The sequence below is a fragment of the Emydura macquarii genome, unplaced genomic scaffold (assembly GCF_026122565.2).
Source record: "Emydura macquarii macquarii isolate MOO-44397 ecotype Brisbane River unplaced genomic scaffold, CSIRO-AGI_Emac_v2 contig_2948, whole genome shotgun sequence".
Taxonomy (NCBI): Eukaryota; Metazoa; Chordata; order Testudines; family Chelidae; genus Emydura; species Emydura macquarii.
The window spans coordinates 4,820,577-4,964,755 of NW_027133085.1; the positions used below are offsets into that span (position 1 = coordinate 4,820,577).

Sequence of the window (144,179 nt, forward strand, 5' to 3'; positions counted from 1 at the left end):
AGCAAGGAGTAGAAAATTTTCCCCATAGGTCTTAAGAAACTATCAATTTCTGCAAAACTTAAGCTTTCATTGTTATATGTTTTAAAAAATTAATACTTGAGCTCTTCTGGCTGTAAAACTAAATCTTCCAAAAGTGATCCAGTGCTGTGCTGTCTTCCTGAGTCTGCCACGACAACTCTAGTACCTCTCCTGCCGCTCCTAGCTTTGTCAAGGTGACGGTCTTCTGGGCAGCAGGGAAGCTGAAAAGAATCACGTCACTTTTAGTGTTACCAACTTCCACAATTTTATCATGTCTTGTGATATTTGGTATTTTACTTAAAGCCCCAGCACCTAGAGTCATGTGAATTTGTGAGAATCTTGGCTTTCTTTTTCTTTTTAAGGTAAGTTTCTAGCCCTCATGGCTGCAAACAAAAAGTAGAAAATATTACTCCTAAGTGGTCAAAAATAATCACCCCAAATATATCATTTTAAAAATCTTGTGATTTTATGGGTCTATCTTATGATTTCTGAATTCCTGGGGTTGGCAATACTGCATTTTCACTCTGCTGGTTTTTGGGAAAACTTCTGTAGCAGCAGAGGCAGGTACTGAAGCTTTTCATAGGGGAGGAAAGGTCTCAGCATTGAAAAACCTCCCCTGTTGCAACAATCAGGAAGCTGGAGGAAGGGTTCAATAGTAGAAACATCTCTCCATCCCCCTCATGGCCACCAGGAGGATGGCAAGTTGGTAGAGTAGCAGAGACATCCTCTTACATCCCAGCAATCTCTAGGGCACTGGTTAGAGAAAGCAATGGTGATGCCTTTGTCCCAACAGCCTGAAGACTCTGGAGTTGGGAAGTGGGGGAAGAGAAAGAGCTCTTCCCTGTAAGTACTCATAGCAAGGGGCTTCAGATTTATCAGATACCTACAAACCAGGGGTTAATATGAAAAATAAATTCCCTAAGCAGAATGTCCAGAACTATGGTGACTCTGAATATTAGGTTAGAAGGAAAGAGTTTGCCATTACTTTATTTTGGCTGCCATTTTTATCCTTCTGGCTTATCTTATGCTTGCTCCTAATGGCAAAGTTATCTGCATGTCTGTGTGTGGCCTATTGCTTACCATTGCTGCCCTTTTTCTATACCCAAGAGATTTACCTTCTCCTGGAACTATTATCAGTTCTAAAATGTAATTAGGCTGCAAGATATGATGTAACAATAAACTAGGAGCTTACACTAGTGGGAAGAGGCATAATATTGATATCACCTTATCTTAAGACACGCTATTTAAATTGTGTTATGTTTATGTTATACAAACCTTTTATAGCCTTGTCTAATTGCACAGAACTCAATGGTGGAGAAGTCAGTGCAGAATTTGATCCCATTGTTTTAAACATGTAACAAAATGCCATAATCCAAGATAAAGATTTCTACCTCAGACATTTTGTTTTCTCTTTTCCTTACAGGCGAAGTACACTGGTCTTATTTTCTACCACGAAGGCTGGCCACTGAGCATCCATGAAAAAGTGGTGGTGCAATTAGCATCTCTTCACAAAGTCCGTCTGAAACCAGGAGATTTCTACTTACAAATTCTTCCAGCAGGGAAACAGTCAGCAAAACTAGTTTTAAAATGCCTCTCCAGACATGGACAAGGAATGGAAGAAGTTATTGTACCTGAAACCATGTATGGATGTGTTTTTACAGCAGAATTTTTGGAAAATGCAAATTGTGAAAGGGAGGGTGTTCCCTTGCAAAGTTGCTTACTTACCACTGGCCAAGCTGTATACAGAACGCCTTGGAAGAATATAGTGAATCCTATCTTTGTCCCCACAGCTGAAACGATCCTGCATAATTATTCCAGTAGCCCTCTCCTGGATCGGTTAATCAGCAATAAAACTGATGTTAAAACAATGACACAGACCATGGAGAGCAATAGTTCACATGACAGTTCCACTTCCAATGATACTGGCTCTACAGTCATAGAAGCAACACTTACAGATAATCATGGAAACCAAGGGAGTGATATGTGTAGTCCAGGTCAGACTGTAGAAAGTAGTGCGGAATTAGAATTCCCTGGAACCCCAGCTGAAGAGAGCAAGGGAGAGTACATAAATCTCAGTGTGTTCACTGAAGATGGCCTCAGCATGATGGAGAGGGTTTTACCACAGGCCACTGAGCCTGAATTGACACCTGAAATTTTAAAAGGTGAAACATTATCTCCCATAATGGAAAAAAAGAATAGCACCAAAAGCATAACTTTCAGCACAGATTTGAGCAGCCCTTGTCCAAGAAGACGACAGCTCAGGGATTCTTCATATTTTGAAACAAGACGTTTGTTTAGAAAGTCATACATAGAAGCTTTGCAAAACCCAATGAACCTTGGTTCCAGCTCAGAGGAGTCAATAGCAGAAGAGGAGACTTCAGACCAGACAGTGGACTCATGCGAAGTGAATGATGATTTGAGAATTTCTGAGAGTAAATCTTGTGAGAAACAGATTGAGAAGGAAGGTTCTCTTTCTGATAGACTTGCACCTAAGGAGGAAAGAAGAGAGGTCATAAGGCCTGAAGATTGTTCCCATGTCTCAGAAAAACTGCTTGTACCTCACAAAACTTTCTCAGTAGCAGATTGCAGGGCTGGACCAAGAAGGTCTCGGTCTTTAGATAGGTCACATAAGAGTTTGCATGGTAAAGATCATAGTCCAAGGTTGTTCTCAGATAATTTAGCAAGTGCAAATCCTAAAAAGCTCTTAAATGGACATGCCTTAAGACTGGGGAAGTTGGACTCCAATGATCATTTAGCCATTACTGTGAAAAGCAACAAATGCAACAAAGAGGATGAAGGTAAAAAACAAAATACAACATGGATCTTATTTTTTATAAAATCTTTAGCTTGCCTGCTTCAACATATATAAACTTTTTGTACATAAAATTACTTTTATCCCTGATTTCTGAGCTAAGCTTTAAAGCACAAATAGTATTGACATCATCAGTGTTTTATTATTTCACATCTATTTTACTACTGTTTAAGTAAATTTATTTTCCGTCTATTGCTTTAAAATATATAAATGTTTTTCAGAATGCTTAGTATATTCTGCTTCTAAAAAAATTGATCAGAGATCAACTGAAAAACCTTCATGAAACATGTATGAAATTCTGCTGTCAGTTAATGCCATGTAATGCCTTTGGAGTCAACTGGAGTGTTACAGATGTTGCCAAGAGCATAGATGATGGGCATGTAATGAAGGTGTGGAATGTATCCTCTATGCTTTGTATTTATAGCATTGAAAACAACTTAAGTTACTTTGCACGTGGTTTGGATCAGTAGGGAAAAAAAACTACTCTTTAAATGATCTTTAAATTTAAATGCAAATTGTCAATGGAGAAGTAAGTGTTAAATAGCCATGAAATGCAGTCCTGAGAACACCATGAATACCACCTTCCTAATGAAACAGTCATTGTCCCAAAGTAACCTTTGCCCCCCTTCCAAACTAAGTTATCTGAGCCTGTTTTTCAAAAACAGGAAAGCATGTGGTTAGTTATAACAAACGTGGTATTGAATTACAAATAATATGCAACATATTTTTAATGGTTGTTGATAGACTTTTACAAGATTGCTTCTAAGCAATTTAATTGGCATTTAAACAACAGGGAAACTTCATACATGTGGTCTTTTCTCATCTCCAGCATTTCCTTGTTCTTATATTTCAAGTAATGTACTTATCACCGTATCAACTGTACCTTCAAACATGAACCAAGCCATAATAAAAATATAACAATGTCAGTCAGTAGGCCAGAACATGCCATAAGCTTTTAAGTAAACTTTCCTATTGATTTCAGCGTGGAGTTCTGCTTAAAAAATTGTCATGTTATGATCCACTGATTTTAAGATTGACAGCAGAGGTGACTGGGGTCACAGATTTAGCTTCTGGGAGTTAGTTTTCTTTTTTCCTCATTTAGAGTTCAGAGGTTATGCTTGCAGGACTAAGGGAATGCAGAAGTTGTCTTTCTCTCCTCCCCCCCCTTCCCCGTCCCAGAAACAGATGAGTCACTTCTAAGACAAGAATCCTCTATTAAATAATTTTTTCTTGCTCAGTATCATAGCAAGACAATGGGATTTTGTAACATAATTTTTATTAAGATATTGAGCTAAACAGTTGGTGTGGGTTGTTTTTTTGTTTTTGTTTTTTGGAAAGGCGTTTCTGGACAGAGATTCCCTCCCATCTTTCCTTTTCCAATTTGTGTGGTGACCAATCTCAGGTAATTTCCCAGCTTCCCAGCAAGGCAGTTGCCACTGGTGGTGACTGCCAGGTTCTCTTAGTCTACCAATGTTGTTTTATTCTGTAATTCCATGGGATAGTACCTAAGATAATGATGGACAATGTAGTGAAAATTTGGATCCTGAATACAGAAACTGGGAACACTGTGCTATAACAATTTTATATTCTTTAAGCTGTTGGATTTTACCAATCTTTCTTTCAGTGAACAATCTGATGTAATTAACATCCAGGGGTGAACTGATGAAATCTGTATTCATGGTGATATATATATCAATGGTATCATGGTTCTGATTAATGGTTTACACTGGGATATAGTCATGATTTGTAAAAACTGACAACGATACTTAAAAAGCCAAATCCTGACCTAACTTTACATTGCTGTAAGCATTGTATAAGCCTCTGATGACCTCATAAACTGGCTGTGCATCATGTCGCTTTATCCTCTGAGTGCTGGTATAGATGGGAAATCAGAGAGCTGCCTAACAGGGAGGGATGGGGCATTCATGCTGCAGGGCTGCAGCAAAACTTGTGTAGTACCAGCGGTGTAGAGAGAGGGTAAAGGATAAGGTCTCTTCCATCTCACTTTCCACTTAGTTTGGGAAGTTCTCTGAGAGATTTTCTGCTACTCTGTACCTCAGTTGCCAGTGAGGCAGGAGAGAGTATCTTTCATTTGGTGAACAGAGCTGTCCTCATGAAGAGAGTTCATCCATTCCCTCTGTCTGTCAGTCAGCTGGAGAAGTCTCTGCTCTGCTGGGATAACAGGGCAGGACTGCCTCCCTTTGCATCTTTCCCTACCCTACTGTTCCAATTGCTATACATGGCAGCTGGTGCAGTGGAGTCACGCTTTCTGCCCTCCCCAGGACAGACTCTTAAGTCTGGTTCAGAGCGTATTCTCCCTCAGGATTTGCATTTGTCCCCATGGCTGCAGAACCCAGGTGGGCAGCAGACATCCTGAAAACTTCTTAGCACAGATGCAGAGAAAGTGAGAGAGAGAGTTAAAACATTCTCATCAAAGTGATTTTAATATGTCTTATGGGAAGAGAAGATTTTGACCTTCTCTCTATCAGTTGGAAGAAGGCATAGACCAGCAAGAGCAGATAAAGTACTTTCAACCAGTTACACCCCTGAAAGCACTGAAATGATGCCATTTACAAACTATTCTAAAACACAGACCTACATTTCATGCCTTGCTTTCAGACAAGCGGCTACTTTGAAAATGCAGGGCCTGATCCTGCCAGGTGCTGCCCATCCTCAGCTGATGTTGCACCTAGTGAGTGTTTAGGGGGCTCAAGCACCTTACAGCATCAGCTCCTTATTCACTTGCATAGTCAGTTTCTCAGCTAAGACACATCCTTGGCATTAATATCCCTGCCAAGTCCTGCAGAGATAATACAGCCATCTGCCAATCCCAATATCTCCGAACATGTCATAAATTTCTTCAGCTGTTGTAAATCAGTGTGGCTGCACTGATGTTAAAAGGGCTATGATAATTTATACCAGCTGAACAACTGGCCCATTTATATAGCTGTGTTGATTGGCTAAACCATCTTCTAATTTTTTTTTTTAGTAACAATACAAATTATTTATTATAGCAATAATTTTCCAGGCCATGGGAAGTACGTTGGCAAAGTCAAGGGACAAAACCCAAGTCTCCAACTTCCCAGTCTCATGCCCTACTTATCACACAGCCCTTCCTCCTCTTTGTAGTTCTTAGGTACCTTGCCACAGCTTCCGTTTAATTGAATCAACTACACTGCCATTTAGCAACAGCAGCATAAAACTGTAAACCTCTGAAAATCTCAGTTCCCACATGCGCAGTGCCAATTTATTAGAGACTAGCAGCATTATTCTTTGATAATTCAATCCTCACTGAGCATGCTCAATCCCCATACATCTCCTATTCAATATGAGTGCTCATGCATCATCCCTGCAGAGCCTGTATGCTCCAGCTAAGGGACTTTCACATGGTTGTCAGGGGCCACTGGGCACAAGAGCTGAGAGCAGGGAGACTGCCCCCTGCTGGCTCCTAGGCAGAGAGAAGGAGGAACAGCCTGACTTGAATGCAAGGGAGGGAAGAGTAGAGTAAGAGGACAGGGGCAGGAGCTGTGGTGGGTGTGGGGGACAGGAACAGGGACTGCAGGTGGAGGGTGGGAGGTAATAAAAGCAGAAGGGGAACAGACATAGGAGCCAGGAGTAGGATAGGGACAGGTTGGGGAAGGGGCAAAAGGATTCTTGTGCACTGAGAGAAGCAGGGGTCCTGTGGAAAAAATACTATGTGATCGTGTAATTAGACTGTATCATGCACAGGCAACCTTCATTCTGGAATTTCCTAACTTCTGAGTGCTTGACTTTACAACTGTAATGTTCTTTTAATGTATTTTAATGTAATGTTTATATAGTTTATCTTCTATTTTTGTAGCTGAGCCTGTTCTAATTTTATATTTTTTTTGCTAATGTTTATATATTGATAGAAGAAGTTATCTAAAGAGCAATTTTCAAATACACAGAAAAGCAAAAATTTTAACCAGTTCTCTTTCATTTGGACAGATTTTCCTCAGCACTCAACAGTAACAGACTCAAGAAAAAGTTCCCAGGGTGATGAGTGTAACACAGTTACAAATGCGTCTCCTGGGCTATTCCATTGTGAGAGTGAGCTGCTGTCTACAAATGCTGGAAACCTTTGCCACAGATTACCAAACCAATTACTTGAAATCAACCAGGAATTACTGCAGTCCGGAGTCATTTCTCTATGTGGTATGTAATTACAGATAACAATGTGCTTGATGATAAATGAAACATAAATACACACATGCAGAGTATATATACACAGATCAATTAAAGATACCCAGATAAATTGATTGCCATAGCAAAAGTTATTTTAAGAAGATATTCGGGTCAGCTGATGTAAATCGACAGCTCCATTCATTGGAAGCCAAGCCATTTTACACCAGCTAATGCCCATCAAAATCACCAGTAGGAACTTAAATACAAAGGAATGATTTTCACACTGATGGTTAAGAAATTTTGTGATCACAATCAATATAATAAGGTAAATGCAGGAGATGGAAAGTCTCTGTGATTCTAATTTTTAAGAGTTTCTGCTTTGTCGTTTTTCAGACACACACTTCTAAATCACACATTCTTAGTCATGCTTTCTCAAAGGCTTTTCTTTGTGTGTTTTATTTGGTTAGGAAGCCGAGACCGGGGAGGCAGAGCAGTGGTGCAAGTCTGCACAAGAAATGCCATCTGGTCAAGTGAACATTCCACAAGTACAGAGCTTGCTCGCCTTCTGATGTATTTCTATAGCATTCCCAGGTATGAAGTGAGCTGGGCTGATCATTTTTCAGGTGACACAGATGTTACAATCACAGAAGGCTTATTATGGAGCAGTAACAGCCCTAGTTACTTAAGGCCCCAGTACTGCAATTTACAATGCACTGGTGGACTGCTGTACTTGCACAGACCCCCCATTGAAGTCATGTGGGTCTCTGCAAGCACCACAGGCTGTGCATTGTAAATTGCAGGGTCAGGGCTTAAGTTTGCAACCAGGTTCCATTATAAACTGTCATTTTTACGTACATGAAGATTTTGGCTAGGAAAGTCGTTTTGCATGAAAATTGCCAGCTTTACTTGGCCATGCTGTTGTTGTTTTATGCCATTAAATAACTGTCATTATTTGACATACGGTTTGTCAAACATACCATTGTGTCCTTCTGGCTCAAAAATGGCTTCTTGCTATCCTGTCAAATATCTGCATAGTCCTTAAGAATCCCTGCAGAAAGCTGTACAGTAGAACCTCAGAGTTGCGAACACCTCGGGAATGGAGGACAAGACGTTATGGTTGTTCTTTCAAAAATTTACAACTGACCATTGACTTAATACAGCTTTGAAACTTTACTATACAAAAGAAAAATGCTGCTTTTAACCTCTTAAGTTAAATGAAACAAGCGCAGAAGCAGTTTCCTTACTTTGTAAAATCTTTTTTGAAACTTTACCTTTGGTTTTTTTAGTAGCTTACATTTAACACGGCACTGTACTGCATTTGATTGGGGTTTTTTTGTCTCTGCTGCCGCCTGGTTGCATACTTCTGGCTCCAAATGAGGTGTGTGGTTGACCGGTCGGTTCGTAACTCTGGTGTTCATAACTCTGAGGTGCTACTGTATTTGAAGAAAGTAGGTTGTAATTACACAAACCTATTAACTCCTGGGGTATCTAATTGTGATGGTTATTGTGTTTCATCAGTTTGCCCTCTGGTAGCGGGTTGCAAATTAGCCACATCAGACTGGTTCTTTCATAGTGCACTGTGATACTTGAGCTGAAAGAAAATCAGTGTCACCCTATTTGTTTTCTTTCTGCTCCAGTGCTAGAGGCCTGTGTATTTGGACCTAAAGGATTAGGGATCTAGTCCAGGCTTGTGTGGTTAATCTAGTGATGATGTTTCTCTTTTCAGCAATGGTTTTGTTGCTCCAAGTGCAAAACTGTTTTATTCATGGAAGTACAACAATGATGATGTTTTTGAGTTGAGGGTCCTTAAAAATTACCCTAAATATGGACCTACTTCGTAGCCATTCTCTACTTAAGGCTGTAGTAAGGCTTCCGTTAAAGTCCCTTGTACTATTTCTAACCCAGGAAGTGGGTGGGCGTGAACTCGCCCGCTTCTAAAGGCCCCTCCCCCTTAAGGGGAGGAGTCACTGATCCAGGACACAACTAAGTGTGTGGGACAACTAATGAAAAAAAGAGCGGGCGTGGGGGGTCACAGGCTTAAACGAAGGGAACCACAATGGGACACCCAGCAGAAAACCTCGGTCAGCGCCCACAGCTCCCGGAAGATGTTAAGGGAGCCAGTGGACAACGCCCAGAGAAACTCTGCCTGGATGCATGAACGGATGGAGGGACGGAAGTAGGCCCCACAGTTGCAGAGCGCCCCCCTAGCCAACCTCCTCTCCCTGGTCTTGTAGATGGCCATTTTGGCCAGGGCTAGGAGGAGGTTGACGAGGAGGTCTCGCGACTTTGTGGGGCCATGGATACGGTGTGCATAGATGAACAGATGCGTCGAGAAGTGCAGCCAGAACCTCAGCAGGAGGTTCTGGGGGAGTTAAAGTCCCTTGTAGGAAGGTGCTGTGGCCTTCCTCGGAGTCTAGGTCCGACGAAGGGTCGCGAGGCCCCTGCTGGGCAGAACAGGGCCCTACAGGCCAAACTCCCCGGAAACAGAGGGGCGGAGCCAAGGCAGGGAAGGGAGCTATAAAAGGCTGGCCTAGCAGCTCAGTAGGGAGGAAGCTGCCGCCGAAGGCAGACATGTCTACCTGGAGGCTGTGGCCTAGGCCTGACCCAGACCCAGTGGCTGTTTGGAGCAACTGCCCCACCAAGCGGAGCATCCAAAAACCTGCCCATATTGCCTGGCCCGAGTGACTGGAGAGGACCGCCGGGCCCGAGTGACTGGGACGAGCCACCCGAGACACCTGGATGGGAAATACCTCCTGAGGCCAGCCCTCACCTGGAGGAGCTGCCTGATGCTGGGGACCCCCTGGAGTTGACTGAACTTTGTGGACCGGAGGAACCCCTGGGACCCTGCGACCTAGAGGAGCTGCCCACCACTGACGATGCAGAGGAATTTCCGGACCTGTCAACGGTGAGGGACTTGTGGGTCTGCCGCTCGCCATATACCCCAGTGACCTGTAGGGAGATGACTGCCTGCAGATACCCGGGGACAGGGTGGGAGAAAGTGGCCCAAGGACAGCCGACTAGCAAGTGGCTGAGGCAGGGGCTAAACCCCATCAGTGTGTTACGGTTGGATCCCCGCTGACTCAGTTGCAAAGCTTTGCCACTGATAGGGTCCTGGGCTGGGACGCAGTGGAGTCGGGTGGGCCTGTGTCCCTCTCCCCCCTTCCCTAATCACCCCGGGAGTGCTTGCCACCCTCTGAGCTTGGAGGCAGAGGCTATCGAGCTCTACTGGCCCCGCCTTCCTGTGACAGGGCGTTTACAATGCTGAAAAACACACTCTGCCATGAGCTGGTTCTGTACAGCCCCGATTTTAACTGCCCCTTGGTGTCGCAGTCCGATGCCTCAGTCATCGGACTGGGGGTTGTACTCACTCAGAACTTTGATTGGGAGGAACACCCCATCATATATATTAGTCGCAAGCTGTTTCCCCAAGAAGAACAGTATGCGACCATTGAGAAAGAGGTGTTGGCAGTGAAGTGGGCTCTCGACGCCCTAAGGTATTACCTCCTTGGCAGCCCCTTCACAGTGATTACTGACAACGCACCCTCTGTTGGCTCTACCAAATGAAAGACACCAACGCCCGGGGATGCGTTGGTACCTCGTCCTGCAACCCTTCCACCGTCGGATGCGTTGGTATCTCGCCTTTACCATCCACCACCGAGTAGGTAGAGACTATGCCAACGCTGCTGCCTTATCCCGTATTGGAGAAGGGGAGCAGGCCAGCCCCGGAGACTGGGAGCTGGAGTTGAGGCGGGGGTGTGTGTAGGAAGGCGCTGTGGCCTTCCTCGGAGCTTGGGCCTGAGAAAGAGTCGCTGTTTAGAGCAACCGCCCTGCCGAGCTGAACATCCAAAACCTGCCCAGATTGCTGGCCCTAGTGCATGGAGAAGGCTGCCGTGCCCTAGTAGCTGGGACAAGCCACCTGAGACTTCTGGGTGGGAAATACCACCTGAGGCCAGCCCTCACCCGGAGGAGCTGCCTGACGCTGGGGACCCCCTGGAGTTGACTGAACCATGTGGACCGGAGGAATCACTGGGACCCTGCGACCTAGAGGAGCTGCCCTCCGCTGACAACGCAGAGAAATTTCCGGACCTGTCGACGGTGAGGGACTTGTGGGTCTGCTGCTCGCCGTATACCCCAGCGACCCAGAGGGAGACGACTATCTGCAGGTACCCGGGGACAGGGTGGAAGGAAGTGGCCCAGGGACAGCCGACTAGCAAGTGGCTGAGGCAGGGGCTAAACCCCATCAGTGTGTTACGGTTGGATCCCCGCTGACTCAGTGGCAAATGGGAGTGCTTGCTACCCTCTGAGCTTGGAGGCAGAGGCTATCGAGCTCTACTGGCCCCGTTTGCCTGCAAGGCCGGGGGCTCCAGACTATTTTGCTAGCCTTGCCTATGGGAAGGCCGGGGGCTATTGACGGCCGCATCAACCCTGCCCGGTTTGCGGGCCAGGTACTGTAAACTGCTTTGCCTGCCCTGCCCGCCTGAGGGCCGGGGGCTATAGACTGCTGGTAGCCCCGCCCTTGGGAAGGCTGGGGCTATAGACTGCTTGTCTGCCCCGCCGTACCTGAGATCCGGAGTCAATAGACTGCTGCTAGCCCTGCCTGTGGGAAGGCCGGGGGTTATAGACTGCGTGACCGCCCCACCTGTTGGAAGACCGGGACTACAGATCCTGTATTAGCCCCGCCCTATGGGAGGGCTGGGGGGCTACAGAGTGGGAAGGAAGCCCGCCCCGCTGGGTGCTGGGGCTAAAGACTTGTAACCAGCACCATTTAATCTTCTAGAGGAAGGCATGTGGCCTTCCTCGGAGCACGGGCCCGAGGAAGGGTCGCAACGCTCCAGCCGGACTGTGCCACCAGCTTACATCCCTATATTCATTCACTCCCTTTATAACTTTTCACCCAAGAAGTGGTTTTATGATTTAATTTCAGGATACGTAGGAATTTTTTAAGTTTGAAGGGAATTTTTCAAGCGATTAGTAGATTATGGATGCTTAAAAGTGCACTTTTAAAATTTTTGCACAAAATACCTACTTTTTGAAGTCCCACTAAACAGCTTGACTATAAAACTTCAGACTTTACATATAATAAAATTCCACTAAAATCTAGGACTTATACTATTTAAAATAATTTTTTCAAAGACTTGTTTACAAAAATTGGTCTTGTTTCTCATCGTGATGCACATGTCATAAAGTCCATGCGGACTATGGGGCATTGCATAAAAGAAAGGGACACCTGTGTATCACCCCGCCACTTCACAGGACTAGAGATCTGAGGAACTGATGGTATTTCAAAGCTTCCCATGAATAAGAAATATCCCATGAATTGTGCAGGGCAGTATGAGGGCAGAAGGGAGCTAGCGATCCTGATCCTGAGATCTCCTAAGCCCCTAGCTAGAAGGAGAGGAGCAGGAGCCAGGAACAGTGTAGAACTTTTCAATCTTGAAGGTTAGAGAGAGGCAGCTGGGGTAGTGAGGACCACCAGAAACCTGAAGGGCTCTGAGATCCGTGGCCTATATGTGTTGAATGATTTAAAGGAAGATGGACATGTGGTCTGTATCTGGAAAGTATCTGTATTTGACTCATAACAAGAGAGGGAATAGGGAAGAGTTAGAGATTTTTCATTCTGTAAAGAAAGGGTGGGTGGGGTAAATTGGTCTTTTGTGCCATTGGAAAGGGGGTTATTTCAGGACTGTATATGAAGATTTATATGTGATAGGTTGTCATCCCTTGATTATTGTGGGTTGGTTGGATGGGGAAGAATCAAGTATCTGCTCTGTGTAGCAAGGGTAAAAGGCAAAATATTGGGGTCTGTAGGTAATACATAATGGGCAGCTAAACTGGATATGATGTGTGATTGGTTCTGTTGTCTGTGTGTGTGTGGGGGGAAGTTAGTATTTTGTGAGATTTCACAGTTCATATGTGAAATGCATACAGTGTAAGGGGATATCCGTTTAGAAAGGTTTCTGGTGAATAGGTTGATGCTGTAGCAGAGTTAAAGTTGTTTGTCTAGTATGCAGTGTGATATTTTATGTTTACACTTATTTTTAAGAGATTTTATGGACTGTGAATACATTTGAATATCTGTTACTTCTTTTCATCATTTCCTTAAGTTAAAGTTAACAAAGATTTTTTTCTGCTAATGCTTGTTAGCTTTGGACGTTTTGAAAAGTTTGAAGTATAACAAAACTCGTCAGTGAAACAAATACATTTTGTTAGAATAAACTGGAAATCATGTTGGTTGTTGAAATTAGTTGATTTGTTCTGTGTCATAAATTTAACAATGCAATTCTTACTGTTGGTAATGGGAGAGCCTCAAAATGTTTGGAGAGTGGGCTCGGTTTGGATAGACATTCAAAAGGATGATGCTAACCAATTTTTTGCTTTTATTAATGAAAAGCACCTTTTATGCAATTAGGCCCTGATTCAATAAAGCACATAAGTGAATGCATAACTTTAAGCATGTTGTTAAGTTTCATTGACTTCAAGTTACAAATGTGCTTAAGTGCTGTCCTGAATAGGGATGCTTTCCTGAATCTGGGCCTTAGAAATTTTATCTGTATGTATTAGAATGTATAGCTCATGGCGGTGAAAAAATGTATTAGAATTGGAATTTATAGGTTGGTTCTCTGCCTGGAGTAAATTTATAGGATCATATCCCCATCCCTGGAAGTGGGGAGTTAACATTTGGGAATACTATTGGACGTTTTCTTTGCATTTATCTATGTTCATTACTCATTCAATTTCTTTTTGGTCTTCCCTATTTTCTATATTTCTGTCCTCAATTTTGTGTGCACAAATCATGTAGATAAAGAGTAATTTGATTTGTGTGCATAAAACTGTGCATACAAATTACAGAGATCAGGGAGAGGCTGCTTTGCAAATTTGACCCTTCGTGTATAACCCTGTTTACATTTATTTTCCTAAAAGAATGCAGGATACCAAGAAAAATTTCAATGACTTCTGCAGCTATTTGGGAATCGTGTTCCCTGCCGCTGCTTTCAGCGTTTCTGTAATTTGACTCCTTTAATCTTTGATATCACAGAACTACAGTTTGACCTATGGACATTTTCATTGATTTTAATAACAGTTATAGAGGGATTTTTTTCTGGTTTTCTTTCTTTTTGTTTGCTATCTGTGGGATTTGTGGTCTACTCAATGTACTGTATGTGCACTGAGTATAAAATGTATACTTTAGTGTGGATAATAGCCACTCAGGCTACTCCTGCAACTCAGACTACATATTTCTCCCTTTTTAATTTCTTGCTCTCCTCCGCTAGTGGGAACCATGTAGGTCTCCTGTGAGGCTAGTGTCAATCCCACTCCAATAGTCAGGTAACAGGGATGTTCAGTGATGCAACAGATAGACTCCTTTTTGAAGACTGTGTTACCTAGATCAGTGGTCTAAATTTCCACACTGTAAAATATTGGAAATTGCCAAAAAGTCCCAAAGAAAGGATGTGCATGGATTGTAGCAGTGTTCTAAAGCAGAAGGGGAAAATGAGGTACTTGGCACTCTTCATTATATTACCTACTTTCATCATACATTTGAGAATTAAGATCTTTGCACGGTGCCCTCCGACTGTATACACTGTAAAATATGAATGTTGTTCCTAGTGCGGTGCAGCCAGAGTTTTGATGTCAATTCAGTCATCTTTATATCTTTGAATATAAATGAGTTCACGAATTATGGGGAAACGTGGATATCAAAACATGAGGAAAACTGGACAGACTTCATTATCCTAAGGAAAAAATAGAAGACAGTGAGGGTCATTAGGGTATGTCTACATGCATCTGGGACCGAGCCTCCCAGCCTGGGTCCACAGGCTTGTGGTGGGTGGGGCTTGTGCTAGCATGCTAAAAATAATTTTGACATTGCAACTGGGGCTGGAGCTTGGGTTGTCAAGCCTGGGGGGAAAACGGGGTGCCTTGAGAGACCAAGCTCCAGCATGAGCCCCAACATCAAAGCACCATGTACACAGCTATTTTTAGAGTACTAGCGTGAGCCCCCACAATCATGAGTCTGTTATTCAGGCTCAGCTCGGTCCCAGATGCAGTGTAGACATATCCTAGAGGGCTCACATTTAATTGAAAGGAATGCGAACCAATTCCTGTACAGATACAGACAGTGAGATTTGTATATGAAAATCTCAGAATGTAGTTTTTTTTCTTATTTCATTTTAATCAAAAAGCGTATTTTAGACCGTAGCAACTGTAGAGTCCAAGTAAAAATCCCCAAGAGAATAAAGGTTTAAATTGGGTAGGAAATATGGTGCTGTTAGGTACAGATTTACGAGGTCATGACATATGGGGATTTTACAAAAAGAGCTTAAATAAATAAGGCTCCTGCTTTCCAGAATGGCACAGCCTCTGGACATGACAAGCAGAACTTACTGAATTATTTCTTTCACTTTCCGCTGTGCAGAACTGCAAAACATATGATATATTTTCACTACATTTAAAGCAGTGCAGCGCATGAGAAATAAGTTTGCAGTATTTCTTTGCATTTGTATTGTTAAAGAAATCATATTGGCTCAGATCATTTGCTCCCATGGAAAAAACCATAGAAAGGGGGACTACTGGGAGGGGGTTTATCCCCCAAGTGTGGCAGATCCCAGGAGATCCCAGCTGAACTCACTAACACCACAAGTGGGACAACGCAAATATGTGAAATTACTCATGTGTAAGTGTTCATAGGATTGGAGCCTTAGTTCATATCATAGCCAGTGTAACTGGCTTTTAAAAAATCACCAAAAAATTCAGCATTTCTAACAGCATTTTTACAGGTTTCAAATGGATCCATTTTTCATTGTTTTTTCAATTTGTTTTCTAAAATTTTTAAATTAAATTTTCACTGAAAGTGTAATCAAAATTTTTGTGTGTCACAGACTTGGTGTTCGGTGAATGAAAAATGGGATTTTTTTTTATTTAAAAAAATTGACCAAAAAGTAATGAAAAAATTTGAGAAAAATGAAAATTGCTAAGAAATCAAGTTTTTCATTAAATCTTTTATATTTGAAAAAAGACAATTTTTCAGTGGAAAAAAATTATTAAAATAATTTCAGCCAGCTCTAACAGCCACCTTTTGTGACACAATTTTTTAAGATGGTGATGTATGAAATTATATATAAGATTCAATTTCTAAGTAATGGACCAAATTTTAAGTCAGCTTCCTCTGCACCTGCACAGATGTGTAGGGTAGGAGGTGCAAATGCAAAATGAGTATTGTAGCTGATGCAGAATTTTGTATAGTTTTATTTGCACAACAAAAACATGATGATGATTGAAAATTGGCCCGATAGGAAAGTTGGCAACATTTTACATATCTTGTAGGTCAGTTCTGTGCCTTCATACATACTAATTAAACATAGTAAAAGTGTTTTTAAAAGCACTATGTAAATAGTGAGAATTTTGAAAAGTTTCCGAAAGTTAATATAAAATAAAAAAAAATCTGTTTGTGGCTTGAATTAAACATGAAAGAATTCCAAATATTAAATATAATCCTTTGATATAACTGTCATTCTGCCCAGTGTTGGACAAACAGTTATGCCCAAAATACTCTTCACTTAAAAGAATTCCCCATGATCTGGTGGATACATTAGCATCATAGCTCAGGTATTAAGGATGTCACTGACTTTTTTTGCACAGTTTAAAAAATACCAATGGTCTTTACACAACTTCCACCAATGTATCAAGAGCCCTGTCCTACCCTCATTCAAAGCAGTGGCGTATTCTGTAAATGCAGCGGGCCAGATTGCCCTTCACAATAGAACCATATATTGCTGTGCCAGGAGGCTGGGTAACTGACAGTCATGTCCAGCTGCAGAGTCTCCTGGTTTAAAGGAGTCCTCGGTTGGTTAAGAAGTCCATTGCGGCCCTCACCAGCAGGCCTAGTTTTGAGAAGCCCTGGGGGAACCAGGCCAGAATAAGTCCGAGGATCGGGGATCCAGAAGGATTTTCTTTATTGTCCTTCCTTCCTCCACAGCTGCACCTAGTACATATTGGGGGCAGATGAACATACCTAACTAGATTCTCATCTCCCCCTCCAGAGAAATGTCCCTCCACTTCAAGAAAGCCTATTTTGGCACGTAACTCTAGAGAAACTAATTTTTCTGTGCAACAAACCCTTTTGTTTCAAATTCACAAATTTTGTATAAAAATCTACAGACTCAAAAACCAAAGAAATGTACAGTTCGGGCCAAATTGTTCCTGGCCTGTGTGGGAAGGGGGCAAAGAGGAGGGCTAGTCAGTTACAGTTCCAGTGCTCATGGAGGCAAAAACCTGCTGCCTCTTTTTGTTCCCAGGACCATACATCACCCCAGTGGACCATGACTCTGCTCATCCTTGAGTATACCTGCATTATGGTACATTCCCCTGTATGCCAAGGAGCTTAGGGAGGGATTGTACCTCTCTTTGAACCTGAGCCAAAAGCCCAGTGAAGTCATTGGAAGTCTTTACGTTGATTTCAGTGGACTTTGGATCAGGCCTTGAGGCATGGTCCCTTCCCCACCACCTCTTCCAGCAGTGTGGCTCTGCACCAGCCTCTACTTGGGTGGTGCCTAAATGAACAATCTAGCTCTTAACTCTTACAGAAAAGTTGCATAGAATTTCATGGGGACAAAGCCAATAAGGCTCTACAGAACTAATTGTAAAACCTATAGAATTTAATAGTGAATGGTGTCTTTTCTATCAGGATGGTGGGGGGATGGGAACTGCAGAAAGGATATGATTTTCTGTTCAAATCTATAAAACATTTTTGCATGGCAAGGAAAAGGGATCCTACTAAAGTGAATGGGAAGTTTACAGTTGGCTTAAATGGAAGCTAGATTGTGCTCAAAATCTGAACTTCCCCACAACAGTACATAAAAATGTAACATTTGATGGTTGTACCCACTTACATTGCAGTAAAGGTGCCTTAATGTTTAATAATGTAATTCCGTCTTTTTATGAGCTTGCTTCACAACCTTGACATTATCTGAATGTAATGTTTGCCTTTGAATGGCCCTGGCAGTTGTTCATTGTGTATATATGTCATTAATGCCTTTAAAGATAATTGTTGTTTATACTTTAGTGTAAATATATGTAACCCTATCATTTAGATTATCTAATTACAGCATGGAAAGATGAGTATGGAGGATGATAAAGCAGCTTGTAAACAAAATTTGAAACAACATATTTCACATGTGCAACAGCTGAGAGGTCAAATCCTGTGCAGCTTATTCATGCAGTTTCCTCACACACAGCATGTGGGACCAGTCACCTAGTGTGAGATTCACCCTTCTGCATTAGCTTATGCCAACCCTTAGCAGAGGGGTGAATTTCACCTTGAAAGCGAATGCAGTTAGGCCTTAGAATAGCCTTGCTGTCCCCAATTACTGTAATTTCCCCTTGAAATAATAGTGTTATCGGCTAGCATATGGGCTGGGATTTTCAAAGTAGCATAAGCGACTCAGGCACCCAAATCCTGTTGAAAGCATGTTTTTAAATCCCAGTCATAGTCTATAATCGTGACTATAACTGCGTGAAAAGTCGGTTTATAAGAGCACAAATGTATTGGGAAATGTAACTCCTTTTTGCCTTCTCCTCTAATGATCAAACCTTTTACGGATATAATAGTTTCTCCCAAAGCCAAGCAACTCCTACGAAGTTTAATTCAGAATAAGTGTTTACATCCAGATGATAAAACCCTGAAATTAGGGAAAGCATTTCAGTTACACCAGTGTATCTGAAAAATATGGATGTTACCATTTGACATATCAGCACAAGGCTTCAGTCTGCCATGCAATTAGTTCTTCATGAGCAGGAACTCATTCCATTTTAGTATTACAGCTCCAGATTGTTGCCCTCACTCTCAGACCTTATGCAGAGAGAACTGTCCACACACACATCTACACCTTTTCATGAGAAAAGGGACCTCAACTACTTGTCTGACACAACCAGCCCTATCTGCTGACTCTCAGAGAGCCTTCTCCAGGGATAGAGATCTGGACATGGATGGGGGACCTTTGTCTAGGTCATAGTTTCTCAACCTGTGGTAGGTGTACCCCTAGGGGTACACGAGACACAGGCAGGGGGTATGCGGTGAAAAACCCAGTGAAGGGAAGTGGGCAGCAGCCACTGACTTCTGGGGAAGCCCGGCAGCAGCCTCCTGCACCCTGCGAGCTGGGCTCGCAGCTGGGTGGCTGCCACCTGCCCCCCAGCTCTGAACCGAGACAGCCTCCTGCGCCCTGGCTTGAAGACTGGCAGCAGCTACCTGCTGCCTGCCCACATCCCTGAGTCCCAGCCTGCATGGAAGCCTCCTCCGCCCCAGCTCAGAGCAGGTAGCAGTCACCCACTTCCTGGGCTGGCAGCCAGGTGGCAGCCATCTGCAACTTGCCCAGGTGGCAGCTCCCCTCCCCGGCTCAAAGCCTGGTGCCCAGAAAGCCAGCGGAGAGCCCAGCGGCTTGCCCTGTCCTGGAGCTGGCTCTACCTGCAGGCTTACTTGTCAATTTAACTGCTCTAGCTGAGCAGTGAAATTGACAACTATGACAACTCCAGATTTTACCAGTATGAAAATGTTAAGAGGGGCCTACACAGTGTGATTTGCCCCAGGCCCACACCCCCCTAGGGGTGGTCATGGGGAGCGCTGCTATCCACTCTGGTGGGCCACTACTGCCTGCTCATACCTAACAAGTTCCTGCCTGTGTGAGGAAAACACCATGTGACCCTGCCATCAGGCTGTAGTGATTGGCTGGTGTTGAGCTTTATTCCTATATGGAGGTAGGAGGGGGGAAACAGCAGGGGGTTTTGTGATCTGCCACAGCCACAGAGCATTGCAGAACTCAGAACTCTCCTGCTTTACGAGAAATACAGTCGTCCAGTGGTAAAGGGGAAAAAGATTGTATTTCTCAGAGTGGAAGATTGAGTGTTAGGGTACTTATTAAAATTTTCAGAAGTTAGGTGGTACTTGATACTTAAAAGGTTGAGAGACACTGGTCTAGGTGAATTGTTACTCCCCGCACAATTTCAGAGGATATCCACTGTGGCTGTATTATCTTAATCACGCAGCTACTCCACACAGTGGAAATTCCCCTTTTAAGGCATGTGGGAGCAGATTTTGACCAACAGTGGACAACTGGGAGGGAGCTCTGGTGGCAGGAGAATGGGGAGGACCACAAGAAATCCAGAGACAGCACAACACCAAACTCCTGGCAAACTGTTCACCTCTAACAGTATTATCTGGAAAAAAATTCTGAGGGATAATCACACAGTTTTCCCACCCCTGATCTCCTACAACAGGTTTTTGAATAGGAGGGGCTGACCTGTCCATAGTCATTTTCTGCATAATAAAGTGTCCATTGCTTTACTTCTGACTGGAAATTAAAATATATTTTAAGGTTTTTCTGGGTGGCCCTATCATCAACCTATCTGTTTAGATACAATTTTGTAAACATTTAGCAAATCATTTTATCAAGAGGAAAATGCAGCTTAAGAAATATCTGCCTTTCTGTTTCTAGGAAGGAAGTACGTGATCTGGGACTTGTTATTTTATTGGATGCTCGTAAGTGCCAGCCTATTCCTGGTCTCTTCAAAGCTTTCACAGTATTACAGGTAAGTGCTAGTTGTTATGGTTCATGTTTAAGAGCACAAAATAAAATACTAGTATTTTTAGAAATTATTATTACTGATGTTATTTGTATCGCAGAGACCCTAATCAGGTACTGGGGCATTGGGGTTTTTGGGTGCTGTACACACTTGCAATCAAAAGATGGCTCCTGTCCCAAAATTAAAAGCATGGTGCGTTCTTAAGAGGAGCTTAGTGTTAGTTCTACAAAAATAAGCACTGTCTGTTGACATTAAGTCCAGTTTTCTCAAACAGTAGGAATAGAGCATCTTACTGGAAAGTTGTTATGGAGATTCACTTGCATTTGATATTATCCAACAATCTTTTTGTTACCCTGTAGTTTTTGTGCATTGAGGTGAAACAAATATCAAAGTAAAAGTTACATAGTATGTCTTGACAACTGAGGGCAACTTTTCTTCTGCCTTTAATGGAGTGAATGTTTTTTGTTTGCACAGCAAAATTAAAGATCTGTTAGTGTTGGTTCACTGAACAGTTCAGAAAGGAAAAGACACTAGCATAAAGGTCTCAGTATCTTTTAGTCTGATTTTTTTGTTACAAGGTATTTTGACGTGACAGTGACTCAATACATCATCATTACAATTGCATTTGTGCTTGGCTTCCATCAGTACTCCTATGAGAAAGGTGAAGTGTTGTTTTCAGATCAGAATTAATAACAGTCAAAAATTGGACATTCTTCCAAAGTTTGTATATCCCAGCCTTGTTTTTGAATCATGACAATAGCAAAATGAAAACTGAAAATTCACAAAGAAAGAAGTGAAATTTTCACATGCAGAGTATGCTTTGAGCCATAGTTGATACAGTGTAGGATGTAGATACAGTAATCATGTTGTTCAAGGAGAAAAATAACAAAACAAGAACTAGATGTTGTAGATGATAACTTTATGATTCACACCCCTCCCCTTCACTCTTTCCCATCTACCCTCAGAAACCTTATATTGTAACTGCACTCAGATTAAAAGGACACCACTCTGTCCATCTGAAATCTGATCAATTTAGAAAATAAAAGTTAAAAGTAGCTTTAGGTATTAAACCTTCTTTTCCTGACCATCTTTCTTGATTTTCACAAATGTTTCCCCCATTAATTTACTGTGTGAAGATTCATACAAACATGAGATGAAACTGATTGATTGACTGAGGCTGCAATCCTCTAATCAGCTCCACATGGTACCTGTGTGAGGCCCCATTGCTGGACCTAGGCCTAACTGACTAAAAAAAGGGAAACAAAGAAACTAACTGTACTCCAAGTGCTATCAGGTGCCCAAAGTAAACAAGTAGAAGACCAGAGCAAAATGATTTTTGATCTTTAAGTTTTATGGTTCTAGTCAGAATTTGAGTGTAATAATAGTAGGTAAAACATTTTCAGACAGAAATACGATTTGTGCTTTTCAAGGGGGATGAGCACACTTCAAAAATACTCTTAACACTGCTGGTCCAGGAAGAAAGGGCTTACATCTAAATCTGCTCCTTCCCCCCCGGGTATTTAGTATATTGCATTAGATGAGGATGGCCCTGGCCTTCTGAAGATCCCTCGGGAGTTTGGTGGCTAGACATGCAGCCTATTTCCTGATGATCCTTAGTGGAACAGCTTGGGAAGAAGTTTCATGAAGGGGAAACTTTCAGATGATCAGACCTGTAGTTCTTAAAGGCTTCAAGTTATTCTTCTCCATTACCCTAGAACTGGATCTTGCATTTCTTACTCAAACCAAACTCCCAACATTTCTAGTAGGTGTTTTGCTTGAGCAAACACTACAGGATCAGACCCCATGTTCCTTGTGTATATATACAGCCTGTTTAGGGAAAAAATATTATTGCACATAGTGAGCAGGTACTACCAGAGTAATTCAATATTGCATTATCATTTCAACAGTGTTTTCTCCTGGAGGTGCAAGTACCTCCAGCTACTGAATTTTCTTAACATCACCCTGTGAGTTCTACACAACCGTTTTCCCACAGCTGCAGACACTAATCATATGTTGCACTTAGATCTAGATAGTTGCCCTTCCTACACACAGCTGGTGCACTGAAACAAACGGTTTAGAGAAAAAAAAATGCATTGGGAAAATTTCCACCAAATACTCAAGTTTTCATTGTAACTGAATCTTCTAAGTGCTTTGCATCCAAATTGATAAAAGGAAATCTACTGAATTCACATTGATGTAATTATTTTATTAAGCCGGTTTTAGTGTTTTCTTAAGTATTTTACACATTTGGGATGTGGCAGGTATGCCCTGAGGAAAAACATGTCATCACAAGATGATGAATTGAATTCTGAAAAAAAAATTGAGTTTGTTTTGGCGCAGTGTTTAACAAGGTATTTGTCTCAAATGAAAGCAATGGAAATGAGGAATTATTATAATGGAATTAAATGTTACAGTTTAAAAATGGATCTGATAAAGGAAAAATTGTCAGAGTTTAGATATTTTTAAGATTTAGACTAGCTATTTTAATTAAGAATGGGCTGAAACTTGGTTTGTGTGTTTGAGTGGAGAAGGGGTTGCCTTTAACAAAAACAAATTTTTTCAATTAGTTTGGCTTTTTCTATTTTGAAGTGTACATATAGGAGATGTAACTAAAATGTAGGGCTTCCAGACACACTCTTCCCACAGCCCAAGAACAAACATCGTTGAACTTTTGAAAAATGACAAAGATGAAATACTAATTTTGCCAGTCCAGAAAGTCGACCGATGTGTTTCAGAAATAAATGTGGATACTTGAGCATGTGCCATAAACATACACTGGACTCTGCATTACAGCATGCTTTGCAACTATTGTAATTAAATACTTAATACAACATCAATAGAAAGTGCTCATAGGCAGGACTGTGGTTTTGTTGTCGTTCTGTTTACAACCTCAATTCCCTCTCTTGAACTTACAAAATCAAGGGCTATGCTGTTCTAGCCTTCAGCTCACTCTTATTTCCTCCTCAGCCCAGCACCAACTGTGACTCTGGTCATGTGAGAGAACAGGAACTACTTGCCTAGGACTCCTCACTATGAGCCTGGAGGGGGTGGGAAGTGGGGAGAAGCTGGGCACCATGCACACGGAGGTGTAAGTTGCTCCAGGAAAAGGAGACAAGTGATTTGCTTTTCTCCCAGAGCAAAGGGGAAATGGAGGAGGAATTATTCTCACTGTTTGTTCTCTGGTCTGCTCCTAGGGCAGAGCAGCTACATACTGCCTCTGACTCTGGGCAGACTTTAAAATTACAATCAAGCCCCAGGTGAAATCAGAGTTAACTCTGCCACTCGGTCTTCAGCATCCCAATGTTCAGTCTTTGCATTGGAGCACTTCCAGTGTGTGTGGTTAAGTAGTGTTTTCTGAAATATCCTTTAAACACAGAGATAAAAAACAAGAAGGAATATTAGATAAAGATAACAGACGATTAGAACACATAGAATACTAATAATGAAGAACACCCGTGACACTGTTAGGACGTTAAGTGTCATCATAGCAACAAAAACAATAAGTCTTTTTCACAAGGCTGTGGAGCCACAATGGCTATGATGAAGCAGAAGCATGCCAATCAAAATTTAAGGCCAAAATATGAAGAGGAGTTTTGTATCTCTGATGTGAAGCACCAAATGGCCTAAAATTCACTGGCAAGAATGATGGATAATAGGCAGCAAACTCATGTTAAACAATTTAAACTTCAGTTACTGTTTGAAATGTGTGCAGTATACAACCTGATGATGGAGTCTCATATTGATGTTGACCTCTGAGGATTTATCAAACACTACATGTGTGTATATATATATGTGAGGTCACACCAATACGAGAACCACAAACACTGTTACATGTGGGGTAGACAAGATTGTCCATAATCATTGAAGGTTATTGTGTCCTTGTTTTGTGCTGTTCACATTTTTCATATAACACTCATTAACACCTTATGGGGAAAACATAGTATAAAGCAAGCACACATACAGCATAGATTAGTCACTAAGAAAACATAATTGCATATGTAGAGTAATCCAAGTTAATGTTATGGCAAAATAAAACAATGTGCACCTGCAACGAGAACAGAATTTGACCCCATAACTACATTCGTTATAGGGAAAATACTTTATTTAAAAATAACCATTTAAAGATATTTCTTGTCCTACGATGATCGTGTTAAGCAACCAAACTGAATTTTGAAAAACAATAAAGAAGAAAGAGATTGGGAGGTTTATAGTAAAGCATTTTATTTAAATTCATTTTGCTTTCCAGAGTGCAATTCCTCACTCCATTCAGAGTGTCCTGATATTGACTGATAAGGAATCTGCGTTTAGACCTGACAAAGATACTGCAATTCAGGTAAAATTAAGAGATGATTCAGACTGATTAGAATGTGCATAATATTTTGTAAAATTAAAATTTGTTATGAAAAGTTACTTTGCTAAATATGACTTCAAGACATTTTATTTTGTTTAGAAGAAATTGATCTTTTTGTGATTATTTTTAAGGGCCCAATTCTGCTATTACTCACTGAATAATACCTTATATTGTGAGTAGCTCCAGTTCAGTAGAACCTTACGGTGTGTATAGCGCCACTGAAATCTATATCTATCTATATCTATATATTGGTGCTTCTCAATATAAATCTTATTTTAGGTACTTAAGTGGCTGCCATTACCATAAAATTACATCACAGTCTTTAATGTATTTATTCTCACAATAGTCCGGTGCTGTAGGGAATGTATGGGTGGCAGAATTGGCTTTTTTATGGCTATACTTCCTGCATAAATCAGTCTGCTGAATTGTATAAATGAGTGATCAGAAAAATGTTTGTGTGAATTGTGTTCTTTACAATAATATAATGACTTACTGCTATTATTTTTTAATTTACTAAGCAAGAATTATAAATAACGTATTTTTAAAAATACAAAATTGATGGATGTTTGAAATAAATAAAAAGGTAGCAGAAGTTAAAGAGCAGGAATGAATTTATTATTTAAACTAAACCAGTCAGAAGAGAAGTTTGTTCTCCAGAACTCTGAATGTAGAGTTAAAATATAATATTTTCTCCCAATAAAACTTGAACCCAAAGAATTTTTAACTTTGTGTAACATACTATTGGCATAGATTGTTGTTAGAGACAGAAGTCACTTGAGGTTTTGTTTTCCTCTTCAATCTTGTATATATTTTAACAAATATACAAATAGTAGCAGAATATGTTTTCTACAAATAGGACGTAGTATGCTGGGCCAGATCCTCAACTGGTGCAAATTTGCATAGCTCCATTGACTGCTATTCCAGAGGGCAGAGTATTACACATGAAGAAAATCAGTTCTTGACTTCACTAGATGTATACTGATTTACACCCTCTTGAGGATCTGATCCTCTGTCTCAAGAGATTTTGTAAAAGTTTTTGACAACTAGCACTATGTAAGTTTTTTTTTCTCAATGGTTTGATTTATGGCATTAATAAAGCTCCAATCACAATTTTTCTTTAACAGTATGAAGTTCTCACATCACTAAAGGCTCTGCAAAAGCTCATTGACTGTACCCAGCTGACAGCAGACTTTGATGGAACCTTTCTGTATAACCACCATGACTGGATACGTTTCCGACGGGTAGGGGATAGTGCTTGCAGCTCTCATTACTTGTTCTCCCCTAATTTGATTTTCCCTTTTAGAATCTTCTTGTTTGAATGTAATGTAGTAACTTCTATTTCTCACAAAAATGAGAAACGACTAATGTTAGCCAGCATCTGTTATGCTGCAGGTAGGTGGTGGTGAAACTTCCCCACATAGCTTTGCCCCTGTGCTCTATTAATCCCTGGTTATGTCACTCCTTGGCCTCTTCTGGACAGGCTAATAATTGTGTTCAACTGTGTTATGGTTTCAGGATTCAGACAGATTTCCACCCTGGATTATGTTAAAATTGCCTAACTCATTGTTGGTCTAACACCTCTCTGAACCACTAGGACCAGATCAATCAGCTTAGCTCTATTAAAGTCAAGAACTGGCCCTGAAGTTGTCTTCATGTATAGTACTCTGTCCTCTAGCACTGAAGTGAATGGTGCCAGTTTATGCCAGCTGAGGATCTGGCATCAATAAAGACTGTATTTAACCACACATTCCAAATACTGACTTGGAGAGCAATGGTCTTATTTTTAAGGCTATGCCTATTTTGATGTTTTTTAAAAAATCCACCTGTGTTTAAGGTCTAAACACAGTTTTTATACCCATTTAACTATTTCAATTAAGGGAGTGATTTTTTTAAATTGAAATAGATTTATACAACCCCTAGAGTGAATACAGCTATTCTGGTCTAAAGATGCCTTTTATCAGTTTATCTTATTCCACTTATTAGTTTGGCTTATTCTCTTTATTCCTCTTCCTGTACAGGAATTTTACTGGTATAACTGCATCCACACTAGGGGGATTGTACTGATTTCAAATTGATATAGTTAAGGTGGTACAAAAATGTGTGTAGACAAGCCCTTGTTGTGACTAACACATAAATAACTCTTTGTGACTATCTAGGGCACTTTAAGAAGTCAAAGCTATTTACTGAGACTGTCTTTTTTGAGTTTTTTACCTGTCATCGTGTTTTACAACTGCAGAAACTGGAACCCTTTATTACAAACTGCAAAGAGGCCATTGTCTTTCTACAGAACTCGGTCTGTTCGCTGAACTCCAACAGAATCCTAAGTACAGTTCAAGTACGTATTAGCTGATATCACAAGTGCTATGTCTTGAATATGAAAAATGGGAAACCTGAGGTAGGTTAGTAGCATATTACAGTGGTGGTTGTTGTTATAGAGAAACTGAGGAGCAGATATTTGTATCCCATCTGGATCAGGTTTAGACTACTATTCAATTGTGAGGCCAGAACAGGGTGTAAAGGTTTAGATCTGAAAGCATCAATATCCCATGAGTTGTTCTCACTAAATTTGAAATCAAATTGTAGACATCTCGCAAGATAAGCCCTTCTCATAAGATTTCTGCCATACCAGGAAAAAAAACCTAGAAAATAGACCCTTCTCTTTTTTTAGTGCAACACAAAACTATAGAGATGGGTTCAGATATAGTCATTCAGATTTGCATCCCTTTAGTTTTAAAGGGGTTTGGATTCAAGATTCCAGGTTTGGCTCATCTCTAATTATGGTTGTTTCAAGTAATTTTCTGTCAAAAGTGCCAGCTTTACTAGTCCTGGAAGCTGAATTCCTGTGTCTACAAAGATGCACAGTTTAGTCAGTGTAATACAGGCTTCCCCATAGTGCCTTGCCAGAGTGCCTGAATCCTAATCAACCAGAGGGACCAAGTCGAGAGAATGAGAGAGTAGTTCAGTCTCCATAATGTTTCTGCAAAAAATTATTGCTAACACTGGTTCAGCTCCACCAAGTTACACTGGGAAACTTAAGGCAAAAATTACAAGTGTGGACAAGGCATTAGCAGGGTTCTATTATTTCCCTGCTCAGTGTGGACATAGATTTGTTTTATAAAAACCCTGCTAGCCAGGCAGTGGTATCAATGCCCTATCTAGGTTTCTAGTAAAATGAGATTAATAGTGTTTCTTCTGTATAGGAAGTCAGTGACTTAATCGACAAACACAAGACAATGATGAAACTTGTTTTGGAAGATGCCTTGCTGGTAACATTAAGGCTAGAGGGTGGGACAATTCTTGCAAGACTCAGGAAAGAGGAATTCTGCAGTACAGAAGACTACCGGTAGGTGCTTGCTTTGCAATAAGTGCTGCATCACAGACTGTGTTAATAAGGGAAGGGAGAGAAAGTGCTTGTCTACGTGGTGCTGCAATCCAGTCTATGGGGGGTGGATTGTAAAGTGATCTAACATGTCGCACTCTAACTGCCGTGTGTGGACCCAGTAGGAGCACTGTAACAGGGTAGATGGCTCATTATGTGAATCTGGATTCAGGTCTCCTGTTCCAGTCCAAATGCTCTCTGTTAGACTGATTAAGTGGGAGGGCAGTGCCTGGGGTTATAAAAGGTCAGTCAGGAGCCAAAGCAGGCTGAGTCAGTCAGACAAGAGGGGCAGGAGAAGAGAGCTGCCAGAAACAGAAGATGGTTCTGGGTCAGGAGAGAGCTGAAGGCAGGAGAGCATCAAGAGAGGTTAGCTGGCTGGCATTCCCAAGCAGAGATCCAAGGCTAGAAAGGGCTGAAGGCAGAAGAAGGAGCAGCATGAGCAGAGGAAAACGCCTGCTGGCTCTAAACCGGAGATCCGGAGCCAAGAGCTGAAGGAAGGGGGAGCAGCAGAGGGGGGCTTATCCCTGACATCTTGCCAGAGAGCTGGTTCCCAGAAGAGCCACGAGGATACTCCTGGAAGATAGGGTGTGGGATTTCCTGCTGCAAAGAGCAGGGTTGTGCCTCCAGAAGGAAGGGCTGGGGTGGCTGTCCTGACAGAGGAGGACTGACTTAGGGTATGTCTACACAGCAACTAGACATCTGCAGCTGGCCATCTGCAGCTTGTGCTCACAGGACTCAGGCTGTGAGGCTATTAACCTGTGGAATAGACGTCTGGGCTCAGGCTGGAGCCAGGGCTCTGGGACCCTGCGATATGGGAGGATCCCAGAGCTCAGGCTCCAGTCTGACCCATGGAAATTTGCAGAGCAGTGAAACACTCCCACAGGCCGAGCCCTGCAAGCCTGAGATAGCTGGCATGGGCCAGCCATGGGTTTTTGTTTGCTGTGTGCACGTACCCAAAGATCAGGTGTGGTGGAAGACACTAGGATACTGAGAACCAAGCCGGGTTGTAAAGGCTACATGCCCTGGGAGATGTGGACTATGTTTTGGGACTATGCGTTGTGGACTTTTGCACTATGTTTTTGTTAATAAACTAAGATGGACTGGAGGATAAACTTGTATGGAGTTACTGGGGACTCAAGGGAAACTGAGGTGAAAAGGCACTTCCAGAGCCGCCCCAAGGCCCTGACGGGGCACCTGAGAGGAGGTCACTCATTTACGATTATGTTAACACAAACTAAGGTACCTTTTTGTTCATGCCAGCAGGGTCTACATAAGGCAGTGAGAGTGCAACCTGTTAGAGCGCTCTACAATTCACACCCCTGTAGACCAGAAAGGAAATGTAACTATGGCAAGAAGTGTGTAACACCTTTACAGATTTCATGTTCCCTCTTCGGGAGAATAGCAAATATGGATATTTTGAGCCAGATACTGCCCTCATTTATACACACACGGTTCCCAGTGGACAAAATGGGATTTACATATAAATAGCCTACTGTATGTAGCATTTGTCCTTATGAACTGACCTAAGGCAAAACAGAGTAACAAACATAAAATTTTCCAAAATTTTCAAAAAGAAGCAATTTTTAAATCTCTCCATTTGAAAAAGTGCTTGTCAATGTAATTGAAAATTTTTTTATCTTATTATGGGAGCTAACCTTCAGATTTTGAGGAAATGAAGATATCTGTTTTTGTGGGGATAGAGGTTGGCTGAAACTGTCTTGTAATGGAAGACTGGTTGGAGACTTAAGTTTGGAGGTTCTTGGGCTGTCCTTAATTCAACTACTTAATACCTCATGCTGGTGAGGTAGCAGGGCTCTAGTGGGCTGAAAAATAACTGGGGAGTCAGAAGTTAAGATAGGCAGGTATTATGCAAATCTAATTAGTTTAGCTAATCAGAGTTCAGGGAATTCTATAACTGTAATAAGGTCCTGATCCTGCAAAGTATTTAAGCAGTTGTCTAACTTTAAGCGCATGAGTAATCCTGTAGACTTCAAGCTTTGCTGAATCAAGGCTCTGTAGACAGCTACGGGTTAGTGCAGCTGCCCTGATTTCTGGCTGCCTGAAACAACTCCATCTATATACAACAGCCAAGATTTTAAAAAATGCCTACTGATTTTGGATGCCTTAGAGAGTCTGCTGAGCCACAGACCCGTCAGCACCCATTAGCTGAGAGATCTGAAATCACTCTTGGCTGCCATGTGTCTGTGGTTCTGAGTAGAATATGTTTTGCTTTGATAAGTTGAACAAGCAAACACACAGCTAATATGTTCTGTAGTTGTTGGCTTGTTGGCCCAAACCTCCTTTGCTTTGCTGTTTAACAGATTTGATGATTGCCATCTTCCGAAATATTGAGTTGACTCTTCTGGCATTGTGTTGCACTGGATATTTTGTGTTTTGGTTTTTTTTACCCATAGAGATGCCATGGAGGCTATAACAAGATTGTACAATCAAGTAGATGAGGAGGTCCATAGGCTGGTTCTCTTATCCAATAAGTGTCTCCAACAACTGGAGAATCTCCAGGAAACAAGAAAATTTGAAGAAGGTTGTGACCAGGTCAGTACTATTTTTGAGATTTAATTTATACCAACTGTAGGGCTATCCTTCCATTTCTCCATTCATGGAGTCAAATTCATCTGTGAATATAAGCTACATATTGGGCCAGCCATATGTGTGTGTGTGCAATGTAAATAATGTTGTCACAATTCAGGGCAGCTGCACCCGTATTCCTTCTCTATGGTCCAGCAAGGGCACCCACTCTAGGCTCCCAGCTCCTCAGCCATCATCTCTTCTGGGCAGAAACCTGTGTGTGTCTCTCTCCTGACCTGGGATTTTCAGGCTGCACAGTTTCCTATCTACACTGCGAGTTCTCTAGCAAGTCAGACAGTCTAAGTAGGCCTGCTTTGCTTTCTCCTCTGAGGTTATGAACAGTTGTAATTGCCCACAGTTGCAAGTTACCATACAGCCCTTTCTGAGCAAGCACATTCATACTTAAGGTGAAAGCATTAGAAAGAAAACATATTAAAAACAATAAAAGGATTTATACAGATGCTAATAAGCCATAGATTCCCTCCCACCCACTCCAACAAGGGCTCTGGTAGGATGCAGTCCTTCAAACCCCACCATGAGGTTTTTCTGTAGTTTATAGTTCATAACAGCTTTCACTCAGAACAAGAACCCATACACATAGGTTAGCCTTTCCTTTACACAGCTTGGGTCTGTGTTCTGCAGAGACCTTGAGTAAATAATCAGGTGGGCAGTGGTTCTCTGGTCAGGGCATAGCTTCAAAAGGTTGTGTCTGGAGGTGGGAATTTGAATTTCTCTCCTCCCAGGAATCTCCTGGGAAACCCACTTAACGTTGTTGGTCTTGAAAGTTCATTTTTGTCTCATACATTGTTTAGAATAATTCTTTGAAGCTCATAGCACTTCCCAGATTTTACATAATTTTAGTGGGGAGACATGGCCAGTTACATACAATCCCACAATAATACATAAAGTTTGCATTTATAATTCTATGAACTGTAAAGCTACTTAAACTTCATTAAATAAGATTTCCCAAAGAAATTGTCATATCTGTCACAAGGGTAACTTGCATTGATTTGGCATTCAGTAGGTGTGGAAAATGAGTGTAATTAAGTTTGGTATTCTGTGAAGATCAAATTCACCCATAAGAACGGCCATACTAGGCCAGACCAATGGTCCATCTAGCCCAGTATCTTGTCTTCCAACAGTGGCCAATGCAAAGTGCTTCAGAGGGAATGAACAGAACAGGTAATCATCAGGTGATCCATCCCCTATCACGCATTCCCAGCTTCTGGCAACAGAGTCTAGGGACACTTCAGAGCATGGTTTTGCATCCCTGCCCATCCTGGCTATTCTCCATGAACTTATCTCGTTCTTTTTTGAACCCGTTATAGTATTGGCCTTCACAATAGCCTCTGACAAGGAGTTCCACAGGTTGACCATGCGTTGTGAAGAAATACTTCCTTTTGTTTATTTTAAAGCTGCTGCTCATTAATTTCATTTGGATATCCCTAGTTCTTGTGTTATAAGAGGGAGTAAATAACATTTCCTTATTTACTTTCTCCACACCAGTCATGATTTTATAGACCTCTATCATATCCCCCCTTAGTCATCTCTTTTCCAAGCTGAAGTCCCACTCTTATTAATCTCTCCTCATATGGAAGCTGTTCCATACCCCTAATCATTTTTGTTGCCCTTTTCTGTACCTTTTACAATTCTGACATATCTTTTTTGAGATGGGGCGACCAGATTTGCATGCAGTATTCAAGATGTGGGCATACCATGGATTTATATAGAGGCAATACGATATTTTCTGTCTCGCTATCTATCCCTTTCCTAATGACTTCCAACATTGCTAGCTTTTTTTGACTGCTACTACACATTGAGTGCATGTTTTCAGCGAACTATCCACAATGACTCCAAGATCTTTTTCTTGAGTGCTAACAGCTAATTTAGACCCCATCATTTTATATGTATAGTTGGGATTATGTTTTCCATGGTGCATAAGCAGATGCAATTCCTATTGACTTGGCCCTGGTGGTTGAAGGAATTGTGGATGTAAGCTAATGTAGAGGTGGTGGAGTTGCCTTATTTTACACCCTGCATAGGTGCACTGCAATACATTTAGCAGGATTTCTTTGATACATCAGAGTATTTGTAGTAAACTTTCCAAGTCAGTGAAACATCTGTAATAAATCCTGAGTAAAGAAAATGTAAATATTTTAATAAATGTTTTTTTTTAAAAATTAGCAGAGACCTTTTGGCTCTGGCTATTCAGTGAGATGTTTTAACGATAATTTTATACATAATGATTAAATGATCTTGCTCTGCAGTCCCTACACAGGCAAAATTCTCACTGAGTTCAGTGGAAGTTTTGCCTGCGTAAGGAGTGCAGGGTGAGGCCTAACATACAGTGCAAACGTATATGTTTGTCTAAAGCATCTTTTTCTAAATGCAGTATTTAAAATAGCTTTCTAGATATGTTGTATATAAGGAGAGCTTTTTTCCTCACTCTGAAATAAAGAATTTAAACATTTTGGTATATTTCCATAAGAGTTTAATTTGTTTTGATAAAGTTGCCTAATTTCTGTGTTAGATACAGTTTACTTGTTAATTTAACAACAATAATCTTGTATCCTATATAGATAAAACTCTGGTTTGAAAATGAAAGAGAGAGATATCTTGGCCCTTTAGATCAAGAGCTGCTTTCACTGGAAAGAGTGAAGAAGAAGCAAGAAGAATTCAGAGTTTTCAGTGACAAAGTGATAGTAAGTATTGTGCTAAGGAACGCTTTGTTTTGCTTTCGTTATTTTAGTTGCATCTGCAGTAGCCTAGAAAATTAACTGGGGAAATGCAAACCAGAGCAATTATAGATTCAGAATATTAATTTAATTGATTGTTAGTAGTGTAGCAACACTAACTCTATGGCCCTGGAAAAGTTACTGCTTCTTTAACGGGAATCTTTTTCCTTTTTTTCTTTACACAACCAAGAAGAAAAAAGTTCTCCCTCTCTGTGTATTGCTTGTGTGTGCAGGCTGGACCAGGGATGTGCCCAGAAATTTAACTTTGATCCCTTTTGGAGAGGCACGTTCTGTGTCCCACCCCTACCACGGCCACGGGAGGAGCTCACTCCCCCTCAACCCCGTTCCTGAGAGGAGTTTGTCCTTCTCTCCCCTCCCCCTGCTCCTCCTGCTGCAGGGCTGGAGGAGTTCTGAGCCTCTGACAATTATTAGGGGGTGGGCTTTGCCAGTGCTTGCCCTCCCTTGTGCATGCCCCTAAGAGGGACTGCACAAATTCTCAGTTCTGCAAAGCAAAACTGAGGAATTTAGAAGAGAATTTGTAACTAATTTGTAGCCAAAAATAATAAAAGCCAAAGTCACACCAATAACTAAATTGCCCACATAGTCCTGGGAATGGAGTGCTGGAGTATGTGCACCAGAAATAATAGGGGCTGATCCAGTGCCATTGAAGAAAATGGAAAGACTCCTTTTGACTGCAGTGGCTTTGGGATCTGGCCCGTAGACACCCACTACTTGAGATAAAGAAGAAATTCTGCTTTCTGTGGTAGTATTTTTACTCTTAAACATTTTTGGAGACTAACCCCAGTGTCACGTGTGTAGATCTGCCATCACAGTACATTCATTAGAAGCAGTAGTACACAGGCGCACCCGCCAAATATGGTAAATGAAGCCAGAGTAAAAAGGGGAGCTTAGGTACACAGATGCCCTCTTGGAGCCTGTTAAATAGAAAAGTTGTTTGTAACTATTTCACATAAAGAAATTGCATCAAACGTACGAGAGAGCTGTTCCTTGAGAAATAAAAGTTCTCATGATGATATTGTTAAGTGTAACCTAACCATGACGTTCCTCTAAACATGTAGTAATAATTCTTTTCAAATGTTCGAGCTGAATTGACTGTAGTTTCTATTCCATTGTATCATTATATTCTTTCTTTTTGCTTCCCAAAATAAATCTTAGACTAAAAAGAGGCCAACAATAACTTTATATTAGCAGAACAGTATCAAATAGGGGAAGAGGGGGAGAACAAAAAAGATCAGCAAGGGTGATCACTCACTTTTGACTTTTAACTTATTTTACAATTGGCCTATAACAAGATTTGTTGACGTTGTATGGAGTAAATGATGATGTTGAACAAGAATTTGGACAGCAAAAGAAGCAATGTACTATGTCATATATTTCATTTTATACTTAACAGCGATATTATGAGAAAGGGCTGCAGCTGATGCAAAAGAACTTCTCATCAAACTTAGAAGAAAAAGTTCAGACTTTCAAGAGTTATCTGAGTAACATCAGCACTCAGACAGAGAAGAGGAAGAATGAGCTGGAGAAGCTGGTCAACCTGTATGAATTTTACGAGACGGTAAGAGAAACTTTTCTGGGTCAGTACAGATTTTACAGTAGTTTAAATATTTGTGCAACAATATTCCATAAAATATGTTTGTATTGATCCCTTTACCTCCATTCCAAGGTACTGGACGTGCTACTGAGTCTTCCAGGGTGCTGGAAAGGTACTGATGCACTTTCCCATGCACTGCACCTACTAGCAAGATTTCTTTGATACATCAGGGCTGACTTTTCTTCTTCTTCTTCTAGTGTTTTTTCTCTAGCTAAAGAACAGTTTGTCCATGAGGCTTCCAATGAGGTGTTTGAAATACCCTGGTGAGGTGTATCCCACATGATCAAATTTGAGGAATATCAGAATCTGGCAAACATCCTAACCTAAGGTCTTTGATGACCATTCAAAGTTCACTAGAGCAGTGATGAATTTCAAAAGTTTTCTGCAGTAGTTTGTAGTTTGGCAGCTTAAAATTACACTGCTCCGTTGCACCCACAATAACATCTTTAGGAGCAGGGATCCTCTCCTGTAGGCCTCCCAGAACAACAGTACCGAAAGCCAGCACAAATCAGTGACTTGCACACTTGGTACCCTGTCAACACATAAAATGGCCAGAGTTGTATTGGTCATTCAAGTGCCTGAGTGAGTGTATTGGCACTTGGTATGCCCAAGTGCCTCAGCTGTCCAAATAAACAACTGAGAATGGCAGTAAAGGGAATAAAATGAAAAAGTATAAACCCAAGATTTTTCATAGGCATGCTATGTATAAAACCACAGAGTAATCCATCCTCATTGCAGCAAAACTACATGTGAAAGCACACAGTATGTCACTATTTATTTATTTTAATATTTGTATAACTAGCAGCCAGACACACCAATCGGGATCAGTGCCTCATTGTTCTAGGCACTGTATTAATGCAACGTCTCTGCCCAATGGATCTTAGCATTCAAGAAGATTGTAGTCTCCACTGGAAAAATAATTATAGAAGCACCAAGTAAATCAGCTTCAAAATAATTAATCTGGTGGCGGGCAATCTCAAAAGGGTCATAATTCAGTCTGGACCACAATCCAAAAATATTGGCTGCTTCTATGAATTGTCCAAACTATGGAGGACCCTCACTTACTCCTGGTCTTATCTTCTCAAAGCAAGGACACTCACCTCTGCCATTCATCAAAAAAACCTGGTCAGTTCTTTCTCCCAGTTTCTTCAGAAGGGAGTGCCTCCCCAAATTCAGGATTGCCTTTGAGGATGTAATGGGGCCTAACTCCATACCTCAGAAGAGGGCAGTACAGAACCACACTCAAGTCTTTGCAAGTGGTGTTGGGAAGCCCCAAAAATCAGGCCCTAGAAAAATGACAGTCGCCCAGGTCCTGAGTTTGTTTACGTTGGTGCAGTTCTATTGACTTCACTGGAGGTGCTCTTGATTAATATTAGCCTACACAAATGGAGAATCAGGTCCTAAGGCTTTTGGTTTTTTTCCTCTCCCTGTGATTCTGAAAGTTCTCGTGAGTAGGTAGCACAGAATATCAGTGCAGGTTAAATTAAACAATGCTAGTTTCAGTTGGATTTCAAAGCTGGCATTGAAAACCTTTACAATCTAGCTTCTAAATCTTAGAAAAATTGCTTCATTGAGATTCAGTGTAAACACACCTTTATGTCACGAGAACTCTTTGGCTCCCAGGGACAACCTGAAAGATAATATTTTTGTCTTGTGAAATTTGCCTGGTTTAGAATTTTTAAAAATGAGTTGGCTAACAACTGCCAGTAATATAACCATACTTCTTAACTTGTGGGTCATTAATTTAATAATATAGGCCCTGCAATGCACTTATGCACGTACTTTAAACACATGGGTAGAGCCATTGACTTCAGTGAAACTACTCGTGCTGAAAGGTATTTGCACTTAAGTGCTTTGTTGGATCAGCACTTACGTTGTGTGTGCAGGAGACCACAGAGTCAAATCCTCTAGAGCCAAATTTCTTGAAAGAAAAGGTAGTTTTGAGGTCAGACACAAGATTGGAAGTCAGGCATTCTGGGTTTCATTCCCAGTTATGTCACAGACTTTCCTGTGTGATCCCAGGACAATTCACCAAACCTTCTCCTAGCTTTGAAATGGGAATAATATTTCCCTGTTTCATGGGGGTTGATGCTTAATTCATTAAATGTATGTCTATGCAGCAATGTAAGACTAGGGTTAGTGAGACTCGAGTCAGCTGGACCTGTGTCTGGGAACCCTGGACTTGGGCATCTATACTGCATTTTAACCCTAGATTTAAGGATTTTCTGACCTGCGCTTGAACGTAGGGCTCTGGTGTCCACACGGCAGTGTGGCTTTATACTGAACAACCATCTAATCTGAGAATTGGGCTGTCCCCCTCTAGGCTCAGTCACATGGGTAAGAAAATGGCCATGTGCCCCTGTTCTGTGCATAGTTTGGACATCAGTCTCCAGGGCAGTCAAACTGTTAAAATGAAACTTTGCAATTCTTCATTTTTAAAATGGGATGTTCCCTGAAGGTGTTTTTGTCTAGTTGGTTTTTTAGTTATTTTTGTTTGTTTTGAAGTTTGACATAAAACGAAGGTATCAGAGGAAAAACATGTGCATAACCCAGCCTGGCTGCTGCTGGCTGCAGAGTGGTGAAGTGCATTCCTGGGACTTGGGTGCAGTGTGCGCCACCTCCCTTATCTCTGCCCTCGCCACATCTCAGGAGTAAGGGATCCTCAGAAGGCTGTGGGGAAGTTCTGGGCCTGCCTCCCACTCACCACCCTCACAGTGCACACTGCCAAGGTGCCTCTATACGCACAGCCCCAGGGAGGGCAGGGGGGCCCCAGGAGCAAGGGACAAAGAGCAGAGTAGGGACCAAGCGGCTGCCCTGCAGGGAGGGGTTGGGGATCATCCTTTCCCTCGCCATGCTGAGCCAGGAACTCTGCTGCCCCCCCCACATTGCAGGGCAGTTGCTTACTCCCCACTGCACTCTCTGCCCCACCCTTCAACCTCCCTGGGGCTGCATGTGCAGGGGTACCCGGGCAGTGTGCACCAAAATCTGGCTGTTCTCTTGTGACTAGGAAGCAGTTTTCTTTGCAAAGAGCTTCTTCTGATCAGTGTCCATTGAAAACCCTGCAGGCTGTCTGGTGGTGGCAGACCAGTGTTCAGCAAACAGTGAGTTAATGCTGATCTGATCCCCTGCTGCTTGCAAAGGGAGGTGTGGCTTCCATTTGCAGTAGAGTGCAATAGACTGTAGTACAGATTGTCGACATAGAGAAGACTAAGGAAGTTGCCCCAAATAACTCTGGGATACAACTAGAGGACTTCCAGGTCCAGAATCAAGCCGGAGCTGCATGCACACAGGAAAGCAATAGGGCTCGGAGCCTAGGTCCCAGCTTAACACTGGCTCAGACCCTCCAGCCCTGCAGGATCCTGGTAGCCTAGGTTCAAGCCCTAGGTTGATGCAACTGGGGTGTGGACGCAAGGGGGGTTGGGCTCGAGCCTGGGCTCAAACCCAGGCTTACATTACTGTGTAGACATATCTTAAGAAGCAAAATTTACTCCTGTGTAAAGGGATAGCACAATATCTATTATATCATGTTAAGACCAATTATGAGCACTTAAATGGGGCTTAAATGTTGCACAGGCCTCTTGCTGTCCCTTTGACTTTCAACCTGATATTTGTAAATTGATGAGATCCTCAGACAGAAGACGTTATATAAGTATACAGTCCTATTATTTAACTGTACTTTTCACTTTTAATCCAGGCATATGAGTGGATGTTACACTGCAATGAGTATCTTGAACATCTTACTATGGAGAACAAATATTCTCGATCAGTGATTCAGAGTTTGCAAAGCTACCACCAAGAGGCTACAAAAGTTTCTGCACAAAATTTTCAAAAAGCGAATGGGATGGTAATGGATCTGGGTAGTGAAAAGGAACTAAAGCAATGGAATACGTTATGGCTGAAATGTCAACAGACAAGGCACCATTTAGAAGAGATCCTTTCTGAAGCTCTCAAAGGTTCCAACAATGAAACTTCTCGCAGAGTCCACAAGGAAGCAGATGCGAAAGTTAACTGTGAGTTTGATACTGAAGGTGCTAGACGACAAAGTCAGTCCCCTTCTGGACTCTCTTCTAGCACAGATGATAACATTTGGGATAATAATGTTAAGCCGTTGCATAAACCTCAGCATAGGAGCCTGCCATCAGCAGTACCACCTTTTTTAGACCATGAGAATGCCAATCAAAGCATGGATGTATTTGTGCAGTTTAATGCATCTCCACCACAGACACTTACTCCACTCTTGGGTGGTCTGCAAAGGACCAGCCCAATCTCAGAAGATATGGACAATGTTTCCACCTCAGGATCAGCCTCCTGCTATTCTGAGCCACCCCAGTCACCAACTACCCGCCACAGAAAACATCCACTAAAGAAGATCATGAAGAAAACTCAAAGTTTTGAGTTTACTCAGCTTGAGAGCAGCCATAGCGAGTTGCACCGCCATGGATACAGTGGAGTTTATATCAAGGGATTGGAGGTGGCCAGTAATGTTGCTGCTGAGAAAAAATACATGCAGCGCTTGAATGTTAAAAGCCCTTTGATTAGTAGAAACCGAAGTTTATCATCCCCATCAAGGATCCATCATACAGATGAAGAAGAAAAGAAGAGAGCAGGAAGGTGAGAAATGGCCACAACACAATCCATTTTTTTGAGTGAGGAACAAATAAAGTACTGTAATATTCTAAATGGTTTGTGAAAAACAGAGTTTAAAAGAGACATTACATTCAAAATGCAGAATACAAAATAAATTGCTCATTTGAAAGGGACACTGTCAAGTCTTTTAGGCCCAAAGCTTAGGTTTGGTGGGGGAGAAGAGAGGCTTTGACAGTTTATACAACATAATGGACAAAATCCTTAGTGACTTTTTACGTCAGGCCTATTTAAATCAAGTAAGAGTTTAGTGGGAACTGAGTAAAGACTTCAAGATTTAAGCTCCAATCCTGCAAAGACTTACACATGTTTAACATTAATGAATCTGTAATCTCAGAGGTCATACCCTATGACTGGAGAATTGCTAATATTTTTTAAGAAAGGGAAAAAAAGTGATCAGAGAAACTACAGGCCTGTTAGTTTGACCTCAATTGTATGCAAGGCCTTGAAACAAATTTTGAAAGAGAGTAGTTAAGGACATGGTGGTCAACGATAATTGGGATAAAATACAACGTGGTTTTACATAAGGTAGATCGTGCCAGACCAAACTGATCTTTCTTTGAGAAGATAACTGATTTTTGTAGACAAAGAAATGCAGCAGATTTAATCTACCTGGATTTCAATAAGGCATATGATACAGTTCCACATGAGAAATTATTAGTTAAATTAGAGAAGATGGGGATTTATATGAGAATTGAAAGGTGATAAGGAATGAGAGACTACAGTGGGTCATACTGAAAGGTGAACTGTCCGGCTGGAGGGATGTTATTAGTGGAGTTTCTCAGGGATCAGTTTTGGGTCCAATCTTATTTAACATTTTTATTAATGAACTTGGCACAAAAAGCAGGAGTGTGCTAATAAAATTTGCAGATGACACAAAGTTGTGAATTATTGCAAATATGGAAGAGGACCAGAATATCATACAAGAAGATATGGATGACCTTGAAAATCGGAGTAATAGAAATGGGATGAAATTTAATATTGCAAAATGCAAGGTCATGCATTTGGGGACTAACAACAAGAACTTTTCCTATAAACAGGGGATGTATCTGTTGAAAGCGACAGTGGAGGAGAAAGACCGGGGTGTATTGGTTGATCACAGGATGACTATGAACCACCAATATGATGTAGCCATGAAAAAGGCTAATGCAATCCTAGGATGCATCAGGCGAGGTATTTCCAGTAGAGATAGGGAGGTGTTATTACCATTATACAAGGCACTGATAAGACATCATCTGGAATACTGTGTGAAGTTCTGGGGTCTCATGTTTAAGAAAGATGAATTCTAACTGGGGCAGGTGCAGAGAAGGGCTACTAGGATGATCAGAGAAATAGAAAATCAACCTTATGAGAGGAGACTCAAAGAGCTTGGCTTGTTTATCCTAACCAAGCAAAGACTGAGTGGAGATATGTTTGCTCTCTATAAATACATCAGAGGAATAAGTACCAGGGAAGGAGATGAGTTATTTAAATTAAGCGGCAATGTGGACACAAGAACAAATGGATATAAACTGGCCATCAACAAGGTTAGGCTTGAAATTAGATGAAGGTTTCTAACCATCAGAGGAGTGAAGTTCTGGAATAGCATTCGAAAGGGAGCAGTGGGAGCAAAAACCTAGCTGACTTCAATACTGAGCTTGATACATTTATGGAGAGGATGGTCTGATGAAACTGCCTGCAATGGTACGTAGCCAATCTGCGACTGCTAGTAGTAAATATCCCCAACAGCTGAAGATTGGACACCAGATTGTGGGAGGGCTCTGAGCTACTACAGAGAATTCTTTCCTAGGTGTCTAGCTGGTGAGTCTTGCCAAAACACTCAGGGTACAAGTGACTGCTATATTTGGGGTCAGAAAGGAATTTTCCCTGGGTCAGATTGACAGAGACCCTGGGAATTTTTTGTCTTCCTCTGTAAGCATTGGGCATGGGTCACTCGCAGGTTTAAACTATAGTAAATGGTGGATTTGCTGTAATTTGAAGTGTTCAGATCATGATTTGAGGACTTCAGTAAAAGCCAGAGGTTATGGGTCTATTTACAGGAGTGGGTGGGTGAGGTTTTGTGGCCTGCGATGTGCAGGAGGTCAGACTAGATGATCATGATGGTCCCTTCTGGCCTTAAAGTCTTGTAAGTTTAACTTTACTCAGTGAGACTATTCAGAGGGCATAACGTTGAACATGTGTAAATCGGTTCAGGATTGAGGCCTTAGCCTAGTATGACTTGAAATGTTTCCATATTTTTTCAATATTGTGTTGGGTTTTTTGGATTTAAACATTTTCCACCAATTTTGGAAAACCAGCTCCATTGTGCTGGTACATAAGAGCCAGAAATTGAAACTAACCAAAAATTTCATTTTCTAAGCTGAATGAAGTGCATATAGTAAGCACACAGCACAGTCAAAAGTGAATTAGATTTTTTTTAAAAATTTCAATTTAAATAATCTGACTGAGAAACAATGGTAAACAACTGCTTTAAATATATTATTTTATCTTGACAGTGTTCCATAAGGAAATGATCATTAAAATAATTTATTGTTTTTCTTTAAGATAAAGTGTGTTTGTACTAGAGTTGCTGACAGAATATTAAGGAAATACAGATGAACATAATTTACAAATGCAGATGGAATTTAAACATTGTCTTCAGCTCCAATTTGAATATGAAGTTCTGCTTAAGTTTCATCATGTTTTTTTTTTCCCCCCTTTCCTATTAGACTTACTTTTGGTTTCTCTCTCTCTTGGTTAGTATCCTCCCTCCCTGGGATTTTGTATTTCAACAGCATAAAGTTATCCGACTATTACAGTGCCAAATAAAAGTTAATATTCATGACCAAGATTTGACTGCTCTAACGAAGGAAACTGAAATCAAAATCTATTATCAAATCTATCTATATTTTAATAATCTTGTACAGAAAAAGAAAATAACTTGTGTGCGCCTGACCAGAATTCAGGTTTATGTTTAAGTTTTTAATAAATCAAGCTGTTTATATTTTATATCAAGTAGTAACTGAGGGCCAGATTTTGATACCCTTACACACATTGAGTATCGCCATACTCTGCAAGCAATCCCATTGAAGACAGTGGGATTACTCATGGAGTAAGGTGATATTTCATTTGAGTAAGAGAATCAAAATGTGTCCCATAATGTTCATAAATAATCATACATTTTTGTTTATGGTATCTGTGTATTATAGCTTTCAAGGGCTCCAATTCAGCAAATCATCCTTAGTCTGCAAATAACTTAAACAGATGGTTAACTCCCACTGATTTAATGATATTGAAGTTAAGCACATGCACAATTGTGTTGCTGAATTGTAATGTCGTCATCATTTTGTGCAACAGAGAAAGAATGGACATCATGCATGATCTTTCTTGCATAGAAATTGGTGTTTTTTAAAAAGTCTGTTTGGTTTCAATTTTTTAAATCTGTAAATGCTGCTTTTAAATGGGCCAAAAGAAGATGTGCAAACTGAATTATGTACTTTCCTCTTTTAAAACATATGTATATTGACTTTTAGTAGTTACAAAAAAAAATCTGATACAATCAAAGTAGTTTGTGGTTTTATTTGGCTTAACTTCTTTTTTATGAAATGAGTAAACTTTGGAACAACTCCACTTTTCCATAATGCCTTCTTATAAAATTAGGGCTCTTTATTTTAGGTCTATGGAGGATATATACCTCAATGTGAATTTGTTCAGGTTAACAGTATCATTTTCCCCCTTTTAAACCCCAATCCTGCAAACACTTAAATCCAAGCAAATTTGGGTACTTATCTCAGACATGATTCCCTAATTTTATTATCTAATTATTCTGGACCAGGTCATGGGACCACTGACTTTTATAGTATTTCACCAGGCTCAGTGGTTTACTGAGGTTTTTACAAAAACTGCACCCAATCCTGCAAACATGTGAGAAAAGTTAGTCCAGCAGAGTCCACTGCAGTCAATGCCACTTATGAGATCAGTAACTTTTATTCACAGGGCTGAGTATTTGCAGGATTAGGTCTGCTAAAAATTTTTCATCCATTTGTATTGGATTATGTATTTATTAAATCATAAAAATATAAAGTTTTGCTTACAATTTTCAACTTTGGAATGCCATGAGTTACAATATTAGTCTTCATTTCCATACGGAAAAGTCCTTTAGAATTTAATAGGGACAAAAACAGTAAGATTCTACAAAACTATCTTAAAACCTACCAAAATTAATAAATATTGGCATACTTTAAAAACATTTTAATTGTCTTATAGAATTCTATTTGAAGTATAATTAAATTTTTCTATTAAATTATCTGGGACTTTTCCATGAGGGGTGAGGCATAATACAATGTAGTGATTTAAGAGTGAGGCTGAATATGGACTTGTGAGGCCTAACTTTCTTCTCATTTACATGAGTTTTATTTTTTAGAGTTACTCCTCAAGATTCTCATGTGTTCACCTGACTCCAGGTGCTGGAGCTTTAAGAAAAACACCAAATATGGAAGTCGAGATAAAATCTTGAGAGTTGATGATGCTGCTCCTTCAGAGGCCAGCCACAGCCTATCCCTTAAATGCTTTGTGACTTTGATTACTCATAGCTAGAGTTGTTTTGAACATTGCAAAATGTGAAAATTTCAACAGAATACTTTTAATGAAAATTTGAATTTTGTTGAAAAAAATGAGCTAAATTTTTTCACAAAAACTTTCATTAAAATATTGACCTGTTTTTCAGCCAGCTCTACTAAATGCTTCCTTCACAGAGTTGTTGTGCAGCTTGCTTAATTAATATTTGCAAATCACTTTTTGACCTCGCTCCCCGGTGAGTAATTATTTACAGAAATGGGAGAAAAGAGGTCACGGTGTAATGCTTTGACATCTCGGGATAAAAGGCACTATAAAAGTGCAAAATATTATTATTTTTATCATGTGATTAGAGATGGGTTTGGACTACTACATTTAGATTCAAATCCAGATTTTTAACCCACCTCATTTAAAGCTTGTGGTTGTGCAGATCGAGCATTTGCTTTGGTGTTTGATCCAGGTTATTGGCCACAGGATTGAGCCACGAATCTGGATTTGGATTCCACACCCCAAATTCAGGGATGTTCAGACAAGATTCAAGCTCCTCTCTAATCTTGACATTAAAGAGCTACTGGAAGATGCATTTCCCTTTTGGACAGGAAATCCTGACTGAAGTTATTCTAGTTGGCTTCTTTTATGGAGGTTTAAGAACTAGCCAATTTCATAAGGGAAAAAAATATAATATAAATAGTTCTCTCTCTCCAGCTGATGGAATTGTTAGTATGTAACATCACATGCCATTAGGACAATTTAATAAATCAAAAAGACCTTTGTATTGTCATCGGCGATGTCCAGCTCATCTAATGTGTTGTAAATCAAGTTTATTCAACAGCATTTCCCATCATGATATATCTACTATAGAGACTGTTTTTTGTTTGATTTGTTATGATAGAAGTAAAGATTAAAATCTGTTCCTGTCATTGTTAACAATCCAAAAGTGTTTCTACTATTTTTAAGTTGTTTGTTGAACTTATTGTAAGACTGTTAATATGAAGAAGAAAAAGCCTTAGAGATATTATGAAGTCAAACTTTCTCCATTTTGTGGTGTTAGAAATTCAGATATTTTATTTGCAAGGAATTGAAATTATCCTAGTTAATGAAATATCACTGAATACAACATTTTGCTATACTTTCATTTCTCAACCCCATGGTCCAGGAATGAGAATATACATTTTTTCCTTAAAAAAATTGTTTGCGTCTATATTGTCAAAAAAATTTTGTTGTTTATCAGAAATTATTTTTTCTTACAAATTGATGGCTTCCACAGTTTGCCTTGTTTTTCAGAATCTGGTTTTGCTCAGTGCAAATCTTCCTGTAATGCTAGAACTGGTCACATATTTTAACCTTTCAGAACTGAACATGCTTTCTCAATGGGAGCTCACAATGTGTCAGAGGATATATTGTGTCGGGAAACTCATGAGAATTCAGCTATATGTTAGTTTATCATCCCAGGAATGTTGCTCTCTTTCCAAACAGAATACAGGAATGGAAAAGGTCAAGACACTTCTGCAAATGCAACAGGAAATTCTTCAATACAATGAAAGTCTTTCCAGTGCTCAGAATTCTTTCTTTCTTTTCTGGCTGCTTAGCTGTTACACTACAGCTGCTGTAGACTGTTGTAGACCAAATTCTGCCCTCTGCTATGCCCATGTAACTCCACTAAAGTCAGTGAAATTCCACTGTTGAGGGCAAAATTTGCTCCTGCGGCAAGAGCAAAAAGCTTGTAAGGTCTGTTGCTATAATGATAAACAACTTAGCAGCCAGTGCTACAGCATGTTTCCTCAAAGGACAGGTAAAAATGAGCCAAAGAAAGCAAATAAGCAAAGAGAGTCACTCAATATTCAGTGATTACACATTGTCATAATTTCAATATTCAAAACAGCTGTTCTGTGTCTTCCAGCAGCAAAGTACAACATATAATGGATGAAATGATCACAACAGAAAGGGAATATGTTAGATCCTTAGGATATATCATCGACAACTATTTTCCAGAAATGGAAAGAATCCATTTACCTCAGGATTTGCGAGGAAAGCGGAATATTATCTTTGGGAACCTGGAAAAGCTCTATGATTTCCATTGCCAGTATTTTCTAAAAGAGCTGGAACACTGCAGAGACTTCCCACTGCGTGTCAGCCACTGTTTTCTCAGACATGTAAGTCCCATTTCCAAAGAAGGGTGCATTCTTAGAATCAGATCTATTGAGTTACCCACAAATCCTATTACAGAGTAAATCATGTCACTTTACCTTTTTTGTGTTTCTCATAGTGTGAATGATCAAGCTGTTCTGTGATACATTTTTACCGTTTTCTGTGTATGTGACCCGTTGTTTTCTCTCAGTGGGTTGTATATATACTCCTATGTCATCACACAGTTGCTCCTTTTGATATCTCAAAACATGCTGGCTGGACCCTTTCTAAATTTGCTAGAAGTAATAGTTGAGTTTGCCATGCAAGTGATATGGCCTCAAAGTTTTCAGTTTTCTATAATTATAGAAGTTTTCTATTAATTTTGTTTCCTATTATGAACCAATGAACAGGTGCTCTTATAGAATCATCTTCAATCACACTGGAAAAGTAATCTAATCTGAACACCCTAATGTCAATGAGTGAATTGGGGGGAGGGGGCCTGATTTTAGTTTCCTCTTTTGAAACAGTCTTAAATTCCACACATTCACTTTATTGATAGTAATTTGCTAACAATAGACAAAGCATCAAATTGCTGCTTATACATCTGCTCTGGACATATGTGAACTACACCCACTGACTATAGCAGACATTTAGCCAGAAAAAAGATGGTGGTATGTGCTCCACGTGTATAATGTGAATACAGAGGGATGTGTATTGGAAGATCGAAGGCTCGTCCGGCGTGTAGCAGGCTAGTCTGATGCCTTGCTTGTGGTTTTGGGTATCAGTCTTCAGCATTCCACTTTTAGTTTAATTGTGACGTGAACATTTTCGCTCAGCTAATCAGACATGTCTGGAAAGAAAAATGAATTGAAAATATTACATGTAAGAGCGTTAACGTTTTTCTGTTTGGAAATGCCTTGTAGTGCCTCTTTTACATTGCACCTCGTTCTGAACCTCTCCTACCAGGGGGTGAAGGGCACATCCATTCTTTCAACATATGGGGAGTCTGTGTCAGCATGACTGATCTGGAGGATGGTGCAGCCATTGTGGAAAGGGGCGTACAGTGACTGAAGTGCTGGTCTATTGTCAGGACATGAGGAACCACTGATGGGGGTGGGGCAGTCATGCAAGTGAGCATATCTTTACCTTCCCGATAGGACCTGTGTGGACCTTGCCCCTCTCAATCCCTTGCAGAAATCTCAGTATGGAGCTCTAACACAGGGCAGAGAAAGTGGGGAGGGCTTTAAGCAATGTGTATGGCAAGGATTTAATTTTCCTGAAGGGAAGGCCCATCTTTCAAAAGTTCGATTTAAGGTAGATTTTTGCTGTTGGGACAAGTAGAACGTGGCTATTGATCAGGATTTCCTTGTAAAATGTTTTCAGAGACTTGTCTTTGAATCTAGCGTTGTTTTAAAGTTGACTTAATTTGTAATTCCATCAAAAATAATGTTCCGTGAATGCTGTGGTGACAAGGCAAGCTCTTGAACATCAGGAAATGATAGTGGCGGTCAGAAATTCCTCAGCATGGCTGTTGCATTAGACACCACCAGAATGTCCTATTCCACACACCTTATAAGCTTTATCGGAGAAGGCGGCCCTACACATATTACAAGCTCGTCAGTTTTTGGTACAGATACATATGGGATGAGGCAAGGGCTGTGAAGTCCTTACCTCATTCACTGCGCATCTTACTGAACCATGCAAACCTGTGCAGTTCGACCTTCCTTAGCTGTGCATTTGAGTTTAGCAAGATAATCTGTGCAAAATGTATTGCACATCCAGATAAAGTGGTTTCAATGTGTCATGCCAAGGAAAAATGTATAGCAGTTTCCACCAGAACACACAAAGGTTCTTTTCAAACAACACTATTTCCATGCCAAATTTCAACTTTCTACCGCGGTCATTTTAGTGCTACAAGTGTTCAAAAATAAGTCATTTTTACACCAAGAAAAGCTTTTTTTATTTTCTTTCTACACACCCTGCAAAACACCGGATTTGTTTTTGCTCAGCCTTTCCAAATATGTTCACTTAGAAGCAGACATAATAGCTTAAAATACAAAAGTGACAACATAAGTGACTGGGAGCAGGAGGGGGAGAATGCAAATGCTTTTTGCAACTTTTAGCTATGGTGGTCGTGGTTACTTGAGCTATTTCTTCCTACCTCTTTAACCACTTGGCCTTCAACAGTCATGATTCTGTGGTCCCGAGTATTAATAGATAATGGTTAAGTAGAGAGTACTTTAATATAGAAGGCTGGATACTTTTAAGTAAATAATTGTTGCAGTGGCAGCTCTGGGTTCAAGGGGTTTAAAATCTTTCCCATTGCTGCTCCTGCATTTCCTTGTATTTTGGCTGTCCCCTTTTACCTTTTTGAAAAGCATATCTTAAATACTGTTTTATTGCTTGTGATTCAGTATTAATTGAATATTTTTCTTCAGTTTTTATTATATCTTACACAAACTCTTTTCCTGCTGTTATATTTCATAACAGCCATCTTTGTCTGAAACATGTTCTCCTCAGATGTCACTTTACAGCAGATATGTTTCTGTCTATCTGTTTCTGCTTTCTAAATCTGCTTCACTTTTATAAATTCCCATAGTGTTCATTGAAGCCATCTCTGGAATACCACCCGTGTATCAAAGTAACATTAAAAGAAAGTGTGAAATGAACAATAATTGTGTGAATTAATAAAAATACATTGTTTCACATGGTGTTTCCTAATGAATCTGTGTAACCAGTATTAACCACAAAAGAAAATCCCAACCTGGACAATAAATTATTGATTAAATAGCCTACTGGCTTTTAAATAAGTAGATGGTATGAAAAGGGAATCATTTTTGTTGTGAATGATTAATGTAAGCCTCTCACCTGGAGCTACAGCTGTGATTTTTCTATTAACTAGGATGGAAAAGCCAGGATTTTATTACTTTCTCACAATACAAGGCTGTTGTGGAGATTAATTTGTGTTTTGTAAAGTTGAGAAGCATTCTATGCTGTCTGTGCTATTACTGACAAAGGACAAGTTATTCTATCCCTATTCCCCTCTGCAATGTATACTACCTCTAGTTTCCTAGGATACAGAGAATGAGATCCTGACTTTGACATTTCCTTCAGGTCATCTAGGAAAATCACCATTGTGCCTCCAGTTGGGATGTCTATGTTAATCACTTAAAACAGGACAACACTATCCCTGTAAAGATTAAGGGTAAAACAGGACAACACTATCCCTGTAAAGATGTCATCTGCAGGCACATGGTGATTTCCCCACCTAATTTGTAGGAAAAACCAAGATCTCATTCTGTTTATGCTAGGATAGTAAAAGGAAACATAATTACAGAGGATAGGTGGGATGTAATAACCTGGCTATCAATCCAGTGTAGCACTTACAGTATTTAATGTTACTCATATCCAATGGGCTTTACAAACTCTGGAAGACTCATTCTTTGGGCCAAACTCTGACCAGCAGAAGTGACTTTGTCCTGGACCCTGTTGCATGTGCTCAGCTTGCAGTCGCTCCCCAACATGGATATGTCTGTCTTTGTTGTTTACTTTGTCCATGATGCCCTGTTAGTAAAGTGGTGGAGGATGCTGGTAGATAGGAAAGCAAGAAAGAAATTGCTGTGGTGATTTCTCTGCTCTAAAACAGTGTCCTGGACTCACGTTCTCTGACTGCGTTTTACACAAACTGCCATTTCCTGCTCAAGGTCTGGATAAAAGAGGAAGAGGTCGCTTTAGTGCTCCTTACAATACATCGTGAGTATGGAAGTAGCAGTTGTTTATTTCTCAAGCCCTGATATCTCAGACCCTTTAGAAAGCTCTGAGCCATAGCAGTGTAGCCAATTTGATTGAGTTCCTCAGGCTGAGGTCTAAATTTTCTTTCCCTTTGTAGAGGAAAGTAATAGCTTTGCTGATGCTGTGTGTGTTTAGGGTTGGATGGGTGTGACAGATTTATTACCAAATCAGACCTTTCTCAGTCTGGTGACACACAAGAAGTGTGTGTCCTTTTTTGTCTCTCCCGCTCCTCTCTTCATCCTTGAGCATATTCTGTACCATTCCCTTTGACCAAAATCCCTTGTTTGCCGGATATCTGGCCTCTACCTGACAAGCTTGTTTGTTTGCTCTCTTCGGTTCTACTTTGTCCGAAGGGAACAAATACCAGTGTGCCATTTGCAACATGGTTGGTTTGGGGAAGTTGAGTGGGGAAGTTGGGCAAGAGTGTTTCGTAGCACTGCCCTGCCAAATGACTCTCTCCGTGTGCTTGTTTTGTGAGTGCAGGCAAAAAGGAACTATGACATGTTCTTCTGCTTGTAGTTGTGTTACTCAGCAGCACCAGAATTTCACTGAGATGCCCTACAATTCAGCTTAGTGATTTTTGGGCTGTGTTCCGGTACTTGGATGAAAAGCAATACCTCTTCGCTCTTGCCAATAGCAGATCTCAGTCGTGTCCCACCACACAGCTAACTGGCAGTTTTCACTTGTACTCACTTAATCCACTTGTGAGCCATCCCTAAGCCCAGAGGAAGGGGACCTGCCTTTGCTCCCCATGTACTTGAGAGTAACACTTGAGGGAGTAATGTAGGGGAGCCTGGAGTGGGCGCTATCATCCTAAACTTCATACAGTTCATTTATTGCCAGGGCTGCCACCTTATATATTAGCGGTTACAGGAGAAAAAGAAATTTATGTTGTGGACCTAATTCTGAGAGCTCCAGCAGAGGATTTAAGGGATCAAACTGTCTCCAACTCCTATAAGCCTCCACATTTTCTCTTTTAATTACCCTGTTCTCTCACTAAGAAGAACGAAATAAAAGTGGCAGACCCCTATAAAGATTAAGACAAAGGAGGGCTTTTCATTGATGTCAGTGGGGGGGTTTCAGCAAAAAATGAATATATTCATGAGGCATTTTTTCAAAATGTTCTACCTTTTTTTGAAAAATTAAAAGCAAAAAACAAAGATTTTTTTGGTTTTCAAACTGAACTTTTAAAAAATCTGTTGTTTTACCTTCCTTCTGCCTCTTCTCTCTCCCCCCCCCCCACTTCCCTCTCCCCCTCCTTTTTCAGTGTCAAAATGGGAAAAGAGGAAAGAGGAAGAAACAGAAAAAAGGGGAGGGGGGAACTGGAGGGGAAAAAATCGCTGAAAAACTGATCTTTTTTTGACTTCAGTGGGAGTTTTGCCTGAGAAAGTAAAGTACTATAGAACTTGGTCCTGATCATATATAACTGAATTCCCTTATTATTCAATGGATAAAGAGGGGGAAGCACAATTGTGCTGTATTTTTATAAATAGCTTTGTGTTGATACAATACAGTATCTGAAGAGAGATTCTACAATATCAGAAAAATCAAAGGGCAATTAATAATCTAGGTTTATTTTTTCTTTGAAAAGAAAACCAACATTTACTTACTGATTGCTTGCTCAGATTGTATTACGAGGAGAAGATCTGTTTATCTTTAGATGATTTGTGTGAGTCCTTTTAGTTTAAAGGAAGGAAGAAGATAATTTGTTTAATAAGAAGGAAAACAAATATTTGAATTGAAAAAGAAAGATTGTTTGTTTATTTCAGTGTTCAGAGGAAATGGGAAAATAGTGATCTCGCCTAATCTTTTTTTATACCTTTCAATGAATTGGGGGAAGCTTCCCTCACTTCCAGGTAATTAAAAGGGGATCTTTTCATATGCTTTAATGCTATTCAGTTATTAGAAAAGATCTCATTCTGTCCTAAAGAATACATTGGCACAATATCTATGTATCTATCTATACCATACTTGGCACTGGTACCTGAGGTCTAGATTCACAAAGGGACTTACGTGCTGTGACACTCAGCATTGCAAAACCCACCTTTTAGGCACCTAGAAAATCACAGGAACAACACTGCTATTTACAAAGGTGAGCACACTAGGTAAGGAGCCATGTAAGCTAGCCAATGAGAGATGCTGAGGACAATAGGGTGTCCTATGCCTCATCCTCTCACTGAGATAGGCGCCTAAATCCGGGCTGCAAAGAGGTGCCTATTTTTGCTAGCGAGTCACGAATGGGGACCTGTTTCCTGGAGTCAGGTGGCTTGGACACCTGAGGTGTGTGTTTAAAACCCATGGCACTGCGTCTTACAGCCTAAGTTGTCAGACTTGGGCTTACAGGGCTAGTTCTACTACGGTGGTAAAAAGAGCAGTGTAGATGTTGTGGCTTGGGCTGGCACTCATGCTCTGAAGCCTACCCCTCTGCCCAGGCTTCGGAGCTCAATCCCGAAGTCTACCCTGCTGTTTTTAGCACAGTAGCACAAGCCTGAGTCTGTAGACCAAGGTTCTGAGACTTGTTTCTGCAAGTTTTAAAACACAGTGTAGACGTACCCTTAGGCACCTGCCAAACTTGACACCAATGGCCAGAGGAGTTGGAGGAGGAAGGATGGTGGTTGTGGTGCCACCCATTTTAGTGGTAGAGCATTTGCCTGGGGTGTACAAAACCTAGGTTTAATTTCCCACTCTCCGTTGGAGAGGGAAAAGCTTGAACAGCAGTGACTGAGGGAGCCCCACCTCAGAATATCCCATAGCTCAGTGGCTAGAGCACTCCCCTGAGAAGCAGGAGACCCCTGTTCCAATGGTTTCTCCCCCTCTCGTCAAGGGGGGAGATTGAACCTGGGTCCACATCCCAGATGAGAGCTCTAACCCCTGGGCTAAAAGTTATAAGGTGGCCACTGCCATCACCATTTCCTCCAGCCAGATTTTGAATGGGATCTAATCTGGTAGGCAGCTTTTGAACACATGTATCAGATCAGGTCCTGCATGCGAAGTAGGCAAGCAAACACCTGTCTTCTGCTGTTCGTGAATTGCTCTGGGGTTTGGATGGGAGAAAGGTACCCTGACAACTAGAGGAAGGCAGCATTGCATGTGCCCAGAGGCAGAAACTTGAACACCAGTGAAACTTTTACCCTGAAAATTTAGGCACCAAGTGAGTTAAAACACCTACAGCGCTCAGTGGGAGTTTGGGGAATCTCAGTGGAGCCTAAAACTGGGATTTAGGTGCCTAAACTCAGCTTTTGGTGCCTAGGTACCTTTGTGACCCCACCTGAAGTACCTTACAATTTTCAAAGGTTCTAAATTAACCCTAGCATATGACAGGCAACACTTTCTCATTTTGAGTAGCCCTTACACAGATGAATAATTCTGACAAAGCCATTGGGTCAACTCACATGAGTTCCCAATATTGTTTAAAGTCAACCTGTCTGACTGAGCATTTAGATACTATAATGAAGGGTGCTCTAGAAATACCAACCATAGACATATAGTTGAAACATGAATTTTGCAAGTTGTTGGATCTGTAAGGCCTGTAAATTAGAGAGAACTAAATCTCCTAAATGAATGGTCCTAGGATGTCCATTGCTGAAGTGTGTCTAGATTATAACACATTCAGCAGTTCTGGGTTAGAATTACATTCATGGGGGAGTGTTATAAACTGTACATGATTTTCTGTACAAAATTGTCTGATAAATAGAAAAGGAATTAATCTTTGGAGAAACAGGAAATAAGGAATAACACCACCTTTTCCTACACTTTTTCAGGAAGAACAGTTTGGAATGTATGCATTATACAGCAAGAACAAACCACAGTCAGATGCTTTGTTTACAAGCCATGGAAATGCCTTCTTTAAAGTAATTACTCTCCAGCTTCTTATTTAACATGAATTGTGTGAACACCACTCACTGATGTGTGTACTTTTATGCGGCCTTGTCAACTAATGTTTATACATTCCTCTAATATTCCCACAGAATAAACAACAAGATTTGGGTGATAAAATGGATCTGGCTTCCTATCTGCTGAAGCCTATTCAAAGAATGAGCAAATATGCTCTTCTTCTAAAAGATATGATCAAAGAATGCACTAAGACCCAAGAGCAGGAACTCAGTGATCTCAGGGCAGCCGAAGAAATGGTGAAATTCCAGCTTCGCCATGGAAATGACTTGCTTGCTATGGATGCCATTAGAGGATGTGACGTAAGCATATCTCAATCCTTCATTTATTTTTCAAATAGCCCTTTGGCTTTGCTGCTGCAGTTTTCATTCAAAGACAGAAAATTCCTAAGAGACAGATTATTAATTATTATTATATATTAAGTATATAATATTACAGTATTACTGTAGCACATAGAAACTCTAGTCATGGACCAGGACCCCATACGCCAGGTTCTGTACAAACACAAAACAAGACAGTTCCTGGCTCAGAGTTTATAATCTAATTAGTGACATAATGCCCTTCCCCCATTCTTTCGTGGACTGGACAAAATCAGCCCAGCCTTCTCTTCTCTTTGCTAACATTGTCATTTTCACCAATCAGGTCAATTTGAAAGAACAAGGACAACTGAGATGTCAAGATGAGTTTATTGTTTGCTGCGGAAGAAAAAAGTATTTGAGACACATATTCCTTTTTGAAGACCTCATCTTGTTTAGCAAAACTAAAAAGATTGATGGGGGATATGACATCTATATGTACAAACAGTCATTCAAGGTAAATGCAATCCTGCGATAATGTTTGGATAGCATATACAGTGCAGCATACCCCTGGCCTCTGCTTAGTATTCTGTATTGGACAGGAACCCCATCTGTTTGACAATGGTAGGTGAAGGATCACAGTTCCATTGCATGTAACATTTCAAGTAGTTTGTGTGTGTTTTTAAAAAGTTGGAAGAGATGAGAGAGACAGAAACTGATGAGTAAAATGAGCAAAACATGTCTGTGTGTCTATACACTGTGTCATAAGCGCATGTGTGTTGCTGGACAGGACTCATGGGAAACCAGGTGTTTCCTGTAGAAATAATTATTTTTAACATTTCTTTCATTATAACAAGAAGCACCAGATATGCAGTCATGAACTTTCAGCCACCATTCTGACTACAGATTTGCACCAAGAGGGCACTCAGTCTTGGGAGGGGTGTGTGTGGAGCCGTGTGTGAAGTTGGGTTTGCAACCATCCTTGTTTGGCAACATCAGATATGTATGAAACCCTGATTCAGCAAAGCCTGTAAGTGAGTGCTTAACTTTAAGCATATGCTGAACTGTGTTATTGAACTGGGTACTGGGGCCATATGTAGCATTCACCCTGCATGCTAGAATCCATGGGGCAGATCCTCAGCTGGTATAAGCTGAACTATGATAACATACACCAGTTGAAGATCTGCCTCCAAATATTCAGCTTCACTCTAGTTCTCCGAACTTTTGAGGATGCTATGCTTCTCCTAGAGATTAACATTGCCAGCGTCATGCTGCTCTTTCAAAAATATCTCATGGGGAATGTAGAGTGCTGACTCTGGGATATTGAAAATTCAAACAGAAATGTTTAGTTATATGTACAGTTGTACTGCCAAGGAATCAAGATGAAGATGTTTTTCTACCATCATAGAACGAGCAATGCAAAGAATTTCACTTGATTGGTTTGTTATACATGTTTCCATGCAGTTGAATGTATACTTTTCTAATATTATTTTAGACTGCTGAGATTGGGATGACAGAGAACGTTGGAGACAGTGGTCTGCGATTTGAAATCTGGTTTCGAAGGAGGAGGAAATCCCAGGACACATACATCCTTCAAGCAAACGCAGCAGAAGTTAAAATGGCTTGGACCAATATCATAGGAAGGATTCTTTGGAGACAAGCACTGAGAAACCGAGGTACACAAGCTATGTAATTCAGAAAGAGATTGAAGGGTTTAGCAGTCTACTCCTTGTCTTTATAAAACTACAAGTCAAACAATCTGATTAGGTGACGCTTGTATGTCTGCAGTCGCCGAAGACTTGTTTTCCGGTAGCTTTTTTTAAACAGCTTCTGCAAAGAGCACTGTAAAACTATTATCACAATAAAGTTGTGTCTCTATAATTAGCAGGCTTTGGGAGGGCCCCTTAGATATGTTGCTAGCACTGTGGGCAAAACCTAGCTTTTAAATACCGGATGGCTTATTACAACATTATATAACCCCACTAACATTATGGATTATTACAACGATCTGTAACTCCACTAATCCCCTCTTTTTCTCCTATGACTGCAGATTATTAACAGGCCACTCTGCCTTGAATGGACCCTTAGAATATGTGCTAACTACTTATGCTAAAGAATCTGTTCCACCTTGCATTTTGTTGTGATGCTGAGAGTACCTTTCCCAGACCTGAAGAAGAGCTCTGTGTGCATGGGAGCCAGGTGAAGCTTCCCCTGGGGGAGGCTAGATCCCTTTCCCATCTCTTCTGCTGTAGCCCAGCCCACATTCCACCCTGCTCCGTACCAGGCTCAGCCGCCCCCCCCACCCCCGCCAGAGGAATGCAGCAGGCGATGAGGGGATCTCACAGGGGAGGGGGAGGAGTGTGGAGGAGAGGAAGGATTCGTGAGGAGGATGTGGTGGGTGAGGAGAGATGCACGCTGCAAAGGACCTCTGGAGTGGGAGGGTGGAGTGGAGGAAAGGAGCAGCCAGGTAGTGGCGGGCTGTGGGGACCTCAGGGAAGGGGCGGAGCAGGGATGGGAAGAGACAGGGCCACCACGGCCAAGGTGTCCAGTAGCGTGTCAGCGGCAGCTACTCTGGGCCCTGGCCTATTATACCCACCGTCCATGTCTGTGTGGCTCGAAAGCTTGTCTCTCTCACCAACAGAAGTTGGTCCAATAGAAGATATTACCTCACCTACCTTGTTTCTCTAGTATACTGGAACTGACATGGCTACAACTACACTGTCTTGCCACGGTAGGTAGCACTGCTGCTAACAAATGAAACTAATAGTGCTTAAAAGAAAACACTGGGTTGTTGCCCTTTCTTTGTTATTTTAAGGGGCATGAAGGCCTTTTGGGATGAGGAGCTCTCCTTGTTTGTTTTAATGTTAGCAATATCAGCACAGGGAGGTCTGGTCTGTCTTGGTTTTGCTACAGAACTCGTTGGCTTTCTCAGCCCTTAATTGAAAGACAAGGGTATTAAATCTTAAACAAATATATCTTTCTTCCATGCTTCCATGGATCTGTCACACTTAAGTTAAATAGAGGCAGACGAAACCAAAAGAAATAACAAAGAAGAAGGCAAAGAGTTTCAAGCAATCTGATTCCAAAATACCTCCCTCTCTTTTACTCCAGTTTGACTGCATGGTATATCTGATGAGGCAAGTGGATGAGGTAATATCTTTTATTGGACCGACTTCTGTTGCTGAGAGGGACACTCTTTCAAGCTTACACAGAGCTCTTCTTCATGTCTGGGAAAGGTATTTGGAGTGTCACAGCTAAATGCAAGGTGGAACAGATTTAGCATAAGTAGTTAAAGATATGTTATTTATAATATCTCTAATGTCATATTCCTACCCGTTCATCCATAGACAGAAAAAATAGGGTAAACAGGACTGGAATTTCTAATGTAAAAATCAAACAGTGAGGGAAGGAAGGAAGGGGGGAAAACAACAAAAAGGGAAACAAAGAGTTCTTACCTTTTAGGCCTTCTTTTATACAACATAATGAAGAAAAGGCATTAATAACCCCTCCCCCTTTTGCAGGGCACTTTAAGTTAGATGTTAAATACTTGACTCAGAAAAAAGAAAACTAGAAAATAGGATTCTGCCCTGATGTTACTATTTGGTGGTACACATTTCTGTGGAGATACTACAGTGTAAACTTTAACACAAGTCAAGTTGAAGCTTTAACTCAACCAGTATTGCATCTCCCCAGAAATGCTTAGACTCAACATCAAACAGGATTCAGCACTTATAGAACACGAAGAGGTTACTACTTCCAATTTTCATTTTTCTGAGTCAGGTATTTAATTGCTATATTAAAAACATCTAAATAGAGGGGAAAAATTGTGCACTTTTGCTTCTTTACGATCAACTCGACCAATTAGCAAGTGTTAACATCTTCACTGCCTTGTCTACACTAGAGTTTTAGAACCTGTTAGTCTTAGCAATACATCTTTAAATCCTAGTCAAGATAAAAATCACCAATCACAGTTTTGATTTGGTAAATATAAACACAAATCAAGGTTTCAAAGCTGAAAGACTCATTTGGCTCATGTTCTCTAGCCTGTCACTAATGCAGATGTTAAAAGGCTGTCACATCTACCAATACAAACAAAATTGGCAACTAACTTTTTAAATGATTTATGTTAATATCACAATATTCAGTGAGGATGATCAATAAAATAAACCATTTTGGGTGGGAGGGTATTTCCAGATTGCCCAATTTATCAGCAGTTACACGCCATGCAAAAGAAACCCACACAAACATTATGGGTGCCATATTTTCCGATCTTCCACAGGTTGATGTGGAATCATCTCATCTTGCTGAATCAGGTCCCAGGGGATGGATGTTTGTACAAATTTCTACACCTCGTTTCTTTAGCCCTCTCCCAGTCATTGCAATGGAAGGCACAAAGTCTAATAAAATTTGAAGGTGAAGGGGAGGAATGTATTCCTAGACAAACACAATAAAGTTCTAAACTGGCGGTGTAGTGAGAATTAAATGTAGGATACTAATTAAGGACTTCATAGCACTTTGATGATGTTCTCTTTTTTCTTATCCTTTTTCTTTTGTTCTTTCTAGCCAATCACTTCAGAAATTCCTCTAAATAATTCTTAATTTACAGCAAAAGAGAAGTAGCATAGAATGCAACAGTAAACTCAGAACTGAAATGAAAGGAATAGATATGAACAAAGGAGGGAGGGACGAACATGACATATTTATTCTAAATCTATCTGGGCATTCCATGAATTAATGCTGCAGCTTTCGGACCTTTTTTCCTTCTGAGTACTTGTAACAACGGAGTCTTTTTAGAATTTGGATATTTCTAAATTCTTATAATATGGAAAGATTCTATACATCTTCCTTTATTTTTGTTAAGGATTGCTGTATATATGTATGGTCAGTTTAAATTTGACTCTGCTGTTCTGTAAATATCCCATCAAAGATCACGTGCCTGATTAAGGGTGATTAGCTGTACTCTCAGGTTCATTTAATTACCTTAATGGGTTTTTAGAAGAATGGTTCTCAGCCTTTTTGAGAAATTCTGCTACCAGATTAAGACCTTGATGCACCAGTCACTGCTTACCACCTTCCTTTCAGCTGTGTGCGCTCTAACCCACAATTATTAGAGAAACGATAACTCCATTTATACTGCAGACCAGGAGTCAGTTAATGACATCTAAACTATTAAGAAGGGAAAATATCCGTGCACATTGAAATCTTTGGATAAACTGAGCCTGTATGCAGCAAACCACTTATTTAATTTACATCACAGAATAATCTGTATGGAACTGGAAGCAAAGGCCTGAGAGAGATCACTGAGTGCTAGAAGTAAAGCCACTGAGGAGTGAGGGCTGATAGGCATAGTACCTGAGGCCTCTGTGTGTTGGAGGGCCTGACCCTTCCCCCTACGATGAAGTTGGGTTCAGGAAAACTTCCATTTCTTGACCACTAGCTTTAAGAGTGAGGCTACATACATGCTACAGCTTATAGTCGGTATAGCTTATGTCGCTCGGGTGTGACTAAGCCACCCATAGCAACATAAGCTACACTGTCCCAAATGTGGATGGCACCATGTCAGTGGGAGCAGCTACAACCACTCATGGAGGCTGGAGTAATTAAGGCGATGGGAGAGCTCTCTCCCATCGGCTTAGAGGGTCTGCATTAGCAGCATTACAGCTGCATCGGTGCAGCTGCGCTGCTGTAAGATCTCTAGTGTAGCCAGAGCCTGATTGTGGCGTTAGCGTGTTCTTTTTAAATTCAAGCTTTTTCAAGCTAATTTAGAGTGCATGGGAGGTGCTATCCAGCCAGCCCTGGGAGCCCAAGTTTTGTTTATGTGCATCATGGACAGCAACGAAGCTTGTTCCTTTACTATATGCCTCAGCCCTTTCCTAAGGGGAACACCTATGTTGGGAATTCAAACCAGGCTCCCAATTAGTGCTGTGATTGAGATTTTTGTAATGGCAGCTGATTTCTGCTTGGACCAGGAGTGAGACTTCACTAACTCTTTTCACATATGTGTCACTGAACAGTCCTCCTATAGTAATGAATGTTTTTTTGTTGCCATTTATTTGAGCAGTATTTGAAATGCAGCCCTAAAAGACACTATCTATCAACCCCCTAAGAGTTAAATTGTTAAAGAGTTAAATCCAGGCACTGAGCAAGTGCGTGAAGAGGGAGAGTGTGCAAGGAGCCTTCCGTGTTCTCTTTGATTTGCACAATCACAGTCCCTGTTCTTCTCTGAGCACAGGAACTGTTCTTTCCTGACTCCCCTTGGTGGGCAAGCTGCCTCAAAGAGAGCAGGGAACTGGCCAGGCCCAGAGAGGTGAGCATGCTACCCTCATTGTGTTGCATGCATAATAAAACAGTACCATAATACTCTTGCAGCCCTGGGAGTCTCCATCCTTGGCATAAGCAGCCATCCATTTACAACAGAAGAAAAAGTTTAACAAGGGTAGATTCTCTGCCAAGGACCTAAAGTTAAGGTGGGGAGATATTTGTACTGCTAGCTTCAAAGCATTGTGTAAAACAGTTCTGATTCTGATGGTAATATGATGTCTTGGTGATTTGTGCTAGACATAAATGATGACGCTTCCAGGGCTATATTTTTAGTAGGAGTGAAGTTATCAACTCTGCTTTGGATTGCAATGTATTTGACTGGTGTGGTGACTGGTAATGTTCTGAAACTCAGTCACGCTCAATGGTGATGAAAACAACGATCATCCCATTTTCCCTCAAAGAAATACTCTATAATATTAGAGGATGGCTGGAAAACAAATCTCACTTTGCCATTAGGAAAAAAAAAAAAAAAACAGCTGCTGGTAAAAAGATCCAATAATAATAACAAAATGAGTCTGAGAGATGGCACAAGAAGAGATGGCACCATCCTTTAAAATCTTCTAGTTACATTATAAAAAATGAAGTCTGACCTGCAAAGTACTAGTGTCTGGCTAGCTCCAAAACTAGATTGTTTGCAGCTGATAGGGGGTCAGTAAGCTACTGCAAAAGGTACTGGAAAGATACAAATATTTCACTTCTCCCATAGCAGCATAACTAACACATCAAAGAGGTTGCTGATATTTTTGATGTGTTCGTTTTTTCCATTTTAGAACTCAGAATGCAAGAAATGGTGTCAATGGGAATAGGCAATAAACCTTTCATGGATATCAAGCCCAGTGAAGCAGCCATAAGCGACAGAGCAATAGATTACATCATGAAGGGAACAGGTACTGTCTACTACATTACATTGCTGTTCTTTCTTACTTGCCAGTCTGCTAGGATGATTGTCTTCATTAATAGTTTCACACTTTTTTTTTTTTTTTTTAAGTTGAATGTAACCTATTGCTGTAAAGAATTGATCTTACTTTTGTAAAAACGTAGTAGATTTAGTATCTTATTTCTGTTGTTAAGCTCCTAGAACTTCAGCAATACAGATCTCAAAGGGTTTTCAGTCTCTCCTCATCAGAAAATCTGGAGAGCAGGGGTGGAGCTGTGGGCTAAACAAATGAATTTTCCTAAACTCAGTTCAATAACATTTAAATTCTAGTAGATGATGATTGATCAAGTGTAACAGGCTAGCTCAGTACTGTTCCATTTTTTTTTTTTTCCAAAAATAGCATTTCCCCTTATTCACTTTGTTCTCTTCCAATGATTAAAGGTTCTCGTTTGTTTGTAGAATCAAGATCTCGAGCATCAATAGCAGTGTCTTCATTTGACCACTCCACTCCATTTAAAAGGCCGCATTCCACTATCTCAAACAGTAGCACATCTTCCTCAAGCAGCCAGTCCTCTTCTTCCATTTTGGGATCTCTGAACTTGCATGTGTATTCCAGCCCACCTCATCCAGGCTTACTAGGACCACCCTTCTACCACTGGTCATATGATATTAGAACCTGCATTGAGGAAGATGAACTGGAGCAAGAAACTGGCAGTCAGCCTTCAATGAGTGAGTGAATTTCAGCATTTAGAAGGGATTTGTAAGGATTTTGGACATGGCTGGTTGTTCACGTTCTGATGTGTATCTTGATGGATAGACACACACAGATGTGTAGAGGTACAACTCTACTAGAGCTTTGTAATTTATGTCTTTAAGCCGTACTTTTAGTCCCTCAAATTTATTATATTTCTAGTGCAAGATACCAACAATCATTACAGCTTTTGCTGCTCTCTAGGACCATCACTATCATCCGGGGTAGGCTGTATAAGCAGTGCCTCTGCAAGTGGTTATTTTAAACTTTTTATTTTCAGAACTCTTTTTAAATACGTCAACCAAATGAGGAAAACAAAGGTGACACTAACTCCCACATCACTACACAGATACTGCATTATTCTTATGGCAGGCCTAGATCCTTAGGGTTAAGAGATTTTAGCCTTTTGCCAAGCTGTGTGTGTGCGTGCGCGCGCTCACATACCTTCAGCCCAATGCTCACACGAAGGAAGAAGACTATTAGGACGGTGGCTTTTATCAAGAAAGGTGTATAAATCTCAGAAGATTGTCTATCACTTAATAAAGAACTGGTTAGGCCACACTCAGAATACAGTGTTCCATTTGGATCAGTAGTAGTCCTAAAATATTAGAAACTGGAAGATATATTATTTTTAAATCCATAAAGCTTGTTAGACTCTGTCTAGGCCAGTAGTCCAATTTTGCATGCTTTCTTCTTTTCATAGTCACAGAGAGTTCAGAGTCATCCCAGTGCACTTCAGGTGAAAGTGGGAGTGGTTTTAGTAGCTCTGCTCATCCTGGATTATCCCAGCTCTCTACAGAGACATTCTTGGATGAAGATGCTTCAAATCCTGGCTCTAAACCTCCCTCCCAGTGCACATCTCCTGCTCTCCCTGAGAAGAATCCTAGATCAAAACATACCAACCAGTATGTCACAGCAGTAAGTATTTCACTTTTTAGCCAACAAAAGTCATACAAAAAGTCTTCATTGATTTCACTTATAATGATTATCAAACATTTTACCACATGGCAATACTGAATTAAGCTGTTTTCTAAGACCCTGATTGTAGGATCTTGATCTGTGCATGCTTCGAACTACATTGAACATACATTGAACTCAATAAGACTCTTAGAGCCAAATTCTACTGTCAATTACATTCATGCAACTTAGTGACCTCCTTTGGGTTACACAATGGCAACATTGCTTCATCATTCCAATGGTGACTCCAATGGGGTTGTCTAGATGTGTATGAGAGCTTGTTTTGACCCGTAGTGGTGTAGGTTTAAATATAGGCATTTTTTACTTATTGTTGACAGTTTTATAGTTGATAGATTTTAGAGTCCCTATTTTAGAAACAATTTATGTTCACAGGGGAAATCCATGCCTTTTCTTTTAACATCTTTGGTACCATGAAAAGAGCTGGTAATCTGAGTCTGTTCCCTGTTGGGCAAAGGTCCACATCACAGAGCTAACACCACAGCTGGCCATGATTGCACCCTCTTGATGGCCGTTCCAACAGAGAGGTCAAGGACTGAATAGATCTGGAGGCTGAACTACCCTTTCATCCAAAGAGGGAGTGATCCCTGCAGGGCAATGTCCTACTAATGTCTATGGATAAACAAGGAACTTCATACACCAGGGCTGTCAACCCAGCACCTTTCACCAGCAACTATATTCACTTTACAACCTTCTCCTGATCCAAATGCTGCTTTCAGTTACAATTCTACTCTGAGTTCAGCGGAGTGACTGTGACATACACTGGTGTAACTGAGAACAGAATTTGGCATGTATATGCTAACTGCTCTGTACTTTATGAGTAGCTCAACATTTCTATTATTTGTATTTAGGTAGAATTTATTTGTATTGGCCCTACTCTGCTCCCCTTAGTCATGTTGTACCTTCTTATTCTGTGAATAGTCATGTTGACTTCAATGGGGCTTTTTGTGGAGTAAAACCCTACTCAGAGTAAATGTGGCAGAATCTGGCCATATGAATGTGAGCACTTAAAATAGGACAACACAAACAAATGAATTGTCCCTTGCTCAGTTTGATAGAGTAATAGAAGCTTCACCATTTTGACAGTGGTGGTATAAGCAACACTTGAACAGTAAATAAACAGTGCTTGGGTTGGCAGCTGTGCCTTCTTCTCAGCCTCTGTTGTGAAAAGTCTCTTCAGTAGCCCTCATAAAAGAATTTCAAGCTGCAAGAGTATAACCAAGTCTAAATCCCAGAAAACAGGCACCCTTCTAAAATCCTGTGAATGAAATATCCAGCCTCTCCTGAACACCTTGCTCTGATTGCCGCTCCAGATGTACAGCCTGGCACGTTGAAGAAAGTAGGGCTACAGTGCCCCAGCTGCTTCTCACTCGCATGCTGAGTGACAAAGGCTACATATGCAGTCTCTGCACTCCTCCCAGCAACTGTAACCCCATGAAGACTGGAGCCAACACCCATCTGAGAGTCGCAGGTGCCCTTCAAATTAACCTCTGCAGGCAAATAAAGAATAGAGCTTCCTACTGGTCAGCATTGTGGATAAACTGTTAGTTACAGTAGAGGACAAAAGGCTGGAGGATGCTGCCCAACAGGATGTGCAGTCAGCAGAGCCAAGGTCTTAAATGTCACTGGTTACTTATCGACTTGAACAAAATTAGAATTACAACACAATAAATATTGGTCATTAATGTCAGCACAAGCAACAGTTATTTAAGGGAGAGGTTCACGAAGTGTAAAGCTGAAGCAATTAGGAAGTAAAGTGCAGAGTACTATTAAAGTTAGGGTTAGTCAGAGCAATCACTTTTTTAATGCTCCAGTCCCTTGTGCTTGAATACTACAACAGTGTACTATGATTTTTATTTCATCTGTAATGAAAATCCCTTTTTACTCATGGGCATTAATGACAACATGATCCCTTCTTGGATCCATGTGGGGCTGGTCTCATAGACAAATATCCATGCTGTATTCCCAAGGGACCCTACAGATTTCAGTGGATAAATAAAATACACAATATGTTAAGGATTTGATTAGCACAGCTGGCAAATACTTTGCTTGTGCAAAGTTGGGTGCAGGTGTGCAAATCAGGATGTGTGTGTACATGGCTGGATGGTAATCTGTCTAGTCCTGCAAGTAAATACATTGGAATTTATCAATATCTATCTAACTGCAGTGCACACACAAAGTAGCACATGTTCGTGCGTGGACAAATGCACAACTAGCTATGGTCTGAAAATCTGGCCCTAAACTACCTAAGGAAATGAACAAACTAAAACAAAGTTGTACTGATTCAAAGTATTATATTGTTCTATACGGAAACAGGAAGTCACAGAATATAGGCCAAGTTCTCCTACTAGCGGAACATCCTGCCAAAATGTAGACCATGTAACACAGCTGTTTTCTGGCTGGTAAGCAATGGAATCTGAGTTTATGGAGCCCCTGGGTGTGGCAAAGGAACATCCGCAGACTGCTCTTTCACCTAGCTAGTGCTGAAGGGAGCTTCCCTGATCCAGGATTAGATCAAGGCATCTTGACCAGTATTGATCAGAATGGGGGCCTTGTCTATCTTCCATTTACTCCCTCAGGCACCAGCAGAGGCATGCAGCACGCTTCTCCACTGCCAAACCAGCCAGGGAGAAGGCAAAAGTGAATCAAAAATGCTGTGCTGACTTATTCCAGCTGTAGATGGAATACATTAAGCACAATTGCTGTCAGTGGTTCTTCTGTATTTTGGAGGCATTGTAGATGAGCTTGTCTGTAAGTGCAATATTCAGCATACATTTCCCTAAAGCTCCTCCATTTTTTGGCTTACACCTCACTCCGAGTGTACAGTATTTGTATTGTTCTTTCTCCCACGGTTAAATGGAGAACATCTCCAATAGTCCACAGAGCAGGAGATGTGCTCCTTTCTGTCACAGATTGCTCTCCTTTTTTTAATGCGAGCTTGGGTGAATATACGTACTGATCCTGCAAAGCACTTAAGCATATGCATAAATTTAAATATGTGAGTAGTGCCTTTCGCTTCAGAGGGATTATTCACATGCTTAAATGCTTTGCTGGATTGGAGATTTACTGAAGAATTTGGAGCCCTTGGCTTTAAATTGTTAATGAAACCCCTTTGAGCTTTCACTGCCTAATTTCTTTCTGTTTAACCCTGTATATTTATTGATCCAGAGAAGATGAAAGTGTAAAACATGTCTTCTGTGGCTTTGTGGTGACACTCTGACCTCTGCGTTGCTGTGTGAGACTCATGTTTGTTCCCTTATTCCTCAGACTGAGAGCAGTGCAGACACAGCTTGCTTATTCCATGTGGTTGGAGGGACAGCTTTGTATCACTCAGTAGCGACTACTTTGGCTCTCTCAGGAGATGCTTAGACTGGTTCTGAAGGACATCTCTTCTCTTTAGGCACAATAATGTCCTCAAAACATATTTACACTTTTTTAGTGTTGGTTTCTAAGACTTTAAGGTAACATTTTTATTTGTTCATGTGTCTCTTAAACTGCTCTTGAAATCCATAGAGCTGTGTGTGGCTCGAAAGCTTCTCTCTCACCAACAGAAGTTGGTCCACTAAAAGATATTACCTCTCCCACCTTGTTGCTCTAATGTACTGGGACCAATACGGCTACATCACTACATACTTGAAATCCATTAGCCTAATCTGCCACTCTCTAATCCTCAAACCAATGGGAATTTTACCTCTGTGATAAATTCAGGTTCTTCTTCGAGTGATGTCCCTGGAGGTGCTCCACTTTGTTTGTGTGCCTCTGCACTCATAGTTAGTGATTTGTAGTAGCAGTGCGCTGGTTGGGTCATACATGCGCATTCCATGTCTCGCACCACTTTAGGCAGTTATCTGGCACTATGCAGCCAACACCCCCTTAGTTCCTTCTCTATCATCTTGGGCTCAAGTCAGAGCTTCCAGCGACACCTCTTTGCATAATCTAATTAGAGTAATTTTCATTAATTAGACTTAGTTAGTAGTAGATATAATTAGTTGTCTTTATCCCCATTAATTTTTCTTGTTAAAAAATTTGTTTTTCCCCCTCAACAATAGAAGTTTAGGTTTCTATTGTAGCTGTTAGAGTTTTATTTACCCTTCAAAGGTGGGGGGGAGACACTCACCTTAGGGGCATGCCTGGGTTCCCAGGTTTTAAATGCTGCCTCACCTGCAGACTCTCAATACTGGTCTCAGACAGGCATTCACAGCGTGTCTGCTGCCTAAGTGAGACACACATACCGGAAAAGTGCTCGCACGGCCATAATCTAAAAGCCTGGGCGAGAAAAGCGAGACACCTGCAACTTGAACTCCTCTTTATGGAGAAATCTCTCAGACCGGCATCTGAGCCAGAAGCAAGAACCCCTCCTGGATAGAGGTCAGTCTTCCACAGCTCAGACTAAAGAGAAACCCACCAAGAAAACTTCAAAAAAATAGGGCTACAACTCTACCAGTTCGGGACTCTGCAAAAAAAACAGCGTTCCCCAAACTGGTAAATCATGGTGGTACCAACCGAACCAGCTCCTTCCACAGCCAAAGTTGCAGGACCTTTCGGTAGCTCCACAACACCGCAGACAATGCTGCCACCTGCTACCATGGTGCGTGCACTAACAACCACTTCACAAGCTGTGGTATCGACTTCCAGCTATTCCACGGTACCGACTTTAGCAGTGCCCCAGGAATTCCTAAAGATTTAATGGTCACTCAACACCCAAGTCTCCCATCCTCGGTACCAAGGTCATCCTGGTACAGATGGTACCAAGTGCCATCAACACTCCACCTTGATCAGCTCCATCATTTTCGAGTGATGACAAGGATGGACCTGAGGAGGAAATATATTCCTCTCACTAGTCTTCTCTAACCATGTGCCTAACAGACCTGATACACCATCCTGATTATCTCAAGGCATGGTTGCTCCATGGCTACAAGGACCCGAAATAGCCTGCTCAGAGGAAGCACAGAACATCTTATTAAATTGTCATAGAGCAACTACCCAACACACATCTATACAAATGGAGACGATTTGATAACTGGTGTCAAAAACAAACAGATCATACCAGCTTCTGCTCCCCTATCTCTGATATTGGACTACTTACTAGAACTTAGGAAATCAGGCATCTCCATGAGCTCAGTCAGGGTACACCTTTCAGCTATTACGGCATTTCACCAAAATCTATCAGTTTTTGCACACCCAATCACCAAAAGGTTTCTTAAAGGCCTCAACAACACTTACCCAGAGATAAGAACACCCACCCCATCATGGGACCTCAGCTTGGTTCTTCAGGGTATCACTGGATCCCTGTTTGGACCTTGGCAACTTGCTCTCTTCTCTGCTGTTCAATGAAGGTAGCCTTTTTCATTGCAGTCACAACAGCTAGATGTGTTGGAGAACTGGGAGCCCTCATGGTGGACCCATCCTACACAATCCTTCTTTAAAGATAGTTATCCTAAGACCACATCCCAAATTTTTACCTAAGATTGCCTCTTCATTTCACCTCAACTAACTCATCCATCTACCAACATTCTATCCTAAACCCCATGATAACAAACAAGAATCAATACTTTATACCTTAGACATCCACAGGGCACTGGCATTTTACATAAGACAGAACAAATCCATTCCACAAGTCTACAAAACTATTCATATCAATCACTGAACACTCAAAAAGAGATCCCGTATCTAAGCAGAGGCTTTCCAAATGGATTTTTGATTGTATCAGACTGTGCTATTATCAATACAATCTACAGCCCCCTAAAGGAGTTCGCACACATTCCACCAGGGCAGTAGCAACCTTGATAGCATTCCTCAACATCCCCACTGAGGACATCTGTAAAGCTGCAACTTGGGCCTCAGCCCGTACATTCGCACAATACTATGCACTAGAACAACATGCAAGTTTTGATGCACTATTTGGACTTATCGTATTAGCATCTGCCATGACTTCAACTCTGAAGTTCCCTCCATCCACTGAGGGGCACTGCTCTGAAGTGCCCTAAAGTAGAGTATTGAGGGACATCACTCGAAAAAGAAGAGGTTACTCACCTTGTGCAGTAACTGAGGTTCTTCAAGATGTGTGTCCCTGTACGTGCTCCACTACCCTTCCTCCTCCCCCCTACTTCAGAGTTTTCACACTAATAGCTCTGCAGTAGAAAAGGAACATGGGGGGGGGGGGGTCGGGGTTGGTCGCAAAGTGCCAGATAGAGCAGCGCAAGATGGGGACTACGCATGTGTGATTCAACCAGGGCATTGTTGCTACAAATCTCTTATCACAAGTGAAGGGGCACACAAACACCTGAAGTGGAGCACCCACAAGCATCTTGAAAAACCTCAATTACTGCACACAGTGAGGTAACTTTCTTCTCAGGACGCATCTATTTTCAGAGTAGTTACTTTTTCTGTGTATTCTCTAAACAGGCATCCAAATTACTTTTCTATGCAAACCATAAAATCCACAGATCTCCTGCAAAACCTAAAAATGTGCTAATTATGTTTTGGGGATATTATTATGAATTATTTCCTGCTGCATGTAGTAAAATCAGGAAGATGACTGATAAAGATGATGGTGCATCATATATTTTATTGTATGAAACAAAACATACAAATGATATCCAATATTTTCATCATCAGTTTCTTATGATTAAACAGAGGTAATGTTTAGAAATATTTAAGGATACGTTTTTTAATTATCCCTTGAATCAGGAGAATGTTTTATGATGGGCCATTGTGAAGAAAATGTTCTGATAATCCTGTTACTATATTAGTATGACCCAGGTTATTCCTAGCAAACTGTAATGTTGGTTTTAATTAGATTTCCCTCCCTTTTCTGTCAGAACAAAACCTCTCATGTATTAGGCCTCTCAACAATGGTTTGACAGACAGGCATAAATTCAGTAAGTAACTGGTTTTCTCAGCTCAATCCTTATACTAAAATGATCAAGCTAATAAAAAAAGACTCCAAGCTGCCACGTTAATTATAAGATAACCAATTAAACTGGGGCATGAGGGAATGTCTTAAAACTGATCTGCATGTTCTAATAATATTAGAAAAGTTATTGAATCCTAATTGTGTCACCTCTTATTAACAATCTTTTCTAACGAGTGCTCTGGTATAAATGTATTATACTTTCTTCTGGTAATTCACGCTCTTCCTTCACTGAACGTTTATCCTTTCTCTTATCTCCATCTCTGTCCCACAGCAATTTGCTTTGGGGGTTGCATAACTGCTGCTATAACAATCGTATGAAAAGATGTAATGGGTTTTACATTTTACTATTTGCATGTTTAAGCCAACAAAGAGGAAAGGTGCTGATGGAGATGATGCATTTCTAGTGTGACTACTAAAGACAGAACCAGCACGTAATGCCTGGATTCAAACCCTGGTAGGCTGAAGGTGCTGGCTGCCCGCAGCAGGCTGAGCTGGTCTCACTAGGAGGTTAGCCTGACATGGAAGGTAGAGAACAAAATGAAATAACCCCATTTGTGGAGCAGCCTGAGGTTAGGAAAGTCCATGCAAATAAACTCCCTGCCTTTCCTGCTCAACAACCCCTGATTCTTAAGCCCCTCTGCAGCCCTTCAGGGTATATCTACACTGCAATTAGGCACCCATGGCTGGCCTGTGCCAACTGACTTGGACTCCAAGAGCTCGGGCTAAGGGGCTGTTTAATTGCAGTATTGACTTTAGAGTTTAGGTTGCAGCCCAAGCTCTGGGACCTCCCTTCCACCTCACAGGGTCTTAGAGTTCAGGCTCCGTCCTGGGCCCGAATGTCTACATTGCAATTAAATAGCTCCTTAGTCCAAGTCCCGCAGGCCTAAGTCAGCTGGCATGGCCAGCAATGAGTTTTTAATTGCAGTGTAGACATATTTTGTCATTCCCTGGTAGGTCCTGGCTCACAAATAGACACATGAGGGCTGCATAGCCTGTTAATAGCACTAGAACTGAGTGAACGGTTTGTGTAACCATGGATGCCTGAGACAGACTCTTCCAGGCTCTGCTGCTATAGGCCAGGCTACTATATATACTGTTTGTATTTGTACAAAAATATGGGAGTGTTTGGAGGGAAAACACTCAGGCTCCCTTGCACAGCCAGGGAAATGCTCTGTTATTATTCATTTCATATTAAGGTAATTTAAAATCAATAAACAACTAGACTAAATAACTGGTAAGAAAAAAGAAAAAACCCATTCACAAAAGGAAAAAACTCTGAAATTTCAAAGTTGTTTGTTTCACGGAGTTTGAAATGGAACCATTTTCCATGGTGTTTTTAGGGGGCTTTTAATCAAAATGTTATCTATTTTTATTTAAATAGTAAACTAAATTTTTCATTTCCTGAAAATCACATTTTCTTTCTGGAAATGGGGTTTTCAGTAAATTAGACATTTCAGTAATGATTTCTAAAATGATTTTGATCAACATATCAATAACATTTCGAACAATATATTGATTAAAAATGCCAGGAAACATTTTTTAAAAAAGCAAAAAATTTTGATAATGCCAATAAGTTTTCTCACAAAAAGGTTAGTTTTCTAAAACAGGCCACTTTTTGCACCAAAAAAACAAAAACAAAACGAACAAACAAAAAAACCCCACCTTTTTGTGAGAAAAATTTTGACCAACTCTACAAATAAAATATACAAAATTTCCAAATACAATTTAGGAATGGAATAGACCACGGGTATCAGAAACCAAAGCTTTACCGAACCATCAGTTCTTAAAATGAACTCTCATTGAAGTCAATGGGGAATCTTTTTGCCTAAAAGTTGGCACAGTATGACCCAAGATACATACACAACTAATGTTGTAGATAAGGAACAAGAACACAGACAAGGACTGCCTCTGCCCAGAGTCATCACAATGGTCAGAGATGCATAATGGTATGTTTGTTATGCCAGTTTTCCACATAACCTGTACCTTGCATTCTGTGCAGATTGGCCAAACCCCAGCAACTACCCCAATAACTTTACAAGGAACTCAATTTTATGGATTTGGGGGGGAGGGGAATTTTTTCTTTCTGTTTAATAAATTAGTCCTTCATTTTACTCTTGTACTTCATGTATAGCTGATCAGATTTGTGAAAAAAATTGTGGGTTTTATGATAAAAACATGAAATGTCCCAGTCTTAGGGCATGCCCCAAAAAGATTTTCAGGTATGGGGCCACTGCCAACTCATGCCATGCTGGCTGTGGCAGCCATTTTAAATTCTGAATGCATTTTTTTCCTACTGTTTTTCAGATACTGATTGTTTATGGTGTTAAACCATCTCACTGGGTTTTCATTTTTATATTTTATTTTGTATTTTTATATTCCTAAAAACTAAAGCAATAAAGTGTGATGGCTTGAGATTATACAAAAATATTAAGAATTAATATGCTCAGTAGCATGTCACTAAGGAGTATTTACTAAAATATGAATTACATAAATATAACAGTACGTTTACATGAACAGAAAATTACATTCCTCTTTGCTAATAACAATATGTCAGATTGTTCTGTGCTTAACAGGATATTTCTGTGTCTCAGAAAGATTGAAAAGGCAGCTTACAGAAACATGCAGCCTAAAATGAATAAAGAAACAAGAAAGTCTTTCACATGTTTTGAAGCATCACATTCCCAACCATTTTTCAAGGAGAGTTGTAATTTGATCTTGGAGATGTCCCAAGGAGGTCTGCTGAACAAGGGGAGTTTATTGTGCTTGATAGGCTCTGTTAATGGCTTGGTTTTGTCTTGCAATCTCTCTGTTATAAATGTGCTGTACTACTGCTGCCTGATCTCCTCAACCTCCCTAGCAGAGACAATGACAGCAGGGTCTGCATTGTCTTTAGTGTCCAGTTTAACTAAATCTACACTCTTCTCTGAGAAGAGGTTGCCCGTGTCTTCTATGACCTCAACAAATGCCTTGATATGTTGTGCAAAAGAAGCCTGGATACTATCATCTGTTTGTGGTGCTTTGTGTTAGACCCTTTTCAGATGGTTCCTTTCTCTGCTGTGGCTTCAAATTCTCCTATCACCCTGGCTACCTCTGGTCCAACTGTCATCCACTGTCAAAGGGCCTCTGGACTTCGTGTTAGACCAACAGCTCCACCATCCCTTTTGATTATGGCATTATTTTGCTCATGAGCTCGGTCAAGCACAACTGCAGAGAAAACATGCTGTGTCTTGCGAACTGTGAATTTCCTGTTTAGGAACTCTTTAGCTGTGTTTGGATTCACTGTGTGAAGGCTTATATCTCGGGGGTGAACAGGCACCCATCGAGCATAATTAGTATGGTCTAATGCAAAGAACCAGGACGACAGCTTTCCAAGGCATTCAATGAATGGAGCAAAGTTTGACAGATTGATAGCACATAGGTCAAGATGAGAAGCTCCAGATGAAGTGTGAGATGTCAGAAGTGGAACATTGGTGTTTCTAGTTTTTGCCTGCCACACCATTTATATTACTCCATGAGGCCTCATCTTCCCTGAGACTTTGGGTATATATATATATATATATACTATGGATATGCATTTTAGAGCAAGTTGTATGGACCGCTGGCAGTTACCTAGCACATGTGACATGAGACGCTTTCAAGAAGGAGTCAGCTGTTCCTGAGGAAGCCACTTTGGCCTGAACAAGGGCTTCTGTCAATCCACTATCTTCTAGCCAATCTCCAATCAGCTTTAGACTTGCCATTTCCAGACGAAGAGCACTCAGCATAAAGACAGATTTGTCCTCCATTCCTAGAAGACCAGATCCACTCTAGCACTTTGATTATGGTGAAAAGGAGCTGATCCACAGGATCACTGGCACTTGGATTGGGTTTATCATTGCACAGACTTGGAGAAGCACAGTGATATCTGGGGCGAAGTCTGGGACAGTAAGCTGCCCAAGAAGTGTCTTGATCTCCACTGAAGATATCCAGACTTGCTGCTTTCCTTGTGCAAACCACCTGCATTCTTTTTCCAGGGCTTGAGTAATCAGTTGGCAATCTGTCTTGATTTCAACATTTGCAGCGAGATCGGAGCACTGGTTTTCTTCAAGATCAACGGAGGGACAATTGTCTAAGATTCAGGAAGTGATGATATAATCTTCTTCACTGATGCTGCAGTCTCACAATCCAGGGTTGGAATTCCACAGACAGCCTCCACCTGAGTACTGGGATGCTGAAAATGTGATATCCCAGCTCCCTGGAAGGAGTCTGTTGCTGTGGTGGAGCTGGGATTGTGGTCTGTGTTATCTATGGCCGCAACAGTGAACAGACCAGTGGAGCTTTAGAGGTGCGTTGGAAGGCATTGTTCGCCATACTGGTAGAGAGGCAAACACTCTGTCATCGGAAATGGAGAATTCAAGTAGAAAGGAGGTATCTATCTACTATTCACTTTTTTATGTCCATGTCAAACCACTGTAGATTGGAAAATGCATTTCTTGAGCTTTGTTATGGTACAAAGTTTCTGTTCCTTCATGGCGATGGATATTGCTGTTGTACTGTGTAGCACGGGGTCCTGTCCGGCCCCATCGTTGTGGCCCTTCCTCGGGCCCAGGCTTGGAGGAAGGCCACTGCGCCTTCCAAAAAGGGGAATGTTAGCCACTCCGTATGCGGTTTAGTTCCGGCCCCCAGGTCGGGCGGACGGCCAAGCAGTCTATGGCCCTGGCCCTTGGCAGGGCAGGCAAGTTAAGCAGTCTAGTGCCCCAGCCCTTGGCAGGGCGGGCGCGCAAGTAGGCTACGGCCCTGGCCCGTAGCAGAGCGGGTGAGCCAGCAGTCTATGGCCCGAGCCCTTGGCAGGGTGGGCAAGCAAGCAGTCTAGTGCCCCGGCCCTTGGCAGGGCGGGCAAGTAAGCAGTGTCCTCTGGCCAAGGGACGGTAATCATTCCTCGGGTGGTGAGGACAAGGGCAGAGTGGAGGGGGTGGTAGGCCCACCCGGCTCCACTGCATCCCAGCCCAGGGCCCTAGCAGTGGCAAAGGTGGTGCCACTGAGTCTGCAGGACTCCCGCTGCAACACGCTGACAGGGTCTTGCCCCTGTCTCAGCCACAGCTATGGCTGTCCCTGGGCCACTTCCTCCCTGTATCCCCAGGTACCTGTATCATCTGGGTCCTCGGGGTCGTTGGGGTACACGGTCCATGGCAGGCTCACCAGTCCCTCCTCATCCACCGGCAGTTAGGGCGGGGAGCTCCTCAGCAGAGGGCAGATCCTCTAAGTCACAGGGTTCCTGGGGTTCCTCTGCCAAGGGCAACTCCTTTAGGTCACAGGGCTCCAGGCTTTCAGCGTCAGGAAGCTCCTCCAGGTCAGGACCGGCCTCTGAGGCTATCTCCCAGCCCTCAGGCTTCAGGGGCTCAGTCCAGTCTCTGGGGCCTGGAGGTCCTATCCAGTCTTTAGGGCTCGGTTGCTTGGGTCGTTCCTGGGGCCTCTGCTCCGGGGGGTGCTCGCTGGGAGCAGTGGCCCGGCTGGGTTCAGGCCTTCGCTGCAGCCAGTGGGACGGCACGTCTGCCTCCGGTGGCAGCCTGTTCCCCACTGATCTGTGGGGCCTGCTTTTTGTACTCCCAGCCCCGGTGGAGGCTCCGCCCCTCTGTGGCCGGATTGGCCGGTCGGCAGGACCTTTCGCTAGCCGGCTCCCTGGTTGCCAGGCAGACTGGCCTGCCGGTCCTTCCACTGTCCGCTCTGGTCGTGGTGGCCTTTCCTTGGACCCAGGCTCGGGGGAAGGCCACTGCACTTTCCTACATACTGTAATAGCTGTGCCAAAGTAAGTCTAGCTGGATGAATAGAAACTTGTTCTGAGTTTTAATGTTTGAGCCACCCAATATTATGGACATAAGTGCCAGTAGTGACTCAAGCACAGATTTTGCTTGGCATCTGGGGTCAAAACGTGCAGTACTGTGTTTTCATTTGAAACAGGCCCCATTGAATAATTTTTGCTATTTGGGACACGTGAAGTGGTTTCTCATCAGTTTTCCTCATGTGCTTTTCCGAGGGCATATCTAATACCCGGTTGAAGGCAAAGAAAGCATCATGTCCTTTTTGTGTGTGCTTGGAGATCTGTAATGTATGAAAGGATATGGGATTTTACTTCAGTGTTATGAATGCACACAGGCAATGTCACTCCCAGCTGTTGGAGTCTAGCTGTGAAGAGCTTCATGACTACTGCTAATTTAAAAACTGGATCCATGTCTTCATTCAGTCTTGTCTCTTCAATCTATGTTATCAGTTTAGAAAAGGCAATCCCATGTGATATCTTCTCTGTGTTGCTTTGCTTAGATTTCTTCTCCCTTACTTTGTTGTAGAGAGACACCAGACATCTTGCATAATACCTTGCCTCTTGGGCCACTAAGTCCTCTGCACTTAGTTTTGCAAGCACTGGTCTTGCAGCTGAAGTGTACACTTGTGGACTCAACTATCAATGTTGAAGGTAGATGCTTCATGGAGGTCTTCTGATGATATGTTCATTTCAAATAAAGCACCATTCTTTATCTGGAGGTCCTTTTGGTTGGTCACCTAAACCTGTATTTCCTCTGCAGTTCATCAGGGTGATTCACAGCTTTTTCAGCTTTTTTTTTCCCCCAGCCCTTTTAAGTTGGTCCTGTTAAACTTGATGTAACAGGATTTGTGCCAAAGTCCATTGTTTTTGTTGTAATTCTTCTCAGTACCATCACCATCATCTAATCATCTGTCTGTTTATATGGGAAGTGCTTTCAGTTTATGGAAACATTTAATATTTTCTGCTAAAGTTTGATAGTCAGATCGAACATGCTCTCTCTTTGATTCTGTCGAATTAATCGATTCTGTGGCTGTGTATTCCTGACAAAGCACACACTTGCTCCAATCAGTAGAAGAATGGGATGTATCTGATTGATATGGCTCTGACAAGCTTATATCTTTTTGACAGGTTTGAAGCACTAGTAAAAGCCAATAGTAATCTATATCTTTCACTACTGTGCACAGTTAATATTACCCAATCACCAAGCAAGTTTCACACAACCAAAGTAGCATCTGAAAGAAAGAGAAATGCGATTACATTTTTCCAAGACCACATTGACAATCAAAATTAGTACAAAATGTGTCCTTACACCAATTTTAAGGTCTTGTTGGAAGCAAAACCAATAATACATCCCTTGTATGTCCAACTGTAAAACAACATTATTTGCTGATTTATAATGTTTTTAAAAATGGCATGAGCTGCTGGTAACCCCATCTCCGAAAATCTTTATTAGATCATTTCCTAACACTGTGGCAAATTTCATGCTTTTATAATAAATCCCACAATTCTCTCTCAAATCTGATTAGCTAATAAGTAAAATTTGTACCTTTGCACAACTGAATTCCGAAGACTCTGTATTTATACAAATAAATCAATGGATATTGAAACTAATCAAATAAAACGGCAACCGCTGTGTGTAATTCATGAATTAGAGTCAGATTCCTCTCTCTCTCACTTTAATCTCAATCAGGAGTAATTCTGCTGAAGTCAATAAAGTTACATGTTCTGTAGTAGATTATAAAATTGAAACTGGATATTTATTTAGCTTTCTCACATAAATATTTCTGATGAAGGTTAAAGGTTCTTTATACACTTAGGGTGATGTTTTCTAAAGCTCTGCGCTCTGGCCTAACCACTCCCAATGAAGTCATACCGAAGGCTGTAATGGAACAGAGTTAGGCCAGTGCTGAGCACTGCTGAAAATCCCAGCCTTAATTTTAAAACCACTCATTTTATTAACCATTTACATTTAGGTTAACTGTTGTTTGAAATCTGTTAAAATGGACTTAAGGAACATTTTTCATACACATAGATTGCTCTGACAGATCTATTTTTGTAGTAATTGAAAAACTTTCAATTTCAAGCAATGAAACTGAATTTGATTTTTATCGCTATATTTCAGCATAATAATGAACAGAAGTGCTAATGTCTGTAAATAATTTGAATGCTTCACAGTTGTGGTGGTCTGATTTTAACTAAGATAGTAAAACTCTCTGTAACTTGTTGATTGTTTTGACAGCTATGAGTCAAATTACTATGAAGACATTTTCAAGCCAGATCTTCCCAAATTCACTTTGTGATGAAAAACCTGTGACACGCTTCATCGACTCTTATTGGACACTTCAGCAGCAAAATAAAAATCTAATTTTTTTTTAAAGGACAAAGGAAGACACATCTTAATTTTTCTTTGTAATTTTAAAGGCAGTTTTGTTGCAGAGTTCTTAATCTGCATTTCCAAAATACAAACCAAATTCTGCTCTCAAATAAGCATGCAGGTCCACTGATTCCAGGAGGTGGGGTGGGTGGGTGGGTGTGTGTGTGTGTGTGTGTGTGTGTGTGTGTGTGTGTGTGTGTGTGTGTGAGACAAATTAGAAAATTATTTTCTGTTTTAACCTGAAGCGCTTGTATATAGCACATGATGTTGTAGATGTTACTATATTTTGTGCAATCCTGTAAATGTAGAAATCATTAATAAATGAACTAATGATCTGTACAAAAGGAAAAATATACAAATTGCTTGAAACGTTTGTAAATATTTTATTGACTCATACTTTAAATTGTCCATTACAATTGATCAATTTTTTTTTACTTACTACTGTCCTCTTCAGTGTATAACAAAGGTAACAATCATAGTAAATGTGGACTTTCGTTAGTGATGTTTGTAGAGAATAAAAATAGAAATAATTATTTGTAACAATTTTCAAATATCAAATATGAAAACATACTATTGTTCATGGGCTGTTGAAAACAGTTTGACTTTTGTTACTTCAAACACTCCCCTTGTTTAATACTTTTTTTAAAAAAAATAAATGCAGCACTATCTACCATGTTACATTTATTTTTATTGAATGTGATGTTTTTTTAAACCAAGCATTTGACTGTACTAAAAAATTATGTAAACTTTTATAAGTAGTATCTACTATCAGCTTTATAATCTTCTGTTTTACTTTTGCGATAAAATTATAATTCTGATGGTTTTCCAAGAGGCATTATAATCATTAAGGACTTTCACAGGACTGCCTCACATCTGGGGGTGGGTGGAGGGTGGGATGTGATGAATAAATAAATCAGGGGAACTGGGAAAATAGGCAAGAAATTAGTCCACTGGCCATTTATGGTAATGGAATCTGGAACGTACCCACATTCTCTTCTTGGCATAACACCCTAAATAGATAATAAAAGATAAATAGACAGAGATACAAGAAATCCCAAATTTAGGGCTAGATTGTAACAATCTGTCCGAGTTAAAGCAGTGTCTAGATGTGCTGTCCCTTGGAAAGTCACACTTCAGTCCCTGGCTCTCCCTTAGCACTAGGGAGGAAGCTAGCACTTTACCAGGTGCAGGTTACTTCTCCCTCCCTATCAGTTCAGCTATTCTGGCTGGCAGATCAGGCAGTCAAGGGCTATATTCATCCTTCACCCCTGCCTGCTTGCACAGGAAGGGAAATTAGCATCCTTATGGAGGCTGCTATCCTTACCTATGCTGTGACTTGCAATGTGCAGGGAACTAAAGGGGAGTTTCATCTCCCTCATTCTCCTTTGTATCATGCTGGTCAACATGATAAGGAGTGATCGCTGCAGCCATTACTGTTGCCAAGTGTTTTGTGAGCAACACAGCAAGAAAGAGTTTTGGGGAGGCTTCAAAGGAGGAGAGTGAGGTAGCTTTGTGGCTGTTCATGGGAAGCTTCTCCCAAACATGAAGTGCAGCATAGGAGAAACCATGAAAGTATGTGTTTGAAAATTTAACAAGTGGGCAGTGGAGGCTGGCATGATGGGCCAATCGGAGGCAAGCATCATCAGCTCCATAGCCAATGAGAAGTGAGCAGTGAAAGTGAAGGCAAGCAGCTTATTTGTTGATATGATAGTGAAGAGGGAGTCAGTGGAGGGATTCAAAGAGAGGCTGACATGATCAAAGCAAAAAGATAGGAAAACAATCTTTACAGAAAAATTCTGAATGGATATGAGCAGGGAAAGATTGCATTTGTCATGGTCAGAAAGATATTGCACCTCCTAATTTTGCCTTTTCAAGAGTCTCAAAGCCTGGGCTGCCTCTGAGACTTGTTTGATTGATATCCACTGATCTGAAATATGTATGGCAGCTACCATATTTAGGTAGGATCAGAGGAGAGATCGGATGTTCACTTCAGTGCAGCAGCACCCCAGTCTACTTCTCTAGCCCCTAGGTTCTGTATGCCCAGATAATACTGCAAGATGTTGAACAGCCTGAGACTTGATGTCCTGCAGGAGACACTCAATACCTTTCAGTATCAGGCCCCAGAAGTGGTGGGAGGGAGGGGGCAGGAAGGGGGTGTATTCTGCAAGGAGGAAGACTTCTCAGTAACTGGATTTCTTAAAAAGATTGCCCCCACAGACCCACATTCTCCATCCCTGCTTGTCTTTGGAGTAGCAGCTCTAGTCAATAACCTAAGGAGCTAGAGCAGCGTATCTCTCTTCATATAGACTCAGGCACGATGCCTCAAGGTGCACGTGTCAAAACACGTGGTCCCAGCTTTGGCCTGCGCTGGGTTTCAGGTCCACACTGCTTGGAATGTAGTTGGTGGTAAACACTGTAAGCTGACCTTTAATATTTCTTAAAATCTAAATTAGTTTAATCACTTTTAAGAGAGTGAAATAGTGATTTTATTTTTTTTAAATTAAAATCTGAATACAATAAAATGGCTAATTGCAGAGAGAAAACTATTCCCATGTATATGTACTTTCCCCAGCTCTTCTAGCCCTGTTGGACAATAGCCTGCACTTATCAAAAACTGACCTTTTTTTTACAAAAATAAAGGTTAAATAAACAAAATGGTCCCTGAATAAATTAATCAAAACATGTGCCTTGTGTGACTCAGTCTCCAGCACCAAAATAGAAGCCAGGGATCAGCATGTGACTACTCACTTTACCTTCCCAAAGACATTTCACTTAGTCCCAAACAGCAGCTGCAGCTAAAAATAAAGAATGATAAGCAACCAGAACCTTAGTTAAACACAGAAGCCACCCTGAATGCCAGAAAGAAATCAAAGGCAACAATGAAGTCGCTGCGGTTTATTAGCGCTGAGGCACTTGTATCGAATGCACAGTTTGCCAGGAAAAGTCTCAGCAGTGTTGCACATAACCTTTTCCCTCTTCTTTTTAAAGCTAGTTATTTACTGGAGCAGGGGGAAGTGATTCATGACCTGGTGGAAAACTGGCCTCTGGCAGACTTTAATATAGGAAAACTGTTAGGGACAACAGTGGATTACCAGGAAGACATCAGCAGCAGAGCATGCTGTGTTTGTTTGGAAAGTTGTCTAGTTGGACTGAGAGATTATGTGTTGAATTGCTCTTCTCCATACTCAAAGAGACTGAAAGTGGTGGACCTGATGGGTATAAAAGATGTTGAAGTTCAGCTTTGCAAATGTAAGAAGACTATGGGAAGGTGGGCCAGGACAGAGTTCCTATCAAAGCTTTGCTTTGAGCTGCTTGTCGAAATGCAAAGACTGCAGTTCAATCCATGTATTTTTGATATCGCTATTGACGTCCTCGTTGACCTGTTTGTTACAGAGCAGAGCTATGAACTTGTGGTCCAAGCCTTATTGTTGAGGTGCCACTGTCCACTAAAGATTCGTTGTGTGGCATTCAGAGCTGATAGTCTCACTTTACGAAAGCTCTTCTACATCATAAAGCTCACAGATCCCTCTTCACTGCGCAAACTTGAAGTTGTTCACAATATTCGTTTGGAAATGGAGCACTTGGAAGTGTTGTTCAATAACATCCATTTTCCTCTACTGACATCGCTTACTCTGCCAGCCAGAACATTCAACGTGCAGCAGTTTACAGCTGAGGATGAACCAATCCTTATGACTATTGGAGAAAAGATGAGCCAAATGACGCAGCTGACTGAGCTGAGCCTGGCATTTTCTATCCTCACAGGAAGAATACGGAAACTGCTCAGGTATTTTGTTCCCAACAGTGTGACTGAAAGCAGTATGAGCCACTGGCAGTGCATGGGCTTGCCAAGGCTAAGGAAAAGGGGTGGGGTGAATAATGGAAATGTTTTCCTTGGAAAGTCCATTAAGATGTTTGCAGCAGTACATCAGAAATATTGATGTCTAACTAACTCACCTGCAGAAACCAGACTGTGAGTGAATTACAATCCCATGTCTGTGGTGGTTTTATGTGGAGAGAGGGGCAGTAAAATATAGTCTGAGACCATCTAATGCTTCTCAGTGAGTCTGTGTATCTCAAGGCCAGTGAGATCCAATGCTGTATCTATATTGGAATTTGGGTTAACACAACTAGCCCACGCTGAATACACAGAAAAATCCCGTAATTCTGAATGTTGGGGAAAAGCTGTCAATAAAGATCACTGTTGTTTTTGAATGACCTGAAACAACAGTTTACTGTGTTCTCTTCAAAGAGCCCATTTTACAGTGGAGCATATAACATAGTGACATGCTGAACTATTCTAATGTCAGTGAGATAATGTGTGGCCCCCAGCCCAGTTGTGACAGCTAGGCAAGACTGTCTATGCTCCAGTCCCTTACATCGTGTAAACATTTCAGCTGGAGCTTTAGCTCAGTCTCTGAAATATAGCAAGGGGAGTGAGTCTCAGAGCCCAGGCTCCAGACGGAGTGGGAACATCTACATTGCTATTTTTAGCCCCGTAGTATCAGCCCTGCAAACCTGAGTCAGTTGACACCGGGCTCTGAGACTCACTGCCATGGGACTTTTTAAAAAATGTTTTGCAGACATACCCTAAGACACTTCTGAAAAATCCCACCTCTAGGCATCTAAAGAGGGACTTAGGCTCCTAACTTTAGGCTCCTAGTTGTGAAAATATGGGCCATTATCTTTTTTTATTGAAAACTGAGACAATCTGCACCATTTTGAAGTCCTCATTTATTAACATTTTTGTTTCAGTGTGGTCTTTATACTGCCAAAAAAACAGGGAAGCGGCATTACACTGAGGCAATGTATGAGGGGGAAATTCCATCCCATATAGATAAGATGTGTTTCACATACACAGTATGGCCTTCTTGGTCTTTGATGGTACTGTCAGGCCTCATGGGTTTTGAAACCTGAGTCTATGGATGTGCTGTGAGTCAACAAACTCCAGTTCACCACACAGCAGCTCACAGATAGCAGCTGGGACCAGGGTTCATGAAGCCCAACTGGGGCCTAAGCCCTGCCCCTACACTCTGATTGGGAGAGGTTCAAGGCTTGTCATTAGGCTGCAGCCCCTATTTAAGCTAGAGGAGGAAACAGGAAGTTGTTCATACAACTGGGCTCCGCTCCACCCTGTCACAGACCGCTTGCCTGGTGTTTCCTGGTTCTGACTTGTCTCTGCCTCAGAAATTCCGCTTAATAAACTAGTTGCCATCAACAGGGAACTACACGATATCCGGGATAGGATCATGTTTTTGAATAACTGCATTTATATTCCCCTAGGTCAGGTGAGAGTGGCAGCCTTACAGCTATGCCACAACTCCCCCTGGCAGAACACTTGGCTTGCTTTAAAACTCAGCAATTCACATCCCATCTTTTCTGGTGGCCCCGAAAGCACACCATAATACAGGCCTTCTTCGTGTCCTACAAGTGTGCGCGTGTGATGGGGTGTACTTGCCCTGCACTGAAGACGAAGGGGTTAAGCCAATACTCCTGACAGTTGAAGCCATGCCCCCCACCCCTGGTGAGCATGCTGCATCTGCTACTGCAGTATAAAAGGGAGCAGCCCAGCTTGCTGGGGGTAGGAGGGGATGCCGAGGAGGAGGGATGCATGGTGGAGGCTCCAGCCAGGGAGCCAGAAGGTCCTGCAGACGCTCCATAGAAGCCAGGCCTGTAGACTGCTACACCCAACGCTGGAGGTGGGGACCCAGGAGACACTTGGACAGAGGCTTCAGGAATTGGGGTAGGAAGTAGCCCAGGGGATAGGCTACTGAACAGCTTTTGAAGAGACCGCACGTTTCGGCTGGATCCCCACTGTCACAGTGACAACCTTGAATCACTGACAGGGACCTGGTCTGGGACCTGGTAGAGCATGGAAGGCCTGGGTGCCACGCCCCCCCCCCCCCACTGGGAGCGGCCCCCTCCCTTTTTTCACTGGCCATTAGGCTGCCTGTCCCAGAACCCAAGGGCTGCTGCTGACCCTGCATGGGCATCAGACCTAGAGCATTCACATTCAAAGGCTGTTCAAAGTATCCTCAATCATAGCATTCATCCCTAAGGTAATTTCTGAGCTTTACATAAATCAATCTTTTCATTTACTGGTATTCTTCCCAAAACCTCATGCTTCCAGTGAGGAGAAAGAGAAGTCCTTGGACATTGGATGTGCTCTAGCATTTTACATGCACAGAATGAAAGCAATTAGGAAAAGGCCTAACCTATTTGTCGCTATAGCAGTGTGATCATAGAGACAAGTGTTATCTGCTCAAAGACTCTTTCAGTGGATCTCTAACTGTATTACTCTTTATCAGTTGGTATGTCTTCCTCCCCCAGACAGGTTGAGGGCCCACTCTACTAGAGTACAGCAACTTCAATAGCATCTCTTCAGGAAGTACCTATAGTGGATATTTGTAAGGCAACAACCTGAAGCATTTCATGAAGCATTAGTCCAGACCTCTTCTGCAGATGCAGCAGTATTACAGACAGCTATACCAACTGCATCCTCGCACCGCCTCCAGTTTGAATTCTGCTTACCAGTCACCCACATATGAAATACACATAGGGACCAGCACTTGAAGGAGTAGAGGTTACCTATCTGTAACTGAAGATTTTTCGAGATACTGTTCCCTATCTGTATTCCACTACCCATGTATTCACATGCAGGGGGATGGGAGGCCCACAGGAAACCTAAAATAGCATGAGCTCATACAGTCTCTTGAAACAAAGTCATTGTACTTTATAAGATATAAGCAAAGACAGAAGCCATCTTTGACATCTATCACTAGACAGACACAAGGGAACAGAGCTCTTGCAAGCTGAGAAAGATGGCTCCTTCAGCCAAAATGAGGTTGAAGTCTCTGAAAGCTGCATATAGGTGAGAAACCACCTTGAACAAAGCCTGTACCTTGCTAGATTTAGTTTTAGACTTTTAGATATTTGTTTTCACTTTTATTTGCTTGTAACCCTTTCTAACTCTATTCATTTTACTTGGCATCACTTAACTTATGTCCTGTTGTTAATAAATTTGTTATTGAGTATTTGCAGGATTCCTTGGCTTTTTTGGCCCACAAGCTCTTGGTGCTGGACGATGTCCTTTTGGGCAAGCTTGTATGTTCAGCAAACAATCAGGGCTGGAGTCAGAGGCGCTGCATCTGCGTTCCTGCTCAACTGCAGGGCCCAAGTCAGATGCAGGATCCCTGTCCTTTTCAGCTTTTTCTTCTGCACTGTCAGTGGCCAAATTATTAGCTACTAGTATGACAAAGTAATAGAAAACGTAAGACCAACATATAGTAGAATATGAAAGGTACATGTAGAATAAATGCAATTAATCAAATTTATCCCTGGTGTAAACCAATGAAACCAATAGAATTAGTTCTACTTTGAGTGATTGCTCATATCCATTCCAATATAGGTGAGTGCACACCACCGTGCACTGGTTCCCGGAACTTTTTTTCCCCTTAGCAGACCCCATAGGGTCAGCTTAGGCGCCCCCTGGAGTACTGCGCTCATGCCGCGGTATATGAGGCACCGTCGACCCTGCAGGTCCTCAGTTCCTTCTTTCCACCCGTGATGGTTGCTGGAACATCTTGCCTCTTGCCTTTCGCAAGTAGCAATCCCCTTACTGACTCTGTTAATCATTGTTTGAATAGTTTACTGTTAAGTATAGTGTTAAGTAGTTAAGTTAGTTAGCATTAGAACAGACGCCCTTAGGGGCTTAGGGCCAGGCCATGCCTGGCTCACCTGGTTTCAAGTCTTGTGCCACTTGTGGCAAGCCTCTTCCCATGAGTGACCCTCACGATCGCTGCCTCAAGTGCCTGAGAGAGCAGCATAGGAGGGACAAGTGCAAGATTTTTAAAGCCTTCAAGCTGAGGACTCAGAAGGAGCGGGATATTCGGCTGAAGGCTATTCTGATGGAGGCAGCGCTCCAACCGGCCTCTGAACCGCCGCATTCCACCTTGGCACCGAGCGTCTCCTCGGTGCAGAGCGCTCCACCGGCACAGGAGTTGACTCGACACAGCCCATCTCCAGTGCCCAAGAAGAAACAGCGCCAGGGTGTGGAGCGCTCATACTCCCCCACACCAGCCGGGGTCGAGCGAAGAGATGCACCAGCCACGGCTCATTGAGCCTGCTCCGGGACCTGCATCTCCATGCAGGGAGCCTTCTCCAACTCCTGGGGGTGGGGGAGCGCCCCTGCAAGGACCGTTGACACCGGAGGCTTTCCACGCGGCACGGGCCTTAATGGCCATGCACACGTCTCCTTCCCCCTTGGCCGAGGGTGCGAGGACTAGTGTCTCGGGGTAAACACGCGCTGGGTGCCCCGGGTGGATGGTCGAGACCCCTGTCAGGGAAGATGTCTCCCACCAGACGGCCATGGAGGGTAGAGCATGACAGTTCCCCTCACAGCTCTGAGGTCGGTCCCCGGCACCGGAGGCATCGTGCTCAAGGCAGTACTGCTCCAAGTCCACCTTGTGCAGTGTGCGCAGCTCCCGCTCCCACACCCTGGCACTGAGCCCTTCGCCACCACGGCACTGGACCCGATCTCCAGCACGGAGCCCGGCACGGAACCCGGCACCGAAGGATCCAGCCACCTCGACCCGTCACAGATCTGTCTTCAGGGTCGGGCTTGGCACCGAGACGCCATGGTCGGCACCATTCCCAGTCCCCGAAGGGCAAGCGGCACCGGAAGTCCTCGGTGCTGAGACGGAGGGCATCGGTGTCGTCCAGCTCGTCGGGGTGCGTGTCCTCCCATCGGCACCGCTCGTGGTGGCACCGACGCTCTTCTACTTCGTTGGGGTCATTGAGAGGCCGGTCCCCGACTAAGACCAGTAAAAGCTGCAGACATCGTCGGCACTGGTCTAGCTGCTCCGGGTCCCGCAAAGACAAGGGCACCCGCCACCCTCATGATGCTCCACAGCCGGTACCGATGCCAGCACCGGGGTGGCAGCAAGGGCCCTGGCAGTGGCCTTATTGGGGCCCAAGGGGGACACAGATGGGACAGGGGAATGTGTCAGTCCCATCCTCCGTGGCGCAGCAGGTGCCCCCCCACCAAGCCAACAGGCTAAGGGGCCATTCCTCGGAGGAGGAATCAGACCCTGAGGAGGGACCCTCCAAGGGGCCCCCTCAACAATCCTCCTCCTCTTCCCCAGATGAGATGGCCGCAACAGACTGCAGGGCATCCTTCCCAGACTTCAGGGCGCACCAGGAGCTCCTGAAAAGGGTGGCTTCTAACCTAAACCTAGAACTCAAGGAGCCCTCGGAGGAGGAGGATCCCCTTTTAGGGGTTGTTGGGTCAGCGGGACCATCAAGGATGGCCCTACCCGTACATGATAGGGTCCTTAAGCTGGCCAAAGACCTCTGGCAAACCGCTGCCTCGGTTGCCCCCACATCCAAGGGCGCTGAGAAAAAATACTATATCCCGGCAGAGGGGTTTGAATTTTTGTATACACACCCGGCCCCGGGGACTCTGGTGGTTGATGCGGCCAACCAGAGGGACAGGCAAGGTGGCCCAGGCACCACGCTGAAGAACAAGGATAACAAGAAACTTGACTTATTTGGGCGTAAAGTATACTCCACTGGGGCTTTGCAACTCCATATTGCGAACCACCAGGCCCTCCTAGGGAGGTACAATCTTAACCTCTGGGAATCCATGAGTCGGTTTGCAGAGGGGTTGCCCCAGGACCAGGCGGCAGACTTTGCCATGGACCTGGAAGAAGGCATCACCATGGCAGGGGTGGCGTTGCAAACCACCAGTGACGCTGCAGACACCGCTAGTAGAGCCATGGCCTCTGAAACAGCCATGAGGCGGTGTTCGTGGCTGCTGTCATCGGGGCTGTCCTAAGAGGTGCAGCAATCTATACAGGACCTGCCCTTCACTGGGGCGGGCCTGTTCTCAAAGAAAACCAACAAGAAGCTGCATGCTCTGAAGGATTCGCGAGCTACGCTCCGTTCCTTGGGACTCTAAATTCCCCAGGCCTTGAGGCGTCAGTCTCAGCCGCAGCCCCAATGCCAGGCATAGCCACCCCTTAGGACATCACCTAGACCCTCTCAGCTCAGTAGGGGCCGAGACAGGAGCAGGGGGTTCGGATGACGCAACCGCTCCAGTTCGTCCGCAGCCTCCCAGCAAGGACCCACTAAGGGGGCCAACCACAAAAAACAATTTTGATGGTGCACCCGAGGGTGGCACCGCTACCTCTCTTCCAGATCCACTCCTTCCATTTGCAGACAGGCTAAGACCCTTCTAAGCTGAGTGGTAGAATATCACCTCAGACTGTTGGGTCCTTGGCGTAGTTCTCAGGGGATATGCCCTTCAGTTCATGGCCTTCCCCCTGGATTCCCCCCCCCCACCTTGTCCCTCTTCAGGGACCCCTCTCACGAGCAACTCCTTTTGCAGGAGGTGAATATTCTCCTCCTCCTGGGGGCGGTGGAAGTGGTTCCTCCACAAGAAATAGGGAGGGGATTTTATTCCAGATACTTTCTCATCCCCAAAGCAAAAGAGGGCCTGAGACCCATATTATATCTACGCTGACTAAACAAATTTATCAAGTGTCTCAGGTTCTGCATGGTCTCCCTAGCCTCCATTATCCCTGCTTTGGATCCAGGAGATTGGTATGCCACTCTCGATTTGAAGGATGCGTACTTCCATATTTCCATCCTTCCCAACCACAGGCGCTTCCTCAAGTTTATGGTAGCTGGCTGCCATTACCAATTCTCGGCCCTGCCCTTTGGCCTCTCGTCCGCCCCCAGGGTATTTACCAAGTGCATGGCGGTAGTGGAGGCCCACTTGTGCCGCAGAGGGGTGCAGATCTTCCTGTACCTGGATGACTGGCTGATCAGGGGCAAGTCCAGGTCCCATGTTTGGAACAGCCTATCCCTCACCTGTGCGACATGCTCCAGACTGGGGCTGCTCATAAACGAGCAGAAGTCCACTCTTACCCCAGTGCAACGCATAGAGTTCATTGGGGCCACCATGGATGGTACCCAGGCCAGAGCCTTCCTCCCACAGCCTCGAGGCTATGGCTGTGATAATCGGCCAGCTACACAGGTGCCCCATGATGACAGCCAGGCACTGCCTACAGCTGTTAGGGCACATGGGGGCCTGCACATATGTGGTAAGGCTGGCTCACCTCAAACTCAGGCTTCTCCCGGCATGGTTAGCCTCGGTGTATGCACCGATCAGACACCCCTTGAACAGGGTGGTCACGGTTCCCCCAGGGGTCCTAGCCTCAATGAACTGGTGGAGGACTCCGGGGGAGGTGTTGAAAGGAGTTCCTTTCAGGGATCTGGCCCCATTGGTCATCCTGATCACAGACACTTTGGACGTGGGGTGGGGAGCCCACATCACTACCAACCTGAGCACCTAGGGGCTGTGGTCGGAGGAGGAGAAGAGCCTCCACATCAATCTGAGAGCTCAGTGCAGTCCGGTTGGCCTGCAAGGTGTTCCTCAGATTCCTGAGGGGTAGGATGGTTCAGGTCCTGATGGACAATACCGCAGCCATGTTTTACATGAACAGGCAGGGGGGAGCATGCTCCTCGGCTCTCTGCCAGGAGGCCATTCGACTGTGGGACTTCGCAGTGAAGCACAACTTTCACTTATCTGCCTCTCACCTCCCGGGGGTCAGGAACGACGAGGCGGACCCGCCTCAGCAAGTCGTTTCTACCCCGCCATGACTGGTCACCTGGAGGTGGTGACTTATTTTCTGCAAGTGGGGTGTTCCCCAACTAGACCTATTCGCGTCGTTCTGGAACAGGAAGTGCCCAAGGTTCTGCTCCTTCTGGGGCCGCGAGCCGGGCTCCATCTCTGACACATTCCTCATCAAGTGGGAGGGGACCCTCATGTACGCGTTTCCTCCCATCCCGCTCCTGCCTAAGGTCCTCTTGAAAATCAAGAGGGACAGAGCGGACATGATACTCATTGCCCCAGCCTGGCCGAGACAACACTGGTACAGTATGCTGCTGGTCCTGTCGATCGCCCCGCTAGTGGATCTCCCGAGGCGTCACGACCTGATCTCCCAGGACTAGGGTCGCCTGCTCCACTCGGACCTGGACTCCCTCCATCTGACGGCATGGAGGCTCTGTGGCTGACTGAGGGAGAGAGAGCCTGCTCGGCGCAGGTCCAACAAATTCTGCTGGGCAGCAGAAAACCTTCACACGGGTTGTGTACTAGGCCAAGTGGAGACAGTTTACCTGCTGGGCGGAGTCCCGGGGCATCCTGCAGAGCTGCTCACCTGTCCAGGTGATCCTGGAGTATCTGCTCCACCTGAAACTCCAGGGTTTGGCACTAGCCGCCCTGAGAGTCCACCTGCCAGCTATCTCAGCTTTCCACCAGCCGCTAGAGGGGAGGTTCCTGTTTTCCCACCCCATGTCAGTCAGGTTCCTTAAGGGAGTGAAGAGGCTTTACCCACAGGTCCATGACCCGGTGCCTCCCTGGGAACTAAACCTGGTCCTCTCCAGACTAACGGGGCCCCCCTTCGAGCCCATGGCTACATGCCCGCTGCTTGTCCTCTCTTAGAAGGTAGCTTTCCTGGTGGCCATTACCTCGGCTAGGAGGGTTTCTGAGATAAGAGCTTTGACCTCGGAGCCCTCCTACCCAGTGTTTTATAAGGACAAGGTGCGGTTGAGACCCCATCCAGCCTTCCTGCCTAAGGTGGTCTCCCAGTTCCACTATAACCAAGATATCTTCCTCCCCGTGTTTTTTCCAAAACCGCACGGGTCGGAGGAGGAGCGGAGATGGCACTCACTGGACGTGAGATGAGCCCTGGCCTACTACATCGATAGGACACGGCCGTTCCGGAAGTCGACGCAGCTGTTCGTTGCAGTGGCAGACCGGATGAAAGGCTCACCTGTCTCCACCTAGCACATCTCCGCGTGGATCACCGCCTGCATTAAGTGCTGCTACGAGCAGGCAAATGTACCACTTCCAGGGGCTGTTTCAGCGCACTCAACCAGAGCTCAGGCCTCGTCTGCGGCCTTCCTGGAGAGAGTGCCCCCGCAGGACATCATCGGTGCATACCTTCACGTCCCACTACGCCATCATGCAGCAGGCAAGAGAGGACATGGGATTCGTCAGAGCCGTGCTGATGAGAGCAGCTCACCTGTAACTCCTACCCACCTGCAAGGTATGGCTTTTTAATCGCCTATATTGGAATGGGAATGAGCAATCACTCGAAGTAGAAAACAGGTTTACTTACCAGTAACTGTTCTTCGAGATGTGTTGCTCATATCCATTCCACACCCACCCTCTGTCCCCGCTGTCGGAGTCAGCAGAAAGAAGGGACTGAGGGCCCATGGGGTCGGCGGTGCCTCATATACCACGGCATGAGCGCGGTACTCCAGTGGGCGCCTAAGCTGACCCTACGGGGTCTGCTAAGGGGAAAAAAGTTCCGGGAACCAGTGCACGGTGGCTGCACTCACCTATATTGGAATGGATATGAGCAACACATCTCAGAGAACAACAGTTACTGGTAAGTAACCCTGTTTTTTAGTGCATCCATTTAGGACATTAATTTTGATGCATAACATATACCTTTCAGTTAATCGAACTAATTATAAAATTATTAAAGAATATAGCAGACAGAGGTTGTAATAATGATCAACAGCTATTTCAATGTTTACACAGTTCTTTTAAGATTTATTTCAATTTTCTAATACCATTTTATGCTGTAAATATTTTGTCTTTCATTTAAATCTGCAGCCCACTGAAAACCCCTCTGAAGCTACTGGATGTTTCTAACTGCTCCCTGAACCATGCTGACATGGCCTATTTAGCCAATAGTCTCCATTCTAACCACCTGGAAGTACTGGACCTCAGTGGGCATAATGTGGCTGATCTTTACCCATCAACCTTCTTCAAACTTCTCAGCCATTGCTCTCATACTCTGAAGATTCTCATCCTTGAGGAATGTAACATTCAAGACATTCATGTAAATATGTTGATTTTGGGTTTGAGCCCCTGCCGGAAGCTACAAGAGTTCAAGTTCCTTGGAAATCCCCTGTCATCCCGAGCACTTAAATGCCTCTTTAATGTTTTCATTGACTTGCCGATGCTGAAATACATTGAGTTCCCAGTTCCTAGGGACTGCTATCCTAACAATGTCACCTACCCAATTGATGATGCTGACCTCTCAAAATTTGATCACCAAAAATATGAGAGAGTATCAGAGGAACTTAATATTATTTTACTTCAGGCAAACCGGAAGGACATAAAGGCTTCAACACCGCTCTTTGGAAGCTATGATGCAGCCATTCAAGAGACAGGCAATGAACTGGGATCTTACTTGCTGAAATCTTTCAAACATACCCTAGAAAACTTTAACAAAGCTCTTCAAGAAATGAATTAAGATGTAGTTGTGATGACTGCTCTGCCTTACGGAGAGTAAATTCAATATATACTAGGAACTTCAAAACACTGCACCTCCATTTCTGCTTTCTCTGTTTTCTGGACTGTACTTAGCTTTATTTTTGGAGCTACAATATAGCATATGCATTTTTAACCATGCTGTGATCTGGCATGTATTAATGTAAAGGCCACTTTTTTGGGAACTCCTTTAATCATATGCATATGCATATTCTACACAAAAGCACAGCTTTGGTTCCAGTTACTGCACTAACAAGATATGATTGCATTTCACCCTCAGCATGACCTGCCTAATTCAAGGCCAGACATATTTTTTAATTTGCCTAATAACTATGGGCCAAATTGTGCCCTCTTGCAACTAAACACAATGAGAGGGACCTTAGGAGGAACGAACCTCCACTAATTTTCTGTGACAAAGTTTTATCCAAATTTGGTTAAGGGGTTTGCCCCCCCTTGGAAGATGTAGGGATTCCAATCCCCAAATCCTGCACACCCTCAAGAATCACGAGGCTCTCAGAAGACCTGCTGGAGCCTCAGGGCCATCCCTGCAGAGGGATCCTGTCTCTGCATTAGCTTTAAGAGCCCCTGTCCCCTCAAGATCCATGGCAGTGTGACTGCAATGGAGATGAGCAATCAGAGCTGGTAGCAGCTTCTAGAGCCCACCTTTAAGGCGAAGTTCCATATTGCAGAGTGGACTCCAATTAAAAGATAATTCAGCTCCGAGCCACATTAATTCCTGAGTGTATGTCCCTAAAGGCTTGAGGGATGGGGTGGAGATGGTGTGAACCTATAGGCAGGTTGTCTTGAGACCTGGAGGAAGGGGAGGCAGGGTGCCATCGAGATCGCTGACCCTTCTTTCATATGTGGATGGGAGAGATTCACATAGGGACGGTCCCCTCCCTGCATGGATCCTGGAGGATGAACAGACCCTAAATACAGTAACTGCACAACTGCCTTCTGCAACACCATCATCTTCATACGAGCAATGCTGGAATCTGCAGAGCAGCCCCCAGAGGAGAAGTGCAGGGAATATGCTAAGTAACTTTGTTTGTTTGCTTTTCCTCTCTATGATGATAATATAGAATAATTAAATGCAACTCTAAAAATCACATGAGCATATACTCTCAATAATGCCACTTTTCTGAGGTTTATAATGATTGTTATCCATGGTCTGTGTATTAATTAATTTAAATCCAGCATACATACAAATCAAAATAAAAAGAAGAAAATAAAAGCTGTGTGGTTCCTTACCCCATACAGGAGAAGGAGCAGCACCCTCCATGTCCTCCACCACTCCTTGCCCCTAGGAAGAGAGAGAAAACTCACCATTAAATCTCCTGACATAGAGTCTAGTTGCGAGGGAACCGAAAGCAGCATGGGCAGGTGGTGGGAAAGGACCAAGCAGCCAGCCTATGCTAATACTACCTTGGCCAAAAGCTATGGGCTTGCTTGTAAGATCATAAATATCAGACCAGCAGCACTTGCTTGTGCTGTTGTCAGTCTGGTGTAATTCTCCTCTTTGCAGTTAATATTTCTTAGCTAGTAGTAGGTCATTGCTGATCTCTGCTAGCTGAGGGTATCTAGACAGCAAACAGCAGCCCACGGCAGACTCTCAGAGCTTGGGTTGGCAGACTTGGGTTCATGATCTGGAGCTAAAAATATCTATGTATACGTTGTGGCTTGGGCTCTGAAGGCTACGGAGAGGTTGGACTTCAGTGTTCAAGCTCCAGCCCAAGCCACAATGTCTACACAGTATTCTTAGCACTGTGGCCTGGGCCTCGCCAGACCAAGTATGTCAACCCCAGCTTTGAGGCTCACTGCCATGGACTGCTGCTTGCTGGGTAGACATTCGTACCCCAAGAGGATGGAAGGGAGAGGAAATCAGGGAAGAGAAAGGGAGCAGGAAAACTGCTGCTCTGATCCTGATGATGTTGGTCTGGTGCTTTACATTTTTCCTGAACTGAGTATATAATTTTTCTAGGAGACATCCTGAAAGTGAGACTAATTTAAACTAAACTAAACTAAGACTAAGGCAGTCTAATTTATTACTGTCACAGTTTCAGGGTTAACTATATCTTTGACCCCTCTCCTTGTTTTCCTTGAGGGCACCCAATTCAGGTGTCAGATGGGTTTGTATTGAACACAGCTCAACTGTGCCTCTGCTGCGGCTATCCATGCTGCCACAGGTACACTGCTATATATACTCTCACTAGCTCAATGAGAGTATATGCAATGCACCCGAGGGTGCTGAGGGAGTTGGCTGAGGTGATTTCAGAGCCATTGGCTATTATCTTTGAAAGCTTGTGGCAACAGGGGGAGGTCCCTGATGACTGGAAAAAAGCAAATATAGTGCCCATCTTCAAAAAAGGGAGGAAAGAGGATCCAGGGAACTACAAACTGGTCAGCCTCACTTCAATCCCTGGAAAAATCATGGAGCAGATACTTAAGGAATCCATTTTAAGGCACTTGGAAGAGAGGAAGGTGATCAGGAACAGTCAACACGGATTCACCAAGGGAAAGTCATGCCTGACCAACCTGATTGCTTTCTATGATGAGATGACTGGCTCTGTGGATGTAGGGAAGACGGTAGATGTGATATACCTTGACTTTAGCAAAGCTTTTGATACTGTCTCTCACATTATTCTTATCAGCAAGTTAAAGAAGTATGGGTTGGATGAATGGACTACAAAATGGATAGAGAACTGGCTAGCGCATAGGGCTCAACGAGTAGTGATCAACGGCTCTATGTCTAGCTGGCAACCAGTCACAAGCGGAGTGCCCCAGGGGTCGGTCCTGGGGCCGGTTTTGTTCAACATCTTCATTAATGATCTGGAGGATGGGGTAGATTGCACCCTCAGCACGTTTGTGGATGACACTAAGCTGGGGGGAGTGGTAGATACCCTGGAGGGTAGGGATAGGATACAGAAGGACCTAAACAAACTGAAGGATTGGGCCAAAAGAAATCTGATGAGGTTCAACAAAGAAAAGTGCAGAGTCCTCCACTTAGGAAGGAAGAATCCCATGCACAGCTATAGACTGGGGACCAACGAGCTAGGCAGCAGTTCTGCAGAAAAGGACCTGGGGGTTACAGTGGATAAAAAGCTGGATATGAGTCAGCAGTGTGCCCTGGTTGTCAAGAAGGCTAATAGCATATTGGGCTGCATTAGGAGGAGCATTGCCAGCAGGTCGTGGGAAGTGATTATTCCCCTCTATTCGGCATTGGTGAGGCCGCATTTAGAGTATTGTGTCCAGTTTTGGGCCCCCCCACTACGAAAAGGATGTAGACAAGTTGGAGAGAGTCCAGCGGAGGGCAACAAAAATAATTAGGGGGCTGGAGCACAGGACTTATGAGAAGAGGCTAAGGAAACTGGGCTTGTTCAGTCTGCAGAAGAGAAGAATGAGTGGGGATTTGATAGCGGCCTTTAACTACCTGAAAGGGGGTTCCAGGAGGATGGGGCTCAGCTGTTCTCGGTGGTGGCAGATGACAGAACAAGGAGCAATGGTCTCAAGTTGCAGTTGGGATGGTCTAGGTTGGACATTAGGAAAAGGTTTTTCACTAGGAGGGTGGTGAAGCACTGGAATGGGTTACCTAGGGAGGTGGTGGAATCTCCATCTTTAGAGGTTTTTAAGCTGAGGCTTGACAAAGCCCTGGCTGGGATGATATAGCTGAGGTTAGTCATGCTTTGAGCAGGGGGTTGGACTAGATGACCTCTGAGGTCCCTTCCAACTATAATATTCTATGATTCTATATGTACACAAGCAGGGGAGTCACAGCCCTAGATTATAGTGCAGATGTAGCCTCAGTGACTCACCTTAGTCACCCCTACTGTTTTTAGTTCCAGGAGGATAACCCTCCACCGGGAGTAGAACACAATCACACAGAAACCATTCATAAATTTGATACAATGGTCCTCAAAGACAACACATGGGGGTGAAATATCTGTCACAAGCACTACTCACATCTGTTCAGAATGCTACTTCCATACCCATGTGTATACACGAGAACATCTTCATGGGCCCCAAAGGCTCCAAGTGACTCTACATCTACCCATATTTGTACCTACTGCAGAATCACTCTCTTCAGCTCCATGGCCTCTCAAGGCTACCTCTCCATCTGCTTCTCTTACTTCATCGCTGGTTCACTCCTCACCCAGCCAGTTCTGGCTACTCAGTTGTAGCTCACAGGACAAGCTTGCTTTTATTATATTCACTGCTTTTCATTATATTTGGCAGTAATGCAAGGAACCTACAGCCTATTCATTATAACACATTAGCTTCAGCAAGTTAGCATAAGGCTTGAGGCCTGTGAACGTTGAAAGATAAATGGCCCAAAGGAAAACCCCAAGTACCAAGGAGCTTAAAATAGTGTGTTTAAGAATAATTTCTAACCACAGGTACATGATCCAACCACAAGTGTTGTGGCAACAAACTGACACACACAACAGGTACATGAGCTACATCTGCCAATACCTAACCACAAGAGGGCCATGGTAACGAATTGATGTACATGATGATAAATTGAGATCATTGATATACTAACCTATAGGAGAACACTCCACATTAGTAAGGTGAGAAATTTCTACTGACTATGCAGCAAACATAGTGGTGTCAGCATATCATATTATAAAAGTTACATCCCAGCTTTGGGGCAGTAGGAGAAAGAGATGTTGTCCTTGGGAGGTGCTAGAATGATGGCCACTGGTGATGAAGGGGCAGGTGCTGGTCCTGAGGAAGATGATGGCTAACATTTCAGGTTGTTCTACAAGGGATGGTGTGAGTATATGGATGTGCAGATGTACCTTCTATAGTATCTCTGTCTAACTTACTGAGCTGGGGTGTTTGTGACTGTGCTAAGTGTATTAATAAACTACTTATAGAAAAGTTCCTATAGTGTGGTGATGTACCTGTGCACATCAGGGTTCCCAACTATATAATTTAAATAATACTGGGCCTGATCTTGAGACAAGAACCTGTCAACCCTCAAAGTAATAACTTATCAGGCTCTAGTCCTGTCATTTCTTACAGCAGTGTTGGATAGAAGGTCACTTGTGTTGTACAGGCACCAAGATATGCTCTTAAATGAAGGCTAACTAACCAAAGGCCCAAGGGAAATAATTAAAGTCCAGAAGCAATTTACAGAAAGGGAATGCAATATCTTCATTTATACAGTAACAATGCAGAGCAGGCCAAAACAAATCTCACCCTAAGTGCCTTATTTATTTCTCATTCATATAACAGTGGGTTTGCTTCTGCGCTGGAGTGTGTACTGGCAGTTGTGGTATGCGGGATTTTGTGTTTAGTGTTTTTTAGTTTTATTTATATATATGGTTCATATTTTTACCTCATATACTCTACATGAGATATATTTGAATAACCAACCTACAAACATTTGATGTTACATGTTCTAACCATATTAGAAAAGCTATTGAATCCTAATTGTGCTGCTGTTTATTAACAATCCTTGCTAAGGGGTGGTCTGCCATAAAGCTACTACACTTTCTCCCTTCGTTGAATGTTTATCCTGTCTCATGCTTCCATCTCAGTCCCACAGCACTTTCCTTTGGAGGCATTGGATAAATGCTGTTGTGATAACATGAAATGGTAGAATGTAGAACCTATTTCATCGTTTGCATAATGCCTGACATGGAGCAGAACTGCCAATTTTTTATTATGTCATTTGATGTGTGTCTATTTTGTGCGTGTGTGTATGTGTGTTTTCGTTACTATTTAATTTTAAACAATGATGCCTCTACCAACAAATTGTCAAAGAGGAAAGGTGCTGATGGAGTTGATGCAGTTCTAACATGACTATTAAAGTGTTAAGGATAGAATGTCTGCAACCTTCTGGACAGTGCAAACTTTGGTAGGCTACGGGTGCTGGCTGCACGAAGAAAACTGAACTGGTTAGCAGGAGGTTAACCTGTCATGGAAGGTAAAGAACAAAATCAAAGTTATAGGGTGGGAAGGAGTGAGGGAGCAAGATTCAGGAAATAAGGAGTGTCTTGGGGGCTAATCTGAGGGAATAGAAATCTTAATGGAATTGGAGGTGGGAGGAGTCTGGAGGAATGGGCGGACTAAGAAGGGAATGGGACATGAGAGGACAAGTAATTGTGGAAGACTGAAAAAAAGGACCAAGGTGGAGGCCCCAGAGGTCACTGGGGGGAATGATGGCTGCATAACTTTACAACTTCCTTCCCCACCTCCTAAAATCCAGAGTCATCAGCAACTGAATCTTTTTCCCATTTAATATTTGTCAGATATTATTCTATGATGCTTTTCTTTCAATTTAATACCATTATGCATGCTGCTCCCTCTCTAGACTTTCTACCAAATCCTATAAAGCATAAGCTGTTAGACCGCCGTCTTGCAGCTAAGGTGGCTGACCAGGGAAAGGCTGCCCCTCAGAGACTAGATGAAATTATGGACTGGCTAAAACAAATTTTAAGTGAGCAGACTATCTTAAGAAAAATATCTGAAGATATAACTGAGATCAGAAATATTACTAGTACACATCAAGCTGATTTGCAAGGTTTGGCATCAAGCCTAGAGGAAGCTGAGAACAGAATCTCCTCGCTAGCAGACACAGTGAGTACAATGAATACAACCTCAAAGCAACAGGAAGAGACTATTAAAGCACTGCCGAAGAAGGTTAATGATCTCCAGGGAAGATCAAGAAGAAAATGTGAGAATTGTGGGTTTCCAAGAGGGGCTGGAAACATGCTGCCAGAACTTTGGTCTCTCCCCGCAATCAGAATTTAGATATTGAGAAAGCCCACCGATCCCTTAGGCCAAACCACCTCCAAATGCAAAGCCTCAAGCTGTAACTATAAGATTTTTAAAATATAATATTAAGCCCCTGTGAACTTAAAAATCTAACATGGAAAGAACACAGAGTGGTGATTTTCCCAGATTACACCAAGAAGGTGGTGGACAAGAAAGCTGAATCCAACAGATCAAGCGCTCTAGCCAAAGGGTTGGGTTTGGACTACTTCATTGCCTTCCCTGCACTCCTGCCCCCTGCCCCTATGTTTCCAGTGCACCAGGACCATCCTACTCTACCTCTCATGATTCCAGCGCACTGGGAGCATATTCACCTCTGAGATCCTGACTCCAAACAATGCACTTCATTGCACCCGGGGACTCTTCACACCTGTGGATCAGCAAGGTTCAAGAGAGAAGTGTGATTTTTTGTTTTCTATCTGAGGCACTCTCCCATGGTAACCTTTGCAATTTCTCCCCTCCTGTGCATACTGCTCGTTTAATCATCTCTCCACCTTCCTCCCCTCCCCCCCCCCCAACCTCTCCCTCAATGATTTTAGTTTGTTTCATCCCCATTTGGCTGTTTGCAGGCTCTGGATGGGATGGCTTAGTGACCGGAGCCCATAGCAAATTCAGGGCCAGACACCAAGCGGCCAGAGTCAGTGGTGGCCCTTGGATTCAGGGCTGGATGGCCTAACAGCCAGTCAACGGCGGCTCTCAGATTTGGGGACTGGTGGCCTAGCGGGCAGAGTCAGGCCCTGTCAGTGACTCTTGGGTGTCACTGGGGCAGTGGCGATCCAGCCGAAACACGGTGCCTCTTCTCAGGTAACCCTCCCTTTGGGCCTCTTCCTACCCCTATTCCGGAAGTCTCCGTCCAGGCATCTCCAGGGTCTCTGCGCCCGGCAGCAGGCATAGTGGCCTGTGGGCCTGGCTTTCACAGAGCCTCCTTGGGCCCCTTCTGATTCCCTGGCTGAAGTGTCCAGTATGGGGTCCTTCCTGCTTGGCATCTCATCCTGAGTGAGCTGGGCTGCTCCCCTTTATACTGCAGCAGCAGTTAGAGCACGCCCAGGAGGGGCAGGGGGGAACATGGCTTCTGCTGCCAGGAATGTTGGCTAAACCCCTTCATCTCCGGTGCAAGGTAAGTACACCCCGTCACATGCTGATTTAACTATTGGGCAATGGCATTCACATTATAATTCAGCCTGACCCATGCTAGGAGGCAAAGTTGAGGCAGAACTGTTATGCTAATGACCCCCTATCTACAAATGACCCAGTTGTTTGGACTAAGGTTATTTAAACAATTTGTATAACTTTCTTATATAGCCACTGTGGACATGTTCTTAAGTTTAGATACTAGCCACCTTCTTCCGTTGTTGTTGCCATCCCTTGATCTGACCTCCTTTCTGCTTTATAATGTTAAAGGGAATCAGTTGTACCCCAGTAGGGTAATTTGGAGTGTAAGGGGGGTGAGTGACTAGTCCACGCCCCTTGTAAACCTCCTGGACATGGGGTCTATTTCAGTTTGGATAAGATGCAAGTGATCCTTGGTCAATTTTGATCACTTTGTTTCTTTTTCTACCTGTTTTCCACATTATACCTTTCTTATTCCTTTCCTGGTCTGCCTTATCTCCTCTCCTTTCCCCTTCCCCTCAGGAGCCAGGAACAATGAGGGGGAACCCAGACATATCTTTTTTAAATCTGGAACTAACAATGGCCCAAGCAATGGCATTATTCAGGTACCTGATAAAAAGATATTCAACCTAAACACTCTTTATGGCTAAGATTATAAATAGTGTTTCCTGGAACATCATAGGGGTGAATCACCTGACAAAAAGAAAAAGTATCATCACCCATTTAAAAATCCTGAAAGCCGATATCTTCCTGCAGGAAAACCACCCTAATGACTTGGAGTCAGAGAAATATAGGAGAAGGTTGATGGGGAAAGAGATTTTTAACAATTTCTTCTCTGCAACCAAAGGAGTAGCAATGCTGGTTCATAAAAAACCCCATTTACAAATTCTAGACATCAATAAAGATAAGGAAAGTAGATTTTTTTATGGTAAAGACTAAGATCTCAGACTCTGTATATTGTCGGGTGTGGGAGGGGGGGCATTTCCTGCCCCAGTGGGTCCTGCGCTTGCTGCGGCTTGCAGGCGAGGTGCGGCTAAGTGGGGGGAGGGGCGGTTTTGCAGCCTCCCTGGGTTGAGCCTTTTCAGCCTCTGTGATCCCCGTTGTTCCAGTGGCCGGTACTTCTTCAGGCCTCTGTGAGTCCCTTGGCCCTGCCTGGGAGGCTTCTCCCCAACGTCGGTACCTTCCAGGTGTTGTGGTCCACACCAGAAATGGATGTGTTCTCTCCCTCTTTCAACTCCCCTCCAGCTGCACCTATCTGCCTGACAAGGAGGGTTTTAACTGTTGGTGCAAGCTCCTTAATTGGCCTCAGGTGGCCTAATTGATCTGAAGTAACCCTGGCTGAATCATCCAGGGAACAAGGATTTGCTGATCCTGGGGTTAATATATATACCTTCCAACACTCTCCTATAGCCAGCAGGTCTGGCCCTATCGCAATATACTTTAATTAATCTATACACACCCAAGATGATCCAAGTTGTTGGGTTTTTTTAAACTTTTTTTCCAAATTAATTAAAACCCCACTAGAATCAATCATTAGAGCAGGAGATTTGAACAAAGTATTGGACCCTTTTTTGGATGAGTCAGGCTGGCTCCACTGTAAACAATCACATGCTAGAAAATTAATACAAGATTATATGAAAGAATTGGGATTAAAAGACATATGGTGATTACAGAACCCTACAATGAAGAGTTTTACTTTTTTTCCTCCCTACATTCTACATATTCATGAATAGATATCTTCCTGAATTCTATGAATCTGGTGGACTCAGTGTTTAATAATGAAATCAAGTCTACCCTGATCTCTTATCATGTACCAGTGATACTACAATTTTCCCATCCCGAGACAAATTGGACTTGTAAAAGATGGAAACTGAATTAGTCTCTTTTGAAAGATGATCACTTTCAGAACTATGTCACAGAAGAAATTCTGTTTTTCTTCTAAACAAATGACATATGAGAGATATCCCAATCCAGTCCACGGGATACACTAAAACAGTGTCTCTCAACCTTTCCAGGCAACTGTATCCCTTTCAGGAGTCTAATTTGTCTTGTGTACCCCCAAGCTGCACCTCACTTAAAAACTACTTGCTTACAAAGTCAGACATAAAAATACAAAAGTGTCACAGCACACTGTTACTGAAAATGTTCTTACTGCCTCATTTTTACCATATAATTATAAAATAAATCAATTGGAATATAAATATTGTACTTATATTTCGGTGTATAGAATATAGAGCAGTATAAACAAGTCATTGTCTGTATGAAATTTTAGTTTGTACTGACTTTGCTGGTACTTTTTATGTAGCCTGTTGTAAAACTACAACGTACCCCAGGTTGAGAACCACTACACTAAAAGGTTTTATTAGGGGCAGGAACATATCCTAACCAACAGGTAAGAAGAGAGCTTGCTGGGTTCAGCTCCTGGAATTATCCCAACAACTTAAAGCTACAGATTTAGAATGTGCAAGCTACCCTCCTGCCCAAGAAAATAAAAAAGTAATCAGTCTTTGGTATGAGGTAAATAGAGTGCCACTAGCACAAACCGAATTTGCTCTTTTTAGACTCAAACAAACATACTGGAAGTTGCGAGGGAGAGAGTGGGGAAAATTCTTGCATACAGATTGAAAGTGAGAGTTCAAAGGTCTCAAATAGTATCACAAATCAAAACAAGGGCGGGTTATTACTAATCAAAAAGAGATCAAGGATCAATTTTTGAAATGCTGCCAGGTTCTTTATGATAATGATTCACCACCTGACCCAGAAGAACTGAATAATGTGGTTAAAACTCTTAACCTCTCTAGATCTCAGAGGAGCAATGGGTCAGGCTGGCCTCACCTTTGCAATCAGAGGAAATAATCAAGGCCATGGAGGAAAGGAGTCTGGGAAAGACCCCCATCTCTGATGACCTACCAATAGAATTCTGTCAAAGTTTTAAAGAAATTCTGATCCCTAAGCTGGTATGCATTGATGAAGATGCCTTAAAGAAAAGTATGCTACCGACTACTATGAGGGAAGCCCTAATTACTATACTACTTAAACAGAGTTAGAATGTGCACAAGTGTAACAGCTGCAGACCTATCTCTTTAATTAATACTGATACAAAAATATTTGCTGAGAGGCTTGAAAAAGTAATGAGTGATATGATTCACCTCGGTCCGGTGGGATTTATTAAAAAAGGCATGGTTCAGATAACACACATCAGTTGATTAATGTTATGGCATTCTATCAGCACTGGAGAAATTCCCATGCAGTCATTTCATTTGATGCAGAGAAAGCCTTTGATAGAGTGAGCTGGTAATATCTGTTTCTTACGTTGGATAATTTTGGGTTGAGGAAATCCTTTATTTCAGGGATAAAGCTGTTATATTCCAAACCCAACTCTCATATCCTAACAAACAGCACAATATCCTCCCCCTTTCATCTGTTTCAGCAAACTAGACAGGAATGCCCCCTCTCTTTCCCCCACCCCCGTTCAATCTATCATTAGAACCACTTGCAGCACTAATTAGGGAACACCAAGGGATTCAAGGGATCAAATCAGGGACTTGGGAAACAAAACTCCTTCTATATGCAGATGACATCGTCCTATTTATTAAAAAGCCAGATCAATCTATTCCAAATAGCTTACAAACAATAGCTAACTTTGGTAAATTCTCTGGCGAAAAGATAAATTGGGATAAGTCAGATGCAATGATGATCTCATTAGATTTAGTTGGGAATGGATCTCCTATAGAGACATTTAGCTGTCAAAAGACAAACCTCCGATATCTTGGCATCCTGTTCCCTAAGGAAATTAAAACGTAGTCAAAGTTAACCGAGCTCCATTAATCATGCAGTTAGCGAACTATTTAAATAGATAGCAGGCACTACCTCACTTGGTGAGCTAATCTGAAATAAACACGAAAAAAAAAATCAAACCAACGAGAGTTCTATAGCACTTTAAAGTCTAACAGATTTAATTTCAGCAGGCATAAGCTTTCTTGGGCTTCAGCCCACTTCCTCTTATGCAGTTGGTAGAAATAATACAGCAAATATTGGCAACATATATAGAAGGCAACATATATGTATATATGTTGGTTTTGCTGTATACAGACTAACACAGCTACCCCTCTGGAACTGAAATAAACACGGATTCCCTAAAAAAAGAAATGGGAGGAGGAACTAGGTCAATTATTTTCAGGATTTTTTTAAAGTTGTTTTGAATCAGATTCTATTTTCTCTATTTAAATAAACAAACAAAACACCTGGTTAACCACCATGTTCATGATACAATTTCCCCTGCAGGGACAGAAATTTTCAGATTTTCTTTGCAACGATAAAGCCATTTTTTTTAGCACTGCTTCACACCATCCCACTGGGACTCTGATGGTAAGTAACATTAGTATGCCCTACAAAGAGTAGAAATACTGAAACAGTGAGTAGAGTTTCTAAAAATCTGCTTTGAAAATTCATTATTTTAAAATGTTTGTTTATTTAGTAAATATGGCCAAGATTTTTTTAAAGTGTAACATGTTTTGTTTTGTTTTGTGGGGCGAGGGAGGCTAACTTGACACAAATCAAAAAAATCAGATTTTCAGAAAGTACAAAGCATCCATGCCTCTGAAAATCTGGCCCTTAAAAGTGTTTAATGTTGGGCACCCAAACATTGAGGCACCCAAAATCACTAGTCGCTTTTGAAAACATCGATCTGTGTGTTTAGCTAACTAAAATACTATACTGGTAATTAATCACTGGAATTTTCCTTTTAAACCTTCTGGATAGTCGTTAAATGCTGTTAATTACTGAGGCTGGTAAAAACCTTTGTATCACAAAACAGCTTCACTATAATAATAATTCTAAGCTCCCAAATAAACATTATCTTCCATAAATACAAACCTTTTTATCCATGGATGCTAGAAATTAAACATTGCAAAAGGCTTTAGAGTGGACACAGCCATTCAGAAAAACTCTCAAACGTGGTTTTTTAAATGGCACGGAACATAGTTCAGTCCTGTCTATGCTTGCATTTGAACTTTTATCGACACCAAGTTCAGCTGCGCACGCTGCTGCCACCTGTTGTCAAAATTGAGTAAACTGAGAAACTGCAGAAGATGGATGGTGCTCACTGAATAAGCAGCTATTAAATATTTTTTGATCCTCCTCATTTGTGTGGCCCCATGCCTTATGGTGCGTAATAGCCAAACCCTGTGCTTTTACAGCATAATAAGCTTACCCTGCATGGAATACAGAATTATTTGTTCTTCATGGGCTTGTCTATGGTGCTCTCATTGTGGTATGTTACTTCTTTGCAAAGGTTAATGAATCTATTTTCACAACCCCCCTGTGAGATGAGGTAGTATTATTATCCCCATTTTACAGATGGGGAATTGGTGTAAGGCCAAAGCTTTCAAAAGTATTCACTGATTTTGCTGTAGTCCATTGGAGACACCTTGAGCCTGATTTTTTCAGAGTCCTTGGCAATCTATAGCATTTCATATGTTTACAGCAGTGCTCCCACTGATCTCAGTTACAGCTATGACTGTTCAGCACTTCTGCAAATCAAACCCCAGTGGCTCAAGTTAGGTACTTAAAATTGTGCAACACACAGGTGCTACCTGTGAACATTTTGGTTTATGCCACTTGCTTAGCCACATATAGGCCTCTGTATTTCAGTCAGACAGCTTCTACCTTCTCCATGTTGCCTGGGTACCACAGGGAGAACACTGAGATCTCAGATCTGGTGTCCACAGTAGCCCCCAGCAGCAAAGAGCAGTGATTGAAGGAAACTCCTGCACAGCCCCTGTAGCCCCAAAATGGAGCATGCTCATTTACTCTGTGGGGATGGAGCATGCACAGTCTGGTCACACTCACAAGCTGTGAAGGGATGGTGCATGCTCAATGCACACAAATTTTTTGGAGATTTTTAGCTACTAAATTCTAGCAAGTCTCTTCTAAGATTGTGCAAACTGCGCTTTTTCAGAGATTCACAGCTTGGCCATATTTAGATGAACTTTCAAAAGGTTCATCTCTGGTACCAAAGCAACCACCCTGCCACATTTCAAATCCCTGTTCCAAAACTAGAGGCTCCACTAGGTCTTCTCAATAAAATTATTGTGAGAAAGTTTTTAACATGAGGAAAACTAATTTTTTTCCTCATCTCATTCTTGGAAATGACTTAAGAATTTTAGCTGAAACTTCCAAAAACAATTCAGCCTGAAGCAGACATCACCAAGGGAAATTTCAGCTTGAACAGTTACATTTTGGAAAATGTATAAGCAAATAAAACAGGGTCCTAGAATGGGAAGTGTCAGGCAACCTTAACTAGGCAATACTACCAGCTCTGCCTATAATATCAACCCAGGACCTTGTTTATATATCCGAGCAGCTGCTACCCATGTTGCTGCAGCTTCACTGCTATATGTTATTTGAGCTAGCTTTGATCAAGTTAGAATAAAGCTTGGTTGGGTATTTCTTCAATCTTCCATTTACTCCTATGTTTTCATAGTTTAAGGCCCAAAGGGACCACCAGACTATCCAGTCTGACTTCCTGTACATCGCTGGCCACCAATACCACCCCACACCCACACATTAAACCCAACAACCAAAATTAGACCAAAGTATTGCACCCCACAGGAAATCAAACTATAATGGCCACAGGCAGAGAATAGGAGGGATTGAGGTACACTGAGGCCACTGCAATAGCAGGAAATTGATTAAGTGAGATATACCCAGATAACCCTGGCAAGTGACCCAAACTCCATGCTGCAGAGGAAGGCGAAAAAACTCTAGAGTCACTGCCAATCTAACCTGGGGGAAAATTCCATCTCTTTCCAAATTGGGAACACAGAAACTTGCTGAATCTCCCAGATTATTTTTAAAAGATGTTTGATTTTTTTTATTGTTGTGCTGGATACAAATTAGATACACACAAAATACTTAAGAAGCTGTAATCTGAACTAAATTTTCACAACAAAACAGAGATAAAAAAATTATCACATTCAGTTCTTGACCACAAAGGTATTTAAAAAAAAAAAAAAAACTTTTGTAAGTATCTTCTTACCAGCTCTAAAAAGCCTACCATACATCTCACTATCCTTAACTGTGACACAAAAGAAAAAAATAAGGAGTTTTGTATTTTGCTCTGGGAGGATTTGACTGAGGAAGCTAGATGACAAGAAAGGTACAAACACTCCAACTAAGCCTTTAAGTAATGTGTTCCTATTTTATTTATTTAGTGGATTTTTATATACTTATTGTGCATCATGAATTACTTCTGCTTGCATGATAACATGAAATTAAACTGAACAGCAATGTAAATAATCATAAAAAGAATGATAATGAGTATTAATCTGTATTTCAAATAGTTGTGCATGGCATTACACTTTCTTTTAATCAGATTTAATATTAAAATGCTGATCAATATATTTAAATTTGTCTTCAAACTTTTGTTCCAGTAACCAATGAAGGGGTGGAGATCTTACAGCTGTTGCTGTCATGGCTAACACGGTAGAAGCTATATTTTGTATTTCAGTACTAAGTATTGAGGGAAGAAGAAAATCAACAATACTGTAATCTGATTGAGCTGATTGCTTTCTAATCATTTTGGTCAGTACAGAGAACTGATAGATTTGGAATAAGGACAATAGGAAAATTGCAACTAAGCTTTGGAACAAATTAAATGAATCACTGAAAATACATTAGCAAGAATTTTTTTAGCATACACAATACCTGACACAGACATACAGAAATGTAGGGAGCTAGCAGTCATAAGGTACTTAGATTTTGTGAAAAAATTAAATGATTTATTTCTGCAATAAATTATGTTTCAATTCCTTTATATGAATGAAACCAATTTAGAACCTTTGTCTAACTCAGCTGTTTCACTGTATCATTAGCAAGCAATAAAGACAACATTTGCTGAAGAACTCAGCACCCAACAACTTCCATATGGGCACCTAAATAAGTAGCTGGATTTTCAAAGAGCTCAAGCACTTAGGTGATTTAGGCACCTAAATGAAGTGTCTAAATGGGACCTGAGATCTTTTGAAAATCTGCCCAAAATATTTTCCCATTACCAAGTTACAAATCTGCCTGGGAGGAATAGAGAGCAGAGAGATGAAACAAATGAGCTCTCAGACTAATATATTAAATAGCTCATGAACATGTGAACTGTCTGTACCCCAACTGGTGGAAAACAATATCCCCGGGACATGGGTTTGGGGAAACAGCCTCCACACTACGTTCCAGGTTGTGAAAATCTGTTCTATTTAGGTTTAACTTGCAATGTTTCTTACAGGATAACTTTGTCAGAATGTACCATGAGTGGTATGAGAAGCAGCAGCATGATATCCTCTTAGTGTAGAGAGCCCCTAACCTGAACATCCAGATGGGCAAACTTGGATAAAGATAAGGTAGTATCAACTGCTTTACAAGAATGTGCTTCTTGTATCTTTATTTATGCCAAGCAGACTCTCATCAGCATTGTACAAGTGAAGAACGGAAACCCCTAACAGATGGTCAATCAGCTATCTCAAATGGCTCAACTACTGAAAAACACAGGGTTGGGGAAATCACACAGGATCTTCCTTAGGTGCTTCAGCCACGTAAACGGTATTACCAGGTTTCCAGTTATAGTACCTCGTCCAAATATGGAGTGCCAGTCTATGCTCTAACTCATATTGCTCCTCAGCTATGATTAGCTATGGCTGATTAGTTTTGCTGTGATTTTAAAAGCTAACAGTTTTGTAATACTAGGGCTCCTACACCAGAGCTAGGCCCAAACTAAAACCCAAGAGCCTGAAATTTGTGGACATTTGCATCCAGATTCAGACTTCAGAATTGGGGCCCATCTCTATTTAATATCTGAACTCACTCCTGGAAGGACCTTGCCCTTCTTGAGAAAAGTAAACATGGCCTTCTGCCCCATACAATGCTTTGTAATGTTTTAGGATTACAAAAAGTCATGAAGAATTTATCTTAAACTGGCCCAGCTTGGAAAACACAGTACAAGAAAAAAATGAGAGCAAAAGTATATAGAACAACAGAATCATCAACACAATGTCTGAGTATGGTTAAGAGAGCCAACAGGTTATATGGATCCCGAAGAGAGGTCATGAAACCAACTTAAACACAAAGCAGGCCTTTTAGCCATGTATTTTAGCCAGCCACTGAGAGACTTCACCTAATGGACAGGAATGCTTGGGAGGTGTTGAGGCATGATAATGACTCCTACACCATTCTCCTCCCAACTTTTTGTTTTGGGGGCATAGCCAAAGAAAAGGAGATGTTGCCAGGGCTACCATTTCACTAGCTAATCGCTGGGGGCAGTTGGCAGCCAGTGTAAATTACAGCAGCTTTCAAACTGCTTTAATATTCATTGGGGATGAGCCTAGTGCCTAGATGTCACCAGGGACAAGACAGGGATGGCAAAAATCATATTCCTAACAAGTCACTGCTCCAAATCATGGCATCACTAGCTTCTTAACTAAATGGTTGTAAGAATTTTGTTAGTTTAGTAAAACAATATATTTTTCCATAACCTTGTTCATGGAAACAGTAAACTATTTTATCTGGAACTTTTCAAAGAAATTCATCCTGGGGTAGACATCTGACATGGAAAAATCAATTAAAGTTTGATAAAATTATAAGCAACTGTAAACTGGGTCTTATGATGAGAAGTGTCAGACAACCTTAATTATAGGCAATACTGCCAGCTCTAACTATAACCGTTTTTTGAAAGTTTTCTTTGGCTATGTTACAAAATAGAATTTGAGATTCTTAAAACTGAAATAATCTTTAAAAGCTATTTCATTGTTACTGATGTTTGTTTACTTCTGGACAATGAAACTAGGTTAATCAGTTTCATTATTGTTTATAGTTATTTTTTTCTAATCCATTTTATCTTCAGATTCTCAAGTATTACTAGCACAATGAGACAATGTTTTTGTTGCAAAAAATGCAGGGGATGTTTATTTATTTAAAACTGTTTCCACTGTGATTTTTAACAAAAGCATGGACCCATTTCTATTGATCTTAGGTTCTGTAAAAACCTATTCTGAGTTTCGGGCCAAATGTGATGTGACAGTATCCCATTGTGATAATGAAGTATGATATCAATTGCAAAAGTTTAAAGTTTGCTCTAATCTTAGCAAAATTTTGTGACTGAGTTTAAAGTTGTAGTTATATCAACTAAGGCCCCGTTCAGCAGAGCACTTAAGCACATGGTTATTTTTAAGCATATGAGTAGTCCCATCGGTTTGAATAAGATTACTGTTAAGTACATACATCAGTGCTTCATTGAATTGGGGCCTTATGGATAAAAGAAGATTTAAGCCATCTGTAAAGTCACCATAAAACATCACTGGGTGTGATAATGAGTCCCTGGAATCTATTTATTGGAGGAAAACTCGTTTGGAAACCTAGGTTCCAATCTTCCACATGCTTAACTTTAAGCACCTGAATATTTCTACTGAAGTCAATGGAACTAGTCTCCTGCTTAAAGCAAACCACGTGCATAAATATTTGCAGGATCAAGGCCCAAATCAGCTGCCATATCTGCAAATATAAAATAATTAACTACATATATTGAATATATCTTTTATTTTACAAATATATTTGTTCTGATTAAGAGAAAAAACATGACTTTCTTCAAGTTGCATTCTGAAAGGAAAGTCTTTTCTAAATATATTTTGTCTATTAAACTGTATTTGCAAGTTAAAATTTGTATTTGTATTATGTAGTAATTATAAATGTTTGTCATGTTGACAATCTTAAATTTATTCTGACTGAAACACTTCGGGTTTCAAACAGACAAACTGTAAGCATTCAAGTATAAACAAGTAACAATCTGCAATTTCAATGAAGTGACAGCAGTGTAGATGAAGAGAATAATGATCAATTTAGATCACTGACACAGCAATTCAGTATTTTAATGTGTAGAATGGGGAAAATATGTTATTTTAACATAACGTAACGAGTTGGTATTACAAGAGATGATACAATTCAGCTGAAAGCAAGCAATACCTATAGTACTAAAAACCAAAAATTACACTGAATGTATATATATGGAAGATACAGTGGAAATGTAGACTATACGTTATAACTGGGGAGCAGGACTTGGATCTGAATGTGCAAAGAAAGGAATAAAGTTTGATAAACATGCAGTATTTTACTGTTTTTTATTAATATACTTTATTTGTTTAATGCATACTTTGTATTTTTCTGCGGCAAGTTGGTTCAGCAGGTAAAGTACTTCAAAGATCATTAAAACAACTCATTGTCATTTGAAATTGTACTGCTAAAAATCAGGGTTACTTACCAGTAACTGTTGTTCTTCGAGATGTGTTGCTCATATCCATTCCAATTTAGGTGAGTGTGCGCCCCACGCACTGGTTCCTGGAACTTTTTTCCCCTTAGCAAGCCCTGTAGGGTTGGCTCAGGCGCCCCCAGGAGTGCCGTGCTCATGCCGCGGTATATGAGGCACCGCCGACCCTGTGGGCCCTCAGTCCCTTCTTTCTGACGACTCCGACAGCGGGGATGGAGGGTGGGTGTGGAATGGATATGAGCAACACATCTCGAACAACAGTTACTGGTAAGTAACCCTGTTTTCTATCTTCGAGTGATTAAATAGCCATACCTTGGAGGTGGGTAGGAGTCATCGGCGAGCTGCTCTTATCAACATGGCCCTGCCGAAGACCGCATCCTCTCTTGCCTGCTGCACGATGGCGTAGTGGGACATAAAGGTGTGCACCAATGACCAGGTAGCTGCTTTGCAGATGTCCTGCAGGGGCACTCTCTCCAAGAAGGCTGCCGACGAGGCCTGGGCTCTGGTTGAGTGCGCTGAAACAGCCCCTGGAAGCGGCACCTTCGCCTGCTCGTAGCAGCACCTGATGTAGGCAGTGATCCAGGTGGAGATGCGCTGGGTGGAGACAGCTGACTCCCTCATCTGGTCTGCCACTGCCACAAACAGCTGTGTCGACTTCCGGAATGGCCACGTCCGCTCGATGTAGTAGGCGAGGGCTTGTCTCACATCCAGCGAGTGCTATCTCCGCTCCTCCTCTGACCCGTGCAGTTTAGGAAAGAACACGGGGAGGAAGATATCCTGGTTATAATGGAACTGGGACACCACCTTAGGCTGGAAGGCCGGGTGGGGTCTCAGTTGCACCTTGTCTTTATAAAAGACGGTGTAGGGGGCTCCGAAGTTAAAGCTCTTATTTCGGAGACCCTCCTTGCTGATGTAATGGCCACCAGGAAGGCTACCTTCCACGAGAGGACGAGCAGCGGGCATGTAGCCGTGGGCTTGAAGGGGGGTCCCGTCAGTCTGGCGAGGACCAGGTTCAAGTCCCATGGAGGCACCGGGTCACGGACCTGCGAGTACAGCCTCTCCACCCCCTTAAGGAACCTGACTGACATGGGGTGGGAAAATAATGACCTCCCTTCCATTGGCTGGTGGAAGGCCGAGATGGCCGCCAGGTGCACCTTCAGAGAGGCCAGCACTAAACCCTGGAGTTTCAGGTGGAGCAGGTACTCCAGGATCTCCTGCATGGGCGAGCAGCTCGGTGGGATGCCCCGGTACTCTGCCCAACAGGTAAACTGCTTCCACTTGGCCTGGTACTCCACCTGAGTGGAGGGTTTTCTGCTGCCCAGCAGAACCTGTTGGACCTGCGCCGAGCAGGCTCTCTCTCCCTCCATTAGCCACAGAGTCTCCATGCGGTGAGGTGGAGGGAGTCCAGGTCCTGGTGCAGCAGGTGACCCTTGTCCTGGGAGAGCAGGTCGTAACGCCTCGGGAGCGGCACTGGCGGGGCGACAGACAGGTCCAGCAACATACTGAACCAGGCTGGGGTGATCAATATAACGTCCATTTTGTCCCTCTTGATCGTCAAGAGGACTTTGGGCAGTAGTGGAATGGGGGGAAACGCATACATCAGGGTCCCCGTCCAGTCTATGAGGAACGCATCGGAGATGGAGCCCAGCTCACGACCCCGGAGTGAGCAGAACCTCGGGCACTTCCTGTTCCAGGACGACGCGAACAGGTCCAGTTGGGGAACACCCCACTTGTGGAAGATAAAACTTATCATCTCCGGGTGTAGCGACCAGTTGTGTCAGAGTAGAAACGACCTGTTGAGGCGATCCGCCTCGTCGTTCCTGACCCCAGGGAGGTGAGAGGCAGATATGTGGAAGTCGTGCCTCACCGCAAAGTCCCAAAGTCGAATGGCCTCCTGGCAAAGGGCTGAGGAGCGCGCTCCCCCCTGACTGTTCATATACAACATGGCCGCTGTGTTGTCCGTGAGGACCTGCACCATCCTGCCCCTCAGGAATCTGAGGAACACCCTGCAGGCCAGACAGACTGCCCTGAGCTCCCGGACGTTGATATGGAGGCTCCTCTCCTCCTGCGACCAGAGCCCCTGGGTGCTCAGGTTGGTGCTGATGTGGGCCCCCCATACCACGTCTGAAGCGTCCGTAATGAGGGTGACCGATGGGGCCAAGTCTCGGAACGGAATCCTCCTCAGTACTTCCTCGGGAGTTCTCCACCAGTTCAGGGAGGTCAGGACCTGTGTGGGAACCATGACCACCCTGTTCAAAGAGTGCCTGGCTGGTGCATATACCGAGGCTAACTATGCCTGGAGAGCCTCACCACATACGTACAGGCCGCCATGTGTCCCAACAGCTGCAGGCAGTGCCTGGCTGTTGTCGTGGGGGATCTGTGGAGATGGTCGTTAATGGCGGCCATCGCCTCGAAGTGAGGCTGTGGGAGGAACGCTCTGGCCTGCGAGGCGTCCAAGGTGGCCCTGATGAAATCTATACGCTGCACCAGGGTGAGAGTGGACTTCTCCTCGTTTATGAGCAGCCCCAGTCTGGTGCATGTCACACAGGTGAGTGCCAGGCTGTTCCTCACGTGGGCCCTGGACCTGCCCCAGATCAGCCAGTCGTCCAGGTAGGGGAAGATCTGGACCCCTCTGCGGCGCAGGTGGGCCGCCACCACCGCCATGCACTTTGTGAAGACCCTGGGGGCAGACAGGAGGCCAAAGGGCAGGGCCGAGAATTGGTAGTGGCAGCCAGCTACCATAAACCTGAGGAAGCGCCTATGTCTGGGAAGGATGGAAATATGAAAATACGCATCCTTTAGGTCGAGGGCGGCGTACCAGTCTCCTGGATCCAGTATGGGAATGATGGAGGCTAGGGAAACCATACGGAACCTGAGACGTCTGATGAACTTGTTCAGATGGCGAAGATCTAATATGGGTCTCAGGCCCCCCTTTGCCTTGGGGATGAGGAAATACCTGGAGTAGAAACCCCTCCCTATCTCCTGAGGAGGCACTGCCTCCACAGCCCCGAGGAGTAGGAGGGAATTCACCTCCTGCAACAGGAGTTGCTCGTGAGAGGGGTCCCTGAAGATCGACGGGGTGGGGGGGAAGTCCGGGGGGAAGGCCGTAAACTGAAGGGCATAGCCCCTGAGAACTACGCCGAGGACCCAGCGGTCTGATGTAATCCTTTTCCACTCGGCGTAGTAGGGCCTGAGCCTTTCCACAAACGGAAGGGACGGATCCAGGAGAAGGGTATTGGTACCGCCCTCAGGCGCACCATCAAAACTGATGCTTGTTATTGGCCCCCTTAGCTGGCCCCTGTTGGGAGGCCGCAGATGACTCCCAATTGGCCGCGGCGGCCAAAGCCCCTGTTTCTGTCACAGCCCCTCCGGGGCTGAGAGGACCTGGGGGGCGGCTGGGCCTGGCGCTGGGGCTGAGGCTGAGACTGGCGCCTCGAGGCCTGAGGGGTGTATAAGCCCAGCGACCTAAGCGTGGCCCTAGAGTCTTTCAGGGCGTGCAGCTTATCATCCATTTTATCGGAAAATAGGCCTGCCCCATTGAAGGGCAGGTCCTGGACGGCTTGCTGCACTTCTTGGGACAGCGCAGAAGACTGCAGCCACGAACACCTCCGCATGGCAATAGCTGAGGCCATGGCCTCTGCTGGCCATGACGGCCCTTGCAGGGGCGCTCCCCCACCCCCAGGATTCGGGGGAGGCTCCCTGCGTGGAGATGCAGGTGCCGGATGTAAACTCAATGGCCCGTGGCTGGTACATCTCCTGACTCCCCCCAGGCAGTGCAGGGGAGTCCTGGCGCTCGGTGCCCTGGCGTTTCTTCTTCGGCACTGGTGACTGGCGACAGGTTGACTCCGGTGCCGGTGGAGTGCTCCGCACCGAGGAGACTGCGCAGAGTCCGGGCAGAGCGCCAACACCATCAGGATAGCCCTCAAGCGCATGTCCCCTTCTTTCTGGGTCCGCAGCTTGAAGGCATTGCAGATCCTGCACTTGTCCTTCCTGTGCTGCTCTCCCAGACAGCAGAGACAGAGGTCATGAGGGTCATTCACTGGGAAGGTCTTGCTGCAAGCGGCGCAGGACTTGAAACCGGTTGAGCCAGGCATGGCCCAACCCTAAGCCCCTAAGGGCTTCTTATCTAATCCTACTTAACTATACTTAACAACTAACAACTATGCTTAACAACTACTTAACTCTAATTAATTAACTACAAATAGCGAGAACAGTTCAAAACGGGGAATGCTACTTGCGAAGGCAAGAGGCAAGACGTTCCAGTAACTGTCACAGGTGGAAAGAAGGAACTGAGGGCCCGCAGGGTCGGCGGTGCCTCATATACCGCGGCATGAGCGCGGCACTCCTGGGGGAGCCTGAGCCGACCCTATGGGGCTTGCTAAGGGGAAAAAAGTTCCAGGAACCAGTGCACAGGGCACGCACTCACCTATATTGGAATGGATATGAGCAATCACTCGAAATAGAACTAAATAACTCAACAAGATGCTGTATAAAAGCCACCATACCTTGTGCACTGCTAAAAGAAGCATTTTAAAGCTTGCATTATCTTATTTTTCAGCATATCTTAATGCTTTGGGCTTGATCCTACAAGCCACTTCGAACTCTGGCAATGAGCTGGCAAAACATGTAAACACATGCTTCATTTTTTCTGTAGCAGGCCAGAGTCCTTAGCTCCAGGCAGGATTGAACCCTTTATGCACAAATGATTTGTACACAGAACTATGCATTTGCTATGTCGATGTGCCCTATAGTCCTGTCTAAATGTATTATCCATCAGTGTCAATTAAAGAAAAATATTTTGTCTGTTAAAACGCTACTGTTGTTATGAATTCTTGTTTTATTTCCTTGAGTTGTTTTTCTGAATGCTGACAAAGGCTTAAGGATTTCCCACCAGTTAGTTGTTTTGCTTTATACCCCCTTGAGGCTCATGTCATGCTCTTAGGTTTGGTACAGAAGGTTCAGGCTTTGACTGTAGTGAACACATAGTACAGTGGCAGTGAGCAGAGACTGATGATCAAATGGCTCTGGACCAGGGGTAATTTGTCATGCTTCTTCATGCTTTGACTTCAGGATGTACTAGTGGATATTCAGTATGTAGACTTTAGAGTGAAAGGAGACAGGAATGTACACCATCTCCTTTTCTACACAATTTGATCAAAGGTGAACCGCTCCAAGGAAATAAATGGCATCAAAATCAGCTACTAGGAGCAATGACTTGCTCTTTACACTAAAACAGAATTGGTACGTATTTCAAAACTCCAAGAATGCATTCTCTGATTGGTGTTTCCATTGATAGACTACTTTGTGAATTAAAGCTGTAAAGGACATTTCAGAAAATGAAAAATGTTTCCATTTCCCTCTGAAGGTCATTTCTGTTATTTTCACTCATTAGTACCTTAGATGGCCCTGGATGGAATCAATCACAATAATACCTATCCACCATAAAAATAATAACTCCAACAGCACCACAAATGAACACCTGTATACTTCAACTCACCCCTCTCCTACACCTTACATTTCACCCAGAAGCTAGAGCAGACAGTGGAGCACCAGTGCAATATACCTTCTGCTTAATAAGCAGGCAGCCATATTCTAGAATAATTTTCAGCTTTTGCAGGGTCTCTATGTCTAGTCCAATGCTTTAGAGTAATCTAGTGTTGAGGTGAGAAAAGTCTGCATAGTTGTAAGCAGGCCTGTATCCAAAAGAACAGTTATGCTCTCCTAACACTGGTAGATAGAAAAAAAGCACTCTTGGCCACAGCTACAAACTGAGTATCCCAGATCAACCAAAGATCTAACAAAGCAGATGAGCAAATTCCCACAACCTTGGGACACTTCACAAAGAAAGAAATGGACTATGTCCACCCAGCTAGTGACTACAGACCTCTCAGGCAGCTGCCAGATCTAAAAAAAAAATCAGCATAGTGCATGTCTCCTCATCCATTTCTTGAAGGAGCTCACTGACCAATACCACCACCAGAGTTTCTTCACCATCCTCAGCCCTCAAACCTGAATGACTGAAGTCAAGGAAATCTGAGGACTCCAGATGAAGACACAGATGCTTTGCCACAAAAACCTTTATGTAAAGCACTTTCCAAAAAAACACTCTAGAAATATATATAAGCTCAGATTTCTACAAAATAATAGATTTCACTAAACAAGATTTACACAGATGGAGCATTCTTCAATTATTTTCAGCTGATAGAATTAATTCACTGAAAAGGAATCATATGCTAACTCTGCTGTATGTATTTCAGATGATCCCTTGTTGTCCCTTAAGCAAAATTTTTACAGGCCTGATTAGTTCATTCTCTTGATGTATCTGGAACTAGAATAAACTCCATACAAAAGTAAGCACTTTGCATGCTTCTGTGAAGTTTGATGGATTTGTTTTTTTGGGACATATGGAAATACTAAATCAGTGGTTCTCAACCAGAGGTACATATACCCCTGGAGGTACACAGAGGTCTTCCAGGGGGTACTCAACTCACCTAGATCAGTGTTTCTCAACCTGAGGGCTGAAGTCTATATGGGGGTCATCGGATGGGTTTAGGGGGCTCAAAAGTGCAGACTCTGCATAAGGGGGTGGCAAGCAGGGCAACTGCCAGGGGCCCCATACCCCCGGGGGCCTCATGAAGCTAAGTTACATGCTTCAGCCCCACCTCCTGGGGCTTGGGCATCAGACAAGGCTCACAGGTGAAAAACACTTTCAAGTATCACACTGAAATGTAACTACCATATTTATATTCCAATTGATTTATTTTATACTTCTATGGTTAAAAATGAGAAAGTAAGCAATTTTTCAGTTAGTGTGCTGTGACACATCCGTATTTTTATGTCTGATTTTGTAAGCATGTAGTTTTTAAGTGAGCTGAAACTTGGGGTGCGCAAGATGAATCAGACTCCAGAAAGGGGTACAGTAGTCTGGCAAGGTTGAGAACCAATCTACTAAATAACTTCAAACAATAATAGATAGAATTTGTAAAGCCAGTTTATCCACAGATCACTAAATGCTTTACAAAGATCAGTGAGTATCATTATTAGAAAGATTGGGAAACTGAGGGTACATCTACACTGCATTGTAAACCCAGGTCTGTGGGACCCTGGCTTGTGGACACAGTGTTTCCAAGCCCATGCTTGAGTATCCACACTTTTATTGTAAACCTGGGCTTACAATTGCTGGACCCAAGTCTCATAGATGCACTAATATGTCCATACTGCACTGCAGAGACCTTGATTTTAGGTCTGTGGCTTGAGCTGTGCCCACTCTGCAAAATTACAAGGTTTGGACCTACGGTGATTAGATAGCAAGTGCGAAAAATTGGGACAGGTTGGTGGGTAATAGGCACCTATATAAGACAAAGCCCTGAATATCAGGACTATCCCTATAAAATTGGGACATCTGGTCACCCTATTTGGACCTGAGTCAGTCTGATTTGTGGACAGAAGCAGGGCTTGGGCTCAAACCTGAATCAGAGCCCGCATTAATGTGCAGTGTAGACATACCGATCTACAGAGTAGTTAAATGTCCAAGATCACACAATAGGTTACTGCCTGAGCTGGGAATAGAACCCAGTCTTGTGACTCTAAGGTCTACACTTACAGCGGCACAGCTGTACCAATACAGCAGTGCCACTGTAAGAGCGCTCATGTGCACAGCACTATGTCACTGGGAGACACTATCCTGCTGACATAGCTACTGCCACTTGTTGAGCTGGTTTTATGATGTCAGTGGGAGAGCTCGCTTCTGTCAGCATAACACAGCTACATGAGCGCTCTTACAGCAGTACAGCTGTATTGGTACAGCTGTGCTGCTGTAAGCTTATAAGTGTAGACATGGCCTCAGTCCACCACTGTAGCTATTGAACTCTCTGCCTCATTTATTCATATATCCCCCTTTTTGCTTTAAGGATAAAATGTGACATGCTTTTTCTTTTTAAAAGAAATGTACAAAAAATCTTTTTAAAACAAAGTGATTGAATTCAATGTCAATTCAGTCTTCTGTTTATTAATATTAGCAAGTTGATCAACTTGCCGCCAGTTGTATCTTGTTAACTTGCCCTTTCAAATGCTGAAACTGTTCCAACATAGCTGCTGTTTATGGCTATCACATTGTCTGGCTGAATCATTACTTTTTAAACTCAGTACTTTTAAGTGAATTATTTTAGATACGTTGTGTGATAGTAGTGCTATACTGCAGTCAAAGTTGAAAGGGTGCTGCCATTTTAAACAACCTATTTTCAGGGAATTTTAACTCATTGAAAAATATAGCTTCTAGCATGGAAGGTGCCTTGGTTAGTCTCAGCCTATTAGGGAATTATTTTTTTGAAAAATTGATTCACCCCTTTGCATCAAATTCATTCTGTACTTGAAGGAAATGCTTTCATGCAAGGGAAATTACTAATTTCACTAAGACAAATCAAAACATAAGGGGTCAATTTTCCCCCCAGTTACACAGGTGCAACTCTGACTGAAGTTGAATGGGTCCCTCACCTGAATTACAAGCTTATTTATGATGACAGATCAGTGACAAAGCTAGGAATGGAAAATTGGGTGGAACCCGACTTACGGGTGGCCAGGCAATGACAAACATGTTCTAGCTGAGTTTGAGCTAGTGTGCTAAAAATAACAGTATGGATTTGTGGCCCAGGCTAGTGATCCAAGTCCAAGCATGCCCGGTCCCCTGGGCCTGAGACGGGGAAGAAGCAGAAGAAACTAAACTAGTTAACAGTGGGTACAAGTCTGGGCACATACAGTCTGGGCCCCTTGAGACTGAGGAGTTCTTCCAACACCCACATAGGGAAGGAGGGGTCTGTGCTGGGATGGTTCCGCTTGCTGTGAGTGTGGCTTTCTATTGGCATGAGGAGCATGATGAGGCTCCCAATTCTGGGAGGAAAAGCTCTGTAGGCATGAGGGGCGGCATATCCTCATGTGATATAATACATAATTAGAAATTCAAAATCAGAACAAAACATTTCAATTTTAGCTAAACAAAATATTTTGATCGACCTACAACAAAATATTTTTGGACTTTGATTTAACATTTTTTTTTTTTTGCAATTTTGTGGGTTTTGTTATGTTTCAGAACTGGAAAAAAAATTGCGATCATAGAAATTTCTGCAAAACAGTAAGTCCAGTTCCCACCCAGTTTCAGTATTTATTGTTCAACATTTGTTATCTAAAGCAAGAGTTTAGTCTATTTCAGACTTAAAATTTTAGGGTCCAATTATATCCTCAGCAACCTCCATTGTTGTCAGTGAGAGTTGCTCCTGTATAACCAGGGGAAGAATTAAGTCTCAGGCCTGGTCTACACTGGCAATGGAGGTCGACGTAACGCCACTTACATCGACCCCCTAAAGTATGCATCTCCACTGGCATGTAAGTTCTTTCGATTTAAAGCATGGTAAAAGTCGACCTAATAAAACCACTCCTGCAAGTTGTAGCGCTGAATTCAAATTCCACGAGTCATATTTGCATCAGTGTAGGCAGAGTGCAATGTAAATTGATGCCATTGGCCTCCAGGAGGTATCCCATAATGCACCGTTGTGACTGCTCTGGACATTCACGCTCTGCTGTAACGTGGCCACTGTGAGATAGTGAGGGCAGAGGGCAGTAGGAGAGTGCAGGAAGGGAGGTATGTGAGCCCAAGAATGCTCAGGGCGCTGTTCCCTGCAGATTAGCTAGGTGCCATTAGGGGGCAATTAGGGGCAGCTGGGGCCAGTGAAGGACCAGCCAGGAGCCTCATAAAAGCCCTCCGCCCCAAACAGTCAGGGCACAAGCAGGAGGAGTGTGCTGTGCTGTGCTGTGCTGTGCTGTGCTGTGCTGTGCTGTGCTGTGCTGTGCATCGGCGTGACGTGGATCGGATTGAAGTGAAGGGGAATGGTGAGCTGACTTAAAGTGGAGGAGCAGAACGGAGTGCAGAGGCCGGTGGACAAACGGAGGTATCCGGCTCAAGGAGCCAGAAGGAGGGGGAAAAGTAGCCCAGGGGAAGACAGTGCAGCTGGGAACACGGTGCCAGCAGCACATAGCTGCCTCTCCTAGGGCCCCTGGGCTGGGACCCGGAGGAGCGGGTGGGCCCGGGTCCCTACCCCCTCCTTAGGGAAGACGGGGTGACTGGACACGTCTGGCCCACTAGAGACAGTACAAGCGTGGGACCCACCAGAGGGGAGCTGACGGCTGCCACACCACATACACAGGAAATAGCTCTTCCCCCTCAAGCCCCGGGAAATTTTGAATTTCCATTTCCGGTTTAGACAGCATGAAGAGAGCTTTGTAGCTGAACTGCTCATGGCGACTACACGGTCCAAACATGCTCCAACTTGGAGTCGACCAGTGGTCTTGGAGCTCATGGGTCTGTGGAGCAAAGAGTCTGTTCTGGCTCAGCTCCGAGCCAGCAAAAGAAATTTGGATATATATGAGAAGATATCTCGCTGTATGTTGGAGAAAGGGCACAACAGGGACATGTAGCAGTGCCGCGTTAAGATCAAAGAGCTGAGACAGGCTTATCAGAAAACTAGGGAAGCTAACAGCCGTTCTGGCTCCTCACCTAAAAAAATGCCGCTTTTATGAGAAGCTGCATGCAATTCTTGGTGGTGATCCCACCACTGTACCACCACACAGCATCGATACCGCCAAAGAATCCCAGTCCAGGACGAATGAGGAGGACTCTGTGGACGAGGAGGATGAGGATGAGGAGAGCAGGGTGCAGGAAAGTGGGGTATCCATTCTCCCTGAGAGCCAGGACCTGTTCGTTACTCCAGAGAAGTCCAGCCACACACAAGACAACGGGACTGATCGAGTTGCAGGGGACGGCACATCTGGTGAGTGTGTGGCAAATCTTTTTTCCTTTTTTCAGTTATGTCCCCACTCCAGCTTCTTAAAAGGAGTTTGTGTTTTTGAGGGGAGGGTCTTACTGGGTGGTGGCAAACTTCAGTGGAGGTTACTCCCAGAACAGACTATTTATGTGCAGATGTATGCTCCGAGAATCCTCTGTGGATATCTCAAGGAAACTTTCATGTAGGTAATCTGTTAACCTTTGCAGAAGGTTTCTGGGGAGGGCAGTCTTATTTCTTCCACCATGGTAGGATATTTTTCCCCACCACTTTGCTATTAAATGAGCAGGCATCATCGCGGAACACAGCATAGCAGCATAAGGGCCAGGCCTGTACCCCGATGCTTACAGCAAATCTTTCCTTTCCACCTGTGTTACCTTCAGGAGACTGATATCACACACGGTCACCTAGGGAAGATGGCTCAAGTTTAAAGTACCCAACCAATACAGTCACTCCGTTTTATTCCTCTGCCATGGACGGGGTCTCTGGGTGCCTCCCCAAGACTTTAGTCATGGATCTAACTTGGTGAAGTGAGGAGCTGTACAAGGGATTGTGCCTCTTCTCCACAGCAGGCCATTGTGCAGGGGGACTATACAAATTTTGATCCCCATATGTGGACAGCCTACTCTGCAGGCTGGTGCACAATAGAGGCTCTGGTGCCACCACCTTCTTACCTACTGATGGATCAATGTGCACTCTGTGAGCACACCCAGGACCTGATTTAGCTCCCAATGAAAGACGTAGTCTTTCCATCGGGTGGCAGCCCCCATCTATACCATAATCAGTATTGCCATCCCCAGCCATTCAAAAATCATGAGAGTTTTAAAAATAATAAATGTCTTTTTCTTTTTATTTCCCTTCTGATGTGTGGGCATTTAGGGAACACTCTCTGCAACCATGAGTGCTAGGAAACTACTGATTTTTTTTTTTTAATGAAAGCTGAGGCTCTCGCATAATCATGTGATTCCAAAAGTTGAAGCTTTTGGAAAAACACCAAATATTGCAAGATTTACAATAAAATCACACGAGCTGGCAAAAATACTTGTAGCCGCACTTTTGCTTAAAGATGTATTTCCACAGAGGTTTACAATGCAAAGTCAGTTAATGACATGTGTCCAGTTAAAGCATTTTAAAAGCTAAAATACATGAAGAGAAGCATAATAAAAACCAATACAATTTCAGTAAGATGAGAAATTTGATAGCAGAGTACATTTCCCAGTTCAGCTTTTTCTTGCAATGTAAATTATGACAGCATAATAGTAAATGTTGCCCTGAATTAAAAAAAAAAAAAAAGAATAATCTATTCCTAGCAATGCTAAAGTAGGAGATAACTCAAAAACATCATTTATAATTAGATTTTTAAAATTTTACTTATTTCTACAAAAAACCCCAAATCTTTTAATGGAGTGGATTTTCACCATCTATATATATCACAGCCCTTGAGCATGCACAATTCCTCCAACAGAATTATTTGGAGTGGAACACATTTTATAAATCTTGATGGGTTAGGGTACGGTAGGAGTACAGATTGTTCCTAACTGAGCCTACTTTTAATATGGATTGAAATTACATTAGTTTATTATTGACCAACATTTACCAAGACTACCTCTCTGTGACAAGGTGAGAGAGTGATCAGAGACCAACTTCTAATTATTTTCACACCATGTAAATAAAATAAAATAACTGAATTCAGCAGATGGAAATGGGAACATTATAACTCACTTGTTTTTTGTTGCTCCTCAAAACTAACATGCTGTAACTGTTATTATAGTCCAATGACAGCCTTACAAACAACAAATTAAAAACTAAAAATGAATTAAACAAATAACAATTTAAAAATAAAACATTTTACTGTCCAAAACATCTATTATTACTTAAAAAAAACCAAACCTGTATTGATCAAGCGTAGAACATTGTTTCAATTTTAGAAGTGGCTGATATGCCAAGAAATCTCAGGCTCATGGCAAATTAGTATACCAAACTGCCACCTGCTGGAATTGGACTTACTACACACTGGAAATTTGACCACTGAAATTTGACCAATTATCATGGTCAAGTCCAGTTCATTTTATCTACATGTGAGTATTGTCATTGACTTCAATGGAATTTCCCATGTATGTAAGGCAAGCAGGATTTAGCATCAAATATATAATGTTTCTGAAAAAGTCTGTCATACTACTAATGTTCAAAAAGCATAAAATAAACAATCCTATCACCCAAGGGATACAAAAGAAAATATTTTAAAAAACCCCAAAACTACTCTAGTGGCAATCAAGGTTGCAGTGGGACAGAATTTATCTACTCAAAACCTTAAAAGAATGGATACATGTTAAAAGAAAAGATTAGTGCATTCTTTTCCACTTTCACATTGCCTACACACAACATTGTCAGTAAGACACGCCCATGCTCTACAAAGCTTTCATTTCCATCTCCAGCAGATACAATACATACCCCAGCTTCCTCAAACCTGTACTCTATTGCAAAATCTCAGCAGGTGCCTCATGTACTTTCACATCAATTATCTCAACAGCTCATCATAGCTAACTGTCACACGTTCCATGCACTAAGGAAATTATTCTACCTTAACACTGTGGTTATGGTCATATTTCCTGTCATGGCTAAAAGTTATATAATGCCAAATAGATTAAACACTACCTATGTATAAATGATGTTCTAGGAATCAGCATATGAGGAGCAATGGTGTGGATAATGGACAGGTCCTAGAGTGTTAGAAATCTTGCGAATGGGTCACAAAGAAAAGTGAGATAATCCAATGAAAAATTGTCAAAAGAGTGTGTATCAATTTGGGAAATCTGTTGATGTTCATCTTATGAATTCTGTTTGATATTGGGGGCTCTTTATTGTTATCTGTGTCAGACTGCAGAATCCATTTTGAATTTTTTCCCTTCTCTGTTGTCTTTTTACATCCAGGTTGTGGCACAGTGCTAACAATAAGGTGTTGTTAACTTAAGTGTTCTCCACTTGAAATGGAACATCCCTAGACAAAAGTCTGGCTCCTACGCAGAGGAACTGATTTGTCAGAAGAGAAGCTGTGAGCAACACACCTACAAAGTAGGAGGTCTGTGGTCACATGCTGAGGCTGACCAGGAGGAGGTCACACAACAGGGACTGGAAGGATATAATAGGGCAGGAGTTGCTCTTCATTAGCTTTCTTTCTTTCTTTCTTTTTTTTGTGTGTGGCTATTTTCACGCTAGCTCAAGGTGAGGAGAGCTGCTGCAGGAGTCTGATGAAACTAGAGAAACCCTTCCTACCTGAACTCTTGTGAATCCCCCAGGAACTCCCAACGGAAGGGTGAGCTTAAAGGACATTACATTCAGGGTGTTTTTTGTTTTCTACATGATCTGTATTCTGTTGTGCTTTAACATTAAGTAAAGAGTAACTGAGTTAGAAACCTGTTCCTAAGCCTGGGTCTATTTGCTTTCACTATCATGGACCCCTGAAGCAATGAACTATCAGCCAGAAGGCTCACACTATGGGTTTGATTCTGGGACATGAACAAGAGCTGCTCAGGAGGCTTGGGGGACATAGCATAGTTTCAGGGCCTAAGTTATTGGACTGCGGTGTCCCAATTGCCAAGAAGGGTATCAGATACAAGGTCTGCACCTGGAGTGCATGCCTAGAGGCCCTAAACCAGGGACAGTGCCTAGAACCCTGCCCATTGCCAGCAAACAAAAGGCACATGGGATTCAGCATTTGGATCCCCTTATAGTGTTTTGGAGAGCGTCCAGCACAGGGAGCTTGGTAAGAAATGTGCAGGGTGGTTTCTGAACTCATTCTCTCTGTATCAATTCATTTTTCATTATAGTCATGAAAAATTCAAATAGTGCTAAGAGTTTATATTCAGTGTTTTGCTTTTTGCCATTTCAATTAGATTTTTACAAAATAAAGGTTTAAAGTCTTTGTTAAAATTAACTCTCACACAAACTTAAAACTGCACCATAATCATAGAAACACAGACATGTAGGACCTCAGTAGGTCATCCAGTCCATTCCCCTCACTCAAAGCAAGACTACATGTATTTCTGACATGCAAAATCCTGCCCTGCTCCGATCCAATAGGGTCAAAGCCCAGCAGAACCAGTGCTGGGGGAAGGGTAGACCACTAATGGTATGTCTACACTGCAAAAAAACCAAACCCACAGCAACAAGTTTTCAGTGCTTAGGTCTACAGACTCAGGCTCATAGGGATCACGCTAAAGTGATAAAAATAGCTGTGTAGCTTGGGCTAAAATAAAATAAAATAGTTGGGCTCTGAAACACACTCCTCTCCCTGGGCTTCAGAGCTGGAGTTCTAGCCCAAGCCTGGACATCTACACAGCTACCTTTAGTACTGTAGTGCGAGCCCCATGAGCCCAAGTCTGTAGACCAGAGCTCTGAGACTTACTGCCATGGTTTTTTGTCTGTTTTTTGCTGTGGTTGAGGCCTGGCAGTGGGTTTCCCCAACCCTTTTGCACCTGTAAAACTGCTGCTGAGTTTGTAGGGGGAATTTTCTGTCACCCAGAGTACATTATTCCCCTCTACAAAGTCCATATACTTAGTTATTGTGCAGGGGGATGAAAATGACACTCTAATTGCATATTTCTTAGAAAATCTCAAATGGGCTAGGGATAGTAATATAATTCTGCTACAGGCCTTAAAATTAATTTCTAAAGAAATCCATTACTTGGGGAAGTGTCTGGTTTTAAAGTAAATTATGCAAAATTTGAAATGCTAGCTATTCATTTGCCAGACACTGAAAAGTCATTCCTCTCGAAAACATTTGAGTAAAATGGGCAACAAATTTTCTAAAATATTGAAAGACAAGGTAGGTAAGATAATATCTTTTATTGGACCAACTTCTGTTAGTGAAAGAGACAAGCTTTTGAGTTTACAGTCTTCTAGATGACCTCCTGAGTGTCTTCCAATCCTAATCTATGATTCTATGATTCTTCAGCTTTTCTCTTTCACCAACAGAACCAATAAAAGATATTACCTCACCCACCTTGTTCTCTAATATTGGGACCAACACGGCTACAATTACATTGCAAACATAAAATTCTTGAAATTCAAATCTCAAACAACCTAGAAGAAATCTATGACAAATGTCAAACCACTACTTCAGCAAATGAAAAAAAGATCTAGAGTGCTTGGTTGGGAAGAATAGCCACATTTAAAATGAACATTTTATCAAATGTATCTTTATTGTTTCAAATCTTTCTGTGATCATCCCAAATAAAATCTAGCAGGATTTACAGAGGATGATGTTAGAATTTATATGGAATAAGAAAAGACCAAGAAAGAGTGAGCGTAGTACTTTGTGCAAACCCATGAAACAGGGTGGGGATTAGCTGTTCCAAATATTCTATGGTACTGTCAAAACATGATACACTGGGAAAATCACATGGACAGACAAATTACCCCAGAGGAATGGGGCTTGATCTGAAAAAGAGGACCAACAACCCCAGCCTGTAGCACAATAACAGAACATTTCTTTAAGATATTGTTTCAGTGGTGCCTCACATCAGTCAGGTTAAAAAATAGAGAGATTGAATGGGAATAAATGTTGGAGAAATTGTGGTGAAAGAAATGTTATGCATATATGGTAGACATGTCCAGTCATTAGAGAATATTGGGATGCAATCTGTAACCAAATATCACAAATTGTTGGATATTTATTACCAAACGATCCTTTGGTAAGCATCCTGGAGTTTCCTAGCAGAAATGGTCACACTAAAAATGGAGAATTAATCTCTTATCTGCCAGTAGCTGCTCAGCTACCGATAGCCTCTCCTTGGAAAATGAAAAATAGTTTAACCATAAAGGAATGGTTCAAAAAATATTCCATCACCCAAATGTGATGGAAAAATGAATCAATCAATTATGTATCCAGTAAAATAGACAGAAGACAAATAGATACTTGTTTTATTTGTTTACTCTTTTTTCAATACTCAAAAAACATTCACTTGCCCCAAAAAAAGGCAGTTATATAGGTTTAATGAAGTTTTATGTAGGTTTAATAAAGTAAACAAAAAGTAACCACTTTGACCACAGTGAGAGGTCAAGCTGGTATTTAGTGCAATTGATTTGCAAATAAGAAAAATTAACAAGAAAATAAAGGGATGATCAGTCAGTGATTGCAAGTTACTTAGCATTGATAGCTACACTCCAAAGCTTGACTTGTTTCCTAAAATATTAAAAAGTACCCCATTTCACTATCAGCCGCTTCCAAATTTGTAACCACAACAATCGTTTTATATAGTAAGGGAGGAAAAACATGTCCTAAATCAGTTAATTGTCTTAATTTATTCATTTGCTCTCTGATGGTATAAGTAGAGTATACTTCAAGAAAGGTTAAAAACAACATTTTCAAAAGCAGCCACTGATTTTGGATGTCCAACATGTAACACTTTGGACTGATTTTCAGAAGTGCTGAGCAACCATAGATTTCAATGAAGTCAATGGAACCTGCTGGTGCTCAGCACTTCTTTAAATCAGGCACAAAGTACTTCAAGTTGGATATCCATAACCTGAAGAACCTCAAATTAGGGGCCACTTTTGAAAGTCAGGCTGTGTCCATGCTTTGGACTACATAGCCCCCTCTATTACACCCTCTGGAGGGGAGCAAAGTACACAGGGGTTGAAGGAGGAGAGCGTGCAGTGCCTTTACTGATGCTTCCTTTTTTCCAGACCCCACCAAAGCCCCACTGCTCCAAATGCACATGATTTGGATTCTGTTGCTTTGGAAGCTGGGGGCAGAAAGAGGTGAAGTTGGGAAGCAGCCATTCTGTGTGGCATACTACCTTTGGACCAGGTAAAAATCCACCTGGAAGTTACTACTGGTGAAGGTAGCTGAGTTCTCTAGAGCAGCGTTTCTCAATTAAATTTCCCCACGGAACCCTTTAGGCTCCACGGGGAAATTACACTCATACTCGATACCCTCCGCCGAAAAATCCGGGACATCTTCCCTTTTTCAGCGGCGTGGAGAACAGCTGCTGTCGGTGGCGCAATGTCACTTTCTCGCTGAACCCTAACAGTATTGGTTCCGCGGAACACCAATTGAGAAACACTGCTCTAGAGAGCCACTCCCCTGACAAACTATTCCCTAGAGCTAGCCAGAGAACAATAATTCCATTTCACTGCAACAGTCAAGGTTTTAAAATTAGTTTTCATTCCCCACTTGAATGAAAACAAACGCTTTCAAACATTTCAGTAAAGTGAAATTGTGTTGAAAAGGTTGGGTTTTCTCTTTGTCTCTCTGGAAATGACTAGCGAGTCCTCCCTGGAGCTCAAAAACCCTCCCATCAAAATCAATACACCTCTGTGAAATGTTTTAGCTTTGACAAAACAGCATTTTTCAACAAAACCCATTTTGTTGAAAATGTTCCAGCCATTTCTAGCATCCTCTTCTGCAAAGCCACTAACTTCCCCTCTTTGCAGGGAAGATGTAACTTCAACTTTGGAAGTTCTAACCTGTAGTTTGGAGAACTGGTTTCAGCCTCCCATGAATTGTCTGCAACAAAGATGAGTGCCAGCTGGAATCCTCAAGAGCAGCACTAAAACTGGAAAGGGGTGCCCTTAAAAATTACCCATTTGAGATGTCTTTCAGGATGCAGCCTTATCTGCACATCAGTGGCCTTCTGATCATAGAAGATTAGGGTTGGAAGGGACCTCAGGAGGTGTCCAGTCCAACCCCCTGCTCAAAGCAGGACCAACCCTAATGAAATAATCCCAGTCAGGGCTTTGTCAAGCCGAGGTTTAAAAACTTTAAGGATGGAGATTCTAGTACCTCCCTAGGTAACCCATTCCAATGCTTCACCACACTCCTAATGACAGTTTTTCCTAATATCCAACTGCAGCCTAGACCTCCCCCCACTGCAACTTGAGACCATTGCTCCTTGTTCTGTCATCTTCCACCACTGAGAACAGCCGAATTCCATCCTCTTTGGAACCCCCTTTTAGGTAGTAGAAGGCTGCTATCAAATCCCCCCTCACTCTTTTCTTCTGAAGACTAAATAAGCCCAGTTCCCTCAGCCTCTCCTCATAAGTCATGTGCTCCAGCCCCCTAATCATTTTCGTTGCGCTCCAGTGGACTCTCCCCAATTTATCAACATCCTTCCTGTAGTAGGGGGCGCTAAACTGGACACAATACTCCAGATGTGGCCTCACCAGTGCTGAATAAAGGGGAATAATCACTTCCCTCGATCTGCTGGCAATGCTTCTACTAATGCAGCCCAATATGCTGTTAGCAACAAAGGCACACTGTTGACTCATATCCAGCTTCTTGTCCACTGTAACCCCCAGGTCCTTTTCTGCAGAACTGCTCTTAGCCAGTTGGCCCCCAGTCTGTAGCAGTGCATGGGATTCTTCTGTCCTACATGCAGGACTTTGGACTTATCCTTGTTGAACCTCATCAGATTTCTTTTGGCCCAATCCTCCAATTTGTCTAGATTGCTCTGTACCCTTCCTATCTGTACCCTTCAGCATATCTACCTCTCCCCCAGCATAGTGTCATTCACGAACTTGCTGAGGGTGCAATCCACTCCATCATCCGGATCATTAATGAAGATGTTGAACAAAACCAGCCTCAGGACCGACCCTTGGGGCATTCCGCTTGACACTGGCTGCCAACTAGACATCAAGCTGATCACTACCTGTTGAGCCCGATGCTCTAGCCAGCTTTCTGTCCACCTTATAGTCCATTCATCCAACCAATATTTCTTTAACTTGCTGGCAAGACTAGGCACTGGGAAAAGCTTTGCTAAAGTCAAGGTATTTCACGTCCACCCACTTTCCCTATATTCACAGAGCCAGTATAGAAGGCAATCAGGTTGGCTGGGCATGACTTGCCCTTGGTGAATCCATGCTGACTCTTCCTGATTAACTTCCTCTCCTCCAAGTGCTTCAAAATGGATTCCTTAGGCACCTGCTTCATGATTCTTCTAGGGACTGAGGTGAGGCTGACTGGTCTGTAGTTCCTCGGATCCTCCTCTTTCCCTTTTTTAGAGATGGGCACTATGTCTGCCTTTTTCCAATCGTTTGAGACCTCCCCCGATCACCATGAGTTTTTAAAGCTAATGGCCAATGGCGCTGCAATCACATCAGCCAACTCCCTCAGCACCCTCAGATCAAAAGCACAACAACCGTTTTGATTTTCCAAGTCTTTATTTAGATTTAATAGATGCATACATAAATATGGTACCAAATAGGCAGAAGTTTGGGACAGCATTGTACACATTGAGTATATTTTCAGTATACACATTGGAAACTAACATTTCTAATTATAATACAGTGCAGTTTTCTGTTGTGCTAATGGGCAATGATTTCTGGTAGCTGTTAGTAGGCTACTTGTGACTTAATTATAATCCTATTTTAATAGATAGATATGAGTCCAGGAGGTGCACAGTTTTTGTTTTTCCAGAAGCTCAGTGGTTCATGAAAGAATACTTTGGAAAATCTCCAAAGACAGATACTATGAAGATGCCACCTGCCAATATCACACCCCCAAGTTTCCTCAGAAACCATGTTTACTGACTGCTGTTAGCCTGTCTTTTTTGGTTCTTTCTGTGGTCGTGAATAACCTGTTTGCTGAAGCCCATCTCTTTCATTTTTATTTAACGAGTATATACAGAATTGTAGGTGTCCATGGTACTTTACACAGTAAGTGAAGAAATATTTCTGACTCTAAACCGAGTAGAGCTATATATGCTGCAGGGGGAGACAGCACCAGACAAGGAGGATTGAGGAAAGAATTAAAATCCAAATAGTATATTTAACTCTGAAAAGAAAGCACATACACCAACATCATTTAATACATTTCCATTAATATTTAGGAAACCAAAAAAGACACTTTTGAGCTTGGACAACCTGACAGTATGACTAATTACTTACAGATAACTGATCACAAATAATTATTCATATTGTAAGCAAACAATCGTATATGACAAGATGTGTATTTACACTGGATCGCCATACACCTCAGGCCCATGGTACTGCCTGCACGCTCAGTGACAATGTCTTTTAGCACGATGAGTTCTGGTCTCTGAACTCTTTGGACCAAATTCTGGCACACCCACCATAGCAATCAGCATTGTGTTCTGTATCATATATTATACATTATTAACCCACCATCCACCCAGAGGCATTTTATTTCAATCTACCTACATTGGTCTAGGAACTATTCTTTATTATAGGGCTATAGAAGGATTAGGCTAATGTTGATTGTAACTTCACCTCTAAATATCCTAAAACATAAAACTTTATTAAGTTTCAGATAAGGTTGCTAAGTGCAATACAAGAACCAATTAATACATTCATTAAAAATAGAACAGATAACCCTCCTGAAAATCACAAGGTACATTATATTAACAATTCTGATATCAAATGTAATAGCAAAATTGTGCTCCTCCCTTAGATTCATTTCCAATATTTCATAGTCATAGCTCCTTCCTATAATATTTTAGGGATGAGAGTAGGGTATGTGTCAAAACATGACTTACAAAGGAACTCTCAATGCATTTTTAACAATAAAGCTGCAACCAGCATCTCTATTATGTATGCAATATCCATATCCAGATGATTCTCAGTTTTTCTTTGTCTGATACTATTATGTAATTATCCAGAATACTGAGGAAGTGATGGAGTCATGCTGGAGCTATATAGCTGGGAGCCCAGGAGTAAAGGCTTAGGGAGTCCCACCTCCCCCTAAAGGTCTGGTTTGTCTACTTAGGTTGCATGAGAGAGGAAAGGTGGTAAGAGGCATTGTGGAGAAGACAGAGAGGGGACAGAGACATGATACAAGAGAGGGCAGCAAGAAGACACAGGAAATGGTATATTGTGAGGGGAAGGTGACTGAGCTGAAAAGCTGTGGGCACTTTCTGCGATGGGATAAGGTGAGAGCCAAGGAGCAGAGACTATTTGGGAGCCCCCTTCTGCCCAAAGAGGCTTAGTAGGCTTGTCAGTTCCCAGTTAGACTGTTTTGGCTCACTGAGTCTGACAGCATTAACTAGGCTCACGGAAGGAATGGGTCCCCCTCCCCAAGGAGCCTCTGAACACTGAGGATGAGTAAGGTGATGTAGGGCTCCATGGGACAGAGTCAGGAGTATTGGAGATTGCCTGAAGGGAGCCAAGGAGGAGCAGAAGTGTGTGGAGGAGGAGAATGGGATGTTTGAGGGAGCATGGTGGAAGGCAAGCAGCTTTATCTAAAAATACACTAACTGGCTGGCTGAAGTATTTCTCTTTGATGCCAGCTGTTGTGTCTATCTTTAAACACAAACTCCATTGGCAGGGATTAATTTGGTGATGATAATTTGTTATTTCTTTTTATTAAAAGGAAAAATATTCTAAAGGGTTTTCAAAGTATCCTGTTTTTGAGAGCTCAGACCAGACTATGTAAGTGTCAATTTGGAGTGTAAAGGCCTATCCTATACCAAAAGACCAAACTCCCCACCACCACCGACTGCCCTGCACGCAAACAAAACCCCCATGAAACAGTGCAGCAGGATGTTAATTTTTTATTAACTGTTAATTGAAAACTATAGCTTTGAGACATGGTATGAAATGTTTTGGGAAAAAAATCTTCTATTCTACATTATATATGGACATTGCAAATCAATCACTTACACAAATCAAAATTTGAAGAGCGAGGGACAAAATAAAGCTTACAGTGGAACTTCCAACACCTTACCTAAAGCAAGAGAGTTACAAAAGTGCCTAAGAGATTTAGGAACACAAGTCCCATTGAAAGTCAGAGGGACTCATGCAAATCTATTATGTGCTTCTGGACATACCCTCCCCATGTCACTGTCATGCCTCCATAAACTAACCTAAAGTTAAATAAATGTAACCTTGAAGAATCTTATTTTTACAAAAAGTCAATAGTTCTACTTTAGCAATAGGCATTTTGATACAGATTACATCACAACATTGTGTTAGGAATAAACAAACAATGCCACAATATAAATACTAATATGAACTGAAGAATGTTTCACCCTCTCACCTCTATACCCTCTTTGTAAATGTTTTTCAGTTGGTATCAGTAATTAAACTATAAAAAAATGTAAACCAAGAAGATAGACATTTTTGGCCTTTTTTAAAGAGGTAATACAAATTTACAAAGGCTTTAGTATGTGTCTTAAGTATATTTTTCTCTCATTTCTATTAAAATAAAATTATTTTTAACTTTAAGAGGAGAGGTACCTACAATTAATAAAAGGGTCATTGACAGGATAAAAATATTGAAAGCTGATATCCTTATTTTCATTACAAATAACATATTAGTAAAACAAAAAAGAATTTTTAAAAAATTACTTTTCACTCTTTAATTTAGATTTTAAATTCCTCAGGCCGTGGATTATGTCTTCATTCTCTATGTACATCAAGCCAAACCAATGGCAGTCTATCAAAATAGATGCTCATTTTTTATCTTTATATTTATCTCAGATTGGACAAAAAAGACTTGGGGCCTATCCTACATGGAGATCTACTAGAATGGATCTCTGAGCCTGTGCCAATGGTGCTCTGTGTCAATGCAAGGGCCTGGGATAGTGGGTCCTGATGTAGGATTGTGGCCCAAATCACTTCCACTCTGGATTATAGTAGTTTAACTTTCAAGTTCTTACAAAGTAGCACAATGCTGTTAATCCATAGGAGAAAATCAAAAACAAAAATGAAAAACCCATTGCCTGAATACCTCAAAGGAAGTACAAAGGAAACCCTGGTTTAGTCCATTAGTCTTTTGTATTCACTTTATCCCTTGGGAGACAACCAGTTACTACAGTGGGTTATAAGAATACAGATAGGCAGAACCACTGGCATTTGAAAAATATCCATGGATATGCTTCCATTGGTCTTCATTTTTGTAAATGTCAGTTGTTATAAAACCTGTATTTTGGGCCAAATTTAGCCCAAGTTTGTCATTTCAGCATATTTCATTTTCTCCTAAAGTTAGACATTATACTGTAATATATTTAGTCCTAGTGATCAGTAAAACGTAATTCTGAAATAATCAGTTATTGCTCATCCTGTTGCAATGTAAACAATATTTAATAGAAACTGACAATGAGACACATCTACAAAATCAATTTCCATACAGATTTACTTTACTTCCCAGTTATTATATATCCATTTCCCTTTCACTCTTTTTTATGTAAATGATTAGTGTTTTCTCCTTTTGCAGAAGAGAATAAGCATTTCAAGAGGCACTTTAAACAGGAAAGACTTGAAACATGAAAGCCTTTATATTTTATTTTCTGCAATCTTCTGATTTATTTTTATTTGTATGTGAATATGTAATTTCTTCCGTTTAATTCAATGCTGTGGTCAGAATCCTGGGCTGATTACCCCATGACTGAAATACACAGATTGGGGAAATCGAGAAGGAAAATTCCATGAGAATTTCTTTGCTCAGTTACTTCCCCAAAATCAATCCAAGGGGCGGTTTTGCTCCCTGCCCAACTCCTCACTATGCATAAGCCAAGGTAATATAGTCCCTCATGGTATAGCTGTAGCTTCTTTTTCTATGCATGGGCCAATAAAATCATGTCATCTTCTCCCCCTGGCCTACTCCCAACTTAGGAAAGAATAATGATACTACAAAGAGCAAAGCAGCCTAAGTAGCACAAAGTTGGCTGAAACAATAGAAATCCCAATAAGCCCTATATGTGGAGATAATTATACCCTACTGGACTCTATTCAAAGGAGTGGAGTTTATAATGAGTTCCCAGCCCTGTACAAGGAGTAGCTCAAGATTCCTTCCCCTGTTCATTGACCTCTGGATTGGCCAAGCAGGTTTAGAGCTGGCATAGCATATGTTGCAGAGAGGGGTTTCCGTGTTTTTTACTGACATGGAATTGTGTGTACTTAGCACCTCTGAAGATCAAGTTACTAGTTATATGGCTAAATATGGATTTAGCCGTCTAATTTTAGGCGCCAAAGTTTGAAAAAATTAGCCTATTTATATTATGGCTTCTCTACAAGATGAAATAAGATGGAAATATGGGCTGTAAGAACATAGGCAGTTCAGAACATTGTGAAAAACAAATTAAATATTTTCTAAAAAATAATTGAATTGCCATCCAATATAATGAAATATCAGCCTGATATTAAAAAGAAGTCCTTTACTTATGCACATACAGCATGGCATTGCAGTAACTTGGGTGCGCTTCACACTTGGATCTGTTGGAAACTAATTATAAGGATAAAAGGGTTGTTTAGTCTTTACATCCAGTCAATCCTTGAAATCTCTGCTGCTTCTGACAATGGCTTTTATGATGTGGATATCTGTCTACTAGAGATGGGCTTAAAATCATCAACCCATTAGGTGCTGAAAGCCCTGTTGCTTTGACTGAGTGATCTAATGGGTTGATGATTTTAAACTCATCTCTAGTAGACAGATATCCACATCATAAAAGCCATTGTCAGAAGCAGCAGAGATTTCAAGGATTGACTGGTGGTAACTTTTAGATTATAATTTGTAAGTACTCCTGATTTAGGATCCAATCATGCCCTCATTATCATTAATATCAGTAAGCATCAGATCAAAGCATTTGCATTTATTTTCCTTTTGTATTATTTTAAATAGCATCCTCAGTCTTTATATTTCATGCAAATATTTTTGTTTACGTATAATGTAGTGTAAAGTGATATTTGCACACTAAGCATGGAACAATGCAAATTTAATTTGAAAACATGATTGCACACTTTTTTCATTGATACAGAGAAAGCATCTCCCACCTAAATAATATGACAAGAAATCTCACTGTTAATACAATCACTTCCAAGTAATTTTCTGAGGATTAGCCTTGTTGCACAAAAAGATGTTGTTATGCTGCCATGCAGAAAATCAGGAGTTGGGATCATTCTCTGTTATCCTGGCAGTGAAGACAAAGTGCATCTTTTAGTTGACACAGTCTCAGGTTAAACTGCACTGCTTAATGAACATCTGATGTTGGCAAATCAATGGAAAGGCACCAGTAGTGAAGGTAACCTCATGGATGGGGAGTACTGCAAATGTGGTTGCAATGAGGAAGGGAAAATAGATTAATGTACTACAGGAAATTAAGCAGCTTTAGAATACCGGTGAGTCACTGTATATTATGCATGTCATAGTGCATGAAATGACACTATTTTCCCCACACATCACTTTTCCAACATTGCCTTTTCTACCCTCTTGAACTTTTTTAATTCAACAGTTAGTTCCCAATATCTGAGATAAAGCCACATTAGTCTTCCATTTTGACGTTTGTTTGTGTTCAACACATTACTACAATATGTATCATATTTAAAAATATCTTTTAAACCACTTTCCATTTCTATATCCATAGCAACAGGATCAGTTGCTGCTTTAACTAGCAAATTTTTCTCTATTTCTAGTCGCTGGTTTCTGGGCAGCACAAAACTGCAGTAGATGTCTTGCCTTTCTAAAAGTGCTTCTTCAAATTCTTTTAGAACAATATTAGCTCTCTCTTGCCATTGCCTTTCCTTTGCAAGACAACTCTGGTACAAGGCACCTGCTATCCCTGAGTGCCGCAGAACCTGTTTTTCTTGCTCTAACTTCTCATGTTCCTGTTCTAGAATTCTTCTTTCTTCTACTAATTTGCGACTCTGTGAGATTATGGCTTCACGATAACTCAGGGTTCTGTTACGTTCCTTTTCAAGCTCCAACTCCAAGTGAGCAACTGCGCGACGATTTTCTGTGATTGTGTCACGGTATTTTAATTCAAGATCTCTTTGTACAGATGTTAGTCTTCTGTAATATTCTTTTTTTTCTTTTTCTATCTCTTTCTGAGACTCTCTGGACCAGATCCAACCTGTCATACATAAAACAAATTTCACATGTAAAGAAAACATGTATAACACTGATGATCAAAATAATGTAAACACTTCACAGAGAAGTTTTATTGCTACTTTTAGTAATAGCTTTATTTCTTTTCTCCACAAAGACAAGAAGAGTGAAATTCACTTCATTTCAGATGTTCCACAAAACTGAGAAGTTTTATAGTCTGTGTTATACAAGAGATCAGACTTGATCATAATGTTCCCTTCTGGCCTTAAAGTCTAAGAAATCAACATTTCCAAAACATAAGAATTGCAACACTGGGTCAGACCAATGGTCCATCTAGCCCAGTATACCTGTCTTCCAACAGTGGTTGGTGGCAGATGCTTCAGAGGGAATGAACAGAACAGAACAGAACAGAGCAATTTATCTAGTGATCCATCCCCTGTTGTCCAGTCCCATTTTCTGGCAGTCCGAGGGTTAGGGACACCCAGACCATGGGATTTGTGTCCCTGGCCATCTTGGCTAATAGCTATTTATGGATCTTTCCTCCATGAATTTATCAAATTCTTTTCTGAACCCAGCTATATTGTTTGCCTTCACAACATCACCTGGCAATGAATTCCACAGGCTGAGTATGAGTTGTGTGAAGAAGTACTTCCTTATGTTTGTTTTAAATCTGCTGTCAAATAATTTAATTGGGTGACCCCTGGTTCTTGTGTTACATGAAGGGGTAAATAACACTTCTGTAGTCACTTTCTCCACACCATTCATGGTTTTATAGACCTCTGTCATAGTCTCCTTTAGTCATCGCTTTTTAAAAAGACCAGGACTGTTCAGTTTAAATCTCTCCTCTGGAAGTTGTTCCACACTCCTCATCACTTTTGTTTCCCTTCTCTGTGTTTTTTCTAATTCTAATATCCCTTTTTTGAGATTGGGTGACCAGAACAGCATGCAGTATTCAAGGTTTGGGTGTACCATGGAACTATATGGTGGCATTATATTTACGGTCTTCTTATCTGCCCTTGCCTAATGGTTCCTAACATTCAGTTAGCTTTTTTGACTGCTGTTGCACCCTGAGCAGATATTTTCAGAGAACTATTCACGACTCCAAGATCTTTCTTGGGTGGTAACAGCTAATTTACACTCCCTCATTTTGTCTATGTAGCTGGGATTATGTTGTCCAATATGTATTACTTTGCATTTATCAACATTCAATTTCATCTGCCATTTTGTTGCTCAGTCATCCAGTTTTGTGAGATCCCTTTGTAACTTTGCAGTCAGCTCTGGACTTAATTATCTTGAGTAATTTTGCATCATCTGCAAATTTTGCCATCTGTTTATCCCTTTTTCCAGATCATTTATGAATATGTTCGACTGCACTGGTCCCAATACAGATCCTTGGAAAACAGCACAACTTACCTTTTTTCCACTGTGAAAACTGACCATTTATTCCTATTCTTTGTCTCCTATTTTTAAACCAGTTATTGATCCATAGGAGGACCTTTCCTCCTATCCCAAGACTGCTTTACTTTGCTTAAGAGCTTTTGGTGTGGGACCTTGTCAAAAGTGTTCTGAAAGTCCACATACACTATATCAATTGGATCATCCTTGTTCACATGCCTGTTGACACCCTCAAAGAATTCTAATAAATTGATGAGGCATAAGTCCAGTTTACAAAAGCCATGCTGACTCTTCTCCAACATACTGTGTTCATCTATGTGTCATCTATGTGTCTGATAATTCTGTTCTTTTACTATACTTTTACTATACTATGCTTCTCAGCATATGTGAGGGTAGGAAGTGATGTTGAGGAAGCAGTTTATGGTTGATAAAAAAGCCTGTTCTATGGCCCTTAACTTCAGGGCCTGAGGTTGGAGTTTTGTGAGTAGGGTATGCTGAAAATCATACTTTATCTCTCAGTGGAGGTAACAGACCTTCTGTCTCTTTATGACTCTGGAGATACGGTCATGCTGAGACATATAGCTCACCATGGCAGTTGTGCTAAGTTTTGACAAGGCATGTGGCAAAAAGAAGAAATGTATGACCAATACCATTTCCAAAGAACAGGTGAAAGTCCTGGAAAAGATGAGGCTGTTTTGACGGTCATTCCTGGAAGGGGCAAGTACACCCACTTTCTTTTATTTTTATAATTGTTTGCTTTGTAATGAATTTGAGGCGGAACAGAAAAGTGTCTGAAACAATATATGAGCTTGTGAGTATGTAACTCCTGCTTTTATGATCATAATGAAATAGACTCATGGGCAAAGGAACTTTCTGTTCACATTTTCAGGATGTGCCTTTTTATTCTTTAGCCTGAGACAATCCTGCTATGCTGAAATTTTTCCCTCAGAAAGCTCATGGGGTCCACTGTTCTTCAGTGATAATGTCTGATTATGAGAATTCTAAGTATTATCTCAGAAATTAGAGATCTAACATAATTCCATTAGACTGATTAATCCATGAACTATATAGCACAAAGTCCAGTCCTGCAAGAGGTCCACATGCAGAAGTCCCATTGATTTTGTTGGGAGCTACTTGCACGGCCCACTTAGAAACATAGGAATTATCATGTTGGATCATATCTGGATCCCATCTACTCTTGTATCATGTCTCCTATAGTGGCCAGCAGCCGACATTTCAGAGGAAGGTATATGAACCCTACAATGGGTACATATGAAATAATCTTCTCCCAACATTAGGTCTCATCCTATTCTCTAACAGATGGAGATTGGCTTAAGCCCGGAAGCACAAGATTAAAATCCTTTCTAAAATGTATTAGCTTTAACTATAACTCTCGATATTCTTGATGTCCATGTAAATGTCCAATTCCTTTTTATAACTTGTTGAATTCTTGACCTTTCTGACTTCCTGTGACAGGGAGTTCCAGAATTTAATTACCGCTGTGTGTGTAAGTTCAATAAATTTGAATTTGCAACCTTTTAATTTAGTGAATGTCCCCTTGCTTTTTATCATGAAACAGGGAGAACACACATTCTTGGTCAATGCCATTCATTACTTTATATATTTTTATCATATCACCTGTTATCATATCTAATCCAAATATTTTCACTCTCTTCCTAGGAGCTTTTCCATGCCCTTAATCGTTCTCATTGTCCTTCCTGGAACTCCATCTAATTTTGCAATATTCTTTTTGAGATGGGTGATCACTACTGTACATAATATTCTAGGTGAGGCCCACATCAATGATTTGTCCGACATTATAATAGTCTCCATATCAGTCACCATCCCATTTCTTATATGTCCTAATATTCTGTTTGCTTTTTTGACCATAACTATGCACTAAGCAGAGGTCTTAATTGATCTGTCTCCTTTCTGGAACTAATAGAGTTAATTTGAACCCTTTGGCATGATGAAAACTGACCACTTAATCCTACTTTTGGCTTTCTGCCTCCTACCTAGTATTTGATCCATGATAACAGCCTCTTGTGAGGGACCTTTTCAAAGCCCTTTTTGGAAGTCTACATAAATCTCAACTGGTTTTCCTTTACTTAATACATTACTGACATCTTCAAATAATTCCAAGAGTTTAGTGAGACATGATTTTCCTTGGCAGAAACCATGCAGATTAGACCTTATCATATCATGATCTTCCAACTGTTTTATTTTTAATTATTTCAACACATTTGCCAAGTACGGTTAAATCTTACTGATTTGACAGATTAACAATAGCCTGTAATATGGATTATGGATTTGTAATATGATGAACAAACTTTATGGAATTAAGATGAAGTTCATTTAACTCAGTAAAGTTTTATTAAATTTAATGTCTTTGGAGTTCATTGTATTAAAAATGCAAAACTGTTGTGAGATTATATCGAACTTCTTTAGCAGGAAGACCAGATGAATGCATTCTCTGGCTGGCATTAGGAACTTCAAAGGGCTTTCTGGAACAATATGTGTGAAGTGGATTCCTAGATACTTTGGGGTAAGGGGAAGGCACATTCCCTCCTCCAAAAGCTAACTTTTTGAAGATAGGCCCAGGGGAGAGAAACTCATTGTATACTAAAACAGTGAGAGTCCTAGGGCACCTTAAAGACCAACAAACTTATTTGGGCATAAACTTCCGTGGGCAGAAACCCACTTTGTTGGATGCAGCTTATGCCCAAATAAATTTGTTAGTCTTTAAGGTGCCCCAGGATTGTCGCTGTTTTTCTGAAAACAGACTAACACGGCTATTCCTCTGGACCTCATTGTATAAGAATTACCAACTTCTGGATGCTCCAGCTCAAAACCTCCTGAACTGTATAAAGGGTGGACTAAACTTGTCATGAGTGTGCTTGTTCTTAAGTGAAGCTGTGATGACTTTATAACTACAACAAGTGCCCTAGGCTTGAGGCTTTGAGGACTGCTCCTGCCAGAATCCATGTTTGGATTGGAGTGGACTCTTGTAAATTTATTATGTGTATAGGTTCTTTTATTGTTTTAAATATGTTTTCCCTGTAATATTTTTACTTTAAGAATAAAATCAACTTGCAAACAATGTGTTATGTGGTATCTTAAAGCTGTAGCAATTACACCAGTTAACTGTCTCTAAAGCAAGAAGGCAGATCTGTTTAAGCAGACTGTTTTTTGCTGGAATGAACAGAGTGAAGGCAGAAAAACTATGAAGAAAGGAGTGAGATGTGTCTCTACCCAGAAAGAAAATGGCTGGGGAGCTGGAAGCATGGGAATAGGTGCCCTTGCTGGATCAAGTGCAGTTGCCCTGAACTGTGACAATCTCCAATTCTCCAAACTGTAGGGCACGTCCACCTACAGGGGTATGGAGAAACCTTCGGGAGGGGGGGGGCGTGGCTGGGCCTGGGCCAGCCCCCATGATGGCAGAGAGGAAGCGCCCCCTAGCCCTGCTCTGCCCTCAACTCCATTCCAGCCTCAGCTACTGACTGTGGCCCCAGCCCTGCAGCTCCAGCCCTCGCTCAGGCCCCAGCTCTCAACCACAGTTTTTGCCCCACTTCCGGCCCCAGCTTCCTATTATGGCTCCTGGGGGAGGCAGGCACAGATCCAGTAAGGGGGAGGCGTGACCCCCAAAGGTTTGAGGACCACTGTCTTAGAGCCTTTTTTAAATACAGGTACATTTACGGCCCTCCAATCTTCTGAAACAATGTTTGTTTTAATGAGTTTGCATATTTTTGTTAGCAAATTAGCCTCTTCATACTTCAGCACCTTCTGCACTCATGGATGGATACCATCTCATCTTGATGATTTATTGTTTTTAAAATTATCGCTTTGCTCCAGCATCTTTTTTTTGATACTTGCAGGATTGGAGCCAGAGTCAATATGCTGGACAAATTTCAAGTGTGTAAATAGAGAATTAGTTTTCATGGATTATGATCTAAGATTTTTAAAAACAAACCCCCAATCAATACTTAAAAATCACAACAGTCTATTAATTTGCAATCAGGTCAGTTAAGTCATCTGACTAACTTTGTCTACAGGTAGACTTTCTCCCAAGGGAATTATGTATATTTATTGCCTTGAAGTAT

The 144,179-nt window shown here is 42.2% G+C and overlaps 3 protein-coding genes across 10 annotated transcripts in view; 2 read left to right on the plus strand and 1 right to left on the minus strand.

The window, feature by feature from the left end:
* The first annotated feature begins 1,543 nt into the window (after positions 1–1,543).
* Positions 1,544–79,199, plus strand: PLEKHG4B (pleckstrin homology and RhoGEF domain containing G4B). 5 transcript variants are annotated; one of them, XM_067569869.1, is made up of 22 exons: positions 1,544–2,816; positions 6,800–7,006; positions 7,444–7,567; positions 20,464–20,557; positions 24,798–24,884; positions 26,027–26,143; positions 27,139–27,237; positions 28,103–28,245; positions 30,696–30,834; positions 33,447–33,569; positions 35,017–35,181; positions 38,912–39,828; positions 46,316–46,568; positions 54,096–54,185; positions 54,303–54,527; positions 54,868–55,038; positions 56,017–56,197; positions 61,613–61,729; positions 62,161–62,448; positions 63,174–63,388; positions 70,267–70,326; positions 78,398–79,199. In XM_067569869.1, the coding sequence occupies exons 1-21, from the start codon at positions 1,631–1,633 to the stop codon at positions 70,306–70,308; spliced, it is 4,983 nt and encodes a 1,660-aa protein (XP_067425970.1). In that variant the 5' UTR covers positions 1,544–1,630; the 3' UTR covers positions 70,309–70,326; positions 78,398–79,199. The 5 variants fall into 5 exon arrangements, with proteins under 5 accessions (XP_067425970.1, XP_067425972.1, XP_067425971.1 ...); XM_067569871.1 differs by having other exon boundaries at positions 62,179–62,448; XM_067569870.1 differs by having other exon boundaries at positions 46,319–46,568.
* A 2,212-nt stretch (positions 79,200–81,411) lies between these two features.
* On the plus strand, positions 81,412–95,140 carry LRRC14B (leucine rich repeat containing 14B). 2 transcript variants are annotated; one of them, XM_067569861.1, is made up of 2 exons: positions 81,412–82,316; positions 92,217–95,140. In XM_067569861.1, the coding sequence occupies exons 1-2, from the start codon at positions 81,412–81,414 to the stop codon at positions 92,860–92,862; spliced, it is 1,551 nt and encodes a 516-aa protein (XP_067425962.1). In that variant the 3' UTR covers positions 92,863–95,140. The 2 variants fall into 2 exon arrangements, 1 of the variants encoding a protein (XP_067425962.1); XR_010924152.1 differs by lacking the exon at positions 81,412–82,316 and adding an exon at positions 87,764–91,641 and having other exon boundaries at positions 92,217–92,348.
* A 42,418-nt stretch (positions 95,141–137,558) lies between these two features.
* CCDC127 (coiled-coil domain containing 127) overlaps positions 137,559–144,179 on the minus strand; it is a 17,556-nt gene continuing 10,935 nt past the window's right edge. For all 3 annotated transcript variants that reach the window (XM_067569911.1, XM_067569909.1, XM_067569910.1), the window contains exon 4: positions 137,559–138,709. In XM_067569911.1, the coding sequence (XP_067426012.1) occupies positions 138,039–138,709 (671 nt within the window). In that variant the 3' untranslated portion in view covers positions 137,559–138,038. The remainder of the gene's footprint in view (positions 138,710–144,179) is intronic.

Bases quoted from the DNA above. Each gene is read 5' to 3' on its own strand.
- PLEKHG4B (XM_067569869.1), top strand. From the start codon at position 1,631: ATGGAAGAAGTTATTGTACCTGAAACCATGTATGGATGTGTTTTTACA. The intron at 2,817-6,799 runs GTAAAAAACAAA...TCATTTGGACAG, and splicing joins ATGCAACAAAGAGGATGAAG to ATTTTCCTCAGCACTCAACA. The intron at 27,238-28,102 runs GTACGTATTAGC...TCTTCTGTATAG, and splicing joins GAATCCTAAGTACAGTTCAA to GAAGTCAGTGACTTAATCGA.
- LRRC14B (XM_067569861.1), top strand. From the start codon at position 81,412: ATGAAGTCGCTGCGGTTTATTAGCGCTGAGGCACTTGTATCGAATGCA. The intron at 82,317-92,216 runs GTATTTTGTTCC...TTAAATCTGCAG, and splicing joins AGAATACGGAAACTGCTCAG to CCCACTGAAAACCCCTCTGA.